General features: G+C 36.8%; 1 non-coding gene across 1 annotated transcript; it reads left to right on the top strand.

Annotated features, from left to right (window-relative positions):
• The first annotated feature begins 110,624 nt into the window (after positions 1 to 110,624).
• On the top strand, positions 110,625 to 110,731 carry LOC141669567 (small nucleolar RNA R71). Its single transcript, XR_012553841.1, has one exon. It is a non-coding gene; the product is annotated as a small nucleolar RNA R71 (small nucleolar RNA).
• Positions 110,732 to 144,179: the final 33,448 nt, after the last annotated feature.

The raw sequence follows: 144,179 nt of genomic DNA on the forward strand, positions 1-144,179 counted from the left end.
GGGAATAACATGACACGTGTCTAGTTTTTATAAAAAGGGGGGGACACATATCAGTTGCAACCGTGTGGTAGCTTCTTGATTTTTCCTGAACTTATAAGAATTTGCAGAAACAAATTATTTGGGGAGGGTGCAATCGATCTCTACTCCCTCTTGTTTGTCCCCTCTCTCCCCCTTCTGTTTCTCCCGATTCGATGTCGTCTTCCTTCTTTTTCCGGCGACTCCGCCGTTGGTTCCTTCTATTCCGATGATTTGTTCTGTTCCGGCCGTTTGGGTTGTGGTTCAGTCATGATTATGGAGAGTATATATATATACACAGGTGTGTGTATATCTCTGTTGAGGTTGTTTGTACTTCGCTTGTCCGATTTTACTTCCTGTTTCGGCTGTGGTTGTTTGTTCCGGTGTTAACAGCGCGTGTATGCGTGTGTTGCTGTGGTTATTATTTATTTATTTAATTATACCCGATTTTTTGCAGAAATGTTCGAGTAATATTCGTGAGATTAAAAGATTTTTTTTTGTGTGGGAAATTATTAAAAATAATTGGTGAAATTTGTGATTGGAAACCCGATTCGGGTACCTCCGAATTGTGCCGCCGTTGACGATGAGCCTCGGCGAGTCGACGGTGGACCGTGATGATCGTTATCTGAGTCCTAAAAATTTTAAAATATTAATGTAGTTCGTAAATTATTTTCGAGATTGTTGGATTGTGTGATTGGGTCAAGAATTTCAGTTAATTAGATTGATTGTTGATTGAGACGTCGATTGATGTATCGACGGGTAGTCCGATAAACAGAAAAGATGCTGCCCAATTTCCGGGAAATTTACCACCAAAAATACGGGAGCGTATTCAACAATTATCGGGACGTCGAATGATTATATAGATTTATATGTGTTCTATATGAACCTTGATTGCACGATGTGATGAATAATTTTCTAAAATCCATAACCCTGATTTTGTAAAATTACAAGTATACGTATTTTCGGAAAACGAATACCAAACCGATTTCTCGAGAATGTGAACCCTGACTGTTGGGTGTGTTGTTATATTATAATAATCCATATAATTACAAGTCGAGTTTGAATATCGTTGGGTAAGAATTAGTATCGAGGATATGTCAAGCATACATAGACGTCTAACGTAGGGTATTTCGACCCTGTAGATTATAGTCGGGAACCTGAAAGTGGACGATGGACTAAAGATAACATAGTGGTCAGTCGACGAGCTCAGTAGAGTTTCAACAGAAAGACCTGAGTGTCGAAGTCGAATCCAATGGGATCTAGTGGTTGGACGTTAGAGCCTCAGCAGCAGAGTCGGCTCAGAGTTGATCAGTAATAGTTGTAAAGCCTTGTAAGGCAAGTATTTCTAAACTTTTCTTCAAGATATATTACCAATGTTTTCGAACTGTTTCATAACATGTGGCTATTATCAAACTTAACTCCTGTTTTATAATACAAGTGCTTTAAACTGTTTAACCTTGTACCCTGATTTTCTTGATTTTGAGCCATAAGCCTTATTTTTTTTGTAAATCATCTTTCGTTGATCTTCAGACACCAACCCACACAGATATGATACTACTCCCCAAATGTTTAACTACCAAACACCAAACACTGGAAGAAAATTGTTTGAAAACACAGAAACTTTTATACTCCAACCATTATTTATAACATCAAAGAACTATACCTCGAAAAATCACTATTTGTCTAATACCTGATTCTTTTACATATTGAAAACCGTTTCTTTACATACCCTGATATACCCTTGTGATATCCATGAGTTTCCTTACGTTTTATTCAAATGTTTAATCATTATTGATTATGATCTTATGTTATCGAATTTTATTGTTTATCATATTGAACTGCTTTAGGATTGGATAGTTTTTTTTTATATGTGGACCAGATTCGTGGTCAGACCATACCAATGGTCAAGTTAGGCCAATGAGTGCCTTGGATCCAGTAATTAGAGCAGTGTTGTGTGCTTGCTCGGGGTTAGTGCGTGACTGATCAGCAGCCTAACCTTGGTTTTAAAACTTAAAATGAATATCCAATTCTAATGATTAGTTAGAAAGAAACTTGATTCCTTTGAATTATCTCATTTGATCATTGTTTAACCTCAGTTATCACTATTATGACTTGTTGAGCTAGTTAGCTCACCCTTGCGATTCTTTTTATATATTTTACAGTTGAAAAGAATATGGATGATAGTGAAGTTCCTCAGTCCAAAGTGCGGGCTAAGGTTCCAGTTGAGTTGAATCGAGCTAGCAGAAGCTTCATGTGGTATAGAGATAGTCAGATTGTAAGAATGATTTTATTATCGATTGTAAGTTAAATTAGTTGGGATTTGGTACGTTGTAATAAAGGTTAAGATTGTAGCTTGTTTTCATACTTTAACCTGTTGCGATCCGTGGTTATGTAAAGCAGGGTCATTGCAAATACTATTTCTTACTCAGGTTTATAGATTGTATATGTGTTGTGGACCCCAAACTTCTGATCCGGGTTTGGAGGGCGCCACAGGTTGGTATCAGAGCTACAGGTTATAAGTCATTGAAACAAGCCTAGATTGTCAGGATTGGGTAGAGGATTAGGATTAGGAATAGGAAATAGAAAGATAAGACGTTGTGAGATTGAGTGCGATGGTATAGTAAGTCCTCGGCACAGTTCATATTGCGATTCGGGATTCTCAGCTTGCGATGTGATTTCCAGACAATGACAATGGCAGATCATGATTTCCTGATGTCATTTGATCGTTTGGAGCTTTCCGTTCAAGGATCGTCATCTTCTCTCAGATTGGATTTGCACCTTGTTCCTTCACCAGCATTAATGGCACTACCTTCTGTTATAACGGTTGCATTTCTTCAAGCTATTCTACGCTACTTTTCCACCTTTTGATATGAGATTACTTACTCAAGAACCTCCATCTGTTTATTCTTGTTTCACTGGACATTCGGCTGTGAGCGTATCTCTTTAGTTTACCCTACATCCTGTTCTATACCCCCAGTTTAGAACTTGTCATATGAAGCGATTGTACCTACGAGGATGGATTCGAGAGCTACAGTAAATGGTGATCGCTTTAGTTATAAATAAAGGTGAGACGAAGTTTAGAGAAGAGATTTAAGTGTTTCAGAGGATAGTTGTTATCGGGTTAAAAGAAGCCCTTAGTGACTAAGTCACCCGTGAATAATTATGGGATGAACTAGATGAATTTTGAAAGAATAAGAGAGAAAAGTATAAACCTGGGATTTTGTGAAATTAAATGATGATGATATGATAAATGTGATATGTAAAGTAGTAATGTGATGTGATACGAGCAAACTTTGTTCTATGAAATAGACTTATTGACTATTGGATAGCCTGTTTTACTTAACTACTGCAACGGTAATGTCGGGAGTATTACCAGTATGGAAGCTTTGATGTGAAGCTAGAAATAAGATAATATGCAATGACAATTGAAGTTTTCATTGATTGAGGAAGGCAAATAGACACGATAAAGGAGAAAAGGTCGGAAGGACAGCAACCAACTCATATATAGTAAGGACAACCAGGTTTGTGATTTTCCAAATTTTAAAAAAAAAAAATCGAAAAAGATCTTCCTTTACAAAATTTTAAAAGCCTTTTCGAATAAAATGATTTTTAAACATTGGTTGTCAAGTTGCTACTTGCGTTTCTTGTTTGTTGGAAAGCCCAGATTACCTGGAAGGATGCTGTTTCAGACTTAGTATTGCTAATTTCGAGAACAAAATAACCTATGATTATGAAGAAGTGATTATTCTTAACAGTAAAGTGCAAGTATTATTTGATAAAATTTACAATAGAATCAGCGAACGGGGTAACTATACATTCAATTACTAGGACTATCAGAATTTGAAGAATTCATTTATCTAATAGAAGCCGGAGCGTGATCGAAGAAGATTGGAAAGATTTCCAAACCTCTCTAAAAGCATAATATTAATAACAAAAGGATCGTTATGTCGAATGTTATATGGTTATTCTAAATTAAAAGAGGAATCTCGAAGTTACCTGGTAGGAACACCATTATGATCGAATTATTAAGGTATCATACGTGTAAATGTGATGTTAAAGACGCAAAACTTAGCAAGTAAGAATTCATTATAATGCTTGGTTGCGAAGACATTTCAGTGGACTTTCTAAAGTTGTTATATGACGCAATTGGGATATGATTGAACGAGCTCGAAAGATGAATACAAATGAAATGTGAATGGTAACCAGTGGTATCGTTCTTGTCATCAATATTACCGCGTATATTCCTTTTTAATTCCTAAAAATGTATGAACTTCTTTTCTTAATTCTTTATGATGATATCAAAAAGGAAGATATTCCATTCCTTTCAAATTTATTTGCTTCCCTCAAGTCTTGCTTTCTGATTGGGACAAACAGTATTAAGGTGAGACACTTTGTCAGAATGACGAAGAGTCGGGTGGGACGCCACCTAATCATGTGCTGTATGTCATATGGTATGAAAGACTGGCCATCTTAAGTACCAATGTGGTTGTCTCATTCATATTCAAATCCTTGTTTCTTCTTTCTTTTCAATCCTAAATTTTGTTGGACTTTGAATCCTTTTAGTCATTTTGTTGTATTGTCGTTCTTTGCAAGAAGTTTTCATACAGAAATCAACATATCCTGAAATAAGTGGACGCAGTTCCATCTACATTTTACGCATGGAAAGCGAACAAAGGCATATGACGAAAATTGCAAATCACTAGCCCATTCAGGGATGAACTAAGAGTCAAGGGTATCTACTCCAATAAGGAATACGTCTCCGAGAATGAGAATATGCGATTTTCCTGTGAAATATGTTATTCAGAATACGGATGTGATGATATGGATGATCAGGGCGAATACCTTATGCGTTAAAGTATTAAAAGATGTGGGAGAAACTTAATTGTTTATCTCTCAAAGTTTTGTTGATAAGATGAATTACCCTGTTGAATTGATAAGATTGTGATTAAAGGACTAGCAAGTCAAGAACGTGTAGTTGTTAAATAAGTGAGTACCAATGGTGAAATTGAGATTTCTGGCAATAAGTTGTGTAGAATTGATATTCTGGAAGATAGGAGGATTTGATATTATTCTAAGGAATGGATTGACTACTAAAACATGATGTCTAAACAGACCGTCGTGACGAAAAGATAATTCTGAGGATGCCAAAAGAGAAGGTGAGGAGGTTCAGAAGATGAAAGAAGGTAACGAATCTGTTAATAATGATTACGGTGAACAAGATATGAGCATTATGGTAATTACGGAATACATAAAAGTCAAAAGCAAACAAAATTTGAAGATTTAATAGCAATTAAGGAATTTCAAGATATGTTTTAGATGAGTTATCAACATTTCTTCCCGATAAAGAAAGGAAGCTCGCGATCGACTTAACGCCTGAAACGAAGCCAGTGACTATGGCCTTACCCAAAATGGCACCAGTTAAAATGAGGAAGTTAGCAAAGTAGACGCAAAAGATATTTGAAGAAGAAGCGATTAGACCCGGCATATCCTATAAGGTGCACCGGTACTAATTGTTAATAAGAAAATGGAAGTATGAGATTATGCGTTGACTAGCGAAAGATTAACAAGTTTACTATTAAGAGTAAGTATTTATTACCTCGACCCATTAATTTGTTCGATCAATTGCAAGAAGCAAAGTACTTTTATAAGATTGATTTAAGACTTGTTATTTCACCAATTGAAGATTAAACCTATGGATATATCAAAGATAATTTTCAGAACCAAGTACTGTTCTCGTATTGTCATTTAGATTAACCAATATACCAGTGATATTTGAACTTGATGGGCATAATCTTTAAGGAATATCCGAGTAAACTATAGTTGTGATACTTAAAGTCAACGGAGGACCATGCAAAGCATTTAATGATGACTAGGAAGTTGGAGAAGAAAGGAGTTGTATGAAATATAGTTCTTAGCATAAATAGTCAATGTAGAGAAGATCAAAAGAGATTCCACAGGAGTTAAAATTACTATGAATAAAAAGAGACCAGAGACACCAACAAAAGTAAGAAATTTTGTCATGGGTCGGTTACTATTAGAAATTTGTGCAAGATTTCATGAAAGTTGCAATATCTTTGACGAAGCTAACCAGGAAAAGCAAGAAGTTTTGTGAAATGGAGAAGGATGAAGGGAAAGTTACGGAGTTAAATGAAAGAATGGTTTCCGTACCTATTTTATCAATTTAAAAGTATCAAGGAGGTTTGGTAGTTTATAGTGATGCTTCTCATTAGGGAATAGGATGTGTGTTGATGCAGCACAATAAGGTTATTATATATGCATCCAGACAACCGAAACCTTATGAGCAGAAGTATCCTACCCATAATTTGGAATTAATAGTAATAATATTCGATTTGAAAGAATTGGGAAACATGATATGTATGGAGAAAGGTGTAAGATCTATATGGGTCATAAAAGGTTAAAATATATATTCATGAGGAAAAGCAAAGATAGAGGAAAGCAATAACGAACATAGAAACTATACCAGAAGAATTATCTATGGAATTTTAGAAGTTGGAATTGAAAGTTAGAGTTTATAATCCAAAAAGAGCAAGGATGGATAGTATGACCTTTCAGTTAAATTTGCTAAGGGAAAGATAAGGAGATGTCAAGAGAAGATAATGGATCACGATGTTAGCATTTAGTAAGAGGAAATTTATGCGCCTAGGAGAACAATCACGATATCTCCAGGTTTTCTTCCAACACTTGGATGCTACAAGTAAGAGAATTAAGAAATAAGATCCCACAGGAAATTCACAATATAAAGTAATTAATTTATTGAAGAAATGTCAAGATATACGGAAATTTAAAGAAAAATAGTAACAACCAGTATAAGAAGGAAATTTCGAGATGGATTAGGAAGTGTTTGATATGTCAAAGAATTAAGGCGAAGTATTGGAAACCTAGTAGATAAGGCAGACCCTGGGAGTGGTTTTACAAGAAGTGAATCGTGAAGGTTATCAGTGATGTTTATGGAGAAAAGGAATGAAATTATGAGATTATGTACTGATTATCGGAAATATAACAAAACAATGAAGAAGAAGAAGTGAGACCCTATAAAGAATTGATTACTTATGAGACCTAATTCAAGAAGTGTGTTATGTATTGAGAATTAACTTAAGATCCAACCTGAGGACATAACAGAGATTACGATTAAAATAAGTTATGAGTATTGCAAGCTCCGGTGATATTATGTGAAATAACAAGTGTATCAGTTGTCTATAAGGAATTAAGGAACATGTTGTATAAGGAGTACTCAGATAAGTGAATTATAATATTGATAACATCTTCAGCTGTTCAGAAAACTATACGTTGAGTCTTCAAGAATGAAATTTTGACTAAGATTAACAAAAGATTCTGACTTGATCCACGAACAACTACCTAAGCAAAGCTGTAGGGTAATATATGCATTATGCCAACAGAGAAGATTGAATGTAATTAAGACCACCGAGGAGTTAATAGACGAATAGGAAAGAGTGGAATCTGAAGTTTAAATACTTAAAGGTGATAATACGTGGATATACGAGACTACTTTTCATCCTTAACTGATGGAAACGAGTAAGGGATATTCAAATGTTTAGAAATCAAGTTGAAAATGAGCACCGTCTATCATCCTTAAGTGGAAAGTTAAAGTACGAAAGTGATTCAGGAACTGTAAGATATATTGAGAGATTAAGTCTTTAAAAAAAAAAAAAAAAAAAATTTAATGATTAATTATCATCGATGTCAGCTTTGGAATGCTACTTTACCAAGCTTCATGTGAACGCATGTGTAGGTCCCCATTTTTATTGAAATAAAGTGAGAGAAAGGAAGTTGTTAAATTCTAAGTTAATTCGACACACCAAGAGCGTAGTGCTATTAGTTGAAGCAGCTCGGAGTAGACAAAGAAAGAAGACGAAATTGTATTGAGAGAAAGTATGAGTATAGAAATAGGACCAGTAGTGTTAGTAAAAGTGTCGTCTTGAAGAGATTGGATAAGTTTAAGTAGAAGGGACAAGCTAAGTCCTAAAATTAGTGAACCATTCGAGGTATTGATAAATATAGATAAAGTTGTTCATAAATGATATGACTGTCACACCCGTGTGTACACCTAATGTATTTTACTTATCAATGTTAAAGTGATAAGTATTGGGTTTGAATTAAGTGATTGATCAGGAGCCAATGGGGCTCTTGTCCAAGTTGTTCTGCATATAGTGATCAATCCAAATTTTTGATCGTCAAAAGCAAGTCCTTGGAAATGAGTGCATACCTATTGTGAGTACGTTTGAACCCTCGAGTAGAAGAGTCTACATAGAAATTAGAGTCAGATATGCTTGACAAATAGCCTCACTTGTGTAACTAAACCAGATTCTGAGGACATAATCTTTTTAAGGGGGAAGGATATAACGACTCGTGTATTTTTGAATTATTTAAATATGTGATTATTATGGAAATTATTAAATTCAAATATATGTATTGGTTATGACCGCTATGTGTTGTTTGATTGTTATCTAGCTGTGATTTATGATGTATCGGGTTGTCTATGCAATTAATTATGGGATCATATTGAATTGTTTTCACTTTCAAAAGTGGATTTAGTATAAATTTATTTGCATAAATATTAGGAATATTTCTAAAATTGTTTTTATGATTTTATAATTACAATAATTATTTTTAGGATTTTATAAAATTGAGAAATCAATATTTCATTAATTATTTATTTATAAATGATTTTCTGAGTGGGTTTAATGGTAAAATCCATATTTAATTATGAAAATCTTCAAAAATCATGAAACTTATATTTTATTAAGTTCGTATTATTTTGAGAATTTTAAAAATATTTTGGGAATTTTCGGGATTAATCTCACCCGCGCATCGTTTCGTTTAATTGTTAAAAGCGGATATAATTTACATTTCAGAATCTATTTTAAAATTACAAAATTTATGTTTCTATGAACTTCGGGATATTTGTAACAGTTTAAAACTATTTTTTTAATTTTCTGAAATTGTTTTATGTGCGCTTCGGTCCCTTAATATCGAAATGCGGGTATGTTGTATGTTTCAAGAATGCTTTAAAAATTTTAGAAAATTTTATTTTATTAGTTTCGGGATTTTTAAGAAATATTAAAAATTATTTTGAAAATTTCCGGGTTTACTTTATGTACAACTTGGTTCGTTAAGTCAAGAGAAACGAATCAGATTTCAGTTTACGGGAATAACAGGACACGTGTCTAGTTTTTATAAAAAGGGGGGGACACATATCAGTTGCAACCGTGTGGCAGCTTCTTGATTTTTCCTGAACTTATAAGAATTTGCAGAAACAAATTATTTGGGGAGGGTGCAATCGATCTCTACTCTCTCTTGTTTGTCCCCTCTCTCTCCCTTCTGTTTCTCCCGATTCGATGTCGTCTTCCTTCTTTTTCCGGCGACTCCGCCGTTGGTTCCTTCTATTTCGATGATCTGTTCTGTTCCGGCCATTTGGGTTGTGGTTCAGTCATGATTATGGGTGAGTATATATATATACACAGGTGTGTGTATATCTCTGTTGAGGTTGTTTGTACTTCACTTGTCCGATTTTACTTCCTGTTTCGGCTGTGGTTGTTTGTTCCGGTATTAACAGCGCATGTATGCGTGTGTTGCTGTGGTTATTATTTATTTATTTAATTATACCCGATTTTCTGCAGAAATGTTCGAGTAATATTCGTGAGATTAAAAGATTTTTTTTTGTGTGGGAAATTATTAAAAATAATCGGTGAAATTTGTGATTGGAAACCCGATTAGGGTACCTCCGAATTTTGCCGCCGTTGACGATGAGCCTCGGCGAGTCGACGGTGGACCGTGATGATCGTTATCTGAGTCCTAAAAATTTTAAAATATTAATGTAGTTCGTAAATTATTTTCAAGATTGTTGGATTGTGTGATTGGGTCATGAATTTCAGTTAATTAGATTGATTGTTGATTGAGACGTCGATTGATGTATCGACGGGTAGTCCGATAAACAGAAAAGATGCTGCCCAATTTCCGGGAAATTTACCACCAAAAATACGGGAGCGTATTCAACAATTATCGGGACGTCGAATGATTATATAGATTTATATGTGTTCTATATGAACCTTGATTGCACGATGTGATGAATAATTTTCTAAAATCCATAACCCTGATTTTGTAAAATTACAAGTATACGTATTTTCGGAAAACGAATACCAAACCGATTTCTCGAGAATGTGAACCCTGACTGTTGGGTGTGTTGTTATATTATAATAATCCATATAATTACAAGTCGAGTTTGAATATCGTTGTGTAAGAATTAGTATCGAGGATATGTCAAGCATACATAGACGTCTAACGTAGGGTATTTCGACCCTGTAGATTATAGTCGGGAACCTGAAAGTGGACTATGGACTAAAGATAACATAGTGGTCAGTCGACGAGCTCAGTAGAGTTTCAACAGAAAGACCTGAGTGTCGAAGTCGAATCCAATGGGATCTAGTGGTTGGACGTTAGAGCCTCAGCAGCAGAGTCGGCTCAGAGTTGATCAGTAATAGTTGTAAAGCCTTGTAAGGCAAGTATTTCTGAACTTTTCTTCAAGATATATTACCAATGTTTTCGAACTGTTTCATAACATGTGGCTATTATCAAACTTAACTCCTGTTTTATAATACAAGTGCTTTAAACTGTTTAACCTTGTACCCTGATTTTCTTGATTTTGAGCCATAAGCCTTATTTTTTTTGTAAATCATCTTTCGTTGATCTTCAGACACCAACCCACACAGATATGATACTACTCCCCAAATGTTTAACTACCAAACACCAAACACTGGAAGAAAATTGTTTGAAAACACATAAACTTTTATACTCCAACCATTCTTTATAACATCAAAGAACTATACCTCGAAAAATCACTATTTATCTAATACCTGATTCTTTTACAGATTGAAAACCGTTTCTTTACATACCCTGACATACCCTTGTGATATCCATGAGTTTCCTTACGTTTTATTCAAATGTTTAATCATTATTGATTATGATCTTGTGTTATCGAATTATATTGTTTATCATATTGAACTGCTTTAGGATTGGATAGTTTTTTTTTATATGTGGACCAGATTCGTGGTCAGACCATACCAATTGTCAAGTTAGGCCAATGAGTGCCTTGGATCCAGTAATTAGAGCAGTGCTGTGTGCTTGCTCGGGGTTAGTGCGTGACTGATCAACAGCCTAACCTTGGTTTTAAAACTTAAAATGAATATCCAATTCTAATGATTAGTTAGAAAGAAACTTGATTCCTTTGAATCATCTCATTTGATCATTGTTTAACCTCAGTTATCACTATTATGACTTGCTGAGCTAGTTAGCTCACCCTTGCGATTCTTTTATATATTTTACAGTTGAAAAGAATATGGATGATAGTGAAGTTCCTCAGTCCAAAGTGCGGGCTAAGGTTCCAGTTGAGTTGAATCGAGCTAGCAAAAGCTTCATGCGGTATAGAGATAGTCAGATTGTAAGAATGATTTTATTATCGATTGTAAGTTAAATTAGTCGGGATTTGGTACGTTGTAATAAAGGTTAAGATTGTGGCTTGTTTTCATAGTTTAACCTGTTGCGATCCGTGGTTATGTAAAGCAGGGTCATTGCAAATACTATTTCTTACTCAGGTTTATAGATTGTATATGTGTTGTGGACCCCAAACTTCTGACCCGGGTTTGGAGGGCGCCATAGTGAGCATGAAAGTTCATATTGATATCTAATTTGATATGATAATAAAATGAGTATTAAAATCAAGAGTTCGGTTTTGAATAAAGTTTATGATTCAATCCATAATCATTGCTTCTTGTTATTGTTATTTACGATATTTCCGTAAACACGGTTTTACGAGTTTTATCCTCGTCAAGATTCAAAGTATTGCTGAATCATTTCGCTCGAAAATATCAAAAAGAGTTTTAAATACAGTGAGAAACAATTATCCGATTCTTTAATAAATTTCTATTTCAGCAATTATGATTTTAAAATGTTCCGCGCTATTGCAGATGTCGGTTTAATATCAAAAAGACCCTATATATGCTATAATGATCTTGCCGAGCATTTCTTTCACTCATACTTGCATGTTTTTAAATTTAACCTCCAGTGAGGATTAGCTTGCGCTATTTAGCCGCGTAATTCAAGGAAGCAAACAAGAAGCAATTGGAAGGTGGTTGGTCCAGGGTTTGCGGACTAGTGTAAGTTCTATTGTGTAAAGTTGTTTATATTATAATATATGTTATGTTATGTTATTTTACAATTGGGACTAGTATACTTCTTTTCGAAGTTATACTAGCGGGTTTAGTATTTAGTTGAAATTTGTTGAACATAGTTTTTAAAGAAAGAGAAAATTTATTGGTGGAATTTGGAATTCTTGTTTCTAGAACTATAACCTTAAAAGATCTTGGATTAATTTGGGGTCATAGATGCTAAATATCTTCCGCTGACATTTTTGCATTTTGATTAAACAGGTTAAATTGGATTGAGGTTTCATTGTGATGACCAAATCCTCTGACCCGGGATTTAGGGGCGTTACATGAGATGTAGTAACTGTCTGATCAGGAATTTTCACTATCTTGTTAGGAATTTCTTGAGGCTTGTCAGGATTTGACAATGATTTGTCAGGAATTGTAGAGTCTTGATCCAGAGCAATATTAGCCAACACTATAAGACCATTTGGTTTCTTGTGAACCTTTTCTGCTAACTTCACTAGTCATCATTTCTTAGGTTTAGCAGCTGTAAACAAACTTTGGTCTTCTTCTGCATTAGCATTAGTAACCTCCACTGGTCTAGTAGGCTTCTTGAATACAACCGGATCATCACTGTCATTTTTAGTGTTTGATGATTCATCAACCAACCTAACACCAACTCTAATTTTCCTTTTCTTTCTTTCTTGAATCTCCTTGATTTTTGTTACTGATGAAACACTTTTCTTCCTTACTCCACCTTTTTGCTCAAAAGATATAGGTGAGTGTGAAATATCCCATAGACCTGATTTTCTTTGAGACAAATCAGACTTAGCTACTGTTGTTGATTTTGCAACAGATTCTTTTGAGAAGAACCAGAGGTGATATTGTGTTTCAATTTGAGTGAAGAAAAATAGACACTTTGGTCAGGAACAGGGTTGCATGTGCCCTGTTCCACAATGTCAGGATTTGGAAAATTATATTTGTTGGGCATTTTGTTAGATAAAAATACCCACAATTCTCGTGGTAAAACAGTTCCTCTCCTGAAAGTATCATTCCTTTTTGCTAAATCAGTAAGAGATTTAATTTTAATTTGAAAGATCATCATTAATTCATCATTTTCAATACTTTCACCAGGTAAAAGATATTTTTATGGATTAAAAACTCGGTCGTATTTATTGCTAGGATTCGTGAGCTTCGAGGCTCGATTTAACTGCTCTTATATTTCGTTACTCAATCTGCCTTAACAAGATGCCTACGTACTTTGCTGTTTGCCAAGGATCAAGTCAAAAATTGCAGTTCTGGTTTGTGCGGGTGATGCCTCTTATATAGGCATGGGATGCCTTGAATTGGATCAGGGTTAGGAGATTTGATGAACAAGTCTCAGAATTAGAACGGACTTTGGAGTCCTAGGAAATAGGAAACTGATTCCTTATCCTATAAGGCGTCTTTTAGGCTAATCCACAAGGACTCATATACTTTCTAGGACTTTTAACAATAGCTGATTTTTCCCACCTTTATTAATTACGAAAATAATTAATATTCAGGGCTTTTGGGCCTTCATAAATGGGCTTTATTGTTCGCCCAACCCGGGCATAGTTAATGTGATATTAATTACGCAATCAGGGATTTTTTTTCTCCCTATCATATGCCTCCCAACTTTCGGGAAATCGTGAAAGATTTTGAGGAAGTTAAGTTCATTTAATCCCTTACAGGGTATCGTTTTCTGCATAAAGTGTGCAGCGACCTACACATTTACAATGATTTGCTTTCTCCGTGGCTTCAGGGTATTTTTGAAACCTCCCTACTACTTTCCTTACCTTATTCCTATTTTTTAGGAATTTTCTGGTATCTTTCCCTAATTTATAGTAATTTTCCCTAATTTCTGGAATTTTCCTTAATTTACAGAAATTTTTCCTTAATTTCTGGATTTTTCCTTAATTTTTCAGAAAATAAATATTTTTTCTGAAATTTTCTTTTATTTTTATGGAATTTATTTCAGAAATTTTTATTTTTCTGAATTTCCCAGAAAATTTCCACAATTCTTTTCTCTTTTTTTTAATAAAATTTTCGACCAAGTATCCATTCGACCAGGATCCTGGTCGAATTATGGTCCCAAAAGTCCTGGTCGAAGCTACTTTCGGTCATGTTGGTTAGATCAGAATCCTGATCGAATTCAATCAGGATTTAATGCGATATTACTTTTTGACCGAATTAAGAACCGATATTTTCTGCTCGTGGAATTTTTAATCAGGAACGTTAGATCAGAATTTCTGATCAAATTTTCGGTCAAGGCCTGATGCTTATCCCATTTTCTAATTGAATTAAGAATCTTTATTTTCTTATCGAATGTCTTTTCGACCAGAAGTTGGACAAAATTTCGGTCAGAATTTTATATTTTTTGACCGAATTACGCTCCTATATTTCCTGGTCATGGTGTTTTTTGAGCAAGTGCTTTCGATCAGGAATTAAATTAGAATCCTGAACAAAATTAGATTAGGATTTTAATTCTTGATTTGATATTAATTAGGCCAGGCCTTTCATTCATGGGCCTTTTATCATGGGCTTTTTACTAGGGCCCCCCTTTTTCATGGGCATCCCTTTTGTTTTTGGCCCAATTTTTCTTGGGCTTCTTATTTACCCAATTATGGAATGTTCTAGAATTCTCTTTATACATGTATATCATTTTTCTTTTATTTTGTTTTCTTTTTATAGGGGAATCTAGAAGGTTCCAGAATTGGGCCCTCACTAATGGGCTGGGCTTTTTTGACCGGCTATAGCCGGTTAACATTCTAGGGTGGCCGGCTGAGAGAGCCTATATAAGGGGGGAAGATTGAAGTGAGATTTCACAACTCACAACTCACTTCCTCATTTCTCATTTCTCCCAAGTCTCTCTCATTTCTCCCCTCAAAAACCTCCCTCACTTCTCCACCTTCAGCCTTATGTTTTTCCGGTAGTCACCCTTTTCCTCCCCTTCCTTCCAAGCTTTAAGTTATCTTCATTAATGGCTAGTAAAAGCTCAGAGAGGTTTTCCAAGATTGCTTCAGCATCTAAGCCAGGTAACGATATCGAAATTCGGTCATCTTATATGTCGTTACTAGATATGAATAATACTAGGGGGATGAATATCCATCTGAAGCTCATTTAGACTCTTTCGATTATTATAATAAGTGTGTTATGGATCAAAAACTAAGGTATAATAATTGATGTACTTAATGCTAGGTTTTGTGAGCTTCGAGGCTCGATTTGACTGCTCTTGTGTCTCATGACTCGATCTGCCTTAACAAGATGCCTACGTACCTTGCTGATTGCCAAGGATCAAGTCAAAAAATGTAGTTCTGATCTGTGGGGTGAGGCCCCTTATATAGATGTTGGGATTCCTTGAATTGGACTAGGGTTAGGAGACTTGGTGGACAAGTCTCTGAATTAGGATGGACTTTGGAGTCTTGAGAAGTAGGAGACCGATTCCTTATCCCATAAGGTTCCTTGGAGGCCAATCTACAAGGATCTATATCCCTACTAGGAGTCATCTTAACAGCTGATTTATCCCTTATTAATTAATTACAAAATTAATTAATATTCAGAGTTTTGGGCCTCGTTAGATGGGCTTCGTTACTGGACCATACCAGGTCTAATTAATTCAACATTAATTATATTCCTAGGCTTAATTTTAGGCCCATATCAAAGTGGTATAATGTAGATGCTATCAACAAACTTAACATAACCTTTAATGTTCGCCCCCCTTAGAATTGTTCCTGTAGAAGGTGGTGACCGTACATGCCACTGGAAGCCCGATACTTTGTTTGTTTATGCAGACACCATTACTGCGGGGCTTAGGTTTCCTTTTCACGAGTTTATTCCCACTTTCTTAGCAAATTTACAAATTAATCCTTGTCAGCTTCCTCCCAATGCCTGGAGAAATATTCTTTATTTCATGGTTTTGTGTCTTAGGAGTGGTTTCCCTCTTTCAGTAGTTGTGTCTAGGAAAATGGTCCAGTGCTACAATAGTGTTCAAAACTCTTGTGGCTGGGTTTATATTAGGCAAAGGCCCAAGTGTAAACAAATTTTGAATAGTGCTTTAATTCCTGATAATAACCAACACCGGAGAGATAGTTTTTTCGGGCTTAAGCGGGAGAATGGAGACTGGGGCACACTTTTTATATCCTCTTTTGGGAAGGTCAGTGATGGTAGCCCCAAATCCATTCACCTAACTCCCGAAGAGACTGCCATATATAGTGATCTTATAAAGAATAACGGTGAAACTCCCAACTGAACTCTGTTAGAGGAGTTTTCTTTGATCCAAGTGGGGCTTTCCTCATTTTCTGTGCATGCTATTTTTTCTTCCCTTCTTATTTTAATTTTCTTTCATGCATTATTGATACCACTTATTTTTTCCCTTGTTTTTACAGTCGCCAAGGAAATCAACATTGAGAACTTGCCTGTTGTTAAGGAAACAGCAAGAATGAAAAAGGCCCGGCTTGCGGGGTTGGACCCCCGTGGTAAGGAAACGGAGCTTAGCTTTCTGAAGAAGCATAAAGATCCCATGGTGGAGGCTTCTTCTTGGGTGACTGAAACCCCAGCTACTCTTGCTTCTATAGCTACCGGTGCTTTCCAGCCTCTCTAGGGATTTCGTCGAGGGGATATCGTGGTTGGTTCCATGAAGCACGCATGGGATTGGTCTTATCACTCTATGACCCCTAAAGACTTCACTGATATTGTGGCTGGTCCAGACTTCGAGAAGATAAAGCTTATGGGTGCCCAGTCTCTAACCTCGGTAAGGGTCTTCCCCTTTTAACTCCTTTTTTATATACTTGTAACATTCTTTTGCCTTACAACCTTTGTTTATCATTTTATTTCAGTCAAACGCTTATTTCCAGGCGGCTGTGAGACAAGCCGAGTCCTGGAAGAAAGCTTCAGATAACGCTGATAACGCCCTCAGGAGGCAACAGAGGAAGTATGCTGCACTGGAGAAGATGATGAAGTGCAAGGGGGAAGAGTTAGGGGAGGCCAGTGCTGAGCTAGTTACTCTGAAGGCTGAGAAGGACAGAGTTATCGATGCTTATTTGGATACGAACGGATTTACTCAGTCTATGAGGGATAGGGATAACGCTGTGTTTCCTGGGTTCTTCAGGACTGGTTGGGACACGACCCTCGGGACAGTGAACGAGGCTTGTCCTGATGTTAACCCGGCGGATTACATGTGCCCCAATGACTATTCCAAGTTCGAAGTACCATTTGTACAAAGTATTCTGAAACACGTAAAAAAAACATTGGATGCGCGGTTTTTTTATCATAGAATGGTTATTCGATCTTTTTTCTTACTACAGAGGTTCGTACCCGCGTAGTTGTCTCATATGATATCCCTAAGGACCAGTTTCTTCCTCCCTCTGAGTTCTTTTCTCAACCTACAGAGCATGATGCCGGCTCTTCTTCTGGTGAGACCGCTAATGTAGAGACTTCTGATGAGAGCGAAGGAGGCGACGACATGGATGCCGATGACACCTCTGCTCCTTAGAGTTTTTATTGGCCCTGCATGGCTTTGTTATTTATGATCATAACTTGTAATAGTCTCTTTATTTATTGAACTTTACATTTTTATATCCGAATTCATGCACTTAGTTTTATTTATTATAACTTTGTGTGTTGTATGAACTCAATTCCACATACTGGAAACTTCATAAATTTCATAAACTCTTGAGATTCATCCCTTACATAAGTCTTGGTAAAACTAAAACTTGAAAATAATAGTCTTGTAAAACTAAAACAAAAAAATTTATGCGAGCAAAGCTTCAAGGTGCTTTTAAACCTATTTTCCATGTGATAATCTTGCCCATCAGGCTTATACATAGTAGACTTTCAGGTTCTGCGTGTGCCAAGTCCTTGGTACTTCAAAACCATCCATAGTTTCCAGCTTGTAGGATCCTCTTCCTTGAACACTTTTGATCTTGTACGGCCCTTCCCAATTTGGGGAAAGCTTTCTTTTCTTCCCTACACCAAAAGCTTCCATTTTTCTTAGAAACAAGTCACCTTGTTTGAAGAACCTTTCTTTCACCCTTAAGTTGTAGTAGAAAGAAGCTTTTTTCTGATATTCCACTATCTTAGCATGTGCCTCATCTCGTACTTGATCAATGAGGTCCAGGGCTAGCCTTTACTCTTCCTCATTTTCTTCAGTATTGTATGCTTGGATTCTGGGAGACGAGTGCAATATTTCCACGGGAACAACTGCCTCCGCTCCATATGCCAACATAAAGGGTGTCACTCCATTAGTGACTCTACAAGTAGTCTGATAAGCCCAAAGTATTGGGAGTATTTAATCCACCCAATTATTCTTGGATTTTTCAATCCTCTTCTTCAACCCATCTAGAATCATACGATTTGCCACTTCCCCTTGCCCGTTGGCGTGTGGATGAGCTACGGAGGTAAACCTCAACTCGATCTCATTCTCCTTACAAAACTTCCTGAACTCTTCATTGTTGAACTGTGTTCCATTATCATTAACCAGGATATGAGGGATTCCATACCTGCACATGATGTTTTCCTAAAGGAATTATGCAACTTGCTTGGTTATGATCTTGGCTAAAGGTTTAGCTTCAATCTACTTAGTAATATATTCTATAGCTACAATCAGGAATTTCCTTTGTGTAGTGGCCATGGAAAAAGGCCCAATTATATCCATTCCCCACATGGCAAAGGGAATGGGTGAATTGATGAAAGTCTGCATCTCAGGGGGTTGTCGTACGACCGATGCATGTTTCTGACAACGATCACACTTCTTCACATATGCTTTGGCATCGGTCATCATCTATGGCCAATAGAAGCCTAAAGGAGTTATCTTGTGTGCCAAAGCTCTGCCCCCCAAGTATTAACCACAAATTCCCTTGTGAACTTCTTCAAGAGCCAAACGTACCTCATCAGGCCTAAGACATCTTAAGTAAGGAACCACATAAGACGTCTTGTATAAAATTCCATCGATCAAGGAGTATCTCAGTGCTCGCATGACCAACTTTTGCACTTCAGTTGCATCATTCGAGAGCCAACCGGTCTGAATATGGGCTTTGATGGAATCTATCCATGACGCCCCCAAGTTTAACATCAATACTCCGTGTTTTCAAAATGCGGAAGTACACACTACCTAAAATTTTCTCTATCTCTGATGAAGGAACTTAGATAATGCATCTGCCTTAGCATTTTCCTCCCTTGGGATGTACTCTATGTGACACTCGTCAAACTGAGGCATCACAACCCTTGCTAGGCGTACGTACTTTACCATGGTTTCGTCTCTTGCTTCGAATTCCCCCTTGACAAGATAGTACAAGCTTCGAATCTCCACAAACCTTCAAGTTCATAACCCTCAATGTTCCCTCCAGGTCAAGCCCAGCTATCAAGGCTTCATATTCAGCTTCGTTATTCATAGTTGGGAAATCCAACTTCATAGTATATTCGATCAGAAAACTATCAGGGCTTTGTAAGACCAGCTCAGCTCCACTTGAATTTGATTCTGATGCTGCATTAAAATAGGGAACCCAGAATTCCTTGTCCTTATTCTGTCCTCCTTCATTATCCTCTTTTCCCTCCATACCCTAAGGTTCAGTATCTTCCTGTCCCCCGACTTCTTGGTTGGGGATGGTACATTCAACTACGAAGTCATCCAAGGCCTGGGCTTTTATCGCCGTTCGTGGCTTCCCAGCTCAATAGCCCATTTAATCAGCCTTGCACTGGCTTTAGGACTGTGGATGATGTTTCTCAAAGGTTGATTTGTTAGCACTTCAATTTTATGAGCTTGGAAGTAAGGACGCAACTTCCTTGAAGCCATCATTAGGGCTAAAACAAACTTTTCTATAGTCAAATAATTCAACTCAGCTCCGTGCAGAATCTTACTGACATAATATATGGGTTTCTGGAATTTAAGTTCCTCCTTAACCAATACAGCGCTCAAGGCATTTTTTGAAACGGCCAAATATAAATACGAAGTTTCATTCAGGGCTGGTTTGGCCAACAACGGGGCTTGAACCATATATTTTTTCAATCCTTCAAACACCCCCTAACTTTCCTTACTCCATATGAAATCTTTTACTTTCTTCAAGGATTTGAAGAATGGCAAGCACTTGTCTTCGGATTTGGAGATGAATCGTCTTAAAGCAGCGACCCTTCCAGTAAGTTTTTGAACATCCTTGATAGACCGCGGAGGCTCCATATCCAAAATGGCCTTTATCTTATCAGGGTTTGCTTCAATTCCCCTCTTGGAGACCATCAATCCCAAAAACTTTCCAGATCCCACTCTGAAAGCACACTTTGCAGGATTTAACATCATTTTGTGGTATCGCAGGACTTCAGAAGCTTCCCTTAAATGGGTTATGTGGTCAGTCTTCACAAGACTCTTGACTAACATGTCATCTGCATAAACTTCCATAGTTTTGCTAATAAGATCTTTAAAAATCCTATTTACCAACCTTTGATTTGTAGCTCCTACATTATTAAGACCAAACGCCATAACAAGATTACAAAAAACACCAAAGTCAGTGATGAATAATACCTTTGGGATGTCATCCTTATGCATCTTGATAGATTGTATCCACTGAATCCATCCATAAATATTAGCATTGAATGACCAGCAGTCGCATCTATCAATGTATCTGTCCTTGGCAACGGGAAACAATCTTTCGGGAATGCATCGTTCAGATCAGTGAAATCTATACACAATCTCCATTTTCCATTAGCTTTCTTTACCATTACAAGGTTTTCTAACCATTCTGGAAATTGTGTTTCTTCAATGAAACCAGCCTCTAAGAGCTTCTCCACTTCTTGCTTGATTTCTTCTTGCCTCTCAGGGGAAAAACTCCTTTTCTTTTGTTTCACAGTCTTTCTATTGAGATCCACGTTTAACTTGTGGGTGATCAGTCCCGGGTCTATACCGGGCATATCTGTTGCTGACTATGCAAACATCACTATTCTCTTGCAAGAACTTCACTAACTTTCCTATAAGGGGCTCCTCCAATGATGCTCCAATAAAGGTCACCTTCTCGGGGTCCTTGGGATCCAAAAGGACCGGAATCAGATCTTCTTCCACCTTCCCTCATTTTTCATCATTCTCACGAATATCTAGATCTTCAATAGGAAAAACCTGCCCCCACCACTATCTGCCCTAAGGGAGGCCACGTAACAACTCCTTGCCATCTTCTGGTCTCCTATCTCTTCTCCAATCCCATTTATGGTGGGAAACTTCATTACCGAATGGTAAGAGGAGGGGTCTGCTTTAAAAGCATGTATTCTTGTTCTTCTCATGATTGCATTGTAAGTTGATTCAACCTTTACCACCACAAAGTTCAACATCTGTGTTATTTGTCTTGGTAACTGACCTATAGTCAAAGGCATCTTAATTATCCCTTCCAAGTGGCACTCGAGTCCAGTAAAACCATATATCGGCAAATCAGTTGGGATCATTTGAGAATCGTTGTAACCTATCCTTACGAAGGTATAATAGAGTAAGATGTCTACTAATGCCCCATTGTCTACAAGGACTCTCTTCACCGGGCTATTCCCTATTATTGGTGTTAGGACCAGGGGATCGTCATGAGGAAATTTGACACCCTCTAAGTCAAAATCATCAAATGTCATTGTCACTCCAGTCCTGGGTCTTTTCGGAGCTTTCCCCACTATGTGCATGACTTCTCTGGTATAGGCTTTCCTTGAGTTCTTAGATAATCTGACAACAGTTGGTCCTCCAAAGATCGTGTTTATTACTGGCCCTTGGGGCTTAGATCCTCCAAATATTATGTTTATCATTGGCCCCCGGGGCTGGGGGTTTCGCCCCTGATCAGCCTGATCCTTTCTATGATCATCCAAATTCCTTCTTCCATTATTACTCCTATCTCCCCCATCTCCAGTATACTTGCTCAGCCTTCCTTTTCGAATAAGGAATTCAATTTCATCCTTCAATTGTCTACACTCATCGGTGTCATGACCAGCATCCTTGTGAAATCTATAATATTTGCTCTTATCTAGCTTAGTAGGATCAGCCTTCAAGGGTTTGGGCCACCAGACATCCCTACCTCTCTCGATTTCCATTAAGATCTGGCTCCTAGGGGCGTTCAGCTTAGCATATTTGGTAAACTTTTATCCAGGTCCTCCTTTCCTTGGGATTGAATCAACATCTTTCTCGATTTTATGATACTTGTCCTTAGCATTATATTCCAGATCAGTCTTCCACTTCTTACCACCAGCGGGCTCGTTGTTCACCACCGTCTTCCTCATACTTTCCTCCACCTTGATATACTTCCCGACCCTATCTTGGAGCTGTAACATGCTTTCATGGGGGCACTTGGCTAAGGAAATCTTGAAAAACTCATCTCTAGTCCCTTACTGCAGCACTATAATAGCTACCTTGTAATCGAGATCTGGAACCTTCAAATCCTCCTTTGTGAAATGGTTCAGATAGTCTCTCAAGTACTCCTTTGCTCCTTGCAGAATGCTCATGAGAGATGCTGAACTTTTCTCATGCACTCTTCCACTAATAAATTACTTGATAAAATCTTGACTTAGATCTCTGAAGGACCCAATAGAATTCGGTGGCAAATAACTGTACAACCGGGAGCTATTCCCGACAGGGTTTGGGGAAAGGCCTGATAATTAATAGCATCGTTCACAGGCTGCAACAACAATACGTTAGTGAATGTCCTGACATGATTAGCGGGTTCTCCAGTACCATCATATGATTTGATGGTGGGCATTTTAAACTTACTTGAGATGTGGGCATTCATTATTTCTTCAGTGAATGGTGGAGCTGGATCATCAGGATCTCCTATGGGCAGAAGATCACTTGGATCATCCCATGGGACAATAGCCCTTCTTGGTATTGGACCATCCAGGTCTATGATTGGAGGAGGATCTCTCCGCCTCCGAGGAAGTGGGGGTCTTGGGGTCAGGTGCGCCTCCAGATTATGCTTCAGCCTTTAGATCTCAGCTTCATGAGCCCTGATCCTCTCTTGTACTTCTTAGGGATTCATCCCTCGGGTGCTCCTGGGACGTTGATTAGCATCAGGCATCGGTTCTTTACCAGCACACCTCCTTCTTGGAGCCACATCATCATCCGAAGATTCGGAGTCTCCTCAGTATAAGGCCCATTGAATTCTTGATCCTCTGGAATAGGAGCCAAACCACATATGTAATGGGGCGTCTACCCTTGTGCTTTACTCCGATTGGAGTGCCCACTCTCTCCAACTTCTGGGTATAAGGGCATCCCGTAGGGGGGTTAGTTGTCACAATTGTTGAATACTCACACACAATGGGTTGAGGATTCACAGGTGCTTGTAGCTACTGAAATTGGTATTCATCCCTTGAAGAGTAGGAGTATTCGTCCCTTGAGGCTGTGCCTTGATTGTTCCCACCAGAGTTCCTCCTTGGGTGGAGGCATAGGTTAAATGCGGGGGTATCTCTACTACTGACGAAATTGGTTGGGTTTTCCGAGCCAGTGTTCCTTCAGGGGCATTATTTCTTCTCTGTGTGTTTACCATAGTTGCTGTTATGCTTTCCTAAGACGGCGCCAAATGTTATGGATTAAAAAATAGGTCGTATTTATTTCTAGGGTTCATGAGCTTCGAGGCTCGATTTGACTGATTTTGTGTTTCATGACTCAATCTGCCTTAATAAGATTCCTACGTACTTTGCTGTTTGCCAAGGATCAAGTCAAAAAATATAGTTCTGATTTGTTGGGGTGAGGCCCCTTATATAGGCATGGGATGCCTTGAATTAGATCAGGGTTAGGAGACTTGGTGAACAAGTCTCAGAATTAGAGTAGACTTTGGAGTCCCAGGAAGTAGAGAACTGATTCCTTATCCTATAAGGCCTCTTTGAGGCTAATCCACAAGGACTCATATCCTTTCTAGGACTTTTAGCAATAGCTAATTTTTCTCATCTTTATTAATTACGAAAATAAATAATATCCAGGGATTTTGGGCCTTCATAAATGGGCTTTATTGTTGGCCCAACCCGGGCATAATTAATGCGATATTAATTGTACAATCAGGGTTTATTTTTCTCCCTATTAGATATGTAAAAATCAATTGTAAGAACCTGATGTAACCAACACCACCAGCTTTATCACTAAACCGAGTGATAGGGAATAAAATAAACCCTGATTGCGTAATTATATCGCATTAATTACATCAGAATGGGGCTGACAGCTAAGCCCATTAGAAAGGGCCCAAAACCCCGAATATTAATTAATTTCATAATTAATTAATAAGTGATAAATCTGCTGATAAGATGAGTCCTAATGGGGATATAGATTCTTGTAGATTGGCCTCCAAGGAATCTTATGGGATAAGGAATCAGTTTCCTACTTCTTAGGACTCCAAAGTCCATTCTAATTCAGAGACTTTCCCACCAAGTCTCCTAACTCTTGTCCAATTCAAAGACTTTCAATATCTATATAAGGGGCCTCACCCCACAGATCAGAAATACATTTTTGGCTTGATTCTCTAACTCACTGAGATACGTAGGCATCTCGTAAAGGCAAAGTTAAGCAATGAAACACGAGAGCAACCATTAAAGGCCTTGAGCTCCCGAACCCTTATAATAAATACATCAATTAATATACCTTAATTTTTGATCCATAACATTTGGCGCCGTCTGTGGGAAAACGTAACAACAATCATGGCGAGAACACGGAGTGGACACAATGCCCCTGAAGGAACACCGGCCGGGACAACTCAAATGATTTTGTTAATGATGGAGATACCCCCACACCCATCCTACGCCTCCATCCAAGGGGGAACCCCGATAGGGGCAACTAAGCCTCAGCCACAAGGGGCGAATCCCCCGGCTCTACAAGGGACGAATCCCCCGGCTCCTCAAGGGACGAATCCCCCGGCTCCTCAAGGGACGAATCCCCAACTTCAGCAGATACATGCGCCTGTCAACTCTCATCCTGCAAGGTACGAATATTCAACTATTGTTACCACTAATCCCCTCTACGGGATGCCCCTATACCCCGAGGTTGGATGAAGTGGACATACTGGACGGAGTGAAGCACGGGGCAAACACCCCCTACATACGAGGTTTGGCTCCTATCCCTGAGGATCAGGAATTTTCTGGTCCATATACTGAGAGAGACTCTGAATCTTCTGATGATTAAGTGGCCCCAAGAAGGAGGCGTGCTGGTAAAGAGCCACCTAATGGTAACCAACTTCCCAGGAGCACCCGAAGGACGAATCCCGAAGAAGTGCAGGAGAGAATCAGCGCTCACGAGGCTAAAATTCAAAGGCTGAAGCGCGACTTGGAGGCGCACCAGGCCCCCACTACCTCTAAGAGGGAGAAATCCTCCTCCAATCATAGACCTGGATGGTCCGCTATAGAGAAGGACTGTTGTCCCAAGAGCTGATCCAAGCAATCTTCTTCCTCTTGGATAACCTGATGATCCTACTCCACCATTCACTGAAGAAATAATGAGCGCCCATATCTCAAGGAAGTTCAAGATGCCCACCATCAAAGCTTATGATAGCACCGTAGATCCCGCTAATCATGTCAGGACATTCTCTAATGCACTATTGCTGCATCCCTTGAATGACGCTATTAAGTATCGGGCCTTTCCTCAAACCCTGTCGAGAATGGCTCAAAGATGATATAGCCATTTGCCCCCGAATTCTATTGGGTCCTTCAGAGAACTAAGTCAGGCTTTTATTAAGCAATTCATCAGTGGGAGAGTGCATGAGAAAAGTTCAGCATCCCTCATGAGCATTGTGTCGAGGGCGAAGGAATCCTTGAGAAACTATCTGAATCGTTTTACAAAGGAAGCTTTTAAAGTACCGGACCTTGATGACAAGGTAGCTATGATACACTGCAACCGGGAACTAGGGACGAGTTCTTTAATATATCATTGGCCAAGCGCCCCCCCTGAAAGCATGTTGCAGCTCCAAGATAGGGCCGGGAAATACATCAAAGTGGAGGAGAGCATGAGGAAGACGGTAGTGAATAACGAGCCCGCTGCTGGCAAGAAGCGAAAGACTGATCTGGAGTATATTGCTAAGGACAAGTATCCCAGAACTGAGCAAAACACTGATTCAACCCCGAAGAAGGGAGGACATGGGAAAATGTTCACTGAATATGCTAAGTTGAATGCTCCTAGAAGCCAGATCTTGATGGAAATTGAGATAGATAGAGATATTCGTTGGCTAAACCCCTGAAGGCTGATCCTACCAAGCTAGATAAGAGCAAATATTGCAGGTTCCACAAGGATGCTGGTTATGACACCGATGAGTGTAGATAATTGAAAGATGAAATAGAATTCCTCATTCGAAAAGGAAGATTGAACAAGTACACTGGAGATGGAGGAAATAGGAATAACAATGGGAGAAAGAACTTTGAAGATCGTAGGAGGGACCAAGACGATCAGGGGTGAAATCCCAAGCCTAGGGGACTGGTGATAAATGCAATTTTTGGAGGACCGCAACCCCGAGGGCCTGAGATAAATACAATTTTTGGAGGACCAACTGCTGCTGGATTATCTAGGAACTCCAGGAAAGCGTATACTAGAGAGGTTATGCATATTGTTGGGGAAGCCCCGAAGAGGGCCAGGATAGGAGTAACAATGACATTTGATGATTCTGACTTGGAGGGTGTGAAATTTCCTCATGACGACCTTCTGGTCATAACACCAATAATAAGGAAAGCCCAGTGAAGAGGGTCCTTGTAGATAATGGTGCATCGGTGGACATTTTACTCCATAATACCTTTTTAAGGATGGATTACAATGATTCTTAACTAACCCCGACTGATGTGCCAATATATGGATTCGCAGGAGTGGAGTGCCCCGTAGAACGGATAATTAAGTTGCCAACAACCATAGGTCAAGAACCAAGGCAAGAAACTCAGATGTTGGACTTTGTGGTGGTGAAGACTAGTTCAACTTACAACGCGATCATGGGAAGAACAAGAATACATGCCTTCAAGGTAGTCCCTTTCTCCTACCATTCAGTGATGGAGTTTCCCACCCGGAATGGGATTGGAGAAGAGAGAGGAGATCAAAAGATGGAAAGGAGTTGTTACGTGGCCTCTCTTAGGGCAGATGGAGTTGGGGGCAGGTTCTGCCTATTGAAGATCTGGATATCTGAGAGAATGATGAGAAAAGAGGAAAGCCAGCTTAAGACTTGGTTTCGATTCCTTTGGCTCCCGAGGATCCTAAGAAAGTGACTTTAATTGGAGCCACACTAGAGGAGCCCCTTAGAGGGAAGTTGGTGAATTTTTTGCAAGAAAATAATGATGTGTTTGCATGGTCAGCAGATAATATGCCAGGCATAGACCCGAAACTTATTACTCATAAGCTGAATGTGGATCTGAATCGGAAGACAATGAAGTTAAAGAAAAGAAGTTTTGCTCCAGAGAGGCAAGAAACTATTAAACAAGAAGTAGAGAAGCTCTTAGAGGCTGGTTTCATCGAGGAGATACAATTTCTAGAATGGTTAGAAAACCTTATGATGGTAAAGAAGACTAATGGAAAATGGAGGATGTGTGTGGATTTCACCGATTTGAATGACGTATACCCCAAGGACTTTTTCCCATTGCCAAGGATATATACATTAATAGATGGTACCGCTGGACATGAGATGCTGAGCTTCATGGATGGATTCAGTGGATACAATCAGATCAAGATGCACAAGGACGACATCCCAAAGGTATCATTCATCACTGACTTTGGTGTTTATTGTTACCTTGTTATGGCATTTGGTCTCAAGAATGCATGAGCCACCTATCAAAGGTTGGTAAATAAGATTTTCAAGGATCTTATTGGCAAGACCATGGAAGTTTATGTTGATGACATGTTAGTTAAGAGTCTAAGAAAGACTGACCATATAACCCATTTGGGGGAAGCTTTTGAGGTCCTGAGATACCACAAGATTATGTTAAATCCTGCAAAGTGTGCTTTCGGAGTGGGATCTGGAAAGTTTTTAGGACTGATGGTCTCCAAAAGAGGAATTGAGGCCAATCCCGATAAAATAAAGGCAATTCTGGACATGTAGCCACCAAAAACTATCAAAGATGTTGTTGTGGATAAAAAACTAAGTTTATTACTTGCTGTATTTAATACTAAGATTCGGGAGCTCAAGGTCTTTAATGGCTGCTCTCGTGTTTCGTGACTCAATCTGCCTTTACGAGATGCCTACGTATCTCTGTGAATTAGAGAATCAAGCCAAAAAATGTAGTTCTGATTGGTGGGGGTGAGACCCCTTATATAGATGTTGGGAGTCCTTGAATTGGACTTGGTATAGGAGACTTGGTGGGCAAGTCTCATAATTAGAATGGACTTTGGAGTCCTAGGTAGTAGGAAACTGATTCCTTATCCTTTTAGGTCCCCTTGAGGCTAATCTCCAAGGATTTATATCCTTATTGGGACTCTTTTCAACATCTGATTTGTCCCTTATTAATTAATTACGAAATTAATTAATAATCAGGGCTTTTGGGCCTTTTTTATTCCATCAGGCCTGATCTGGTCCATCAGGCTTAACCTTTCTGGTCTGAGTATCATATATCTTTTTATTGGGCCTAGCAGCCCACAGTTTGTACAATTAATGCAGTATTTAATTATACAATCATAATTTATTTATCCCTATCATTTGCCCCCCAACTTTTGGGAAACATTGATTAGGTTTCGCAGAAGTTAAGTCTATTTGTTCCCTTACAGGGTTTCGTTTTTCCGTAAAGTGTGGAGCGACCTACACATTTATAATGAATTTTTCCTTTTATTCAGGAATTATCTTAATTTCCAGGAATTTTTCCCTTATTTCCGGGATTTTTCCCTTATTTTCTGGATTTTTCCCTAATTTTCTGGGATTTTTCCCTAATTTTCTGGAATTTTTCCCTAATTTTCTGGGATTTTCCCTAATTTTCTGGGATTTTCCCTAATTTTCTGGGATTTTCTGGGATTATTCCTTATTTTCTGGAATTTTCCCTAATTTTCTGGGATTTTTCCTTATTTTCTGGAATTTTCCCTATTTTCTGGATTTTTCAAATTTCCAGCCCTTTTTTCGACCAGGATCCTAGTCGAAATTTCGACCTGGATCCTAGTCGAAAATAGGGGCCAGCCTTGTCATCCTGGTCGAAGGAATTCAACTAGGATCCACGACCTGGAATTCGACCAGGATCCTAGTCAAAATTTCGACCTGGATCTAGGACCTGGAATTCGACCAGGATCCTAGTCGAAAATTCGACCTGGATCTAGGTCGAAAATTCCACCCTTTTTTTTAGCTTCTTGTCATGAGCCTATCGACTAGGATTTCGACTAGGATTCTAGTCGATATTTCGACCTGAATCCTGTTCGAAAATTCCTTGATTTTCTTGTTTCCTGGTCGAAGGATTTCGACTAGGATCCACGACCTGGAATTCGACCAGGATCCTAGTCGAACTTCGACCTGGGTTTTTAATCCCCATTTTTTGAAAGATGCTTGGTTTATTCGACCTCATTCCTGGTCGAAGATTCGACCTCAATTCAGTCCCGTTATTCCAGCTATTTTCGGGTGTCTGCTCGAAAGATTTCGGGCAGGATTCATGACCTGGAATTCGACCTGGACTCTGGTCTTTTGTACCCGTTATTTTCGGGTGTCTGCTCGAAAGATTTCGGGCAGGATTCACGACCTGGATTTCGACCTGGTTCCTGGTCTTTTTTACCCGTTATTTTCGGGTGTCTGCTCGAAAGATTTCGGGCAGGATTCACGACCTGGATTTCGACCTGGTTCCTGGTCTTTCACTAGCCTTCTTTATTTAGCTTTAATTTAGGGTATTGTATTTTCCAAATCCTAATTGGATTTGGGCCTGGCCTTTTTGTTGGGCCCTATAAAATTTTACTGAGCTTCTATTATTGGGCTTTTCAAATCTCATTGGGCCTCTTTTATTGGGCCTTTTCAAATATTGTTGGGCCTCTTTATTGGGCTTTGTCAAATATTATTGGGCCTCTTTATTGGGCTTTGTCAAATATTACTGGGCCTTCTCATTGGGCTTTATCAAATATTGCTGGGCTTAATACACCCTATTTAGAATGCCCTAGAATTCCTAGGTATATTCTGGAATATTCTTTTTCTGGGCCTCTTCTTATGGGCCTTTGTTCTTAATGGGCTTTTCGTCCCTTCAACTTCTTTTTCCTCCTATATAAAGGAATGAGGAAAGGCTATTACTCCTCACTTTCTCATTTCTTAGTTTTCTTCTTTATCCTCCTGCTAAGATTCTCAGAGCAATAACAGCAAGTCGAAGCTCAAAGCCTTTTTCAGGAGTGCTTCTTTAGGTAAGATTCCTCCCTTTGCTTTTCGTGTCTATTTTTCCATTGTGTGCCATTTTAAGATAGCCTATTTACGTGCCTCATACTTTTTTCAGATGGCTGACAAAAGAATGACTCGTTTGGCCAAGATGAACGTGGCTAGAAAGTCCAATGATTTTCCTATTCGATCGAGGTATACTTCCTTAATCGACATGATCAACACTCGAGGGGACGAGTATCCGTCTGATGCGCATCTGGACGCGCACGATCATATCAGTGCTTTACGGGATCCCAAGGAGCTGGAAAAGTTGACCAGCTGCTTCAAAATCAAGGAGCCTTTTAAGCTGGTTCTTGCGGGTCCGGCCGACAGGGCCTGTCAGTGGAAGAAGGACGCGCTATGCGTCTATAGGGATACTCTGAGGGCAGGTATTAGACTCCCTTTTCATCCATTCATTCCTTTGCTACTGGCTGATGTGGGCATCAGCCCTTGCCAACTTCCCCCTAATTCCTGGAGGTTGATTCTGTGCTATCTGTCGCAATGCGCCAAGCACAACGTCCCCACATCTGTTGCTGTCTTCAGGAAGATTTTTCAGTTCAAAAACAGCCCTGATAAAAGTCCGGGTTGGGTTTCTATCAACCAGCGCCCCACTATCCCCCATATCGTGAATGGGAAGTCCATCCCTGACAACAACTTGGGGTGGAAGAAAGATTTTTTGTTTGTTATTTGGGAAGGTGGAGATTGGGGCTCCCTGTTTCGATCATCCTTTGGGCTGGCCGTAGACGGGAGCCCGAATGACATAACTTTGTCTGAGGAGGAGGCTAGAGGTTTCAACCTCCTTACGCAAGACAACGGCACTTCCCATTGTTGGGACCTTATCCGGGAGACCGTCCTGGTAGAACGCGACCTTTCGCCCGTTAATAAGAAAAGTAAGTTCCCTTTCTTATCTCCTTTATTTCCTGCACTTTTATTTCATTGATTTTCAACTGACTTTGTTTGTTGCAGTGGCTGAGAAGATTGAGGAGGCTACCAAGTCGAAGGACCTGGAGACAACCAGGATGAAGAGGGCCGGGAAGATCTTTAAGGACCCTCGACTGGGTGACCGCTTCCCGGAGTTCCATCTTCAGGCAACGGAGCCAGATGAGGAAGGCCCCAGCCAAGTTCTGCGCACCAAGCAGAGGCCAGGTGCCTATTTTCAACCTGCTTGGGGGATCCGGGGCAAGGACTCAATTGTGGGCAGCACGGCCCTGTCCAAGGAATGGTCTAAGCATTCCATTTCCCCGGTGGATTATCAAGATTTTGTCCTTCAACAGGACTTGGAGGGGAATGAGCTGTTTGGAGCCCAAGCTCTGGCGACGGTACGTACTTTACTTATGCTTTTTACAATTCTCCTTTCTTTCTTTTTTAAACCTTTGCTGTTTTCTCTTGCAGGCTAACGCCCATTTTCAAGGGGCAATTCACCAAGCCAAGGCTTGGAAGGTTGGCCTGGAAGATGCCAACAAGAAGTTGGAGGAGGCCAATCAAAAAATTGAGGCCCTTGAAGCTCAATTGGCCTCTTCCACTTCTGACCTGGAGCGGCCCGGGCTGAAAATGTCATCTTGAAGGCGCAGAAGGAAAAAGCCTTTGATGGCTGGATGGACACTCAAGAATTCAAAGACTTGATGGTGGAGCATGACGCCCTTCTTCATCCTGTTAGCTATAAGGAAGGCTGGGACGCTGCTGTGGAGGCCATCCAGGATGAGTTTCCCGAGGTCCTTGAGCAGTCGCCCTTTCCTTGCCCAGTGCGGGTTCCAGAGCTTGGAGGTGTTACTGAAAAGCTTGCTGGCATGATCAAGGATGGAGAGGAGGAAGATTCCTCCGAGGAGGAATTCGAGCCTGTCGCTAAGAAGGCCAGGGTGGAAGAATCTCCCAAAGCAGCGCCTCAACAGCCATCATCTCCTGCTGAGGGAACTTCTACAGGGACTTCGGAGGGGACGACCGAGACGTCCGAAGAAACGACTGAAACTTCCGAAGAGACTTCGGATAGTGGTTCTGAGGAATCTCAGCCTTCCAAGGCCTAGCTTTTTGTATATCTTCTTTTTGAACTTTATTTATATCAGAACTTGTTACCCTTTGGGGTTATGTTTTATACGTTGCTTTTCTTGCCTTTTTCTGTTTTAACTTTACAATCTTAATATGCATTTGAACCTTAAACATCCTTGGATTGAAATAATTTCAAGCTCTTTAGTATGAAGTCTGGTTTTTCAAAACCTTACACAACATGGGTTCGACCCTAATCAATAATAACTAAACATTGTAAATTCTACTGGAATATAAAATTCTATGCAAGCAAAGCTTCCAGGTGCTTTTAAACCTATTTGTCACAATGACAAGTGAGGATCGTACTTAGCCTATCTTACACGTAGTAAACCTTCAGGTTTTGTGCATGCCAGGTCCTCGGGACTTCAAAACCATCCATAGTTTTCAGCTTGTAGGTTCCTCTACCCTGAACGCTCTTGACTCTGTACGGCCCTTCCCAATTTGGGGCGAGCTTTCCTTTCTGTCCAACACCAGAAGCCTCTATTTTTCTCAAAACTAGATCACCTTGTTTAAAAAACCTCTCTTTAACCCTTAAGTTGTAGTAGAATGAAGCTTTTTTCTGATATTCTACTATCTTTGCATGTGCTTTATCTCGCACTTCATTGATTAAATCCAGGGCTAACTTCTGCCCTTCTTCATTTTCTTTTTCATCAAAAGGCTGAATCCTTGGAGAGGAATGTGATATCTCCACGGGAACTACTGCTTCTGCCCCATATGCCAACATGAAAGGAGTTGCATCTGTCGTGACTCTACAGGTAGTCCTATAGGCCCATAATATGGGAAGTATCTCATCCAACCAATTATTTCTTGACTTTTCGATCCTCTTCTTTAGTCCATCCAGGATTATCCGATTTGCTACCTCTGCTTGCCCATTGGCTTGCGGGTGAGCCACAGAGGTGAACCGTAACTCAATTTCATTTTCTTCGCAATACTTCTTGAATTCCTCGTTGTTGAATTGTGTTCCATTGTCAGTGACGAGGATACGGGGAATTCCATATCGGCACATAATGTTTTCCCACAGGAATTGTGCAACCTGCTTAGTTGTGATTTTGGCCAAAGGTTTGGCTTCGATCCACTTGGTGAAATAATCAATGGCTACAATCAGAAACTTCCTTTGTGCTGTGGCCATAGGAAAAGGCCCTAGAATATCCATCCCCCACATAGCAAAGGGAATAGGTGAGTTGATAGAGGTCAGCATCTCGGGGGGTTATCTGGCGACTGGTGCATGCTTCTGACAGCGATCACACTTCTTTACATATTCTTTGGCATCAGCCATCATTTCTGGCCAATAGAAGCCTAAACGGGTTATCTTATGAGCCAAGGCCCTGCCCCCCAAGTGTTGCCCACAAATACCTCCATGCACTTCCTCAAGAGCTAAGCGTGCCTCATCGGGCCTGAGACACCTCAAGTAAGGAACCACGAAAGATCTTTTATATAGAATCCCATCTATCAAAGAGTACCTCAGTGCTCGAACAGTTAACTTCCGTGCCTCAATTGCATCGCTTGGCAACCAACCGGTCTGAATGTGAGCCTTGATGGGATCAATCCATGACGTCCCCAAGCCTACGGGAGCCACAAGCTTAACATCTATGCTTCGTGTCTTCAAAACACGGAAGTACACACTTCCTGAACTTTCTTCAATCTCAGATGAAGCAAACTTTGATAGCGCATCTGCTTTAGTATTTTCTTCCCTTGGAATGTGTTCAACATGGCATTCATTAAATTGGGTCATCACAGCCCTTACTAGGCGAACATACTTAGCCATCGTATCATCCCTTGCCTCAAATTCTCCCTTTACCTGGGATATGATCAACTTCGAGTCTCCATGGACCTTTAAGTTTTTGACTCTAAGTGTCCCAGCTAGACCAAGGCCAGCAATCAGGGCTTCATACTCTGCCTCATTGTTTGTGGTTGGGAAGTCTAGCTTCATGGCATACTCAATTAAGAATCCATCAGGGCTTTGCAAAACCAACCCTACTCCACTGGAATTTGTTTTTGATGCTCCATCAAAATAGAGAACCCAATATTCTTTCTCCTTGTCCCCATTGTCAACTCCCTTGTCTTGAGGTCTGGTATCTTCCTGCCCCCCAACTTCTTGGTTGGGTATGGTACATTCCACCACGAAGTCAGCTAGTGCCTGGGCTTTTATGGCCGTACGTGGCTTATACTTGAGATCGAACTCTCCCAACTCTATTGCCCACTTAATCAGTCTCCCACTTGCCTTGGGACTGTGAATGATATTTCTCAGTGGCTGATTTGTTAGCACTTCAATTTGGTGAGCTTGAAAATAAGGACGCAGCTTTCTTGAAGCCATTACCAAGGCTAAAGCGAATTTCTCAATGGCTGAATAATTCAACTCAGCACCATGCAAAATTTTGCTGACATAGTATACGGGTTTCTGGACTTTCAGTTCCTCCTTAACCAACACGGCGCTCAAGGCGCTCTCTGAAACAGCCAAGTACAAGAATAAAACTTCATTCAGAACTGGCTTGGCCAACAACGGGGATGGCCCATATACTTCTTTAACTCTTCAAATGCCTTCTGATATTCCTCACTCCATACAAAGTCTTTGATGTTCTTTAGTGACTTGAAAAATGACAAGCACTTGTCTCCTGACTTGGAGATGAATCGTCCTAACGCGGCAACCCTTCCTGTGAGCTTCTGAACATCCTTGACAGTTTTGGGGGGTTCCATGTCCATGATTGCCTTTATTTTATCGGGATTTGCCTCAATTCCCCTTTTCTAGACCATCAATCCCAAGAATTTTCCAGATCCTACTCCGAAAGCACACTTCGTCGGATTCAACATCATCTTGTGGTACCTCAGGACCTCAAAAGCTTCCCTTAAATGGGCTATATGATCAGTCTTTACTAGACTCTTGACTAACATGTCATCAACATAGACTTCCATAGTCTTACCAATAAGATCTTTAAAAATTCTATTCACCAACCTTTGATAGGTGGCTCCTGCATTCTTGAGACCAAACGCCATAACAAGATAACAATATACACCAAAGTCAGTGATAAATGATACCTTTGGAATGTCATCCTTATGCATTTTGATCTGGTTGTATCCGCTAAACCCATCCATGAAACTCAGCATCTCATGTCCAGCGGTGGCATCAATCAAAGTATCAATTCTAGGCAGCGGAAAACAGTCTTTGGGGCATGCATCATTCAGATCGGTGAAGTCTATACACATCCTCCACTTTCCATTAGCCTTCTTCACCATTACAGGGTTTGCTAACCACGCCGGAAATTGAATCTCCTCAATGAAACCAGCCTCTAAGAGCTTTTCCACTTCCTGCTTTATAGCCTCTTGTCTTTCCGGGGCAAAATTTCTTTTCTTTTGTTTCACTGTCTTCCGGCTTGGATCTATGTTTAGCTTGTGAGTAATTAACTTCGGGTCTATGCCTGGCATATCAGCTGCTGACCATGCAAACACATCACTATTTTCTTGCAAAAATTTCACTAACTTCCCTCTAAGGGGCTCCTCTAATGTGGCTCCAATGAAAGTCATCCTCTCAGGATTCTCGGGGTCTAAAGGAACCGAGACCAAATCTTCTGCTGGCCTTCCTCTATTCTCATCATTTTCTCGAACATCCATATCTTCAATAGGAAGAACCTGCCCCCCGACTCCATCTACCCTCAAAGAGGCCACATAACAGCTTCTAGCCATTTTTTGATCTCCTCTTTCTTCTCCAATCCCGTTTCGGGTGGGAAACTTCATGACTGAATGGTAGGAAGAGGGGACTGCCTTGAAGGAATGTATCCCTGTTCTCCCCATGATAGCATTATAAGTTGAACTAGCCTTTACCACCACGAAATCCAGCATCTGCGTTGCTTGCCTTGGCTCCGTACCTATGGTGGTTGGCAATTTGATTATCCCTTCCACAGGACATTCTACTCCAGCAAATCCATATATCGGCATGTCGGTTGGTGTTAACTGGGAGTCGTTATACCCCATCCTTAGAAAGGTGTCGTGGAGCAAGATATCCACAGAAGCACCATTATCCACAAGGACCCTCTTAACTAGGCTATTTCCTATTATTGGTGTTATGACCAGCGGGTCGTCATGGGGAAACTTCACACCCTCTAGGTCGGAATCATCAAAAGCCAATGTTACTTCTATCCTGGCCCTCTTCAGGGCTTCTCCAACAATATGCATAACCTCTCTAGTATATGCCTTTCTGGAATTTTTGGACAATCCAGCAGCAGTTGGACCTCCAAAGATCGTGTTTATCACAGGCCCTCGAGGTCTCGGCCCTCCATAAATGGTGTTTATAACTGGTCCTCTAGGCTGGGGGTTTCGCCCCTGATCGTCTTGGTCCCTCCTACGATCTTCAAAGTTCTTCCTTCCATTATTATTTCTGTCCCCTCCATCTCCAGTATACTTGTTCAATCTTCCTTTTCGAATCAAAAACTCAATTTCATCTTTCAATTGCCTACACTCATCGGTGTCATGGCCAACATCTTTGTGAAACCTGCAATACTTGCCCTTATCTAGCTTGGCGGGATCAGCCTTCAAGGGCTTAGGCCAGCGAATATCTCTGTCTTTCTCAATCTCCATCAAAATCTGACTTCTGGGAGCATTCAGCTTAGCGTATTCAGTGAACTTTTGCCCAGGTCCTCCCTTCTTGGGGGTTGAATCAGGGTTTTGTTCGGTTCTAGGATATTTGTCCTTAGCGATATACTCCAAATCAGTTTTTCGTTTCTTGCCTCCAGTGGGCTCATTACTTATTACGGTCTTCCTCATACTTTCTTCAACCTTGATATACTTCCCTGCCCTCTCTTGGAGCTGCAACATGCTCTCAGGGGGTCGTTTGGCCAAAGACATCTTGAAAAACTCATCCCTAGTTCCTTGTTGCAGTGCTATCATGGCTACCTTATCATCAAGGTCTGGGACTTTTAAAGCCTCCTTTGTAAAACGATTCAGGTAATCTCTTAAGGATTCCTTAGCTCCCTGCACAAGACTCATAAGAGATGCTGAACTTTTCTCATGGACTCTTCCACTGATGAATTGCTTAATAAAAGCTTGACTTAATTCTCTGAATGATCCAATAGAATTTGGGGGTAGGCGACTGTACCATCTTTGAGCCATACCCGACAGGGTTTGAGGGAAGGCCCGACATTTTATAGCATCATTCATGGGTTGCAGCAGCAGTGCATTAGAGAACGTCCTAACATGATTAGCGGGGTCTCCTGTGCCATTATAGGCTTTGATAGTGGGCATCTTGAATTTCTTTGAGATATGGGCATTCATTATCTCTTCTGTGAAGGGTGGAGTTGGATCATCAGGATCTCCAAGGGGAAGGAGATTGCTTGGATCAGTTCTTGGGACAGCAGCCCTTCTTCTTACCGGACCATCCAGGTCTATGATAGGAGGAGGATTTCTCCCCCTAGGAGGCATGTGGGGTCTGGTGGCTTGGTGAGCCTCCAAATCATGCCTCAGCCTTTGGATTTCAGCCTCATGAGCCCTGATCTTTTCCTGCACTTCTTGGGGATTCGCCCCTGGGGTGCTTTGGGGGCGTTGCCTTCCATCGTCCATTGGCTCTTTTCCAGGACGCCTCCTTCTCGAGGCCACTTCATCATCCGAAGATTCAGAGTCTCTCTCAGTGTATGGACCAGAAAATTCCCGATCCTCAGGGATAGGATCCAAACCTCGTATATAGGGGGGCGACCGCCCTCGTGCTTCGCTTCGCCCAGCATATCTGCTTCCTCCAACCTCAGGGTGAAGGGGCATGCCATAAGGGGGGTTAGTAGTAACAATAGTTGAATATTCATACCCGACGGGTCGAGAATTCACAGGTATATGTATTTGTTGAACTTGAGGATTCGTACCTTGAATCGGGGGAGTTGTCCCTTGTAGCTGGGGTTGAGTTGCCCCTGTCTGGGCTTCCTCCTGAGTAGATGCATAAGTTGAATGGGGAGGAACCTCCACGGTTGATGAAATCACCTGTGTTGTCTCTAATGGTGTTCCTTCCTCTAGAGCTCCAATTGTTCTCCGTGTTCTCGCCATGGTTGTTGTTGTGATTCCCATAGACGGCGCCAAATGTTGTGGATAAAAAACTAAGTTTATTACTTGCTGTATTTAATACTAAGATTCGGGAGCTCAAGGTCTTTAATGGCTGCTCTCGTGTTTCGTGACTCAATCTGCCTTTACGAGATGCCTACGTATCTCTGTGAATTAGAGAATCAAGCCAAAAAACGTAGTTCTGATTGGTGGGGGTGAGACCCCTTATATAGATGTTGGGAGTCCTTGAATTGGACTTGGTATAGGAGACTTGGTGGGCAAGTCTCATAATTAGAATGGACTTTGGAGTCCTAGGTAGTAGGAAACTGATTCCTTATCCTTTTAGGTCCCCTTGAGGCTAATCTCCAAGGATTTATATCCTTATCGGGACTCTTTTCAACATCTGATTTGTCCCTTATTAATTAATTATGAAATTATTTAATAATCAGGGCTTTTGGGCCTTTTTTATTCCATCAGGCCTGATCTGGTCCATCAGGCTTAACCTTTCTGGTCTGAGTATCATATATCTTTTTATTGGGCCTAGTAGCCCACAGTTTGTACAATTAATGCAGTATTTAATTATACAATCATAATTTATTTATCCCTATCAGATGTACAAAAGCTCACTGGAAGGGTTGCTGCATTGGGGAGGTTCATCTCCAAATCTAGGGACAAGTGTTTGTCGTTCTTCAAGTCCTTGAAGAAAGTTAAGGATTTCGTATGGACTGAGGAAATCCAGAAGGCATTCGAAGAATTAAAGAAAAATATGGCCCAAGCCCTATTGTTGGCCAAGCCAGCTCTGAATGAAATTTTATACTTGTACCTGGCTGTTTCAGAAAATGCCTTGAGCACTGTATTGGTTAAAGAAGAACTTAAAGTTCAGAAACCCGTATACTATGTTAGCAAAATTCTGCATATAGCTGAGTTGAATTATTCAACTATTGAGAAGTTTGCTTTAGCCTTGGTAATGGCTTCAAGAAAGTCGTGTCCTTACTTTCAGGCTCATCAAGTTGAGGTGCTAACAAATCAGCCCTTGAGAAATATTACTCATAGTCCCAAGGCTAGTGGGAGGCTGATTAAGTGGGCAATAGAGTTGGGAGAATTTGACATCAAGTACAAGGCACGAACGACAATAAAAGCCCATGCATTGGCTGACTTCGTGGTTGAATGTACCATACCCAACCAGGAAGTCGGGGGGCAGGAAGACACACTACCTAAAGACACTAAAGTTGATAAAGGAGGCAAATAAAAGGACGTTAAGGAGAAGGAATATTGGGTTCTCTTTTTTGATGGAGCATCAAACACAAATTCAAGTGGAGCAGGGCTAGTTTTACAAAACCCCGATGGGTTCTTAATTGAATATGCTATGAAGCTAGACTTCCCAACTACAAACAATGAAGTAGAATATGAAGCTCTGATAGCTGGCCTCGGCCTAGGAGGAACACTGAGAGTCAAGAACTTAAAAGTCTGTGGAGACTTGAAGTTGGTCATATCCCAAGTCAAGGAAGAGTTTGAGGCAAGGGATGATACAATGACTAAGCATGTTTGACTAGTAAAGGTTGTGATGACTCAATTTGATGAATGCCATGTTGAGCACATCCTAACGGAGGAAAATGCTAAGGCAGATGCATTGTCAAAGTTTGCTTCATCAGAAATAGAGGAAAGTTCAGGAAGTGTATACTTTCGAGTTTTAAAAAATGGAGCATTGATGTTAGGCTTGTAGCTCCTATAGGGCTGGGGAAATCATGGATAGATCATATTAAGACCCATATTCAAACTGGGTGGCAGCCAAATGATGTGACTGAAGCATGAAAGTTGGTCGTTTGAGCTCTGAGATACTCTTTGATCGATGGGATTCTGTACAAAAGATCTTATGTGGTTCCTTACTTAAGATGTCTCAGGCCCGATGAGGCGCGCTTGGTTATTGAAGAAGTACGTGAAGGTATCTATGGGCAACACCTGGGGGGCAGAGCACTGGCCGGAGATGATGGCCGATGCCAAAGATTATGTGAAAAGGTGTGATCGTTGCCAGAAACATGCACCGGTTGTTCGACAACCCCCTAAGATGCTGACTTCCATCAACTCTCCCATCCCCTTTGCTATGTGGGGAATGGATATACTTGGACCTTTCCCCATGGCCACGACACAAAGGAAGTTCCTGATTGTAGCCATTAATTATTTTACCAAGTGGATTGAAGCCAAGCCTTTGACTAAGATCACAACTAAGCAGGTTGCATAATTCCTGTGGAAAAACATCATGTGCCAATATAGAATTCCCCGTATCCTAGTTACCGATAATGGAACACAGTTCAATAATGAGGAATTCAAGAAGTATTGCAAGGAGAATGAGATTGAGTTGCGGTTTACCTCCGTAGCTCACCCGCAAGCCAATGGGAAAGCGGAAGTGGCGAATTGTATAATCCTGGATGGACTGAAGAAGAGGATCAAGAAATCAACGAATAATTGGGTGGATGAAATACTACTAATACTTTGGGCATATAGAACTACATGTAGAGTCACAACTAGAGCAACGCCTTTCATGTTAGCATATGGGGCAGAGGCAGTTGTTCCTGTGGAGATATCACATTCGTCTCCCAGGATCCAAGATTTTAATGCTGAGGAAAATGAGGAGGGGCAAAGATTAGCCCTGGGTCTAATTGATGACGTACGAGATGAGGCAGATACGAAGATAGTGGAATATTAGAAAAAGGCTTCATTCTATTATAACCTAAGGGTTAAAGAAAGGTTCTTCAAGTAAGGTGACTTAGTTCTGAGGAAGGTGGAAGCTTCCGGTGTTGGACAGAAAGGTAAACTTGCCCCAAATTGGGAAGGGCCATACAAGGTCAAAAGTGTCCAAGGGAGAGGAACCTACAAGCTAGAGACTATGGATGGTTTTGAAATCCCGAGAACTTGGCATGTACAAAACCTTAAGATTTACTATGTGTAAAATGATTGAGCATGATTCTCACTTGTCAAGATGACAAGTAGGTTCAAAAGCACCTTAAAGCTTTGCTTGCTTTGGATTTTATATTTTAGTTTTATAAGACTATCTAGTTCTGCGAAAAATAATATAAGGGATGGATCCCAAAGAGTTTACAATTTATAAAGTTTCCATATAGGACGTATCCTAAAATTGTTTGGTTCATCTTATGCATGATTGAGTTTGCTTATCAATTTTTGGCACAAAGTGTAAGAAAAAGCTATGGAAAGGCATGTGAACTATCTAACTCCCTTCGAATAGTACGATTACTTAGAAAAAATAGTAAAAGAGAGGACAAACAACTTAAGATATTAAAGTTCCGAAGGGTAACAAAGTTAAACTTTTAAAAGTACTTTACAAATTGAATAAAACACAAAAGCTAAGCACTTGGCTTAGAAGGCTCAGACTCCTCCGAGCTACTCTCTAAAGTCTCATCAGATGTTTCCTGAGTTGGCCCCTCGGAGGTTTCCTCAGAAGTCTCCTCGGAGCTTTCCTCAGAACTACCCTTAGACGCCTCAGGTGCCTTTGGAGATGCTGGTTTTGGGGGCTCTTCAACTCTGGCCTTTTTCGCACTTGGCTCAGCCTCTTCCTCGGAGGAGGATTCCTCTTCCCCCGAACTAGATTCAGGCTCTTTTCTTTTCAGTCCTTGGCTGACGACTGGTGCCTTGGATGAAGAAGCCCTATTATCCTCTTCGTGAATGAGATCTACAACTTTATCTATTACTCTGCCCAGTCTTGAGATCTTGAGAGGATGAGGGAAGGCAGAATCCTCGAGCATTTCTGGATGCTCGGCTTGAATAGCCTCGACTGTGGCATCTGAGCCTTTTTTGTAGCTCAGAGGGTGAGTGAGGGCATCGTGCTCCTCCATCAAATCCTTGAACTCCGTAGTGTCCATCTAGCCATCAAAATTCTTTTCTTTTTGGTCGTTCAGAATGATAATTTTGGCCTGAGCAATCTCTAAGTCAGAAGTCGAGGAGGCAAGCTGGGCTTTGAGACTCTCAATTTGCTCATTGGCCTCCCCAAGCTTCTTGTTGGTGTCGTCATATGCCACCTTCCAAGCCTTGGCTTGATGGAGTGCCCCTTGAAAATGAACGTTAGCCTGAAAGGAAAGGAGATAAAAGAAATAATGAAGTTTCCGCTAAGAAAATGAATGAAATAAATATGAGAAAGAAAAATAATTTACCGTCGCCATGGCTTGAGTGCCAAACAGCTCGTTGGCTTCTAAGTCCTGTTGAAGGACAAAATCCTGATAGTCCACCGGGGAAATAGACAGAAGCGACCATTCTTTGGCATGCTTCGTATTTCCGACAATCGCGTCTTTTCCCCGGATTCCCAGGCAGGTTGGAAGAAGGCCTCTGGCTTTTGTTTAGTGTGCATGGATTGGATGGGGCCTTCCTCATCCCCTTCTTTCGCCTGAAGGAAAAACTCGAGGAAATGATCACCCAGGCGTGGGTCATTGAAGACTTTCCCAGCCCTTTTCATCCTTGTGGTTTCCAAGTCCTTGGGCTTGGTCGCCTCTACAATCTTCTCAGCCACTATATGAAAAGGTTAAAAGTAAGTTAAAACCAGAAATGGACCAAGCTAAATATGCAAAAGTTTAAAGATAAAGATTGGAAATTACTTCTAATAGATACGGGAGAAAGGCCGCGCTCAACCAAAACCGTCTCCTTGATGAGGTCCCAGGAATGAGATGTCCCGTTATCCTGGGTAAGGAGATTAAAAGATGTCATCTTTTCTTCAGACAGCAAAATGTCATTAGGGCTTCCATCTACCACTTTCCCAAAAGATGAACGGAAGAGCGTCCCCCAGTCGCCGCCTTCCCAAACCAAGTACAAAAATTCCTTTTTCCACCCCAAATTGTTGTCAAGGATGGACTTCCCATTAACAATATGGGGAATTGTGGGGAATTGGTTCAAACTGACCCATCTCAGCTTCTTATCAGGACTATTTTTAAACTGGAAGATCTTCCGGAAAATAGTGACAGTTGGGGCCACGTTGTGCTTAGCACATTGTGACAAGAAGCAAAGTATTAACCTCCACGCGTTAGGAGGGAGTTGACAAGGATTGATCCCTACATCTGCTAAAAGAACATGAATAAAAGGGTAAAAAGGGAACCTTATCCTGGCCCTGAGAGTGTCCCTGTAAACGCATAAAGCGTCCTTTTTCCAATGACAAGCCCTGTCCGTGGCGCTTGCAAAAACCAACTTGTAGGGCTTCTGGATCTTGAAAATATTGACTAGATTCTCTAGATCTTTAGCATCTTGGAATGTGCTTGTTAGATATATTTGTGATGTCATGTCTAATCTGATTTATTTAGTTTCAGAACTTAACTGGAAATCAGAACTTACTGAAGATAGGAAGTTATCAGAACTTAAGCCATCAGGAATTACATCAGAACTTAAGTGCGGATACACTTCAGGGATGAAAAGCGGATGATTTACAGGAGATGATCTGGATTAAACAAAAGAAGATATTCTTGGAGAGTTGTACGGCTAAAGGACTACAGTAGATAATCTATGATTGATGTATTTTAGGAAACAGAACATATCATATCAATTAGGAGATATCTTGTAACTGTGTAGTATATATAAACTCAGATTAGGGTTTACACTATATGTGTTATCATTCACGAGAATATTATTCATTATAACCCTAGCAGCTCTTAATGATATCATACATCACTGAGAGAGTAGATTAAATCTATTGTAACAGAGTTTGATATATTGAATAAACTTGTTTTCTGTTACATACTTGTGTTTATAATCGAATAGATTGTAGATATTATATTCAACCCTCTTCTGTAATATCCCATAATTTCAGATATTATTATTATTATTATTATTATTTGAAATTGTTTATGTGAATTTTAGTGAATTATAGGATAATTGAAATTAATGTTTGGGTGTTTATATGTGATAATCTTTGAGTATTCTAATTTTTATATGTGCAGATTAAAATATAGGTAATTATGATATTTTTCTGGTAATTTTTGGACTATTATATGAATTTATAATGTTTTTTGGATTTATTAATTATTTTCTGAGTAATTATAAAACTATTTTATAAAGTCAGGAATCGTTCGACTTTAACTGCTTTTACGTTTTTACAACCCGAAACTCTTCTGAAAACTCCTTCCTAACCCAATCTGATAATTCCGGACATTTTTCGTGTTTTAACTTTTCCGATCTGTATTACGGTTTGACCCGTGCGCATCCCGGCGCAAAATTCTCGATACGGTAATCATTTTTATAAATCAACAAAACCCGTATTCTCGAAAGACGGGAGATTTTATGTTATTTTCTTGTAAGGTGTTTTATAAGAAGCTCGGTTTTGATAATTATCCAAATCTGATATTAAATTTTATCGTTTTATAGTTACTTAGCGGCTAAGTAATCTATTTTCGGATCCGATATGTAAATGTAATTATCGAATTATTAAATAAATAAAATATGTGATGGTTCTGTTAGCCGTGTGTTGCCTTTTTATTATCTATGGGTAATTGTTGAATACGAACCTTAATGGTATAATTAATTATTGAACTGTATGGCATTATTTTATTTTAAAATGATTTTATTGAATATTTATGCTTATATATGGTAAAATTGTTCCTAAAATTATTTTTGTTATTTTATAATTTTATTTATTATTTTTACGAATTTATAAAATTTAGAAATTAATATTTTATTTATTATTTAATTTTAAATTATTTTCTGATCTCATTTAATTATAAAATCAATATTAAATTCCAGAACCCTTCAAAAAAATTACGAAACTTGTGTTTTGTTGGTTTTGAAATATTTATAAAATTTATAAAATATATTGATACTATTTCGATGAATTTTTGCATGCGACATACACCGTTAAATTCATGATTCAGTAACGGAAAACAGGATAATAACAAAAAGAAAAAAAACAAACAAAACAAATAAAAATAAACATAAACCTAGTTCTACCCACCCCCTGTTTCCACCACCGCGGCTTCACCCCCCTTCACCTGATCTCTCTGTCGTTGCCTGTCTCTTTTGTCTCCCTCTTGCATCTCCATCTCTTTATTTTTTTCTTCTTCTCCCCTTTTTCTTTTTCTTTCCATTAATCTCTCTTCCCTTTTCCCTTTCTCTGATTCCTTCCGGTTGAGGTAAGTCCGTCGCCGGACTTTTTACTCCGGCTTGTTTCTTCTCTGCTCCTAGCTGCATGTACTTGTATGTATATGTATAGGTGTGCTTGGTGTTGCCGTGTTTGTGTTGATACCGCCGTCCGGTTTTTTTCCTCTTTCTTTCCGGTTGCCGCCGGCCCAACTCCGGCAAGGCAACCCCCACCTGTTTTGCAGCGCGTAGGCGCGTATTGATGCCCTGTAATTTTATTTAATTGCTTGAATGATTTTCTTTTATTTATTTTGCAGAAAATAAATATATGGAATTGATTAATTTCGTGATGTACATAAATTATTCGGGTAGGAATAATTTTGATAAATTGGTGAAATTCGTGTTGGACATCCGTTATAAATGGGAACCCGCGAATTTGACCGCCGTCACGGACGGTGGATAATGATGATATATATCTGAGTCCTAATATTTTAAAATACTTAAAAACGCGAATAATAATAACTTAGTTGAATCGGTTGTTGGGATTTAGGAAATGGATTTTGGTTGTGATATTAGTGGAATTAATTGTTGAATTGAGATTGTGAATGGTGATCTGTTGTTGTGAATTGTGATTGGTTGTTGTGATTAGATTGTTGTTGTGATTTGACGTCGAATTGATTCGACGGGTAGGCCGATAAACAAAGGACGCGCTGCCCGATTTTCGGGAAATTAATCCCGAAAATACGGGAACATAACCTATAATTATCCGAGACGTCGAACAACAATATATAAATATATTATACGAAACCTAATTATATGTTGTGACACGATATTTTATAAATAATCGATTACCCTATTTTCCAAAACAACAAATATACGTACTTTCCGAAAACAAACACGGAACCGAGTAATATATGATATGAATTATGTGATACATGAGTTATGTGCGTATGTGCTATGTGAATTACGTGTGTATGTGGGTCAAGAGTCTTGTATTTGACTATCTTCTTTATTTGCGGGTATCGTATGGGTAGACGATAGGCTTTTGACGTGCAGTTCGTCGAATAATTATCGATTAGACGATTAAAGTTTGATCTTTTAATTATAGATACGAGTCTTTCAAGACGATTAGGACCAGATGGAATGGATGAAGACTAGAATTAAATAGTATGAAATATTGGGTTGCAACACTACATGAGCAGCAGATCAGAGATTTAGCAAAGTGAAAGACGGTGATGTTTTGAGACAGAATGTCAGAATAGATGCGTTTTTACGAGTGTGATTAACTGCTAAAAACCCAAAGGCAAGTATCCATATCATCATATTTGTTCAAGTGATATTTATTTTAAATCTTCTTATGCAAGTATTGTTTTCCCTATTCTAAGTTCAAGATAGATAAATGTTTTACATATCGTTGAATTAAAAGATTATGTTTATGCAAATAATCTTCTGCTATTCTATGTTCAGAATAGCTAAGTGATTTTACTTATCAAATTAATGGATTTATAAATGTTTTGGATTTTGAGGAAAATGATTTGGTTTTGCGAGTATTCCTACCCAAGTGAATGGGGAAATAAAAGTTTATAAGGGTGTCGAGTATTATGATCCCTTTCAATAAAATGTTTTAAGATTGTATGGTTGCGAAGAGGCCGTGGCGGCGGTCCAACGCAGATTTAGGTACTATACAGGATATAATACCATTAGGCCGATATGTGCCTTGGGTGCCCCATTTTTTTAGTTGGATATGCTTCGGCGTATCGGTGTTTCTCCGCGGCTGATCACCGGCGGCAACACACCGTTGTTCGAGGATTCCAATCTAAATTATTATATTGCTTTTGATAATCTTATAAGGAATGATTTATTAAGTATTTTATTTTCGGATAAAAGATGAAATGCGGTTTTGATTCAGTTTCTGATTTATGCTGATACTTACTTTGTTGTTAAATATCAAAGGTGGTATTAGTATAGATGAATGATGTTGACTTCAGTATGGGATGTTGTGAGCATCAAAGTTCGTATTGATATCTAATTTGATATGACAACAAAATAAGTAGTAATATCAAGAGTTCGGCTTTGAGTAAAGTTTATGATTCATTCCATAATCATTGCTTCTTGTTATTGTTGTTTACGATATTTCCTTAAATACTGTTTTACGAGTTTTATTCTCGTCAAGATTCAAAGTATTGCTGAAGCATTTTGCTCAAAAATATCAAAATGGTTTTAAACATAATTAAGGAACCAATTCTGGGGTTCCTCAACAAAAATTTTATGATTCAACAATTATAATTTTAAATGTTCTGCTCTAATGCAGATGTCGATTTAATATCAAAAAGATCCTATATATGTTATAACGATCTTGCTGAGCATTTCTTCCGCTCATACTTTCTTGTTTTTAAATTTAACCTTCACTGAGGATTCGCTTGCGCTATTTAGCCGCATAATTCGAGGAAGAAAAGAAGAAGCTCTTGGAAGGTGGTTGGTCCAGGGTTTGCGGGCTAGTTTAAGTTTATTTGTATAAAGTTGTTTATATTATATTATATTATGATTGTGTTATTTTATAGTTGGTCCTAGTATACTTCTTTTCGAAGTTATACTAGCAGGTTATTATTGAATTGGAATTTGTCAAAAAGAGTTTTAAAAGGAAGTGAAGATTATTTATGGAATTTGGAATTCTTGTTTCTAGAACTGTAACCTTAAAAGATCTTGGAGTAGTTTGGGGTCATAAATAATAATTATCTTCCACTGCCCTTTGTATATTGATTAAACAGGTTAATTTGGATTGCGTTTTCATAGTGACGACCAAATCCCCTGACCCCGGATTTGGGGGCGTTACAGGTTGGTATTAGAGCTGATTTTATAGTAAACTAAAAATGAGAGTGTGTAGGAGTGTGTATCGCTATGTGAGGACATTTGAGCTCATATCGAGTTCCTGTTGGACTATAGGATATAGTACCAACGAGTAAGTTAAGATAGGCACATTCATTCGAGAGGGTTGTGTTCAGCTGGATGGAACTCCGGGAAGCTACATACTTCTATTGTGGAATCTTCTGAGACTACGATTCGACGATGATGGATATTATCGATATCTTTGGAACGTGAAGAAGTATCTAGAATTGGATGACGAGTCAACAAAAGAGTTCAAAAAGAATATAAGTATAAAGACCTTGGTAATACCTTCTCTTTCTATAAATTCCTTTATCATCTCTTAAAAAGAGGTATATGTTAGAGGATATATTCTCTAACACTCATTCAATCATTTTGTGCCACAATCTTGTTTTCTGGATTCTATTTCCTCCAGAATATCACCTTTGAAATCTTTTCAGTTTTATTTATTTGAGTTTGAATTCCTCTAATGCTCTTTTATTCTGATTGAGATGAACAACCCTAACTATAGGGGACACAAGGTATACCTGTCTGTGTGATAGGAGTTGGATGGGACGCCATCACTTGTGTGTGTTGTGACTACAAGAAGGTTAACAACCTTTAGTAGTGTCTTAATTTGGACACGCAATACCAAGTTCACTTGATCATATTGATCTCTCAGTTATTCTTTTATTTCAAAAATACTTTTTCTCAAATTCAGATTTTTGTCCCTTTTTGATACAAAATTCTATTCTCTTTGAAATTCCATTATTTTATTATCTCAAATATTCGAAGGTATGTCAATCAAGTTAAGCTGAGTTATCTTGGTCAAGTCAAAGTAAGGCGGTGTGATGGAATTACCGAGGACGACAGTGGATTACAATGCGATTAAAATATCAATGGTGTACAACGAAGTCAATATGTTTCTTTATTTCTCTCTCTCTATCTCTCTTTCTTTTTTTTCTCTTTATCTTTCTCTCTATTCTTCTTTCTCGCAATCAGTAAAAGTGATTCTATTGAGAAATTGGTCAAAAGATGTGGATGAAATAAGGTGCAGAGTGAAGCTTTCGTGATAACTGTGTGGTATAAGGAAATGTAGTGTTATTGGAAATTTTGAGAAAAGTTGCGTATGCAAGATTGGGAAGTTGGTTCAAAGACCCTTAGTGCTTTCTTCTGCAGATTCTGAGGACGGAATCCTAATAAGGGGGTAGATTGTAATATCCCATATTTTCAGATATTATTATTATTATTATTATTATTATTATTATTTGAAATTGTTTATGTGAATTTTAGTGAATTATAGGATAATTGAAATTAATGTTTGGGTGTTTATGTGTGATATTTTGTGAGTATTCTAATTTTAATATGTGCAGATTAAAATATAGGTAATTATGATATTTTTCCGGTAATTTTTGGACTATTATATAAATTTATAATGATTTATGGACTTATTAATTATTTTTTGAGTAATTATAAAATTATTTTATAAAGCCGAGAATCATCCAACTTTAATTGTTTTTGCGTTTTTACAACCCGAAACTCTTCTGAAAACTCCTTCCTAAACTATTCTGGTAATTTCAGACATTTTTCGTATTTTAACTTTTTCGATCCGGATTACGGTTTGACCCGTGCGCGTCCCGGCGCAAAATTCTCGATACGGTAGTCGTTTCAACAAAACCCGTATTCTCCAAAGACGGGATACTTTACGTTATTTTCTTGTAAGGTGTTTTATAAGAAGCTCGGTTTTGATAATTATCCAAATCTGATATTAACTTGTATCATTTTTATAGTTACTTAGCGGCTAAGTAATCTATTTCGGATCCGATATGTAAATGTAATTATCGAATTATTAAATAAATAAAATATGTGATGGTTCTATTAGCTGTGTGTTGCCTTGTTATTATCTATGGGTAATTGTTGAATACGAACCTTAATGGTATAATTAATTATTGAACTGTATGGCATTATTTTGTTTTAAAATGATTTAATTGAATATTTATGCTCATAAATGCTAAAATTGTTCCTAACATTATTTTTGTTATTTTATAATTTTATTTATTATTTTTAGGAGTTTATAAAATTTAGAAATTAATACTTTATTTATTATTTAATATTAAATGATTTTCTGATCTCATTTAATTGTAAAATCAATATTAAATTCCAGAACTCTTCAAAAAAAATTACGAAACTCGTGTTTTGTTAGTTTCGAAATATTTATAAAATTTAGATAATATTTTGATACTATTTCGATGAATTTTTGCACGCGACATACACCGTTAAATTCACGATTCAGTAACGGAAAATAGGATAATAAAAAAAAGAAAAAAAACAAAACAAACAAAATAAAAACAAAATAAAAATGAACATAAACCTAATTCTACCCACCCACCCCCTTCCACCGCCGCGGCTTCACCCCCCTTCCCCTGATCTCTCTGTCGCTGCCTCTCTCTTTTGTCTCCCTCCCGCATCTCCATCTCTTTCTTTTTTTTTCTTTTCTCCTTCTTCTTTTTCTTTCCGTTAATCTCTCTTCCCTTTTCCCTTTCTCTTATTCCTTCCAGTTAAGGTAAGTCCGTCGCCGGATTTTTTACACCAGCTTGTTTCTTCTCTGCTCCTAGTTGTGTGTACTTGTATGTATATGTATATGTGTGCCTGGTGTTGTCGTGTTTGTGTTGATACCACCATCCTGTTTTTTTTCCTCTTTCTTTCCGGTTGCTGCCGGCCCAACTCCGGCAAGGCGACCCCCCACCTGTTTTGCAGAGCGTAGGCGTGTGTTGATGCCTTGTAATTTTATTTAATTGCTTGAATGATTTTCTTTTATTTATTTTGCAGAAATTAAATATATGGAATTGATTAATTTTGTGATGTATATAAATTATTCGGGTAGGAATAATTTTGATAAATCGGTAAATTCGTGTTGGACATCCATCATAAACGGGAACCCGCGGATTTTACCACCGTCCGCGATGAATTTCGACGAGCGGACGGTGGACAATGATGATGTATAACTAAGTCCTAATATTTTGAAATAAATAAATACGCGAATAATAATAACTTAGTTGAATCGGTTGTTGGGGTTTAGGAAATGAATTTTGGTTATGATATTAGTGGAATTAATTGTTGAATTGAGATTGTGAATGGTGATCTGTTATTGTGAATTGTGATTGGTTGTTATGAGTAGATTGTTGTTGTGATTTGACGTCGAATTGATTCGACGGGTAGGCCGATAATTATCGGAGAAGTCTAACAACAATATATAATTATTTTATACGAAACCTAATTATATGTTGTGACACGATATTTTATAAATAATCGATTAACCTATTTTCCAAAACCACAAATATATGTACTTTCCGAAAACAAACACTGAACTGAGTCATATGTGATATGAATTATGTGATATGTGAGTTATGTGAGTATGTGCTATGTGAATTAAGTGTGTACGTGGGTCAAGAGTCTTGTATTTGACTGTCTTCTTTATTTGCGAGCTATCATATGGGTAGCTGATAGGCTTTTTTTACGCGCAGTTCGTCGAATAATTATCGATCAGACGATTAAAGTGTGATTCAAGATGATCAGGACCAGATGAAATGGATGAAGACTAGAGTTAAATAGTATGGAATATTGGGTTGCAGCACTGCATGAACAGCAGATCAGAGATTTAGCGAAGTGAAAGACAGTGATGTTTTGAGACAGAATGTCAAAATAGATGCGTTTTTACGAGTGTGACTAACTGCTAAAAACCCAAAGGCAAGTATCCCTATCATCACTTATTGTTCAAGTGATATTTATTTTAAATCTTCTTATGCAAGTATTGTTTTCCCTATTCTCAGTTCAAAATAGATAAATGTTTTACATATCGTTGACTTAAATGATTCTGTTTATGCAAATACTCTTCTACTATTCTATGTTCAGAATAGCTAAGTGATTTTACTTATCAAATTAATGGATTTATAAATGTTTTGGATTTTGAGGAAAATGATTTGGTTTTGCGAGTATTCCTATCCAAGTGAATGGGTGAATACAAGTTTATAAGGGTGTCGAGTATTATGATCCCTTTCAATAAAATGTTTTAAGATTGGATGGTTTCGTAAGAGGCCGTGGCGGCGGTCCAGCGGAGATTTAGGTATTATACAGGATATAATACCATTAGGCCGATATGTGCCTTGGGTGCCCCATTTCTTTAGTTGGATATGCTTCGGCATACCGGTATTGCTCTGCGACTGATCACCGACGGTAACACATCGTCGTTCAAGGATTCCAATCTAAATTATTATATTGCTTTTGATAATCTTATAAGGAATGATTTTTTTTTTGACTCAAAATAAGGAATGATTTATTAAGTATTTTGTTTTTGGATAGAAGATGAAATGCGGTTTTGATTCAATTTCTGATTTATGCTGATACTTACTTTGTTGTTAAATATCAAAGGTGGTATTAGTATAGATGAATGATGTTGACTTCAGTATGGGATGTTGTGAGCATCAAAGTTCGTATTGATATCTAATTTGATATGACAACAAAATAAGTATTACTATCAAGAGTTCGGCTTTGAGTAAAGTTTATGATTCATTCCATAATCATTGCTTCTTGTTATTGTTGTTTACGATATTTCCGTAAACACTATTTTACGAGTTTTATTCTCGTCAAGATTCAAAGTATTGCTAAAGCATTTCGCTCAAAAATATCAAAATGGTTTTGAACACAATTAAGGAACCAATTCTGGGGTTCCACAACTAAAATTTTATGATTCAGCAATTATGATTTTAAATGTTCTGCTCTAATACAGATGTTGGTTTAATATAAAAAGACCCTATATATGTTATAACGATCTTGCTGAGCATTTCTTCCGCTCATACTTTCTTGTTTTTAAATTTAACCTCCAGTGAGGATTAGCTTGCGCTATTTAGCCGCATAATTCGAGGAAGAAAAGAAGAAGCTCTTGAAAGGTGGCTGGTCCAGGGTTTGCGGGCTAGTGTAAGTTTATTTGTATAAGTTGTTTATATTATATTATATTGTGATTGTGTTATTTTATAGTTGGGCCTAATATACTTCTTTTCGAAGTTATACTAGCGGGTTAGTATTGAATTGGAACTTGTTGAAAAGAGTTTTAAAAGGAAGTGAAGATTATTTATGGAATTTGGAATTCTTGTTTCTAGAATTGTAACCTTAAAAGATCTTGGAGTAGTTTGGGGTCATAAATAATAATTATCTTCCGCTGGCCTTTGTATATTGATTAAACAGGTTAATTTGGATTGCGGTTTCATAGTGACGACCAAATCCCCTAACCCCGAATTTGGGTGCGTTACACCTTCTATAGTATCATTGAGGCCTAACAAGTGGTATCAGAGCCAATCTGTTAAGCTTACAAACAGTTAAGATCCAAACAAACAATCAATCATGTTTGATCAATCAAAAACACAAGACCCTCAGGAACCTTTAAAGGTTCAACCCATTCAAAACACCAGTAGATATGAAACCGTCTGGGTTCCTACGCTCAGGGTGTCTGAGTATTCTGTATGGAGTGTGGAGATGGCCATGTTTCTGGAAGCTACAAATCCAGAATATTTAGACAGAATTTATGATGGTCCACACAAGCCCACAAAGCTTTCTGTTGCATTTGGGAATGAGCCACAAAAGATGATTCCCAAAGAAAAGAGAGAAGTCACCACTGAAGACATCTCTTCACTAGGCAACGATGCAAAAGTAAGACACTTGATTCATAGTGCACTTGACAATGTCATGTCAAACAGGATGATTGGATGCAAGACTGCAAAAGAAATCTGGGATGTATTGGAAGTGAGATGTCAAGGAACCAATGCCATAAAAAAGAACAGGAAGACAATACTCACATAGGAGTATGAGCACTTTGACTTAAAATCTGATGAGTCACTAACTGATATATACGACAGATTCACAAAGTTGTTGAATGATCTGTCACTAATGGATAAGGAATATGATCCAGAAGATTCAAATCTGAAATTCCTACTAGCTCTTCCTGAAAAGTGGAATTTGAAAGCTACTACAATAAGAGACAACTATGAACTTGTTGATATGTCTCTAGATTAAATCTATGGGATGCTCAAGACTCATGAACTTGAGATGGAGCAAAGAAAGAAGAGGCATGGAGGGAAGTCTAAGATAGTTGATTTAAAGACTAAAGAAAAGCCAATTATCTCTAGGAAGGCAAAAGAAAAGGCTCTCATCATACAGTCTGATTCAGAGTCATCAGATTCTGATGATGATGATTTAGAACCTGAAAATTTATCTGAAGTGGATGTTGATGCAGAGATGATGCAACTGTGTGGTCTTATGGTGAAGGGTATCACAAAGATAGCCTACAAGAAATTCAGAAAAGGTAAGAAGTTTTCCAGGATAGGTGGAAGTTCTGACAAGAAAGGGTTGAAAAAGACTGAAGGCAAAGGATGAAAGTCTAACAGAGGAGACAACTCAAATGTCAAATGCTACAATTATGGTGAAAGAGGCCACATCTCTCCTGATTGCAAGAAAGGAAAAGGTGATAAAGGCCAGACACTTATCACAAAGAAGAAAAATTGGGCAGACACTACAGAATCTGAAGAAGAGGTGAACTATGCCTTAATGGCAAATGCTGATAGCAAGTCTGATGCTACTGAACTAAAGGGCAACATGAAAAACATCCTAGTTCTGGACAGTGTATGTTTAGGATATATGACTGGAAATAAAGCCCTGCTATCAGACTTTATAGAAAAAGCTGGCCCATGAGTTTCTTATGGAGATGGCAATATGGGAAAAACTCTATGATATGGCAATATCAATTTTGAGAATGTCATAATTGAATCAGTAGCTCTTGTCTCAGGACTTAAACATAATCTGCTAAGTGTGAGTCAAATATGTGACAGAGGTTATCATGTGGATTTCTTTGAAGAACACTGTGAAGTTGTAAGTAATTCTACAGGAAAAGTGGTTCTGAAAGGTTATAGATATGGTAACATATATGAATCCAGACTTTCAACAAATTCTGATGGTTCTGCAATTTGTCTGTTAAGCAGATCATCAATTGAAGAAAGCTGGAATTGGCACAAGAGACTCTCTCATTTAAATTTCAACAATATATATGAGATAGTAAAGAAAGATCTTGTGAGAGGACTGCCAAAATCAATATTTACTCCTGATGGTCTTTGTGATTCATGTAAAAAGGCAAAACAAAGAAAATATTCATTCAAGAGCAAAACTGAATCCTCAATTCTTGAGCCTTATCACTTACTGCATGTTGATCTATTTGGTCCAGTCAATGTCATGTCTATTGCAAAGAAGAAATATGCTATGGTTATAGTGGATGAGTTCACAAGATACACTTGGGTGTATTTCTTGCACAAGAAGAATGAAACTGCATCTACTCTAACTGATCATGTTAGACAGCTGGATAAGTTAGTCAAAGATTCTGTTAAAATAATAAGAAGTGATAATGGCACTGAGTTTAAGAATTCAATCATGAAAGATTTTTGCAAAGAGCAAGGAATAAAGCAGGAATTTTCTGCACCTGGAACTCCATAGCAGAATGGAGTTGTAGAAAGAAAGAACAGGACTCTTATTCAAGTTGCACGAACTATGCTTGATGAAGCAAAGCTACCAACCTATTTTTGGGCTAAAGCTGTGCAGAGTGCTTGTTTTACACAGAATGCTACACTCATAAACAAGCATGGAAAAACACCATATGAGATGGTGAAGAAAAAGAAGCCAAATCTGAAATACTTTCATGTATTTGGATGCAAGTGTTTTGTTCTTAAGACTCATCCTGAACAGCTGTCAAAATTTAATCTAAAAGCTGATGAAGGAATTTTTGTTGGATATCCACTTTCCATAAAAGCCTTTAGAGTCTACAATTTAAGAACAAGGGTTGTCATGGAATCTATCAATGTATCTTTTGATGATAAAAAGATTACTGGACTTGAATATTTCAATGATCATGATCAGCTGAGATTTGAAAATGAAGATGTAAATTCTGATTCTGTAAATTCTGATGACCTAAATCCAGATCCTGTAAGTTCTGACGGGTTAAATTCTGATGTCATTAAAACTGTGGTAACTGCTCCAAAGGAAAATGCACCTGTTCAGGGGGAGCAAGCTAATGATCATACCGCATCTCAAGACTCTCAAGAAGCATCAGAACCAGTCGCTGGCTCTTCAAGTTCTGATTCATCAAGTTCTGATGAGCCAAATTCTGACAATTCTGGAAACTCTAATTCTTCAATTCCTGAAGGATCCAACTCAAATTCTGGAATCTCAGAGAGCATAACTTCATGGGGAGTATCAGAAAATACTGATGGAGACAGCATGGATCATGGATCCAGTTCTAGAGATCAACTTCCATCTTCAAGGAAGTGGACTAAATCACACACACCAGATTTAATAATTGGAGATCCTGAAGCAGGTGTCAGAACTAGAACAACAATAACAAATGAATGTCTCTATCATTCCTTTCTATCTCAGACTGAACCAAAGAAAGTGAAAGAAGCTCTTCAAGATGTTGATTGGGTGCAAGCAATGCAGGAAGAGTTAAATGAATTTGAAAGAAATAAAGTCTGGACCCTAGTACCAAGACCAAAGGACAGAAATAAAACTGACAGTGATGGTATAATTACAAGAAATAAAGCAAGGATGGTTGCTAAAGGTTACTCTCAACAGGAGGGTATTGACTACGATGAAACACTTGCTCCAGTTGCTAGATTGGAATCCATAAGAATCTTTTTGGCTTATGCTGCTCACAAGAAGTTTAAAGTCTTTCAAATGGATGTGAAAAGTGTTTTTCTCAGTGGAGAATTGGAAGAAGAGGTATATGTTGAATAACCTCCCGGCTTTGTAGATCCAAAATTTCCAAATCATGTCTACAGGCTTGACAAAGCACTTTATGGCCTTAAGCAAGCTCCGAGAGCATAGTTAGAGACTCTGGCTCAATTCCTTCTGGAAAGTGGATTTCACAGAGGCACAATTGACAAGACTTTATTCTACTTCAACCATGGAAAAGACTTACTTTTGGTACAGATATATGTTGATGATATCATCTTTGGCTCTACAAATACAAAACTTTGTGAAAGATTTTCCAAGATAATGCAGTCAAGATATCAAATGAGAATGATGGGAGAGTTGAGTTATATTCTGGCACTTCAAGTCAAACAAACTGAAGAAGGTACTTTTATCAATCAATCCAAGTACACCAGAAACTTACTCAAAAAATTTGGAATGCAAGACAGTTCTACTGCATCAACTCCCATGGCCACTGCCACTAAGTTAGATAAAGATACTGGAGCATCAGTAGATACTACTAACTACAGAGGTATGATTAGCTCTTTACTCTATTTAACTGCAAGTAGACCAGATATCATGTATGCTACCTATCTTTGTGTAAGATTTCAGGCTGATCCAAGAGAACTTCATCTAATAGCTGTGAAAAGAATATTCAAGTACCTCAAGGGTACAGCTGATGTAGGATTGTGGTATCCTAGGGAATCAGATATTAAGCTAATAGGTTACTCAGATGCAGATTTTACAGGATGCAAAATAGACAGGAAAAACACTAGTGGAAGCTGCCAATTTCTTGGAGGCAGATTGATTTCTTGGTTTAGCAAGAAACAGAAATCAATTTCCACATCAACTACAGAAGCAGAATATATTGATGTAGGAAGCTGTTGTGCACAGATTCTTTAGATGAAGAATCAGTTACTGGACTATGGGTTAGAATTATCTAAAATATCTATTTACTGTGATAATCAAAGTGCTATTGCTATGACATGAAATCCAGTTCAACACTCAATGACAAAGCACATCAGCATTAGGTACCATTTCATAAGGGAACATGTGATGGAAGGTATAGTGGAATTGCATTTTGTTCCAACAGATCAACAACTAGCAGATATCTTCACAAAACCACTATGTGAAGCTACATTTACAAGACTGGTAAATGAACTTGGAATGGTTTCAAGTTCTTTCTCAAAATATGTTTAGTTTTTGTTCTCATACATCAGACTTTATGATCAGTGTTTTCAGATTTTCTTATCTCAATGTAATATGTTCTTAAATTGTAAAATATTAAATACTACTTATTATCTGATGTGATTCTATAAACTCTGAAAGTGTTTTGAATGTTCTGTGACTATTCAATCCAATGAGGATTATTTTGTTAGATGCTGACTTAGTAGTCTTTAACAAACTATGTATCCCATGTTTGAATTAGTTATTTATGTGGAAATCAATAACACAAGCAAATTCTGATTTTGATCTTAGTCAAATTTACTTCCTGTATCTTATTACTAAGTCACAAACAAGATTATTTCTTCTTATCTGTCAAATTCTGATGTCAGTAAATCTTAAGGATGAACTACATGCTTGATAAGCCTCACGTATCTGAAGAAAATAAAAGAAAAGAAAAAATTGAAATCAGGTACTCCTTTGAGATCTAGAGTAATTTATGTGAAAAGGAAGATCCAAGTGCATTGTTGGTATTAAGTTATATGCATTAGAAAAGCAAATTAATTTTTCTTGGTGAATTTTCACATTCTCTGATTATTGGAGAAATATTCTGATATCAGCACTATTTCTGATGCCAGTTGTAACTCATTTACACTGAGAAGCCCTTATCAAAAGAATTTCAAAAGATGCATAAAATAAGCACAAACAGTTGAGGTGGATTCTTGCATAACTTTATTCTACAATAGACTTCACAATTCAAGACAGATTTTTAGCATTTTTCTTAGTTATGCCTTATTTCTAAGATATACTGAAGTTTATCAGACTTTAATTTTTATCTGATCATTTGCACATACACACACTATCACTCCATATGAATGATGAAAATTATTGTGGTGATTAAGTTGTTTTTTATAAACAGTTAAGTATTATTTGCATAAATTCTGAGGACAAGTTCTGATTATATTCTGATGATTAAACTCGGAAGAAACCAGTCAGTATTTGGGTGAAAAAATACAGAAACAGTCATTCATTTTTTGAGTATAGAAGCCATGTTCTGATGACCGTTAAATTCTGATAATAGCCAAGTTCTGATGCAAATCCTGATGCTTGCGTGGCATTATTTATTTACTTGACTTATTTTTGGTATTTACTGTAACGGCTATATTTCTCAGAAAAATAATTAGGTGAGATAAAAATAGTCATAATCATTTTTAGTGGGTTGCGTGTTGGTTTTGGTATGTACAGGTGTGCAATATCACTGCATGTTTACCGTGCCCACTATTTATGTTTTAACTGATTACACGCTTCCAAGTGTAAAGCTGCCGGTTCTAATTCACAAAAAGAGACGTTTACATGTGCAGAGTATACATATCAGAGATAAAAGATTATACAATCTTTTACCCACTCTTTTACTCTATTCTCTCGCTCTCTCTCTTATTTTCTTACTCTCTTATTTTCTAACGTTCTCTTACAAGCATTTTATCAAACACTTTCCAAACACAAAATTTTCACTTGATTTTTCAACAAAAATGGCACCAAAGGATGTTATTTTTAATGGAGCTAAGTTTGTCCCAAACAACTACTCTGCTATCTTGAAGAAGGATGAAGCTCCTTCAGAACTTCACTTTGTTCAAGATTTCTTGGCTCACAGTGAGATTGGGTATGCTCTGACCCAACCTCAAGTAATCTCTGGTAAACAAGTGCTGGAGTTCTAGTAGACTGGAATCTATGATGATGGAGGTGAAACTGGATCTCCAAGCATCATCTTCTCATCAGGAGAAGATGAGTATATGGTAATTGTTACTACAGTGAGGCAGGCTCTTCATCTGCCTGAAAACTGCACTTACAACTCAGCAGTTGGAGAATCTGTTCTTCAGAACATGATGGCAAGCTTGGAATATGAGAAAAGCTTGTCCAAGCTAGGACAGTTGAAGAGGCCTTACATCAAGAGGGAATGGAGCTTCTTCTTTGATTGCATCACAAAGACTTTTGCTAACAAATGCTCCAATTTCGATGCCATTCCAATCATGAGTCAACAAATAGGGTATGCACTTCTTAATCAGACTCATTTTGATTATGCATCTGTTGTGTTAGGCTATATTGGTGACAGAATGAAGGAAGATGCAAATGTAGTATATTTTGCTAGGTTCTATAAATTAATTTATAGTTATTATTGTCCTGATAAGCCACAAGTGTTTAATGACCTAATGGAACCTTTTAAGTTACATAAGTGGGCATTTACTGACTTGTTATCTGCTGATAACAAGAAGGAAGTATTAAGACCTCTCCAAATACCCCAATCTGTCAAACAGTTCTTAGTCAACACTATCCCAGGCACTTACACAGCCATATTCCCTGATGTAGCACCATCACAACAATCCACTACTCAACAACCACAGTCTACCTCACAACCACCAACATCGGCACCTGTTGTCAGCACTTCATAGTCCAGACCCAAATCCCAAACCAAACCAACCTCTGGTACTTCTCAAAAGGTGCCAGTTGTAAAATCTGACACATCCTCCAGACCCAAAACCTCAAGAACTAAATATGTTCCTCAATCTCCACCGAGGAGAAAGAGAAGGCTGATTCTGGGAGATGAATCAGATGAGGAAAAACAGATCCAGGTTCCTGCATCAGAACCTGTGACAGAAGAAGCTGAAGAGTCAACTCTTCAGAAGGAGAAAGAAGCTGAAGAGTCAACTCTTCAGAAGGAGAAAGTAGCTAAAGCTTTTGGCATTCAGAAAAGAAAGAGGTCTTCACATTCTGATACAGATTATGTCACCCCTCCATCTAGAAAATCAAAATTGAAGAAGGTGAGAGCAGGTGTGCATTTTTCACAAACTCAATCTGAGGATGTTGAAGATGCTAAGGAAGGGGATTAGGAATCTCTGATCTCATCAAAACCTATTGTGATTGAAGCCCTGCCAGCAGCTGAAGAAGTTCTGATTCAGGAATCTAAAATTCCTGAAGTCCACAGATCAGAACCTGTATAAGAATCTGTGATTTCTCCACCTCACTCTCCAATCAAAGCTACAGATGATGTTAAAGAACAAGAGAAAAGTCCTGAAATAGATATTCATAATTTAAATATACCTATTGTTCTATATCTGGAAGCTCCAACTACAAAACAACCAACTCCTGTTACTTCTCCAATTTTACAGGTTGAGATAGCAACAACACCAATTCTTGATCTTGGAACTGAAGATCAGAATTTAGACAAAGCTGCAACTGCTTTCGAGTCTCCTACAACCACACACACCTTGGTGTTATCTGAAGATGAGGAGATTCTAGCAAGTTTTAGAGAGTCAACTCCAGTAAACACTCCAGTGCCTATAGGAAAAGAGGCATTATTCCAGTTTGAGGAAGAGGCTGCTCCAGTTCCATGGGAGGAAACCTTTAGAGGGGCTGAGTGGATGCATAAATGGAATGATACTGATTTTATTCCCAGCCCACATGTTCTAACTGAACATGTTTCAAAAGCTGATGAGTTGCTGACAAGTTCTGACTTCAAGCATCAACTAAAGGTCACTGCTCTCAGTATAAGAATTCTACAAGGTCAACACTCCAAGACTCATGCAATGGTTGATAAACTTCAGGAAACAGCTGATAAGCTAGCCATGATGCAAGATCTAGACAAGAAGAGGTTTATCAGACCAATTCAAGAAAAAGTGGATGCTATTGAGCTTGTTCAAGCCAAGCAGCAGGCCCAACTGGATGAAGTTTTACAAAATTAAGCTGCTCAATAGACTCAGTTAAATGAGATCCAATCTTCCGTGGAACTCCTTCTTTCTCTACTCCTGACAGATGATACCAAAAAGGGGGAGAGGGTAGTTAAGTCCAAATGCTCATCAAGCCAAACACTGAAGAAAAAGGATGATCATGGAGATGACCAGGGAAACTCTGAAAAGAGTAGAGGTCAAAGTCAAGGAAAGCAGCTGAGCAGAATTCCCACTCAAAAGACAAGTTCTCATCAGAGAATGTAAGGTAGCAAGAACTCTAATAGATCTGCTATGCAAGGAAGGAATAAGGAAGGAAAGAAGCCAACAGATCAGGATGTTCCTTTGTTGATCACAAATACTGATACTTCAAATACTGATGATCAAGTTCTGACAACTACTTCTGATGTGATAGTCCAAGCTGGAAGCCAAAAGTCACAAAAGTTTTTGCTGACTTTGAAATTCAAAGGAAAGAAAGCAACATTCTTCTACAAAGATCCCAAAATTCAATCTGTTGATGAAGAATTGGCCAAAAGACTATTCCTTAAGGATAATGCAGGAGTGGATTTAGAGGAATTAAGAGAAGAAGAAGCTAAATTTGCTGCTGAGAAGAGCAAACCCAAGTCAAAAGTTTCTGATGCTAAAAAGCCACCAAGGCCAAAAGAAAAGGGGATTGTGATAAGAGAAAGATCTGCCACAGAGATTCCTAGATCAAGGACTAGATCTCAGACTACTACTGATCCCAAAGACAAGGGAAAAGGAAAAGTTGGGGAGATAATCAAGAAACAGAAGATGAAGATTCCTTAAATTCTAATGGATCTTGTGTGCAAGATGGTTCAAGTCTTTGATGATGATGATGCTGAAGATGAAACAGTTGAAATTCTGAAGAGAAATAGGATGACAGAAGAATCAAAGACAATCTCTGACATAGCTCAAGTTGTCCAGAGTGAAGAAGTTCAGAACTTAATAAATCCTGAAGATATTTCAAAAAAGCAAGCTACAGATGAAACTGCAAATCCTGACCAATTCATCAAGACATCAAGCTCTGACACTGCTCAAGTTGACATAGACAGCTTAACATTAAAAGACAAGAAGAAGCTGCTATGTAACAAGTCTATTCCAGTTCAGCCTAAGACTAATCAGATGTTGAATCAACTTTCAGCATTTGGGGTAAAATCCAAGCAAGCTAGAGACACTTTTGGATTAGGTTCTGACAGAGAGAAATTCCAGACTGGGATAGAAGTTGATATTAGAGATCCATTCACATTGACTGATAAGCCATATGGAGACATCATACAGAAGCACCGTGACAAAGTGCTTTCTGCTCAAGTAGTGATGGATACTCATGATGATTATGAAGAAAAAGAGAAATTGATCTTATTTCTGATTGATGGCAGAACTTATAGATTATCTAACTCCGATGTGCTGAAGAAATCTGTCAAAGAGCTTCAATATATTCATTATCTACTGGAGGTAAATTCTGACGTTATCAGGAAATGGTCAGAATATATTCTGAGGAGAATAAGAGATTTACTCAGAATTTCTGGTGCAAGAATGACAGAGTATACTCCAATGATGACTAGGGATGATGGAAGAGGAATTCCTATGAGGAAGAATTCTGCTAAGGTAGAAGTAATTCTGAAAGGAAGATGCTTATACTATAATGAAGATTCTACACATCCAAGGGTAATCAGACTGGGAGATGGACTTGAAAGAAATCCAATTTCTACACTCAAAGCTGCCATATATCAGATTGGTGATACTGAAGATGAAGAACTGCAACAAGTCAAAGCTCAGATACTTGAAGTTAAAAGAAATGCAAAGACCAAGATGGTATCAGACTTTGTAAGGAATCATTAAGGATTCAGGCTGATTCAGTAAATTTGGTAAAAGCTGCATGGACTGTAAGTTGTATTTAGTTGTACATATAAACTCTCATTGCATTTGTACTTAAATGTTTTTGACATCATCAAATCTATAAACTTGTATATTTTTATAATTTACAAGTTGGGGGAGATTGTTAGATATATTTGTGATGTCATGTCTAATCTGATTTGTTTAGTTTCAGAACTTACTATCAGAACTTAACTGGAAATCAGAACTTACTGAAGATAGGAAGTTATCAGAACTTAAGCCATCAGGACTTACATCAAAACTTAAGTGCGGATACACTTCAGGGATGAAAAGCAGCTGATTTACAGGAGAGGATCTGGATTAAACAAAAGAAGATATGCTTGGAGAGTTGTATAGCTAAATGACTACAGTAGAAAATCTCTGATTGATGTATTTTAGGAAACAGGACATATCATATCAATTAGGAGATATCTTGTAACTGTGTAGTATATAAACATAGATTAGGGTTTACACTATATGTGTTATCATTCACGAGAATATTATTCATTGTAACCCCAGTAGCTCTTAGTGATATCATACATCACTGAGAGAGTAGATTAAACCTACTGTAACAGAGTTTGATATATTGAATAAACTTGTTTTTTGTTACATACTTGTGTTTATAATCGAATTGATTGCAGATACTATATTCAACCCCTATCTATAGTATCATTGAGGCCTAACAGTGCTGATCTGATCAAATGTTTCCAAATGAGCATCAGAAGGGTACTCATCCCCACGAGTGTTGATCATATCGATCAAGGAGGAATACCTTGAACGAATAGGGAACTCATTTGACTTTTTAGCCACATTCATCTTGGCCAAATGATTCATTCTCTTATCTGCCATCTAAAAAGGTACAAAAGAAACAGAGTCAAGCATAAATCTCAGCACAAGTCTAGGCAAAAGAAGTAAAGGAAACACAAAATTAAAAGTTTGGGAAAAACAAAGAAGAATACAAGAAATATACCTGGGAGTTTGGAGACCCTGAAGAAAATTAAAGGAAAGCTTTGAAGCTCTGAGAAAAAGACCTAGGGTTTTCGGAAAAGGAAGACAACAAGCAAGAAATGAGAAGTGAGTAGAAAATGACTCCACTCACTTCCTTATATAGGCAGCCAAAGAAAAGATGAAAAGGCAAGAAGGCCCATTAAGTTGAAAGCCAAAAGAAAAAGCCCAAATTCTGGAACTTTCCAGAATATCCTTGAAAATTCTTAAGGGTTTCTAAAAATTATTAAAAATAAAATAATTAAGGGAAAATAAAATCCAAAAAGGATTTGGAAAAATAGAGGCCCAAACCAAAGCACAAATCCAAAAAGGATTTGGAAAAATCAAGGCCCAAATCCAAATAGGATTTAGAAATTTAAGAGGCCCAAAACAAAGCCCAAATACAAAAAGGATTTGGAAAAAGTAGACTAGGATCCAAGTCAAATTGCAGCTCGTAAATCCTAGTCATATTACTTTGAGTAGAAGCCAAGAAATTGACAAAAATTCGACCACAACACAAGTTGCTAAAGCGACTAGGAATCCAAGTCGAATTCCAGCTCATGAATCCTGGTCATATTATTTCGAGTAGAAGCCAAGAAATGGCCCAAATATCGACCATAATCCAAGTTGTTCAAACGACTAGGATCTAGGTCGAAATTTAGGTCGTGAATCCTGATCTTTTTACTTCGAAGCCAAAATTGATCTAGATTTCGACCAGAATCTAGGTCGTTCAAACAACTAGGATTCTAGTCGAAATCCAGCTCGTGAATCCGAGTCCAAAATGCTAGACCAGGCCCCAGGAGTTGGCCAGAATTTCGACCAGAATCCAGGTCGTTCAAACGACTAGGATTCTAGTCGAAATCCAGCTCGTGAATCCTAGTCGAAAATGTTCGACCAGGCCTCAGGAGTTGGCCGGAATTTCGACTAGGATCCACGTCGTCTAATCGATTAGGATCCTGGTCGAAAAAGGCTGAAAATTGAAAAAATTCCTGAAAATTGGAAAAATTGCTGAAAGTTGGAGAAAAATCCTAAAAATTAGAGAAAAATCCCAGAATTAAGGGAAAAGTCCTGGAAAATCGAAGGAATTACTTGAAAAATTCCTTAAAATTATGGATATACTCTAAATATTAAGGAAAATTTCCTGTGAAAACCATAAATTAAGGGAAGAATACCAGATAATTTCTAAGAAATAGGAATAAAAGGTAAGGAAGAGTAATGGGGAAGTTCCAAAGCAACCCTAAAGCCACGTACTAGGAAAATCGTTGTAAATATGTAGGTCGCTCCACACTTTACGCAAAAACGAAACCCTGTAAGGGAACGAGTAAACTTAACTTCTGCAAAATATTTTACGGTTTCCCAGAAGTTGGGGGGGGGCAAATGATAGGGAATAAAATAAACCTTTTTTGCGTAATTAATATCGCATTAATTACATCAGATTGGGGCTGAAAGCTAAGCCCATTATAAAGGGCCCAAAACTTAGAATATTAATTAATTTCGTAATTAATTAATAAGTGATAAATTAGCTGAGAAGATGAGTCCTAAAGGGGATATAGATTCTTGTAGATTGGCCTCCAAGGAACCTTATGGGATAAGGAATCAGTTTTCTACTTCTTAGGACTCCAAAGTCCATTCTAATTCAGAGACTTGCCCACCAAGTCTCCTAACTCTAGTCCAATTCAAGGACTATCAATATCTATATAAGGGGCCTCACCCCATAGATCAGAACTACATTTTTTGTCTTGATTCTCTAACTCACAGAGATACGTAGGCATCTCGTAAAGGCAGAGTTAAGCTATGAAACACGAGAGCAGCTATAAAGGCCTTGAGCTCCCGAACCCTTATAATAAATACAACAATTAATATACCTTAGTTTTTGATCCATAACACCGAGCTATCAAGAATTGCATAATAGTGTTACCATAATCAAAGACATGACTAAATATCAATGAATAACCTATCTGCAGTGACGATAATGGAAGAGCATCAAAATTAGATACCTTATTCAGAAAAGCTATGCTTATAAAATAAAAGTAAAAGTACCATTTTTTCCTGAGCTTTGTTCAGAACATCTCTCAAGCCTTAGTGGAATCAACAGTATGACCAATCTCTCTGACCCAGTTAAAGAGTGTTGAAGTGGGAGTCACAACTGGAATCCTACCATTCAACGTAGGCAATTTCAAAGCTGCATCAACTACAGTCACATTGATCTCATATTAATGATTTTTGTGTGTAAAGAGAATGTCCCTTTTCTCAGCATCAACTGTCGAATTCTCCCAAATCTGCATAATCTGTTTAAACCAAATTCTAGAAGGAGCAGTGAGAGCATACCCAATATCACTTTGGGCTAAAAAATCCTGAATTACTTTGGAAACATCAGGAATATCAGTTTCATGCAAAGGGGATTTAAAATTATTAGCTGGAAAAGTCTGGTGATTAAACACATACTTAATCGCAAAGAGCGATGAAGAAGACTCAGTGTTAGCCATTCAAAAAGTTAGGGTTTGTACAGAGAGAGATGGTTCGTGTACAATGTATATCTTGGAAAAGAATGATGATGGTTTTAAATCAGTAATAGACAGTAAGACACTAATACACATGGCATGTGCTGATTTAAGAGAATAGATAATATTAAAATTAATGTGTAATAAACATGCACGATTTTCAAGGAGAATATGTGATACGACACTGAAAAATTAGTAGTCATGCTACTACACATAAACAATTTACAAACAACTCAATAATAATGTACAAAAATAATTCTCAAATATAATTAATATAAATCAAGTATTACTTAGGAAAAGTAATTGAACAAAATCATAATATACTCATAACCAATGTCAGTTACATCATCATGATTTAATGTATCAAGATCTGACGTGAAGGTCACGATCTGACAACTCAATTCTTCTCATAGGTAACCACCCCAAGCTCATGAAGTAATTTCCTAAACGTTGCTTCTGGTAAAGGCTTGGTGAAGATATTAGCTACTTGTTGCTTAGTCGGAACAAAATGAAGCTCAATTGTTCCTTCGTTGACATACTCCCTGATAAAATGATATCTAATACTGATATGTTTTTTGAGTGAGTGTTGTACTGGATTACTTGTCATTGCTATTGCGCTTTGATTGTCACAGAAGATAGGAATCTTTGTATAAAACAATCCCTAGTCCATTAGTTGATTTTTCATCCAAAGAATCTGAGCACAGTAACTGCCAGCAGCAATTTATTCAGCTTCAGCTGTAGATGTAGAGTTTGATTTTTGTTTCTTGCTCTGTCAAGCAACCAATCTACCACCCAAATACTGACATCCACCTGAGGTACTATTGTAATATCCGGGATATATCTTGTAATTATTTTTATCAATAAAAAAATATTATGTGAATTATCTGTTGAGTGGTAATTGTATTTGGATTTTGATATTTTTCTATTAATTTTTATGTTGTTATATGATTTTATAAATGATTTATGAATTTAATAAATTATATTTTCGAGTATTTATAAACTATTTTGTATAATTGGGAACCATCCAACTTCAACCATTTTTGCATTTTTACGACCTGTAAGTCTCGAGAAAACTCCTTCCTAACATAATTTGAATATTCTAAGCATTTTTCATGTTTTGACTTTTTCAATCTGGAGTACGGTTTTACCCGTGCGGGTCCCGGCCCAAAATTTTCGATACAATATTCGTTTCGGTAAATCGATAAAATCGGTATTTTCAAGAAATGAGATATATTTTCAAGAAATGAGATATTTTGATTAAACTATTATATTATCTTCTCGTAATTCGTGTAACCAAAGCGTTGAGACCAAGTCTATAACTACAAAAAGCCTGGTTTTGATAATTATCCTAAACTGGTACCGAATTGGATATTATTTATTAATACTTAGTTGTTAAGTATTGTTAGGGCGAAAACACGCGCTAATATTCACGCAAGTTTACGCGTTCGCAAGTAGTATAAGATATAAATCAGATTCATTCCCATAGAGACTGGTTTAGGTTAAGTTCAATTTATGCACCTATGCAACAATGTATGGTTATCGCTCAATGCTAAGACAAATAACACTTTGGGTTTTGATTAAACTAAGAGATTAAACTAACAATTATAACTAAGAGAGCAAGAATGGTTGAATTAATATATATGACAAACATGGGATTCTAACTTCATTAAATACTTCATTTAATAGCCTTTTCGTTCTTAACCTTAGCATGTGATGGTGATAACACTAATCAGACAACACGAAACTGATAAACGCCAACTTTCGTTGCACGAGTACCATTCTACCAGACACCCATAAAAGAGATAGAAGTTGAATAGACACCAATTATGCTTAGTCCTTATATGTCTATAAGAATTGAAAACATAACAGTTTAATGTGCAAGTTATCTATAATGATTACATAGGGCAAGTAAAACGGTTAGAGTTACCCACTAATCATGCATACAATACATGAACCTATGCTAGCATGGCAAGTTCTAAACCTCTATATTAACTGTCGCTTCAATAGAGATTAACATGTTATCTTATATGTTAGCTACGTACATAAGACGAATAAGCACAACCAATACTAGGATATCATACAATAACCACACACCAAGATATCGAAACAAATTAATTATTGAAATCCATAAGTAAATCCGCTAGAATCCCATGATAACGATTAGCCCATAAGAGAACTCATCGTCACCATGGGTTCCAATAAAAGCATGGTATAAACAAGGTCTTAATAAACTGAATAATAATTAAAGTTCGAATAAATGAGATCTAGGTTCAACAAGAATGAAAACGAGCATCCAAAGTTACAAGTAATTCAAAGAATCACAAGTTGAAAACAAGATCTTCTTTTTCAGAGTTGTTTTGTGCTTCTAGGTCTTCTCCTTTGTATCCCAATCTTCCCGGATGATGAAAACCCTTTTTTTAAGTATATATAAGCCCATATTGGACCTGGACCCTTAAAATCGTCAAATTCCACTCAAAAAAGGCTTTTTCAGCGAAGTCAACCGCGCATCAGCACGCGGGCGCCTTCACCAGCAGGCGGGCGCCTCCACCAGCAGCGGGCGCCTGCAGCCTGTTTGGAAAAATTCTGATTAATCTTGTTTTGGCCATAACTTGAGTTCTACTCGTCAGAATTAGGCGATTCAACTGCCCACACGAAGCTAACGAGATTCTCTACAACTTGACATTGGCCTTGGCTTCCAGATCTGATCACTTTTCATCATATTTCCTTTAAAAACTCCTTTCTTCATATAACTGATATATGAAATGCAATAACACAAAAACACATCAAAATACCAACAATTTGAGTTCAAAACACCAATTTAAGCTTGTAATAAAGCGTTCCAAGTGGATATAAAATCCACTAATCAAGTATTCTATATTTATATTCGGTATGATCCAACTGGGTACCAATATTCCGTAAATATAAATAGCCCTTATTGTATTTTATTTTGTACGGATAATCATTGGCAAACAGTAAAATATTTAATTTTCAGAGAAAAATTAAAATATTCATAGTGTTCTTGAGAATCAATCTGAAATTTGAAGGTATTATTGATATCGTATTTTGGAGTTCGAGTAACCAAAACAAAGGTTTTAAAGAGTGCTTTCAGAATCTGTAAACCATACTACTGCAGAATCAACCAGTATTTTTCTATAATTTTATTTATTTTCAAATTATTTTGAAATTATTTATGAAATTTTGATTTTGATGTTGTTTGTATGATTTGATGATTGCATGTTGTAGATAATGTAATTATGATCATTTTGGTATGTCATAAGATGAATTTAGAGTTCAATAACATGTCCAAATCTGTGTTTGATATTCGAATTTCAAAATTAGGGTTTATAATCCGTATGAATGTTTTCAATTAAATTTGAGGGTTTTTGATCTAGGGGTTATTAGGTTGATTGATTGGTATCAGTATGTAGAGCTTGAAATGAGGAATCTATTAGTGGCAGTGTCATGTATAGACGATACCGGAATCGAGCTGGCCAGAGAAAAGAAGAACTCGCCGTCCGACGAGTTTTCTTCGAGTTTTTCCGGCCAACTCAAGGGTTATCTGTTTCTTTTGATTGCATGGTTACGTTCCTAGTATTCTGTAGTTTAATCTGGATCTTTTGGTCGACAAACGATACCGGAGTCGACTTCTCCGGCGAAGCCCGACGCTTTTCCAGCAAAGCCCTGTAAAATTGCAAATAGGTCCCGGTACTTTTGAGAACGATGAAGTTTATTCCCTGTAGTTTGTAAAACTTGCAAAAATAGGATTATTGTTTTAAAATTATTTAAAAGACATATTTTCTATTTATTTTAGTTTCAGAAATTCGTTTTTAATTATTCAAAATCTTAAAAATCATTATTTTAATTTCAAAAATTATTTTTAATTCAAAAATAAATCTAAATTAATTAATTAATTATAGTTAATAAATAATTATTTAATTGGTTAATTAATTGATTTAATTACTTATTAATTAATTGATTAATTGATTATTTAATTAGATTTAATTATTTCTTATGATTTAAAAATTCTGAAAAATATTTCCGAGCTTTAAAATATTATTTTAAATTATGTTCAATGCTCGATAATTATTAATAAATGATTTTAAAGTCAGATTCGGGTTTTCGAACCTTGTTAACTGTTTATAAATGATTCATTGACCCGTTTAATTCCAAAAAATATTTAAAAATCGTATTAAATACCTGGAAAATCATTTTAACCCCGAATCTTCTTTGAAAAAATATTTTTATTAAATATCTTACATGTTATGTGCTATCTGTGATCTGATTGATGTACAATATGCTTATGTATATATTGTTTGTTGGTTTTTATCCTAACTTTGAATCCGTAAGTCGGATATTGGTGAAATGAAGGGTAGATAGAAGCTTGTATCGAATAGAATAATGTGAGAATGAGTATTGATAGATACTTGTAATTTCTAGTAGAGAAAACGAAGCATAGAAAGGGAAAGCAAATAGTCGGTGAATAAGAGACGGTGAACGAGAGCAAGTGAAGTGTTAGCGAATTGAGATAAGGCATGTGTTCTGAACTTTCTCAAAATGTGTTACAAGTAATTGAATAGTTTTGTTATATTGCAAGTACTTTGAAGTACTTAACCCTAAACCTTGATTCTAGTTAATGATCTTTAAGCCATAAGCCTTATTCCTTGTAACCCATTGATTGTTGAATACCCAGATACAAACCACAGATATACGATACTAGTCCACAAATACATAAAAACGATATACTGATCACTGAACCGGATTTGTTTAACATACAAACCTTCATACGTTACATATCAGAAGACTAATCCTTATAACCAAGAAACCTTGATTTTTCGGTTATCTGATTCTTTTACCGGCTGATAGCCAATCTTTGTACTTAGCTTGTTGTACCCTTGTGACGATTGCAAATCACCTTATGCTTGAAGATAAATGTTGTTTATGATTCTATTTATTGATTTACATTATTTATTCTATTATTGTTATAGAATTGGATTATTTTATAAATGTGAACCAGATTCATGGTCAGACCAGATTCGTGGTCGTATTAGGCCAATATGTTCCTTGGATCCATTTTATAGAGCATAGCAGTGTGCCTTGTTCGGGATTAGTGTGTGACTGATCAGCAGCCTAACCTTGGTTTTTAAAATAAAAGTGAATATCCAATTCTAATCATTGCTTATCAAGAAACGTAATTCCTTAAAAACATTTCATTTGATCATTGTTTAATCTCAGTATTTTTACTCTGACTTGTTGAGCTAGTTAGCTCACTCTTGCGAAACTGATTATATTCTTTTCCAGTTAAAAAGGAAACTGTTGGTAACTAGGATCCCCAGTTCAGTGTGCGAGCTAGGATTGCAGGTTGAGACGGAATAAGCTAGTTAAAGACTTTTGTTTTAGATTTGAGTTTGAAAGTTTGTAAAAATGTTTTATTTTCATATGTAAGTTAAACTAGTTAGTTTTTGGAACGTTTGTAATATAAGTAGGGTTGTGGCTTGTGTGCATACTTTAACATGTTGCGATCTGTGGCATATGGTAAGTAGGGTCAGTGCATATATATTATTGTTATAAGCAGGTTTATATATTTTGTGTATGTGTTGTGAACCCTAAACTTCTGACCCGGGTTTGGAGGACGTCACATGTTTGGTATCAGAGCTACAGGTTATAATTCACTAACACAAGCCTAGATTGTCGGGAATGGGTAGAGGGTTAGAATTAGAAGTAAGAAATAGAAAGATAGAACGTTGAGAGGTTGAGTGCGACCATATGATAGATGTCAGTATGATTCGTGTTATGATTCGAGATGCTTATCTTGCGATGTTATTTTCAGATAGTAGCGATGGCAGATTCTATCATTCCAGTATCTGATCATTATGAGCCTTCAGTTGGAGGACCATCAGCTGATCCACGCCCTGCTCTTCCATCGGTGTTAGCTATACTACCTCCTGTTGTGAAGGTTGCACCACTACGAGCTATTCCACCCCCTGGTATGAGGCCGCCTATTCGAGAACCCCCACCTGCTAATTCTGACTCTACTGGGAATTCAGTTACGGGTTTAACTTTTTAGTTTACTCCGTGCCCTGTTCTATGTTATCCGTATGAGGCTCTTCTTTTGGAGCGAGAGGCCCTATTGGAACAGATTCAGGAGCTATAGCACATTGTGAGGACTATAGACGTTGACAGAAGTACGAGGGAGCTATGGGAGAAGATTCATGTGACCCGTAGGATACTTGAGTCCATACTGCATGGAGCTACTTGTGAGTATACGGGCCCAAGTGCTCTTATGGGATGGGCCAGAGATGTGTTAGAGGATCTTGCGAGGCTTGTTGGACCAGAGTTTCCCTGGAGTTAAACGACAGAGTTGCTGTGATAGTTGTTATATTTATATTAATGAGTAGTGTGTATCAGGAGACATTTGGTTTGTATATATAGACTAGACTTGCTGATTAGTGCATAGGCTTGTTATATCTTTTACTTCTGTTGAAGCATTTTCACGCTTGTACTACCAAACTTTGATATATATATATATATATATATCATGCCTTTCCTTTTTCCAGCATTGTCATTTATATTACTTCACTTGTTTTATCTTACTTTACTGACTGCACCAGTTATAAACTCTTGTGATATCATGTACCCTATCCCCTTGATTGTTTAAATTCTGTAAAGAAGCATGCAATTTACTTAGTTCAACGATTACAAATGTTTTCAAAAAAAGATATTTATGTTTTACAAAAACTTTTCATACAAAGGATTTGATTTAAAGGCTAAATAAGTTATTTGATTCTTTATAGAGAATGCCTCCTAGAAGAAATACCCGTTATATCAACCAGAATGAAGAAACGAACAACAACAACCAAAACAACAATAATCAGAATACAAATCCAGGTCCCATAGACCCAACTATAGCCCATCTTCTCCAGATCTTAGCTCAACAAACAGTCAATCTGGCTCAGTACCAACAGAGACATGCCAATTTCCAGGTAACTTTTAAGACTTTTTAGGCGATGAATCCAACAGAATTCAAAGGGTCTTTAGATCCGATTGAAGCGAGAGTTTGGTTAAAAGAAATTAAGAAGTCATTTGCTTTAGTTAAGTAAGAGAGGAATAAAAGGTTGAGTTTGTAAGTTACTATTTGAAGAATGAAGCCACCTACTGGTGGGAAACTGTTAAGACATTTGAAGGTATGGATGTTATTGCTTAGGAAAGATTCAAGGAATTGATCTAGAAAAGTATTTTCCTCAGTTTGTTTAGGATCAGATGGAATTAAAGTTTCTGGAGTTAAAACAAGGAAATATGTCAGTTGAAAATTATGAAAGTAAGTTTGAGGAATTTTCCAGGTTTGTACCATCAGATGCGGATACTGATAGGAAGAAAGCTAAGAGATTTCAGCAAGATCTTAAGCCATGGATCAGAGGAAAGGTAGCCATATTTGAGTTGAACACGTATGCAGGAGTTGTACAGAAGGCTATGATTGCAGAGACGAAAAGTGAAATGTTACAGAAGGACAAGGAAAGTAAAAAGAGAAAGTTTGAAGGAAATGAAGAACAGTCACAAGCAGTGAAGTTTCCAAATTTTAATCAGAAGAAGGGCAAGTTTCAGCAAGGAAGGAATTTTAATTTTAGAAAGCAATATACAAGCGAAGGAGGACAAGGCAACCATCCAGCCACTGGGAATCATCAAAATTAGCTGAGGCTAGCTTTAACAGAATTCCAGGTATGTGGAAAGAAGCATGGAGGATTTTGTAATATGTTAAATGTGTTTTGTTATAGATGTAACCAGAAAGGGCACTATGCAAGGGAGTGCCATAATCAGCCAGTCAGAGAGCCAGCAAACAAGGATTAACCTACCAGGATTCAAGCGGACAAGGTTTCAGCAATTGGGTTTACATGCTCCAAGTGTGGGAAGCCAGGATATATAGCAAGAGATTGCAAGACACCAGTTCCAGTCAGTAACGCGCTAAGAGTCATGGGATCTACTTTAACAGTGAATGAACCTCCCAGAGCTAGAGTTTATGATATGTTTGTGAAGGACGCTATTCAGGACACTGATGTTGTGGCAGGTACGCTTATTGTGAATTCTTTATGTGCCAAAGTGTTAGTAGATTAGGGAGCAACTCGATCATTTATTTCTCAAGATTTTGTTAATAAGTTGAATTGTCTAGATGAATTGTTAAATGAGATTATGACTGTAGAAATAGAAAATTAAGAGCATGTATTTGTTAATCAAGTGTGTACCAATTGTGAGATTGGGATTTCTGGAAATAAGTTTTATGCGGATTTAATACCATTTTGTAAGGTCCCGTAATAGGGCTATTTTAAGCTAGAAAGGGGGTTGAATAGCTTAATTACCAATTTAAAAATTGTTATGGAATTTTAAAAATAATTTATCCTTTTTTAAAACTTTATCGAGTGGTTATGCAGTTTATATGTGCGGAAAAATAAAGTGCAAGGAATGAAAATACCACACGGAGATTTATCCTGGTTCGCAATGACGCAACCTCTAATAGATTCGCTCATCGCTACTCCAGTCCCCGAGCTCCTCTCCCAGACTCGGGATTTTCCCTTATAATAAACTCGCTCCTTTAATAGGCGGAGAAACCTTTACACCGTTACAAGTATTTATCATGGTGCGTAACACAAGGGTCACCACCTCAAAATAAATATAATACCTACACAACTTATCTTAGACAATAACTCCCCGCTATTTCTTCAAAGTTGATGTAGAACCTTTCTGTGGACTTGGCTTTCTTAGCTTTTGTCGGTTTTGGATCTTAGTGATCCGGTCTTGGGACTTTCCTCTTCCTCACATTGCAAAGATTACTAACTCCCCGTTAGTACGTCTAGGACTTGGGTCTTAGAACGAGAATCACCTCACGTCACTTCACCTCACTACAAAACTAATAAGACAATCCACGAAACAAAACAAGTAGAGAAAGGTTTATTTTGAACTAGTATGTTACGGTACTAGCCCACAAGTAGTATAATATCCATATAAGAATATTAAAACTAATTAGTTATACTTGACTTAGGATAATACAAGATGGTCAAGTATATTTATAATTACTCCTTTATAGATTTAGATAGGTGGAGTAATATGAGAAGTCTTTTTATATGTAGCACTTATGGCTTATGAATTTTTTAGTATTCTTCTTCTTTCGATTAAGTATTTATAGATCGAAGAATACTTTAATTATAATCTCGGAGTTGTAATTTTACCTTTAAGTATATCAACTTAAGGTTTTAAGGTATACTTGTATATTGACGATTATAAGGTCAAAGTATACTCTTTCAACTTGAAGCACGGATTATAAGATTTATAAGTCTTAGCCAAGATCCAAATAAGTTAAGTGCAAGTAATTGGATTAAGATTGTGCTTTCGAAGTTTGGACGAATAATTATGAGTATTTTATAGATATCGTAGTATAACCTCACAGAACACTGATGATGTTAGAAGGGGCTTATACGATATGACTCGAAATTATTTATATACACGATATGTGTTAGCCAAGATCTAATTAAATAGCGTGAAATTAATTGGCTAACTCGTGGATTTGATTCGTCCTTATTTTAATGGATGATTATGAAGTGTTTATAGATCGAGTTATTATCCCGCGGAACACTAAAGATGTTATAAGGGATTAAAACTATGCTTCGTAATAATTTATGTACACGAAATATGTTAGCCAAGATCCAATTAAATGAAGTGCAAGTAATTGGCTAACTCGTGTACTTAATCCGTTTTGATATTTGACAAATTACGAAGAGTTTATAGATCGAGTTATAATCCCCCGGAACACTAAAGATGTTAGAAGGGATTTAACTTTTACTTCGTAACATTTTATGTGTACGAATAATTGTTAGCCAAGATCCAATAATAAAAAAAAATTGGCTAACTCGTGAACTTGGGTCAAATATAATCTCCCTTAAGGAGAAGAAGTACTTTTGTTTATATATCTTCTTCTTAATATGATATATGTGAAGATCAAGTACTTAGTTGAATTCCGAGTTCGAATCTTAATTCAGAACTTTGTTTATAAGAGATCTTGTATTAGAGCTTAAGATGAAGTAGAGAAATTAAGTACAAAGCTCAAATAAAAAGAACTCAAATAAGAAGCTAAAAAGTTACTACTTTTGAAGAACGGTCGGAAAAGTTCGCCAGAAAAATTCTCCGGAGGTTCGACCGGATTTTGGCACTTTGCTCGAACTTGGGAAGTCCTTCGGGAGGCCGGAAAGTGGTAGTGGATGAGACCACTTGGTGGGATAAAGCTTGGTTGGGTGAAGCTAAGCTTGGGTTTCAAAAACCTTGTATATATATAAGTCTATAGAAGAGAGAGAAGGTTTTTGAGAAGAAGTGTGTGTATAAAATTTGAAAGACATGAAGAGAAGCACTTCTTGAAAAAATCCCAGAAACTTTGTGGCTCTTTAGCTTGAAGAAAATGGGTTGGGGTGGGGGTTTATTTATAGGAGAAGTTGGGTGGATTAAATGGTGGGGATTTGAGGAAAATGGATGGTGGATGATGTATGTCACATGGATTGATGACATGGAAAGCAAAGTGTGTTTCTTTGTAACTTGCCATATGAGACAAAAACTTTATGGGTTCAAAAACTCTGCTGATATATTTGTATAAATATATATTTTTCTTTTTCTTTTAATCATTGTTTAATTACTTAATTAAGGATTAAACACCATTAATTATGAGCACCTAAAAAACTCCTAAATAAATACCATAAAAAATATGATAATTACTTAAATAATATTAAATGATTTCCTGCAAGTTTTGGTCAACCTTGGTCAATGGTAGCTAGGTCAAACATAGTCAACTGTGGGACCAACTGCCTCGATTTTTGTGCCAAGACAAAAATTCTCTGAATGTTACAATTTTTTTACCATACTTAGAAAATATCATTTAAATGATACAGACCAAATTTCAAGTCATTATAGCATGTGGAAGTATTTTATCTAAAATAAAACTGTTATGTCAGTCTTTTCTTCCGAGTAAAAATATCATTGGTCTTGAAATGAAGGAGATGGATCTTTTGACCAAAGTTTTGACTTGAATAAATACTTAAAATATATTTTCTAATATTTAAAATATATTTGGGTGATAGAAAATGTGTTTGAGTATTTTTGAATAATTTTCTCCGAGAAATGCTAATATTATGAAAGAGAAGAAAATTACTGTAAGTATATATAAATGAGTTGCAGAACTGGATATTAATATTCCAATCATGAATATTAATAATCTTTGAATAAAAACTCTTTTGATACATGTAGGAATATATTTTGGAGGGAAGAGTTAAAAATTTTTGATATAGCACGAGACCTCTAAAGAATATTTTTGATATATTCCTTATTCGAGCTTGTTGATATATTCCTATTGTTGTACAGATCTAAGGAATATCATATCTTGATATTTCTTCTTTGATCATATAGCCTTTATATATATATTCCATAAAGATATAATTTTGATATTTTGCAAGAATGGAATATCTCTTTTATATGTTTGAAAGAAATGATTTTGCTAGTTTGACTTTTTGACCTTGATTTGGATCAATTAAATTTATGTCCTAATGGAGAGGATCTATGTGTTTTTAATTTTATGTTTAATTGTACAAATACCAAAATAAATAATATATCGAAGATATCCTTTCCATCTTCCCCTTTTTAGAATATGCCAAACAAACATAAAATTAACAGTGTCTGCTTCCCCTTGGTGTATGCATGAATTTTTGAAAAAATATTTTGCACATAAGACATTTAATTACTTGGAGATTTAATCACTTTCTTGAGGTCCTGCAAAATATCTTGTTAGATGTATCATACAATAATATATTTGAAGCAGAAGATAGATCCTTATATATCAAGAAGATAACAAAATTTTAAAATTAGGGGTCTAATTCTCTATATTTGTTTAATTTGAATAATAGGGGTGTGACGCTGTTAGATATATTTGATAATGTCATGGCTAATATAATTTATATTTAGTTTTCAGATCTTACTTAACAGGACAAATCAGTACTTAACTGGGAATCAGTACTTATACTGGAAGTCAGGACTTAAGGATATCAGTACTTATATTATCAGGAGATAATCATCAGAAGTTGGATATTAGAACTTAAGTGCTGAAGGACAATCAGATAAGGATAGTAGCTGATTAAAGGAAAGAAGATCGAGATAAATATAAGAAGAGATATGCATGAAGAAGGAGTTCCGTGAAGAATGGAATACTCGGAAGAAAAGATATCTGATTGATATATTTGAGGAAACAGAATTATATTCCATATCAATTAGCGATTATCTTGTAACTGTGTAATATATAAACACAGACATAGGGTTTACACTATAAGTGTTATCATATTCGAGAAGATTATTCATTGTAACCCTAGCAGCTCTCGTGATATTTGTTCATCACTGAGAGGTAACAGTTCCATACTGTAACAGAGTTTATTGTTTCAATAAAGTTTGTTTTCTGTTACTTGAGATATTAAAGTTCGATTTGATTGTAATTTACACTGTATTCACCCCCTCTACAGTGTGTGTGACCTAACAAGTGGTATTAGAGCCTAACACACATACAGTTAAAGATCCAAACATAATCATGTCTGACACAGAAACTCCAACTAAGTCTACCAAAACTGAAGAACCTCCAAAGACACAAATTCAAAGTCGGTATGAAACCATCAGAGTTCCCATACTGAGACCATCTGAATATGCCATATGGAAGGTGAGGATGACCATGTTTCTGGAAGCTACAGATCCAGAATATCTTGATAGAATCAAGGAAGGGCCTCACAAACCAACCAAGCTTGCTGTTGCAGTTGCATGTGAAGCAGAAAAAACCGTACCAAAGGAAAATAGTGATTATACTGCTGAAGATATAGCATCAATTGCTAAGGATGCTAAGGTACGACACTTACTGCATAGTGCCATTGATAATGTAATGTCAAATAGGGTAATTAACTGCAAGACTGCTAAGGAGATATGGGATGCTCTGGAAACAAGGTGTCAAGGAACCGACACAATTAAGAAGAATAGGAAGACAATACTCACTCAAGAGTATGAACACTTTGATTCAAAGGCTAATGAATCATTGACTGATTTATATGATAGATTTGTCAAACTCTTGAATGATCTGTCACTGGGTAATAAGGAGTATGATCTTGAAGATTCAAACCTTAAATTCCTGTTAGCTCTTCCTGAATGTTGGGATTTGAAGGCAACAACAATAAGAGACAACTACAGTCTTGATGAAACAACTCTTGATGAAATTTATGGAATGCTCAAGACTCATGAACTTGAGATGGAACAAAGAAGCAAGATGAAATGAGGAAAGTCAAGGACAGTTGCTCTTAAGGCTGAAGAAGAATCCCCCAAAGCAGCTTCCTCAAGGAAAGACAAGGGTAAAGCTCTTTTTACAAAGTCTGATACTGAGTCATCAAGTTCTGAAACTGATGATGACTCAGATTCTGAAAGCTTGCCTGAGACTGATGCTGATGAGGAGATGATGAAGCTGTGTGCTCTTATGGTGAAAGGAATCACAAAGATTGCATACAAAAAGTTCAGGAAGGGAAAGAAGTTTTCCAGGAAAGGCATAAGTTCTGATAAGAAGAATTTCAGAAGATCTGAAGGCAGAGGAGGAAAGTCTGACAGAGGAGATTATACCAATATTAAATGCTATAACTGTGGTGAGAAAGGCCACATATCTCCTGATTGCAAGAAAGTGAAGGGTGACAAAGGCAAGGCTCTTGTCACAAAGCAGAAAAGCTGGACAGACACCTCAGACTCTGAAAGTGAGGAGAACTATGCATTGATGGCAAATGCTGATAAAGAAAGTACTGAGAGCAGTTCTGAAGCTGCTGAAACAAAGGTACCTCAGACTACTTATGCTTTTCATACTGATGATATTAATGAGTTGAGAAGATATCTTAAAACCATGTTTATTAGTTATAGAGATCAAACTTTAACATGTGAAAGATTAACTTCTGAAAATCTTGCTTTTAAGAAAAGAAATGATTTCTTAGAAAAAGAGTTAGTTATGTTCCATCAAACTCAGAAGGATAGAGATGATGCTTTTTATGTTAGGGATGAAGTGCTAAAAATGAATGAATCTCTAAAAGCCGAGTTAGAAAAGGAAAGAGAGATTATCAGGACTTGGACTAACTCTGGCAGAACAACTCAAAATTTGCTAAGTAGTGAAAATTGGAAAGAGGGCTTAGGTTATGGAGAGGATAAGAATGATAAAGGAACTGTAGAAATTAAGCCTGTTGTTAAGCAAAAGCCAAAGTTAAAACCTGTTAAGTTTGTAACTGTAAAGTCTGATAATGATAAATCAGAAGTTAGAGAGGGATTAACTTCTGACAAACTAAAACATGAAAAGACAGCTAAGTAAACATAGGCTTAATGACAAAGAAGCAGCTTAAGCATAAGATGAAAGATGTTAAGAATGCAAACAAGGTAAAATCAAAAAGGAAAAATAGGAATGGAAAGGAAGGTGTGAATAAAAGTAATGATTATAAACCTGTTCCTGATGCTCCTAGGAAAACATGTCATAATTGTGGAAGTTCTAACCATCTGGCTTCTTTTTGCAGGAAGAATAAGAACATTAACTCCCTACTTTCAAAATCAGGAGTTAAGAGTCAGTCTGTTAGATATAAACCACAAAATCCTTGTTTTCATTGTGGTAGTTTATGGCATTCCATTTATACTTGTAAGGAATATCATAATTTGTACTATGATTATTACCAATTAAAACCTTCTTTGAAGAAAGTTTCCATTGTTCCTTCTAGTGTAAATTCTAATTCAAAGTCTGATAGTGTAAGTTCTGATAAGAAAAATGTTAACATAAACTCTGATGCTAAATCCGCTGCAAATGTTAACAAACTTGATAAGGCCAAAGGATTCAAGCAAGTCTGGGTCCTTAAAACTAATCATTAGTGGTCTTTGTGATTGCAGGGCAACAGGAAAAATATTCTAGTTCTGGACAGTGGATGTTCAGGACATATGACTGGAAATAAAGCCCTGCTATCAGACTTTGTGGAGAAAGCTGGCCCAAGTGTTTCTTATGGAGATGGCAACATTGGAAAACATTGGGATATGGCAATATCAATCTTGGGAATGTCATCATTAAAGAAGTAGCTCTGGTCTCAGGACTTAAACACAATCTGCTGAGTATAAGTCAAATATGTGACAGAGGTTATCATGTTGATTTCTTTGAAGAACACTGTGAAATTGTGAGTAAATCTAAAGGCAAAGTTGTTCTGAAAGGATACAGGCGTGGTAACATTTATGAAGCTAAGCTTTCAACAAGTACTGATGGTTCTGCAATCTGTCTGATGAGTAGAGCATCAATTGAAGAAAGCTAGAATTGAACAATATATATGAACTAGTCAAGAAAGATCTTGTGAGAGGACTGCCAAAGTCAGTATTTACTCCTGATGGCCTTTGTGATTCTTGTCAGAAGGCCACACAAAGAAAATCTTCATTCAAGAGAAAAACTAAATCATCAATTCTTGAGCCTTATCATCTACTACATGTTGATCTATTTGGTCCAGTGAATGTCATGTCTATTGCAAAGAAGAAATATGCGTTGGTCATAGTGGATTAGTTCACCAGATACACATGGGTGTATTTCTTGCACACAAAAAGTGAAACTGCATCTATCTTGATTGATCATGTTAAACATCTGGATAAATTGGTCAAAGATTCTATTAAAACCTTAAGGAGTGATAATGGAACTGAGTTCAAGAATTTGATAATGGAAGAGTTCTGCAAAAACCATGGAATTAAGCAGGAATTTTCTGCTCCTGGAACTCCACAGTAAAATGGAGTTATTGAAAGGAAGAATATAACTCTCATTGAAGCTGCACGTACAATGCTTGAAGAAGCAAAGCTTCCAACCTATTTTTGGGCTGAAGCTGTGCAGACTGCTTGTTTTACTCAAAATGCAACACTCTTTAACAAGCATGGAAAAACACCATATGAGATGGTGAAGAAAAAGAAGCCAAATCTGAAGTACTTTCATGTATTTGGATGCAAGTGTTTTGTTCTCAAGACTCATCCTGAACAGCTATCCAAGTTTGATCTAAAAGCTAATGAAAGAATCTTTGTTGGATATCCACTTTCCACAAAAGCCTTCAGAGTCTATAATTTAAGAACAAAAGTGGTCATGGAATCTATCAATGTCTCCTTTGATGACAAGAAGATTACGGGTCTTCAAGATTTTATTGATCATGATCAGCGGAGATTTGAAAATGAAGACTCAAATTCTGATACTGAAAATCCTAACAGTCTAAGTCCTGATACTGTAAACTCTGATGTTATTGAAACTGTGGTGACTACGCCAAAGGAAGATGCACCTATGCAGGGGGAGCATACTCAAGATCTTACCACATCTCAAGAAACATCAGAACATACGTCTGGATCTTCAAGTTCTGATTCGTCAAGTTCTGATAAGCCAAGTTCTGACAGTGCTGAAAATCTAAATTCTGAAGAATCCAACTCAGAGATCATAGTTTCAGGGGGAGCATCAGAAAATGAAAATGAAGACAGCATGGATCATGGGGGAGCATCCAGTTCTAGAGAAAACCTTCCATCTGCAAGGAAGTGGACAAAGTCACATACACCTGATTTGATAATTGGAAATCCTGATGCAGGTGTCAGAACTAGAACAGGTTCTTCAAATGAATGTCTTTACAATTCTTTTCTCTCTCAGACTGAGCCAAAGAAAGTGGAAGAAGCTCTTCAAGATGCTGATTGGGTGCAAGCAATGCAGGAAGAGTTAAATGAATTTGAAAGAAACAAAGTCTGGACCCTAGTGCCAAGACCAAAGAATAGATCTGTTATTGGTACAAAGTGGGTATTCAGAAACAAAACTGACAGTGATGGCATAATTACAAGGAATAAGGCAAGGCTGGTTACAAAAGGATATTCTAAACATGAGGGAATTGATTATGATGAAACATTTGCACCAGTTGCTAGGTTAGAAGCCATAAGAATATTTTTGGCTTATGCTGCTCACAAAAAGTTTACTGTCTTTCAAATGGATGTTAAAAGTGCTTTTCTCAATGGAGAATTGGAGGAGGAAGTATATGTTGAACAACCTCCAAGCTTTGTAGATTCCAAACATCCAGATTATGCATACAGGCTTGATAAAGCACTTTATGGACTTAAGCAAGCTCCTAGAGCATGGTATGAGACTTTAGCTCAGTTTCTTCTGGAAAGTGGATTCAACAGAGGAATAATAGACAAAACACTGTTCTACCTCAACCATGGAAAGGACTTACTTCTGGTCCAGATTTATATTGATGATATCATTTTTGGGTCTACAAATGACAGACTTTGCAAGAAGTTTTGCCAAACTGATGCAGTCAAGGTATCAAATGAGTATGATGGGGGAACTTAGCTATTTTCTGGGCCTTCAAGTCAAGCAAAATGAAGAAGGCACTTTTATTTGTCAAACTAAGTACACCAAAAACTTGCTGAAGAAATTTGGAATGCAAGATTGTTCAAGTGCATCCACTCCCATGGCCACTGCAACAAAACTGGATAAGGATACTGGTAAATCAGTAGATATTACTGATTACAGAGGTATGATTGGCTCTCTACTCTATCTAACTGCTAGTAGACCTGATATCATGTATGCTACCTGTTTTTATGCAAGATTTCAAGCAGATCCAAGAGAACCTCACTTAACAGCTGTGAAAAGAATTTTCAAGTATCTTAAAGGAACAGCTGATCTGGGATTGTGGTATCCTAGAGAATCAGATTTTAAACTAATAGGTTACTCAGATGCAGATTTTGCAGGTTGCAAAATTGACAGGAAAAGCACAAGTGGAAGCTGCCAATTTCTTGGAGGCAGATTGGTTTCTTGGTTCAGCAAGAAACAAAAGTCAATTTCCACATCAACTGTAGAAGCAGAGTACATTGCTTCAGGAAGTTGTTGTGCACAGATTCTTTGGATGAAGAATCAGTTACTGGATTATGGGTTAACATATATCAAAATCCTTATTTACTGTGATAATCAAAGTGCTATTGCTATGACAGGTAATCCAGTTCAATACTCTATGACAAAGCACATCAGCATCAGGTACCACTTCATAAGGGAACATGTGGATGAAGGTACAGTGGAATTGCACTTTGTTCCAACAGATCAACAACTAGCAGATATCTTCACAAAACCATTGTGTGAAGCCACTTTTACAAGATTGGTAAATGAACTTGGAATGGTTTCAGGTTCTTTCTCTAAATCTGCCTAGTCTTGTTCTATTTTATCAGACTTTATGATCAGTATTTACAAAATTTAATCTCTTTGTGTATTCTGTGATTAATTGATAAATGTGTTTAAGTACTAACTGTTGTCTGATATATGTTTCTAAACTCTGATAAGTGATATGTTTGTTAAAGTAACTATTCAATCCTATGAGGATAACTGTGCTAGATGCTGACCTAGTAGTCTTCAATAAACAAAGGATCCCATATAAGAAGTAATTATTTATGTGGAAATTTATTGACACAAGCAAATTCTGCTAATTGAGCTTAGTTCAGTTTACTTTTTCTATCTTATTACTAAGTCACAAATTAGAATAATGCTACACATCTGTTAAGTTCTGATACTAGTAAATCTGCTGAATGCACTAAGTGCTGATAAACCTCACTTATCAAAAGAAAAAGCAAAAGGATCAAAGAATAAAATCAGGTACTCCTTTGAGATCTAGAGTAAAAATATGGAAGGGACGACCCAAGTGCATTGCTGGTATTAAGTAAATATGCATTAGAAAAGCAAAATATTTTCTTGGTGACTTTTCACACTCTATGATTACTGGAGAAATACTCTGATAATAACATAAATTCTGATAAGCAGTCGTGACTCACTTACACTGAGAAGCCACTGTAAAATGGAATTTAAAAATATGCATAAAATTAGCACACAATAATTGAGGTGGACTCTAGCATGAACTCATTCAACAGTAGGTTACAGAATAATGACAGCTCTTTAGCAAAATTTTAGTTATGCCTTATTTCTAAGATGTACTGAAGTGAATTAGACTTTACTCTTTGTCTGACATTTAGCTTAATGCATACACTAATCACTCCATATGAATGATGAAAATTACTGTGGTGGTCTATGTTATTTTAGATAAACAATCATTGTGTCACTTTGCACAAACTCTGAGGACAAGTTCTGATTGCATGTTTTGCTGATTAAGTTCTGAAGAATATAACTCATAACTTGTATGAGGACTTACTCAGATAGACATTCCTTTTTCGAGTTAAGAAATTATGTTCTGATGACTGTTAAGTTATGATATAAGTCTAAGTTCTGATATTCCAGTCTAATTCTTTACTTGACTTATCTGTGGATAAAATTTGATAACAATCTCGGTTCAAACTAGAATATGTTGAAGTGGAAGATTAATAGTCACTATGGTTAGGGTTAATGGTATTCGTACTTGAACAGTCAACTTTTCCTTGCTTCTTGTGCGCATTAAACCATGTTTTCTCTTTCCAATGAATGTTTTTCTTTTTCCAAGTCTGGGGAGACGAGGTAGAATTCATTCTACTTGTCAACATTAAATTCCTTTGCGTCTCCTGGCATTCTCTTGCCTATATAAGTACCCACTTCACATCAGTCTTCCCATCACATCTTTTCTCTCAACATCACCTTACCTTCATATTTTTTCTTTCAAAAACACCATGGTCAGATACAACATGTTTTTGAACTACGAAACTTTCAATATGGAGCTAAGTTGTGCCGATTGGCAGCAGGAATGGCACGTCACTGCCATTCCTGATGAGATATGGGACTCTGTCCTACAGGAGGTACTCACCCACCTCCTGTTCTTCTATATGGACTACCATCGCCATCTGAAGCGATTGGAGGAGGAAAGGCTGGAAGCTCTCCACCAGCAAGAGCGATCAACTCGACATTCTGTTTGTCGAGAGTAGGAAGAAGAAATGATTTATTTTCTTCTTCCTGTTTTTCTTCATCATCAACCTTGCCCTGCTTCTTGAGCTAGGACTAAGGCTGTTGATGTTAGGTTTAACAGCTTAGGGAAATCTTGTATAAATTCTGATTTAATTTCAATTTCATGAATGTATTCACTTGATATATTAATGAAATTTGTTTTTGTTTCAAGATTTTGTCTCTAAGTTATTTTGTAATGCATTGATAAATCCAGATAAAGATTCATATTCTGATGACCATATAAATTCTGTTTTAATTTAAGTTCTGATTTTCCTTTATCAGTACTTACTCATCTGATTTATCTTGGTCATTTTCACTTGATTTATTTTCAGAATATTAATGATGCAGTGAAAAATAATTAAATCAGTGGGAATGGTTTCAATTTTGAATTAAAACTGTTTCACCTTGATTGATGGAATATCTGGGTAAGTGGAACGGTTTTTCCTTGAAAAAAGGCAAGTGGGCAAGTAATGATTACTGTTTTCTCGCGCCCAGTAACTATCCGTTATTACTGCACGTCTGACAGGTGTCCAAAGGTAACATTTTTTTTCAGAGTATAAGTACGACAGAGAGAGGATTTTTTAATCTTTTATTTCCTTTCATACTTTTTCTCTCTACTTGCTTTTACTCTCTCTCTTTCTTCTTCTCACGTTGGTTTTTCATACAGACATTTTCTCAAACACCTATCAGGCACTCTTAAATCTCAATTTTTCACATGTCACCTAAGGATTTAATCATTGATGGAGCTAAGTTTGTTCCAAACAACTATGCTGCAATTCTTGATCATGCTGAAGCTCCATCTGAATTGCATTTTGTGCAAGATCTTCTTGCACATAGTGAGATTGGGTATGCATTGACCCAGCCTTCAGTCTTTTCAAGCCAACAAGTTCTGACATTTTGGCGGACTGGGCACTTTGATAATGGTGGTACTCATGGCACTCCTAGTATTGTTTTCGAAGTGGGTGATTCTTCATATGCAGTCACTCCTGGTACAATACGCAAAGCTCTACATCTCCCAGAAGGATGTACCTTTTCAATTCCAGAGGAATCAGCTCTTCAGGATTTAATGACCCATTTGGGGTATGAACGGAGTTTGGCAAAGCTTGGGAAGTTGAAACGGGCTTATATCAGAAGAGAATGGAGCTTCTTCTTCGACTGCATCACTAAAGCTTTTGGGAACAAGTGTTCGAATTTTGATGCTATCCCAATTCTGAGTCAGCACATCGGGTATGCTATTATAAACCAAACTCATTTTGATTTTGCAACTGCTATAATTGGTTTTATTGGGGATAGGATGACAGAGGATAGGAATGTTGTTTACTTTGCTAGATTCTTTCAACTTATATATACTCTTTGTACTGATGAACCTTAATTAGTCAGTTCCTCAACTCCACCTTTTAAGGTTGCAAAACGTTACTTTAATGACCTGATAAATGCTGACACTAAGAAATCAGTGGTTAGACCTTTACAGATTCCTCAATCTGTAAAACAGATCTTAGTAAATGTTGATCCTGATACTTATAGATCTGTTTATTCTGATGTTCAACCAACAACAACCACCCAAACACCACAACAATCAGCACCTACCACTCATTCTACTCAACCAACCCTCAGGCAATATATCAAATCATATCTCTCCACTTCACAGACTGCTCAACCCTCATCATCAGCACCTATTGTGAAGCCTTCATCCTCCAAACCTAAGAGGACAAAGACTGTTCCTCAAACACCTCAAAAGAGGAGGAGGATTGCCTTGAGAGATGAATCTGATACTGAGGACCAGGTTCCTTCTTCAGAACCTGTTACTGGTGAAGCTGAGAAAGAGACTTCTCAGAAGGATTCTGGAATTGGGGGATCTAGGCTTCTCAAGAGGCTTAGAAGAATGACAGTTCCTGAAACTCCCAAGGAATCCAAATCTACAAAGAGATACAAGAAACAGAGGGCAAATAGGCCAGTTTCAGATGATGAAGAGGAAGCAGCTAAGGAAGAGGATCAGGAATCTCTGATCTCACAAGAAAAGGAATTTGCTAAAGTCACTTCTTCTCCATCAACTCCATCTAAGGAAGTTGTTTCCGAAAAGTTCAACACATCCTCTGTATCTCCTATTGATCCAGGCACAAGTGCTGATATTGATGTTCAAAACTTGGTTGTGCCTGAAGTAATTCTCTTAGAAGCTCCAACAGAAACTAATCCTTCAACAACACCTGTTACTGATGCTGTTCAAACTCCAGAGTTATCCACAACACCTTCTCTGCATCAAGATGTTGATGATCAGACTTTAGGTGAGCATCAGGATATGGCTGTTGATCAGAACTTATAACCAGATCAGCAATTAGAGGATGCTGAAGCCTCCATTGCTACTCACACTGTTGTTTTATCAGAGGATACTGATTCTGTAAGTTCTGATGCTGCAAAGGCTGGAGATACTGGTGATGCTGCTCTAACTGCAGATGCTGAAGAAGCAGGTCCTTCAGGACATGCTCCTCAACAAACTATTCTTAAGTCTGAACTGGTTAAGAAGTTTGTAACCAGAGAGGCACCAGTGCCTTGGAGAGAAACTCCTGCAGGACGGGAGTGGACTAAGGAATGGAACTCAGTTTCCTGTGTTCCAAATGAGATTCATCTTGCTGAGCACTTGACTAAAGCTGATGAAATGTTAAATTCTGATGATTTCAAAACCCAGCTTAGAGTCACTGCATTGAGTACTAGACATCTACAAGGTCTTCATTCAACTACTCATGCAGAGCTATACAAGATTCAGGAAGAATTTATTAAGCAAGGAGAAGTTTGGAAACTTGACAAGAAAAGGTTCTTCCAACCTACCTTTGACAGGATTGCTGTTATTGAGAAGACTCAAGAAAAACAACAAGCTCAGATTAATGATATTTTGACAACTCAAGCTTCTCAGCAATCTCAACTTACTGAAATCCAATCCTCAGTGGAATTGCTTGTCTCTCTCCTAATACCTGCTGATGCCAAAAAAGGGGGAGAAAGTAATTAAGTCCAAATGCAAGACTGACAAGACACTGAAAGGGAAGGATGATGGAAAAGATGATCAAAGAAGCTCTGGAATGGGTAGAGGTCATAGTCAAGGTAGAGGATTTACATCAAGAAAAGCTGAAATCACAAGTCACATGACAAGTTCTGATACTGGGAAAAGAATAAGTTCTGCTACTGGTAAAAGGATAAGTTTTGATGAACTTTTAGATCTTGATGAGGAAATGTCAAGACAGTTATTTCTTCAGGAAAATCCAGGAATGGACTTGGAGAGTTTAATGGAAGAAGAAGCCATGCTTAAATCAGAGAAAGTCACATCTAAATCTGAAGCTTCTGGTAAAAAGCCACTTCCAAAACTCAAAGGCATTGTGATAAAAGAAAGGACAAATGTTGAAGCAACATTGGCTAAATCACAACCACAGATAGATCCAAGATCCAAGGGTAAAGAAAAGGTTGGTGAACCTATCAAGGTTTATGTGCCTCCTGAGGATGAAGAAATTACTGATGAAAAGGATGATCTTGCTCTGACTTCAAGAAAAGTTCTTAAAACAACCTCTGACATGGCTCAAGTTGTTCAGAGTTAAGAAACTGTAAGTTCTGATATTTTGAAGAAGCAAGTAACCTCTGACATAGCTCAAGTTAACTTGATATCAGAAGATAGACCAAAGACACTCCTACTAGGATTCACTAAAGCAAAACAGACTCAACCTTTAAAGACTGCTGCAAGTGGTTTTGAAGCTAGAGTAGGTAATGGAAAGGAAGCAAGAGATAAAACTGGATTGGGAAGTGCTGATGAAAGAAGAATACATAACACTACCAATGATCCAACTTCCTTGAGTGAACCAGGTATTGGAGCAACTCCTGAGAGATTGAATCAACTGGAATCTGTACAAATGATTTACCATACCTACTTGAAAGAATACATCTTGTTGTATTTCATGACAGATGGTAGGGTTTATCATAAAAGACAAAATGCCATTCCATTGAAGTATTTTGAAGAATTGGAGCATGTACTATTCTTACTTCAAGTGGATGACAGAATAACAGGAACTGCTGCAAACTATTTGAAGGATCAGATTCAGAGACAGAAAAGGCTTTATTCTGTTAAGTCTGACAGCACATATATTCCAAAGTACAGAGATCACAAGGGTGATATAGTTCAAATGAAGCCCAAATTTGCTCAAATTATAACTACCTTTCTAGGGTACAGGGCTGTGGAATTCAATCTTGAGTCTGATAAAGCATATTTGATCAGACTGGATCAGGATATAAGAAAAGCAAAGATTAATGATCTCAGGGCTGCAATCTTTCAAATTGGTGAAGATACTGCAGAGCTTAAAGATGCTAAAAGGAGAATGATTGATGAACTTAGATATGCTGAGAGATGTTTGTTAAAGAACTATCTCAGAACAACTCCTGATATTAGAGAGATCAGAAAATGAAGCCAAGTCGAAGATCTACAACAGCTTAAATTCTGATATTTGTACAGACTGAAGTTGTTATCAGAAGTTAAATATTGGTAAAGCTTTAAGGACTGTAAGTTGTAGCTATCTAGTCTAATTCTCATGCATTTGTACTTAATGTTTTTGACATCATCAAATATCTGTTAAACTTGTATATTATGCTAATTTACAAGTTGGGGGAGATTGTTAGATATATTTAATAATGTCATGGCTAATATAATTTATGTTTAGTTTCAGATCTTACTTAACAGGACAAATCAGTACTTAACTGGGAATCAGTACTTATACTGGAAGTCAGGACTTAAGGATATCAGTACTTATATTATCAGGAGATAATCATCAGAAGTTGGATATCAGAACTTAAGTGCTGAAGGAAAATCAGATAAGGATAGTAGCTGATTAAAGGAAAGAAGATCGAGATAAACATAAGAAGAGATATGCATGAAGAAGGAGTTCCGTGAAGAATGGAATACTTGGAAGAAAAGATATCTGATTGATATATTTTAGGAAGCAGAATTATATTCCATATCAATTAGCGATTATCTTGTAACTGTGTAATATATAAACACAGACATAGGGTTTACACTATAAGTGTTATCATATTCGAGAAGATTATTCATTGTAACCCTAGCAGCTCTCGTGATATTTGTTCATCACTGAGAGGTTACAGTTCCATACTGTAACAGAGTTTATTGTTTCAATAAAGTTTGTTTTCTGTTACTTGAGATATTAAAGTTCGATTTGATTGTAATTTACACTGTATTCACCCCCTCTACAGTGTGTGTGACCTAACAGACGCCCTCCAAACTCGGGGTCTAGATTTAAGGGTCACTAGCCAATAAACCATAATAAAATAATCACAGTGGCATAATATAATAAATATAACCCCTTGCATGCAATTGGATGGATCACATGTTATAGAATGAAAAAAAGACTAATACAAACCAACTGTTATTACAAACCATAAGTCTAATTAGTTTTACAAACTATTTGAATTTTATGACAAACCTCTAGACTAATCAAGCGTCCCAAACTGACTACCTGGAAAACACACCAAACTATCTACTAGCACACAACTTCTGGTCAAACCTGGAACTCAAGCTTGCTCTGGCCTAGATGAAAGAATCAGAATATGAAACAAGTATGAGCGAAAGAAATGTTCAGCAAGTAGTATATAACATATGATTTTGAACAACAACAACAATATATCTGATGAACAAAACCAAACCATGATATCTGAACAATATCAAAACTAATATAAATTTTGGATAATAAACAATATTTTCACATATATTTTGTTTTGGGATTGGAATCCTCGAACGACGGTGAGTTGCCACTGATGATCAATCGCGGAGCAACACCGGTATATCGAAGCATATCCAACTAAAAAAAAGGGTAGCCAAGGCACATATCGGCCTAGCAAGGTATTATATCCTGTATAACACATAGCTCACACTGGACCGCCGCCACGGCCTCTTACGCAACCATACAACCCATAAAAAAACAATTTTCAATCAAAGGAGTTGAATCAAATGACATCCTTAACCACATAACTCCCCATTTCTCATGGTCTAGAGTTATCTCAACAACCAATGGTGAAAAAATCAGAACAATTAGTTATTTGCTAATCTCAATTTAAAGATTCACTATATAGAGTAATTTGTAGCGAAATGTAAAAACATTTAACTATTCTGAACTTAGAATAGTATAGAAATTGAATAATAGAGTCAGAATAATCATCACTTGAACGATAAGTGAAGATATAGATACTTGCAGAATAGAATTCGTTATAGTATCACTTGAACAATAAGTGAAGGTAGGTATACTTACATAATATGATTCGAAATAAACGTCACTTGAACGATAAGTGAAGTTAGGGGTACTTGCCTGGTATGATCAATAACTTCTTACTATAACTCCGGCTTATTGTTGCTGGTTACTAACTCCGTCTAATACTTGACCGCACTCCTTGCTACTCGATTCTATAAACAAAAGGACTATCTTAATTGACAAAACTATACGTCTTGACATCTACCCGATTGTTTATAACCAATCATAGCATTTAAAACTGTAAACATATAGCATGCATATCATATAGCACGTAATCATGGTATTCGTATAACATGTAATCACATATTTCATGTATCATATAAGTCAGATCGTTAAAAGATATATTTCAGTACGTTCAGAATTAAAATCGGGTCATTAATAGTGTTTATCGATTAAATACCGACTCAAAATAACTCACAAATCATATGACATTGTAATACAAAAAGGAATTAGGACTCAAAGGTATTCTTATTGAAAGCGTAATATTTTTCTGAATCTATACGCGTTCGTTTCGTTTTAAACGGACGAACGATTTATTTATTACGAATAATATAAGAAATAAATCAAATTAAATCAATTAATATAATATTAATTGATTTTTTAATACCAAAATATAATTTTTAGAAGCTTACAAATAATTTTTAAGAATTATTTGAATTAATTATAAATAGTTTACATTTATTTAACTATTTAAAAATAAAATTAATTGATTAAATGAATTAATCAATTAATTAAATTCATAAATAATTAACTAAAATAAATTATAAATAATTAAATCAAATTGGATTTTTAAAAAAATAAGAAAAGAAAATAATTTCAGGGATTTAAAATAATTAAGGAAATCATTTTTGGTATTTAAAATAATAGGTAAATGATTTTTAATAGTAAGATAAATAATTTTTTAAAATTAAAAGAAAAGGTTTTTAGAAAAGTAAATTTTGGTTTATTTATAAAAGAAAATGCTACAAACAGATTTTCAGGATTTGCTTTTTGGAAATAAAGATTGAAACCGGGTCGGGGACGAAATCTAATCTGGTCAACAAGAATCCTAATCGGGTTAAGATGAATCTGGTTGGAGTTCCCGCCGGTTTCTGGGAATTCCCAGAATCCGGCCACCGGGAAAAATTCCGCCGAACCAAAACAGCCCCTTTTTAAGTTCTGTTTGTTAGCTATATTGCACCCAAATCATTCCTTGGTTCCCTAGAAACATATACTCAACGAAAACATAAACAACCAACCTACCATATCCAAGTTCCGATTAGAATTCGAGAGGTTTCTGACGAGCAAGTCAGAAACTTCGATTTCCTCACATATTTAATGAAATCTGGATTTTAACATATGAAACGAAAGCTGAGAATTCGTGCAATCATATTCTATAATCAATATCAGCCACAATTCAAACAATAATTACGAAAACTCAAATTCAAAAATTCCAAAACACATGAACTCGGCTATGTCGATTCTAAACTCAAACAATCCAAGTAAACACATGAAACTACTCTAAACAGTTCTAGGAAGCTTTTTCAGTCATCAAAAACATTCGAGAATCATCAAAAATTCGATACCCAATTCGTGTTCATAATATCTGAAAAATTGAATTAAAAACTTAATTCACCTTAGAAGATGATTGTTGTATCAAAAGAAAGAGCACAAAAAGAGCTTTCAATCAGTTACTAGAGCCTCAAGAACGGTGTTGTAATCCTCTTGGTCTTCCTTTTTAATTTCTGAATTTTAATGAATTAAAATGAATAAAATAAACTCAATACAGCTATTTATATTTACAGAAATTATATCCCCAAAATAAATTAAGGGTGTTTTTATCCCCATAATTAAAATAATTAAACCCCAAAATAATAATTACGGGGAATAATTTTAAAAGCAATGAAATACACAATTTTTATCAAAATTTCCCAAAAATTGCGAATACTTCAAAAATACGAAAATACGAGGTATTTGAAATACGAATAATCTTCTAAAAAAACGTGAATTCTGTGGGCGTTGACGTCCCGGTAGGGTCCCGGTCCGTTGATTTTTAAAAACAGGAACAAACCCTAAATTAATAGAAAACCCTGAAAACACATAAAATACATTCAAACGCACATAAAATGAAACAAAACGAGTAGCCCGGTAAAGACGCAATTAAATACGAGTCCAAATTGCAGATCGATTCATATAATTGCAGTTTAAACACATATTAATCAATCAAAAAAATTTATGGTCTGCACAGGAAAACAATTAACAGTTATAACATTTAATATCATGGCAGTAATCACTTTAAACTTATAAAACACATAATACTTACTCATTTATCATAAAATATTGACATAATTTTCCCGGATATTACATCCTTCCCCCCTTAACAGGATTCTATCCTCAGAATCAGCCTAGGAAAACAAGTGAGGATACTTGGTTCACATTTCGCTTTCCGATTCCCAGGTCTACTCCTCAGCCTTTGGATTCCTCCACAAGACTCGCACTAAAGACACAGACTTATTCCTAAGCACTATTTCCTTCTTATCTAAAAGCTGCACCGGTTGCTCTACAAAAGACAAATCTTGTTGAATCTCGATTGGCCTATATTCTATTACATGATTCGAATCAGGAAAATAACGCTTCAACATTGATGCGTGAAACACGTTGTGGATATGCTGCATGTGAGGTGGTAATGCTAAATCGTAAGCAGCCTTTCCCACATGCCTCAAAATCTCAAAAAGGCCAACATAACCCGGACTCAGCTTTCCTTTCTTTCCAAATCTTGATAAACCTTTCCAAGGTGAAACCTTCAATAGCACTGCTTCACCAACTTCAAATTCCATATCCTTTCTGGAAGGATCAACATATTTCTGTTGATGATCTTGAGCTGCCACTAATCTTTTTCGAATGAGTTCTATTTTCTCTTTTGTCTGCTGGATCAATGCCGGACTTAAAATGTTTCTCTCACCAACTTCTTCGCAACATATTGGAGATCTGCATCTTCTTCCGTATAAATCTTCATAAGGTGGCATTCCAATACTGGCATGATAACTATTGTTATAAGAGAATTCAACCAATGGTAAATGTTCGTCTCAACTTCCTTTAAAATCTAGAGCACATACTCTCAACATGTCTTCAATAGTTTGAATTGTCCTTTCACTTTGCCCATCAGTCTGTGGATGATACACGGTACTCATATTCAGCTTCATTCTGAGACAATCTTGAAAAGTTCTCCAAAATCTTGAATTAAATCGAGGATCTCTATCTGAAACTATGGATACCGGAACTCTATGTCGTGTCACAATTTCCTTCATATATAACTGAACTAACTTATCCATTGAGAACCTTTCATTGGTAGGAAAAAAATGCAATGACTTCGTCAATCTGTCTATAATAACCCAAATGGTGTCATGATTTGCCTTGGTCCATAGTAATACAACTACGAAATCCATCACAATATGCTCCCACTTCCATTCTGGAATGTCCAATGTTTGTATTAGTCCACTGGGCCTTTGATGTTCCGCTTTGACTCGCTGGCAAGTGTAACATTTACTCACCCATTCAACAATTTCTCTCTTCATGCTCGACCGCCAAAAGTTTTCTCTTAAGTCTCTATACATCTTCGTACTCCCGGGATGAATTGAATATCTGGAGTTGTGAGCGTCTCGAAGAATTTCATCTTTTAGCTCGACTACGTTGGGTATCTATATTCTGGAAGAAAAGTTTAATATCCCTTTATCATCCTTTTGACTCCCTATCTCTTCTCTTGTCAAACTGTCTCGTTCATGACTCATTACTTCTTCCTGACATTTTATCTTCTCTAATAGTTCTGGTTGAAAAGACATTGCACACAACACATCTGTACACATACTTGCAATACTGACCTCTATTTCAAGCTTCTCAAATTCCTGGATCAACTCCTCAGATGAAATGATCATATTTAACCTTTCTTTCCTGCTCAGAGTGTCTACCACCATATTTGCTTTGCCTGGATGATAGTTGATGGTACAGTCATAGTCCTTGATCCATTCTAGCCATCTTCTTTGCCTCATGTTCAATTCCTTCTGGGTGAAGATATACTTCAAACTCTTGTGGTCCGTGTAGATCTCACACTTCTCTCCATACAGATAATGCCTCCATATCTTCAATGCAAACTTTATAGCTGCCAATTCCAGATCATAAGTTGGATACTTCTCTTCATGTGGTTTTCTCTATCTTGAAGCGTAGGCTATCACTTTGTCATACTACATCAAAACACATCCCAATCCTTTGTAAGACGCGTCACTGTAGATCATAAAATTTCCTTGATCATCTAGTAAGACTAGCACTGGAGAAGATACTAATCTGTTCTTTAATTCCTAGAAACTTTCTTCACATTTCTCATCCCACTCGAATTTCTGGTTCATCCTGGTGCGCTTTGTCAATGGCGTAGCTATCTTTGCAAAATCTTGCACGAATCTTCTGTAGTAACCTGCTAATATCATGAAACTTCTTACTTTAGTTGGTGTCTTTGGTCTCTCCCAGTTGATTATGACTTCAATCTTTGCCGGATCCACTTCCACTTCTTTATTGCTAATCACGTGCCCAAGAAATCGTACATCTTTTAAACAAAAATTCACACTTGGAAAACTTTGCGTACAATTTCTCCTGTCGCAGTGTCTCCAACACTATCCTTAAATGCTTTGCATGTTCTTCTTCTATCTTGGAATATATCAGAATTTCATCTATGAACACGATCACGAATTTATCAAAATACTTCTTGAATACTCGATTCATTAGATCTATGAAAGCTGCTGGTGCGTTGGTTAATTCGAATGCCATCACTAGAAACTCATAATGCCCATATCTGGTTCTGAATGCGGTCTTCGAAATGTCTTCTGGCTTGATCTTCAGTTGATGATATCCAGATCTTAAATCAATCTTAGAAAACTATATAACGCCTCTCAGTTGATCAAATAAATCATCGATCCTTGGCAACGGATACTTGTTCTTAATGGTCAGCTTATTTAGTTCTCGATAGTCAATACACAGTCGCATACTCCCGTCTTTCTTCTTGACAAACAGCACTGGTGCGCCCTACGGGGATACACTGGATCTTATAACTCCTTTCTCCAAAAGATCTTGTAGCTGGGTTGCCAATTCTTTCATCTCCACTGGTGCCATCCGGTACGGAGCTTTAAAAACTGGTTCTGTTCCGGGTGCTAAATCAATTGCAAATTCAATATCTCTATCGGGAGGTAACCCTGGAAGATCGTCTAAAAAGACATCTGTAAACTCATTGACAACCGGAATTGCTTCTAGTGCTAGAACTTCTTTGCTGGTGTCTATCACATGGGCCAAATACACCTCACAATTCTGACACAATAACTTCTTCGCTTGAGCTATCGTTAAAAACTTCTTTTCTTGTTTACTCCCTCAAAATATTCTCTTTTTATTGCTATCCAATGTCTGAAGTCTCACTTTCCTATTCTTACAATCAATCTGAGCGTTATTCTCTGACAACCAATCCATTCCTAAAATAACGTCAAATTCTCCCAACTTAAAAGGTATCAAGTTGGCATAAAAATGACATCCCGCTATCTCAATATCACACCTCGGGCACACTCGGTCAACGGGAACTTGGTTCTTATTAGCTAGTTCTATCATTAATGCTTGTTCTAATAATTCAACTTCACAATGCAGTTTATCGACAAAATCTTGAGAAATAAATGACCTTGTAGCTCCAAAATCAAATAAAACTTTAAAATCTACGGAGTTGACTGGAAGCGTACCTGCAACAACGTCTGAACTCTGAATAGCATCCTTCATAGTCATATTGAATGTCCTTGCCTTTGGCTGGTTCTTTGCTGGTGGTCCTTAATGCCACATTAGCTGCTGGTTCTGTTATCTGGCAGTTCCTAGCAATATGCCCCATCTTTCCATATTTAAAACACACTGTCCCTGATTTCTGAGTTATAGTCTGATTCCGACACTCATTAGTATAGTGCCCCTTCTAATTGCACTTGTAATACAACACATTAGCCTTACAAATCCCAAAGTGCCTCATGTCACAAAACTTGCAATCTGACGCTGGTGGACGATTGGGCCTCTGCTAATTTGAATTATGAAAATGATTCCCATTCCCTGGTTGTGGTTTCTTGAATCCCACACTCTTGTTATCTTAAAACTCTGGCCTTTTATTAAAACGACCCTGGAAGTTACCTTTTTCTGGCCTCCTCATGAGGTTTCTATTTTCCTTTTCTTCCCGTCTTTTTCTTTCTGAGACATGTCGCTTCTACTTTCAATCACCATCGCTTTCTGAACCGCTGCCATATATGAAGTTAGCTCAAACATGGCCACTCTATTCTGAATCCAAAATTTTAATCCATGTTCAAACCTTCTTACTTTCTTTTCATCTGTGTCAACCTGGTCTGGCACGAACCTCGCCAATTCAGTAAACTTAGCTTCATATTCAGCGACAGTAAGATCACCCTGTGTTAAGTTCAAGAACTTGATCTCCATTTGATTCTTCATGTACCTTGGGAAATAATTCTCCAGGAACAACTCTATAAACCTCTTCCAAGTTACAAACTCACATCCTTCTAATGCTCTAGTGGATTCCCACCAATAATTCGCCTCGCCCTTCAAAAAGTAGCTTGCAAACTTGGTCTTTTGTTCAGCTCCCGCTCTGACTACGTCAAAAGCCTTCTCAATCTCTTTAAGCCATGCATTGGCTTCCACGGGGTCAAAACTTCCCTTGAACTCAGGTGGCTTCATAACTTGAAACTACTTAAAAGTCACTGTAGATGGTGCTGCTGCTTGCTGCTGCTGTTGCTGTTGCTGCTGCTAAGATGCAACATCTATTAATGCATCAGTCCCAACATCTGGATAATCGCTGGATCTGTACGGCCCTCGGTACGATCCTCTCCTGAATTATTTCTCCTCTTTATTTTGTTAAGAAAAAAGCAACATATATAATAATATGTCAAGCATTGTGTCAAATATGTAGCAATCCTTTAACATATCAAAATTCTCAAGCAGTATCTCTTTTGAAAATATCATAAACTTGCTACCATTTAACACATGCGACATGATTATCACATAATCCTGCTTATTATCTCGAGAATAATAACACAATGAAAATTAATGAAGAATTATCTAAATCTTTTAAACTCTTGCTCAAAATCTCAAATAAACCAACAAATGGTGGATAGGATTACAACACAACCTTCCAACCTCTTTTATCACATCTTACCATCCTCAGAAACCAATAAAATAGCAAAGCAATGGCACAAAAGCCAAGAGTCAGACACAAAACAGGGAACCTGAACAACTTAACTATAACCCAGCCCAATAACCTAAATTTAACCCTATAAGAGCTAAACCACACGCGCTTATCTTATGTGATCTTCCTATGACTCACTTAGGACAAACCTAAGCCTGTTTCAGTGACCATAACCTGTAGCTCTGAACCAACCTGTGACCTCCTCCCAACCCGGGGTCTAGATTTGGGGGTTACTAGCCAATAAACCATAATAAAATAATCACAACGGAATAATATAATAAATATGACCCCTTGCATGTAACTGGATCGATCACATGTTATAGTATGAAACAGATATTAATACAAACCAACTTTTATTACAAACCATAAGTCTAATTAGTTTTATAAACTATTCGAATTTTTTTACAAACCTCAAGACTAATCAAGCATCCCAAACTAACTACCTGGAAAACACACCAAACTATCTACTAGCACACAACTTTTGGTAAGACCTGAAACTCAAGCTTGCGCTGGCATAACTGAAAAGAATCAGGATTTGAAACAAGTATGAGCGAAAGAAATGTTCAGCAAGCAGTATATAGCTTATGATTTAGAACAACAACAACAATATATATTGTTAGGGCGAAATCACGCACTAATATTCACGCAAGTATACGCGTTCGCAAGTAATATAGAATACTTTCTAGTTCGTTCCCTCAGAGACTCAGACTAAGTTATTGTCTAATTAAACTCACTCACTAATGTATGATTACTTCTCAATGTTAAGATAATAACACTTAAAATTGTTGATTAAATATTAACTATAATTAACGACTTAATTAACCACTTAACTAACACTTCAATTTATCAATAATAAAACACTCATGAGATCACAACTTCATTATTACTTCCTTCTATAGCCATTGTTATTACCTTTAGCATGTGACAGTGATGATATTAATTGAATAACATGAAACTGATAAAAGCCAACTTTCATTGTACTAATACCATTCTACCAAGCATCCACAATTAAGATAGAAGTTGAATAGTCATCAATTATGTTGAGTTCTTATATGTCTACAGAAATTGACAACACAACGATTTAAGCACAAGTTATTCCTTTTGATTACATAGGGAAAATAAAACTGTTAGAGTTACCCACTAATCATGCATAACGTACATGAACCTATGCTAGCATGGAAAGTTCTAAATCTCAAGATCCACCGTCGCTTCACAAGAGATTAACACCCTATCTTATATGTTCGCGACGCACATAAGACGAATACGCACAACCAATACTAGATATCATGCAATCATCACACACTAAAGTATTAAACAATTAACTAAAGAATTCCATAATAAATCCGTTGCAACCCCATGATCACGATTAGCCCATAATAGAACTTATCGCCATCATGGGTTCATATGAAATCATGATAAACAACACAAGAAAATAATAACTAAACTAATTATATTAAAACAGAGTACGTCACAAGAGTAAATAAGTCAAAGCAAGAAAACTAGCATCCAACGTTACAACGAAACAAGAATCACAAGAAAATATGCTTCCCCTTCGCTGCAATGTGCTAAATCGGTCTTCTTCCTTATCTCCTTCGCTTCTTGCGCAAAAACACAATCTAAAACATAATCTCCTTCTTATTCTCGATGAAAACGTCTCAAATCTACTTATATAATAGTCCCATAAAACTCAGATTACATAGAAGTTGGAAGCCAAACAGAAGTAGAAGTCTAAAATAATTTAGCTTTTTCCCTGACCCTGCGTGGCCGCTCAGCATTTCTGCGCGGGCGCGCAAGGCTGCTGCGCGGCCACTCAGCATTGCTGCGCGGGCGCGCAGGACCCTACTGGAAAAATTCCAGGTTTGCTCCGTTTCTTCGTCGTAATCTGCCCGTTCTTTTCCTCTCTCAATGGTGAACACATGCCAAGGCTTATTCTAGATGATTCCTCCTCCGAAATGCAACTATTACCCTGAAATGCATAAACACTAGAAAAACGCATCAAATACACAAAATACTTGATTTCAAGACACCAATTTAAGCCATTTTAAGACGTTCTAAGTGGTATAAAATGCCACTTATCACACCCCCAAACTTAAATTGATGCTTGTCCTCAAGCGTCACAGACTCAAAACAAATAAAAATATGCATGAATGCAATCTATATGAAAATGCAACGATCCCCCTTACTACAATTAACCAACCAAATTGTCACGTCTCAACGAATGCAGTTAGACACTAAAGATCAATAAACTCATGCAAACGGACATACAGCCAGAAATGTGGTGTGTGCAAATGCTTAACAGATATGCTTCGGAACTAGACCAATTACTATGACTAGACTATCCTCAAGGCAATCCTACGATTATACAAAGAATAAAAATTCTAGGCACAAAGTGATATACAACACTACAAGAACTCTGGAGCTTACTACGGAATCGTGCTTTTTATTTACAATTCAAATGCTTATTTGACCGTGCAATGAGTGAGGTCCACAAAAGACTTATACAATGGTATCCATGTAACGAGCGTTAGGTTAGCGGATCCCAGACTCTAAAAGCCTTAGGTCACTAGGCACAAAGTCCCCTAAGAACTTAATAACTCGAATACCAAAGAGCCCACTCTTGATCAATTATGCAAAAAAAAAATTTTAATTTTTTTTTTCTCTGAGCAAGTGCGTTTCGCTCCATCTTGCTCAACCCTAGACTACTCGCATAACATGCGAGCCGGCTACTAGCCATTTGACGCCTAGCCACAACTAGCAACAAATTCCATTTTTACTCCATTTTTTTTTCTTTTTCATGCCTTTACCACTAAGAACCTATTATCAAATTCTAAGCATAATAAATAGATTATCCTCGAAAATAATCAGATCATAACAACAATCTAGCCCTTAAGCATTCTCTAAGACTTAGTGAAAATACAAGTGCTTCTAGCATGCATATCAACCTACACAACTTAATAACACTTTAATGCAATCACTACACTCGCATCAATATCACAATTCAGTCGATAAATCATTGCAAAAGGGATCATGGTATATGCATGAGCTATATGATATGACAAACAAATAAAGCTATATAAAAAAAACTATATGGCAAAAATTATGCAATTATATGAACTAACTATCATGAATATGCAGCTATATGACACACACAAAATATTCCTTAACTACCACCCCCAAACTTAAAATCTTCACTGTCCCCAGTGAAGGTAGTAGAAAGGAACACAGGGTATATCTACTCGGAGTCATCATCATCATCACCCTCAGTGGGTGGAGTATCAGGCGGCGGGTATGCAGAGTCCTCACCAAAAACTAGCCACTGGATATCAGCTCCAAGGCCTCGAAAAGCAGTCCCTAACGCAAGGGTGAGCTCCTGAGCAAACCTGCTATGCGTCTCATACATGGCATCCATCCGCCGTGAAAGCCTCCTATACTGGGCATCACCCATCCCAGCACCCTCCTGAGCTCTCGAAGAACCAGCCTCACCACGCCCTGGCCTAGCCATAGTAGCATCTCATGCTGGACGTCCTCCTGGAAGACGATAACCCAGCCCATGCTCCTCAGGCTCACCACCGGTCCACTCCTGCATCCCATTCAGAGTGCCAGAATCTATCGGAACTGCTGGCAACTGCAACTGCTCATGAGCCGGCCAGTTCACTCCTACTGCTCGACATAGCTTCGTAACCGTGGATGCATAAGGGATGTTCATATGCTTTGCTCCCCTCAAAAACTTCAGAATTCCTTGGTAGATAAACTCACCAAGGTCCACATAGTATTCCTCATTCAGAATTCCCCACAACAACTGTGCTCTCTCAACTGTGACCTCGTGTGCATGTGAAGAAGGCAAAATATTAGCACATATAAATGCATTCCATGCACGGGCATACCTGTTCATGGCGATCGCCGGAAAGTGACGATACTCATTATTGGCTGAACTGCGGTTCCAAACTGTGCCCGGTCAACAGAGAGTCGCACAAATCAAATCCAAGTCAAAATCCTCAGCAGTCTTTTCATTCCAGTTCTCCTCCTCGGGCTTTCTCTCTCGCTGTCCAATTACACGGCGAATCGCCACAGGATGATAATCAACCGTAAGCCCACGAACTACAGAAAACCCATTCTTTTCAGCCTTCGCGTTCGCGTAGAACTCGCGAATAACACTCATCGGTACTGCTTCGGGTGACTCACAAAAAGCTATCCACCCCTTCTCTGCAATCATGGGTAACAACTCACCATCCCTCCATGATGGTAAAAACCCCCTCTCCTTCAGAATCGGCTTCCCCAATAGCCTAGTGTACTCCTCCTCCGCAGCTCTGTCAGTTAACCGAGGCCTTGCAGCAGTACCCCTTGATGAATCAGCAGTAGGAACTGTGCTGCTGCTGTCAATAGTGCGTGCTCTCTTGGGTGCCATTGATTTGTGAATAAAAGTGTGTAAGAACTGATTTTTGATGTTTATGAGAGGGTTTAAGTGTAGAAAGTTTGTGGGAGATATGTGGGATAGGTGTATGTATATATAGGGTGTGGAGTAGGTTAAATTAGATTAGGAGTGGGGTTGAGGGATAAAATCATGGGGTAATGGGAAAAGAATTCGTGGGTTTATGGGCTGTGATGGGTTTTTTGTGTTTTTTTGTTTTTTGTTTTTTTTTTCTGACTGTAAAAAATTTTCTGGAACTCGACCCCTGCGCGGCCGCTCAGCATTTCTGCGCGGGCGCGCGGCAAGCTGCGCGGCCGCTCAGCATAGCTGCGCGGGCGCGCAGAGGGTCTCTGGAAAAAAAAAATTTCAGCCCTTTTTTTCTGATTTTTTTGTGTTTTTGGATAGGTTAGTAACTTCTAAGGGTTCCTGTAACAACAATTCATGGGTTGCCTCCCACGCAGCGCTTCTTTTTCGTCATTAGCTTGACGTTCCGTACCTTTCTCAAGTAGTCAATAAAATGGCACTAACCACCTCTCGGTTTGCCATGTCCCCATAGTAGTGCTTCAACCGCTGACCGTTAACCTTGAATGCTTGGTCCGAATCATTCTCAAAAATTTCCACCGCTCCATGTGTAAACACAGTTTTGACAATAAAAGGTCCAGACCACCTTGATTTCAACTTCCCAGGAAAAAGTCGGAGCCGAGAGTTGAATAACAGAACTTGTTGCCCTGGCACAAATAACTTAGGATGTAGCTTCCTATCGTGCCACCTCTTCACCTTTTCCTTATACATTTTGTTATTCTCGTACGCTTGAAGTCAAAATTCATCAAGTTCATTAAGCTGAAGCATTCTTTTCTTACCAGCTGCATCTAAATCCAGGTTCAATTTCTTCAATGCCCAGTAGGCCTTATGCTCAAGCTCCGCCGGTAGATGACATCCCTTACCGTACACCAACTGAAACGGTGACATCCCAAGTGGAGTTTTGTATGCTGTTCTGTAAGCCCAAACAGCTTCATCGAGCTTTAAAGACCAATCCTTCCTTGACGGACAAACGACCTTCTCTAGAATGCGCTTTATCTCTCTGTTAGACACTTCCGCTTGACCATTTGTTTGCGGATGATAGGCAGTAGCTACTCGATGATTCACATTATAACGCTGCATCATAGAAGTGAACTTACGGTTGCAAAAATGCGATCCTTCATCACTTATGATTACCCAAGGCGTTCCAAACCTTGTGAAAATTTGCTTATGAAGAAAATTTAGTACTACCTTTGCATCATTTGTCGGTAAAGCTTTAACTTCGACCCATTTTGAGACATAATCGACTGCCAGCAAGATGTACTGATTATTGCAAGATGAGATAAAAGGCCCCATGAAATCGATTCCCCATACATCAAAGACCTCGACTTCAAGCATCACATTTAATGGCATATCATCCTTCCTTGACAAATTTCCCACTCTTTGGCAACGATCACACCTTAAAACAAACTGATGAGCATCCTTGAACAAAGTAGGCCAGAAAAAACCTGCTTGCAGAATATGAGCTGCCGTCTTCTCACCTCCATAGTGTCCACCATAAACCGTGGAATGGCAGTCTCGTAATATCCCCTCCGTCTCACAGAACGGGATACATCTCCTGATGATCTGGTCAGCTCCCTATCTAAACAAATATGGTTCATCCCACATATACCACTTCACCTCATGCAGAAACTTCTTCTTTTGAGCGGATGTCAAATTAAGCGGCATTATATTGCTGACAAGATAGTTTACAATATCTGCAAACCATGGTTCTTCCTCCTGAATTGCAAACAACTGCTCATCCGGAAAAGATTCATTGATTAACGCCCTATCTTGTGAAGTAGAATCGGGATTCTCCAACCTAGAGAGATGGTCAGCTACTTGATTCTCGGTACCTTTTCTATCTTTGATCTCTAACTCAAATTCTTGAAGTAAAAGCACCCAACGAATGAGTCTCGGCTTCGAATCCTTCTTAGAAACCAGATAGCGAATAGCTGCATGATCAGTGAATACTGTCACTTTCGTACCAAGCAGATAAGATCGAAATTTCTCAAAGCCAAAGACTATAGCCAAAAGCTCCTTCTCAGTAGTGGTGTAGTTCAATTGGGCCCCATTTAAAGTCTTACTCGCATAGTAGACCACATGGAAGAGATTTTTCTTGCGCTGTCCCAGAACTGCACCTACCGCATAGTCACTCGCATCACACATCATCTCAAACGGTTCTGTCCAATCTGGTGCTGTAATAACTGGTGCCGTGATCAAACTCTCCTTGAGAGTCTCGAATGCTGCCAAACATTCATCATCAAATTTGAAAGGCACATCTTTCTCAAGTAAATTGCACAACGGCTTAGATATCTTTGAAAAGTCCTTGATGAATCGCCGATAAAAACCCGCATGACCGAGAAAACTACGGATTCCTTTCACAGAATTGGGTGGGGGAAGATTTTCAATGACTCCCACCTTGGCCTTGTCCACCTCCAGACCCTTGCTAGAGACCTTATGCCCAAGGATAATGCCTTCACGCACCATAAAATGACATTTCTCCCAATTAAGCACCAAATTAGTTTCCACGCATCTTTTGAGTACGGCGCGCAGATTGTTCAAACATTCATCATATGAGTGTCCAAAGACGGAGAAGTCATCCATGAACACTTCGACGTTATTTCCAATCATGTCAGAGAATATAGCCATCATACATCTCTGAAAGGTGGCCGGGGCGCCACATAACCCAAACGAAACTCTACAAAAAGCAAATGTGCCAAATGGACAAGTGAAGGTAGTCTTTTCCTGATCCTCTGGTGCAATACAAATCTGATTATACCCGGAATAACCATCCAGAAGACAAAAATACTCATGTCCCACCAATCTGTCAAGCATTTGATCAATGAATGAGAGAGGGAAGTGATCCTTCCTTGTGGCTTTGTTCAATTTTCTATAATCCATGCATACTCTCCATCCTGTAACTGTTCGAGTAGGGATGAGCTCATTCTTTTCATTTGTGACCACTGTGATACCTCCTTTCTTAGGTACACATTGCACGGGGCTCACCCACGAGCTGTCAGAAATAGGATAAATGATGCCTGCATCTAGCCATTTCAGAATTTCTTTCTTCACCACCTCCTTCATGATCGGGTTCAGTCTTCGCTGCTGTTCCACAGTTGGCTTACTACCTTCCTCTAACAGAATTTTATGCATACAATATGAAGGACTTATCCCCTTGATGTCTGCTATGGTCCATCCTATAGCCGATTTGAATTCTCTCAAAATCCTTAAGAGCTTGTCTTCCTCACTACCTGAAAGGTCAGCTGAAATAATAACAGGTAACGTAGATGAATCACCTAAAAAAGCATACCTCAAGTGTTCAGGTAATGGTTTGAGCTCGAAGGTAGGTGCTTCCTCTATTGATGGTTTGAGCTTCCCTTCAGCATTCTTAAGGTCAGAAGTACCAAGAGATTCAAATGGTATGTCGAGCTTTCGCTTCCATGGAGAAGCGTTCAGATATTATAATTGCTCGTTGCTATCTTCATCATCGCTGTCAAAATCCCCCACTAAGGCCTTTTCCAATGCATCAGACATTAGCATGTGATCGAGTTCCGAAGTAACCGCAGAATCAATCACATCCACTTTTAAGAACTCCTGATCTTCTGTAGGGAATTTCATTGCCTTGAATACGTTGAAGGTCACATCCTGATCTTGGACCCGCATAGTAAGTTCTCCTTTTTGCACATCTATCAAGGTACGGCCAGTAGCCAAGAAAGGCCTCCCCAAGATTATGGGAATCTTCTTATCTTCCTCAAAATCCAGAATAACAAAATCAGCAGGAAAGAAGAGCTTATCCACCTTGACGAGCACATCCTCAACTATGCCCCTTGGGTAAGTAATGGAACGGTCCGCCAATTGTAGCGACATGTATGTGGGTTTTGGATCAGGCAGATCCAGCTTTTTAAAGATCGACAACGGCATCAGATTAATGCTTGCTCCCAAATCACAAAGGCACTTGTCAAAAGTTAGATTGCCAATGGTGCAAGGAATGGTGAAGCTTCCTGGATCTTTCAGTTTTGGTGGTAAATTTTGTTGCAGAACCGCGCTGCATTCTTCCGTGAGAGCAACGGTTTCAAGGTCATCCAGTTTCACCTTCCTTGAAAGAATAGTCTTCATAAACTTCACATAACTAGGCATTTGTTCCAGAGCCTCAGCGAAAGGTATATTGATGTGAAGTTTCTTGAACACCTCCAGAAACTTCCCGAACTGTCTATCCAGCTTTTGTTGCTGCAATCTCTTAGGAAAAGGTGGGGGAGGATAGAGCTGTTTCTCCCCTGTATTAGCCTCAGGCATAGTGTGTTCAACAGTAGTCTTCTTTGGTTCCGCCACTTTCTCCTTTTGCTTAAATTCTTCGTCTCTAACTTCAGCTTCGACTTCTTTTGCCTTTTCAGCATCAGCTACTTTTCCAGACCTTAAGGTAATAGCCTTGACTTGCTCTTTAGCTTCCTTCCTGCCTGGTACTTCCGTGTCACTGGGAAGAGTGCCAGGTTGACGATTGAGCACTGCATTGGCTAATTGACCGATTTGATTTTCCAAGGTCTTGATAGAAACTGCCTGACTCTTGCACAACAGCTTAAGTTCCTCAAAATCAGCACTAGTAGGTGCAGCTGCACTTCCCTGTTGAGGATATGATTGCCTTGTAGCATACTGCTGTGGTTGCTGGAATCCAGGTGGGTTAAACTGTTTACTTACTCCTTGCTGATATGTTGGCTGAATAGCATTCTGATTATTCCCCCAGCTGAAATTTGGATGATTTCTGTTGTTAGGATGATAGGTCGCTGGCACAGGCTGCTGTTGTCGCTGATAATTATTCACATACTGAACAGATTCGTTGACAAGAGAACACTGATCCGTAGCATGAGAACCTGCACAAAGCTCACAAACCATAGCTATTTGATTAACTCCATACGTAGCCAAAGAATCAACCTTCATTGATAGCGCTTGGAGCTGGGCTGCAATAGCGGTGGCTGCATCAACTTCCATAATACCTGCTACCTTGCCTGACGTCATCCTCTGAGTTGGGTTTTGATGCTCATTTGCAGCCATCGTCTCGATAAGATTATACGCCTCAGTATAGCTTTTAGCCCATAAGGCGCCTCCAGCTGCTGCATCGAGCATGGGCCGAGATTGGGCCCCCAAACCATTATAAAAACCAGTGATTACCATCCAATCCGGCATTCCATGATGTGGACATTTTCTCAACATTTCCTTGTAGCATTCCCAAGCCTCGCACATAGATTCTGTAGGTTGCTGCGCAAATTGAGTAAGAGCACTCCTCATAGCAGCAGTCTTTGCCATTGGATAAAACTTCACCAGAAACTTTTGCGCAAGATCTTGCCACGTAGTGATTGACCCAGCTGGTTCAGAATGTAACCAGTCTTTAGCTTTATCCCTCAGTGAGAATGGGAAAAGCCTCAACTTGATAGCCTCATCAGTCACGCCATTATACTTAAAAGTGCTGCAGATCTCGACAAAATTCCTTATATGCATGTTGGGGTCTTCAGTTGCCGCTCCTCCAAAAGAAACAGAATTCTGCACCATCTGAATAGTGCCCGGCTTGATTTCAAAGGTGTTAGCTTGAATAGCCGGATGAAGGATGCTTGACTGAATGTCATCAATTTTAGGCCGAGAAAAATCCATAAGAGCTGGATCAGCTTGAACAATACGATCTCCCATGTTTACTGGTTCTTTCTGCTCAGTTCCTGAATCCGAATCCTCAAAATCTAACTTCTTCGGAGTATCAAGAACTTCGTCTTTCTCCTCAGCTGTATCTAAGGTCCTCTTGCGAGCACGAGAACGAGTTTGCATAAACGCTTGCTAAAGTACCTGAAACACAACCGAAAAGAGTAATTAACTACTACGTCCTAATCACTGAGTCCTAATGACCAATGATGGTAAGTACATAAACTAAACAAATACGCCGAGTCCCCGGCAGCGGCGCCAAAAACTTGTTAGGGCGAAATCACGCACTAATATTCACGCAAGTATACGCGTTCGCAAGTAATATAGAATACTTTCTAGTTCGTTCCCTCAGAGACTCAGACTAAGTTATTGTCTAATTAAACTCACTCACCAATGTATGATTACTTCTCAATGTTAAGATAATAACACTTAAAATTGTTGATTAAATATTAACTATAATTAACGACTTAATTAACCACTTAACTAACACTTCAATTTATCAATAATAAAACACTCATGAGATCACAACTTCATTATTACTTCCTTCTATAGCCATTGTTATTACCTTTAGCATGTGACAGTGATGATATTAATCGAATAACACGAAACTGATAAAAGCCAACTTTCATTGTACTAATACCATTCTACCAAGCATCCACAATTAAGATAGAAGTTGAATAGTCATCAATTATGTTGAGTTCCTATATGTCTACAGAAATTGACAACACAACGATTTAAGCACAAGTTATTCCTTTTGATTACATAGGGCAAATAAAACTGTTAGAGTTACCCACTAATCATGCACAGCGTACATGAACCTATGCTAGCATGGCAAGTTCTAAATCTCAAGATCCACCGTCGCTTCACAAGAGATTAACACCCTATCTTATATGTTCGCGACGCACATAAGACGAATACGCACAACCAATACTAGATATCATGCAATCATCACACACTAAAGTATTAAACAATTAACTAAAGAATTCCATAATAAATCCGTTGCAACCCCATGATCACGATTAGCCCATAATAGAACTTATCGCCATCATGGGTTCATATGAAATTATGATAAACAACACAAGAAAATAATAACTAAACTAATTATATTAAAACAGAGTACGTCACAAGAGTAAATAAGTCAAAGCAAGAAAACTAGCATCCAACGTTACAACGAAACAAGAATCACAAGAAAATATGCTTCCCCTTCGCTGCAGTGTGCTAAATCGGTCTTCTTCCTTATCTCCTTCGCTTCTTGCGCAAAAACACAATCTAAAACATAATCTCCTTCTTATTCTCTATGAAAACGTCTCAAATCTACTTATATAATAGTCCCATAAAACTCAGATTACATAGAAGTTGGAAGCCAAACAGAAGTAGAAGTCTAAAATAATTCAGCTTTTTCCCCGACCCTGCGCGGCCGCTCAGCATTTCTGCGCGGGCGCGCAAGGCTGCTGCGCGGCCGCTCAGCATTGCTGCGCGGGCACGCAGGACCCTACTGGAAAAATTCCAGGTTTGCTCCGTTTCTTCGCCGTAATCTACCCGTTCTTTTCCTCTCTCAATGGTGAACACATGCCAAGGCTTATTCTTGATGATTCCTCCTCCGAAATGCAACTATTACCCTGAAATGCATAAACACTAGAAAAACGCATCAAATACACAAAATACTTGATTTCAAGACACCAATTTGAGCCAGTTTAAGACGTTCTAAGTGGTATAAAATGCCACTTATCATATATGACGAACAAAACTAAACCAGGATATTTGAACAATATCAAAACTAATAAAATTTTGGATAATAAACAACATTTGCACATATATTATGTTTTGGGATTGGAATCCTCGAACGATGGTGTGTTGCCGCCGGTGATCAGCCGCGAAGCAACACCGGTATGCCGAAGTATATCCAACTAAACAAAAGGGTACCCAAGGCACATATCGGCCTAACAAGGTGTTATATCCTGTATAACACGTAGCTCATACTGGACCGCCGCCACGACCTCTTACGCAACCATCGAACCTATAAAAAACAATTTTCAATCAAAAGAGTCGAATCAAATGACATCCTTAACCACATAACTCCCCATTTCTCATGGTCCAGAGTTATCTTAACAACCAATGGCGAAATAACCAGAAAAATTAGTAATTCGCTAATCTCAATTCAAAGCTTCACTGTATAGAGTAATTTGTAGCGAAATGTTAAAAACATTTAACTATTCTGAACTTAGAATAGTATAGAAATTGAATAATAGAGTCAAAATAGTGATCACTTGAACGATAAGTGAAGATATAGATACTTGCAGAATAGAATTCATAATAGTATCACTTGAACAATAAGTGAAGGTAGGTATACTTTTATAATATGATTCAAAATAAACGTCACTTGAACGATAAATGAAGTTAGGGGTACTTGCCTGGTATGCTCAATAACTTCTTACTATAACTCTAGCTTATTGCTGCTGGTTACTAACTCCGTCTAACACTTGACCGCACTCCTTGCTACTCAATTCTATAAACAAAAGAACTATCTTAATTGACAGAACCAAACTCAATCGACATAACTATACGTCTGGATATCTACCCGATTGTTTATAACCAATCAAAGCATTTAAAACTGTAAATAGATAGCATTCATATCACATAGCATGTAATCATGATATTCGTATAACACGTAATCACATATTTCATGTAACACATAAGTCAGATCGTTAAAAGATATGTTTCAGTACGTTCAAACTTGAAATCGGGTCATTAATAGTGTTTACCGATTAAATACCGACTCAAAATAACTCTCAAATCATATGACATTGTAACACAAAAAGGAATTAGGTCTCAAAGCTATTTTTATTGAAAGCATAATATTTTTCTGAATCTATACGCGTTCGTTTCGTATTAAACGGACGAACGATTTATTTATTACGAATAAAATAAGAAATAAATCAAATTAAATTAATTAATATAATATTAATTGATTTTTAAATTCCAAAATATAATTTTTAGAAGCTTAAAATTTTTTTTAGGAATTATTTGAATTAATTATAAATAATTTACATTTATTTAACTATTTATAAATAAAATTAATTGATTAAATGAATTAATCGATTAATTAAATTCATAAATAATTAACACTAATAAATTATAAATAATTAAATCAAATTGGATTTTAAAAAAATAAGAAAAGAAAATAATTTTAGGAATTTAAAATAATTAAGAAAATAATTTTTGGTATTTAAAATAATAAGTAAATGCTTTTTGAAAATAAGATAAATGATTTTTTAAAATTAAAACAAAAGGTTTTTAAAAAATAAAATTGAATTTTGGTTTATTTATAAAAGAAAATGCTACAAACAGATTTTCAAGATTTGGTTTTTGGAAATAAAGATTGAAACCGGGTCGGGGACGAAACCCAATCGGGTCAACAAGAACCCTAAACGGGTTAGGATGAATCTGGTCGGAGTTCCCGTCGGTTTCTAGGAATTCCCATATTCCGGCCACCGGGAAAAATTCCGGAGAACTAAAACAGCCCCTTTTTAAGTTCCGTTTGTTAGCTATATTGCACCCAAATCATTCCCTGGTTCCCCAGAAACATATACTCAACGAAAACATAAACAACCAACCTGCAATATCCAAGTTCCGATCAGAATTCGAGAGGTTTCTGACGAGCAAGTCGGAAACTTCGATTTCCTAACATACTTAATGAAATCTGGATTTTAACATACGAAACGAAAGCTGAGAATTCGTGCAATCATATTCAATAATCAAAATCAGCCACAATTCAAACAATAATTACGAAAACTCGAATTTAAAAATTCCAAAACACATGAACTCGGCTATATCGATTCTAAACTCAAACAATCCAAGTAAACACATGAATCTACTCTAAACAGTTCTAGGAAGCTTTTTCAGTCATCAAAAACATTCGAGAATCATCAAAAATTTGATACCCAATTCGTGTCCATAATATTTGAAAAATCGAATTAAAAACTTAATTCATCTTAGAAGATGATTGTTGTATCAAAAGAAAGAGCACACAAAGAGCTTTCAATCAGTTACTAGAGCCTCAGGAACGGTGTTGTAATCCTCTATGAATCAATGTCTTTATGATCGAGAAGAGATTACACCCCCAAATTGTGTTCTTCGTCTTCCTTTTTAATTTCTGAATTTTAATGAATTAAAATGAATAAAATAAACTCAATACAGCTATTTATATTTACAGAAATTATATCCCCAAAATAAATTAAGGGTGTTTTTATCCCCATAATTAAAATAATTAAGCCCCAAAATAATAATTACGGGGAATAATTTTAAAAGCAATGAAATACACAATTGTTATCAAAATTTCCCAAAAATTGCGAATACTTCAAAAATACGAAAATACGAGGTATTTGAAATACGAATAATCTTCTAAAAATAAAAACGTGAATTTTGTGGGCGTTGACATCCCGGTGGGGTCCCGGTCCGTTGATTTTTGAAAAAAAGGAATGATCCCTATACTAACAGAAAACCCCGAATGCACATAAAATGCATTCAAACGCACATAAAATGAAACAAAGCGAGTACCCCGATAAAGATGCAATTAAATACGAGTTCAAATTGCAGATCGATTCATATAATTGCATTTTAAACACATATTAATCAATCGAAAAATTTTCTTGTCCGCACGGGAACACAATTAACATTTATAACATTTAATATCATGGCAATAATCACTTTAAACTTATAAAAACACATAATATTTACTCTTTTAACGTAAAATATTGACATAATTTTCCCGGATATTACAAGGGGTCTAATTTCTCTTCCCCTTTTGTTTGGTATATGCCAAAAAGAGTATGATAATCATATACTTAACATTTAAAAATTAGATATTTATGCTATCAAGTCATAGATGACAATGCTATTTTATATATTCATGTCTTTTTTTAATGTTTATCAGTTTGATCATAATGCAGTGTTATACAACCATTCTAACTATAAGTTCTTATTCCAATAGAGACATTTGTAATCATGAACAAGCATGTTAAACAATTGATATTTTAAAGAGGATTTTATTTTGCAAGCGAATATATCAATTGTATTGTAATTAGAGGTAGTACTAGAAATTGTTTTTATCTATGAGTTTTATCATTTGAATTGATAGGAAACAATAGTTCTAGTGATTATCATTCATTTGTAATATTATATTCTAGTGATTAACATGCATTTGTAATATTTAAATTTGAAAATGTGTGTGCATGTTAATGATTTTGAATTATGCATACAGCCACTTTTGTACCTTTTCAGTCTTAGAACTTAACATGAAACACGAATACAGGGCTTAATGTTGTACAATGCATTCTAATTTGTCAATCACAATTTACACAAACTGTCACTAATACAATCTATTTTATTGGTACAAAGTCTAAAACTAATACATACTATTTTATCATTTAGACGATTCTGGCTATTTTTATGTTATAGACTCTAACACTAATATAATCTATGTGTATTCTAGGTCTGAGTAACAGACTACACAGTTTGGAAATCTAATACATTTTAAGGAAAAACCACATTTCTAAAACAACCGATCATAAGAACAATATATATAAATCCACAATATTGGTACTCAATAAATTTTACACATGCAATTTCCACAATAAGTACAATTGGTTTGGTTTGATACTGGAACACAATACATCAATCTGGTGTGTGTATGTGAAGTAAAATGAGCAGAGGTTGAAAATTTATACCTGTTTTACCTTGTGGATTCTGACAGATTGCTTGGGAAGTTAAGTTTTGTTCCTTGTATACTTTGAGAAGCTCTTGCTGGAATTCAAGGAAATCAAATTTGCCATTTTTCATTTGGAGTTCATTAGGGACATTTGAGTTTCCTGCATGTCAGTTAGATACAATACAAGTACCACCCTTTGGTAATCTTTCAGTCTGAGTAATACACAGAGGGTGTTAAAGATATATTACATATGCATTGTATAAAATATCTGGTCATAGTACATACAATAGATTTTTCATCAATTTAAGTTCATAAACTTTGAAGATTCTGCATAATGGTTAGTGAAAAACATATATTTTGATTTCTGATTTTATAAATATTTCTTTTAAGTATAAATCAGAATTTACTAAATACCACAAGGCACTTGACATGACAGAGTGCAACAAGAATGAATCTTACAAAACATTACTGACTCTAATCATTTACTAAATACTACTATACTAGCAGTTTTATCACAATTAGAATAGAGAAATAGGATAGTGTAAACATTGTTCCTGCATAAGATAGATAAAGATAGATTTACCCAGTTGCAACAAAACAAGTCATGATATATTACCAAAAGTGTTCTCAATAATCAGTGTGGTTCACTGATTATTTAGAACAAAGTCCTGAACCTTTCTTAAGCCATTACAAACCAGAGAAGTGCATACACTTCTGAAAATTCAAAGATCAACAGAATTCAAATATTACATACCAACAAACAACACTGAATCCTTCAAGCTACAAATACATCAGAAAATAGCAAAAGAGGTACATAACAGCAAGTACCAGTACAACATCACATATCAGACTTCTTCAAACAGCAGAATCAAGCAAACTTAACCAATCACATTTCCATCAGCATCACAGATATGAACCAAATCAGGCAAGTAATCAATCAGTTGACCTCTAGCACCCACATTAACCTCTTCTAACTCATGAATCATAGCAGTGTTATCATGCATATGGACTTGAAAGGAATTAACAACATCTTGATTAGTCATGCAAGGAGTTTCTAGAGTAGATGCAGCCAAATGCTCTAAATATGCATTCCTATATTTGCAAGAGGTAGTGAGACTCTCTAATTCTCCTACTTTTTCTTTAATCTCATTTTTTTCTTCCTTAACCCTCTTAAGTTCAAGTTTTAACTCATGAAACATGATTTTGATAGACTCAAACTTAGACAGAAAAACATCTTCCTCTCTTATGAATTGAGGAATAATTGTGGGAGTTGCCTCTTGAGGCTCACAGTGCATCAGGGGCACCTGTGGCCTAATGTGTTCATTAGTGATTTAAGAATCAGCAAGATTAGAAAATGCTTCAGGCATGTTAATATTGCAAAGTGCAAAGAAGGATGAGATTAGCATACCATAAGGCATAAAATCTACAAGATATGCATTGATCATGTTTAGAAGAATAACATAAGAGATACTAAAATGGATTTTGTTAGTGCAGAGAAGATACATGATTTTCATATCAAAGAAATCAAAGTACTTACTTTGATATAGTTTTGGTATAACATTTTCCCTAACGATTAGAGCAAGATGCTGAAATGTGCCAGTGAAGTGTTTGAAATGAATACCACAATTGACATCACAGAGACCATCAGGAATATCAGATTTGCAAAAAGTGCCAAGCATTAGTTCAAATTCAGATTTGTTAAAAACAAACAAAGAGAAGATATCCTCACAAGGAAACTCACACAAAGGCAAAGGTAAATGCAGTGCCCTATTAATGCTTTTGTTATCAACACAAATGACCTTTTTGTTGACTGATGTAGTGAAATACAGTATGCCATCTACCCCTTTTATGATATTTATGTTACAATAGAACTCTCCCATGAGGTGTGTGCAGTAGTGCTTACCTAAGTTATACATGAGACCATCCCACCTAGCCCTTCTAATTAAGAACTCTACTTCATCCTTAACATCAACACAAGTTCCAGGTTGGAGATTTTTGATAGGTTCAAGAAACTTTTTGGAGTTTGAAGGGTTTGACAGTTTTAGTGGAGGGGGCTTTGGTGTGTTCATAGAGGTGTTTGGATTTTGTCTTAGGTTGGCCTTTCTGGTGTAAATTTTGTCTTGCAAAGGTTTAGGAGGTCTAGGATTAGGGGATTTAGGGTTTTGATATTTTCTGCTTTCATAGAAAGGGATGGTGTTGTTCTTATATTCCTTTCTGAATTGTCTTGGAGGGAAGTGTCTATTGTGATAGTGTTTAGGATGTGAGGTTTGAATAGTTTTGAAGGCAGAGGTTTTGTGATGGTGAAACTGATTTTTCTCCATATCTTCAAGAAGATATGGGTTTTCAATCAGTGGTCTGGTCTTGGGGTAAAAAGGATTGGCATTTGGATTCATGTTGCAAGTAAAGTAAAGTTATGCAACTATCTAGTGTGTGTGTGTGTGTGAATGCAGCATACAAGATATGTGTGTGTGTGTGAATACATTTCAAATAGGATTACTGAAGTTATCATAACATGTTGTTGCAGGAAGTAAGTAATCCATAAAGCATAGAACTTCTGATCTTATAAACATGGTATTGCATCAAACTTATCAAGGGATTCCACAGTACTTATAGATAATCAAGTGTTTTTAAACTATATGCAAAGTATGTAATTACACATTTAATCCTTGAGAATTGCAAGCATACTTACCAGAATTATATACTGAAAGTGATTGTAATGAACATATATACACATAGTAGCAAGTAAGTCATAGAGGTGATAACTACAATGATTTGACAGTTATATCATATCTTACAGAACAGCTCATGTTTTGTAATTGATCATATAATTAGTTTAAACAATAATTGATTATCCATCCATACTCTGAATTAACAGTAAATAGTTATTTATACAAAGTATATTTTAGGTGAAGCTTTATTATTACAAAATTATTATGTTTAAGGACACAAAACAGAGTTATTCTTTTAGCTAATATTTTCACATAATCATTCACACACTTAGCATAGAGCAATCTGACAGAGTCTTTAAACATATGTTTCATTCAAGATTTATAACTCAGACTTTATCAAATTCACCTTAAACTTTGTCCAACTTCTTTAACAAATTGAAGCAGTTAATCAATAAGTCATCTGATTAATTCAACAGATTCTGATTTAGTAGGTTTTAAATTTAAAAAATAGATTTCAAACAGATTAACAGATTTAGATTACACAGATATATATATCAATTAAATCAAGCTCTGATTGCAGCATAATCTATAAGCCAGATAACCAGTTTATCGATTCTCAAATAATTAACATAAGAAGATCAATTCAAGAGTTATAAACAAATAGCTCATTAAAACATTTAGCTATATATATATATATAAAAACACCACCAGTCAGAACATAAGTACCAATATATATATCAGACTTAGTTTGAAAAATAACTATCAATAGTTTGACTGTCAAACATACAATATTCATAAATCACATTACAGTTAACCATTTTAATCACAGCAAAAAAATATATTCGAATTCAACTCACTCGTGTCACAAGTAAAATATAATAATCAAGTCCAATCTAACCAAGTAACATCAACATAAATTATAAGCATCAATCATAATCCACATTTAAAGTTCATGTTCTTAAATCGAAAAGAATTGAATCACTAAATCAATTCAAACACATATTTTCAGGGATTCAATCAACACAGTTGAATAGAACTTAAGGGAACTATTTGAGAATCAAACTCATACCTGAGCCTAAAGCCTAGCTTGGCCTGGCTGTTAGGCCTTACCTGGTTGACTCAGTCGCGGACTGAGTCAACTTCCGAGTTCCGAGTTTCACCCGAGTTTTGCCACATGTAGTTACTTTCTGCATTGATTTCATTGATTTTCATCTTTCTCCGTCTTCTCCTGCTTATAAACTCAAAAAAATGGGTTAGGGTTTTCATAGAATCAAACATTCAAAGTTGTAAAAATGAGTATATATATAAATCGATCATTTTAATGTCCGATTTGATGATTCTCGTTCGATTTATATAGAAATCATCAATTTTTATCATTTAAATCGATTTATTTTACCAACCCAACCAAGATTATCCATAATCGTATGTTACAAACTACGAATGATGATATAAACATAGTATCTGTATGATTTCATCGAAGAATTGAAGGGAAATCGAAGATATCGATCTGTGGTTTTCGAAAGAGGCGGAGAGAAGAAAAGAGCCGAGAGGATTTTAGAAATCAGGGTAAAGACTGAATCGTGTGTTTTGCACTGTACAAAACAGTGTTTATATATATATAATACTGAATAAACGATCAGGATTAGCTAGGGTTAGGAATGAACGACCAAGATTAGAAGTTGTATATAGAATTTGGGCTTTTGAAATCAATTTGGGCCAAACAAAAAAAATGGACTGGGTTTGATTTTTGATATATATATATATATATATATATATTTGTAAAATACATATGGGCTTAGATGATGAATTTGGGCCGGATAAATTTTGATTGGGCTTGGTTTAAAAATAATCCAGAAAATGTAGTAATTTTGTAAAACTATATTTATTATTTTAAATACCTGGATTATTATATATTTATCCATATATAATTTTGCTAACATATATATATATATATATTTGTAAAATTATTTTTCAAGAAAATATTCATATATATCACAAAAATTATATATATATATATATTTATGTATGGAAAGGCCAAAATAATATACATTTATATCTTTATCTGTAAGTAAATATGTGAGAATAATTACATATATATATATTCAAGATCAAAATAGATATATATATATATACATATAAATGATAAAAAAATATAATACCAATTTATATGAGAGAGACTTCCAAATATTTATAAATCTCATGGAATAATAAATATTCACTCGATTAAGTTTATTTTCCCGGTTAATATGGGCTTTTTAAATTATCTTAACCCGATCAATGAATTTCTTTATTGATAAATCTGAGTTTTAGACAAACTTAATAACTTGATCGGGTAAATATCCTTTATCGTTGAGATTTCTTTATAATTCTCAATTGTTCATTATATAAACCATTATTTCACAGATTCCAACATTCCTAAATCCAAACGGAGTTTAGTGAAACTTTCAGAATTTAAAGGTTTTGTGAATATGTCAGCGAGATTGATTTCAGTATCAATATGAGTCATTTTTATATCGCCTTTGTTGACATGATCACGTAAAAAATGATGTCTCACATCTATATGTTTGGATTTAGAATGTAATACAAGATTCTTGCTAAGATCAATAGCACTCGTATTATCACATAAGATTGAGATCACATCAAATTTTATATTATAGTCAGCTAGTGTTTGCTTTATCCACAAAATTTGAGCACAACACTTTGCAGCTGCTATATACTCAGCCTCGGTTGTTGAGATGGATACAGAATTTTGTTTCTTTGAAAACCAAGAAACTAAACATCCACCGAGAAACTGACAAGTACCACTAGTACTTTTCTATCGACTAAATGCCTGGCATAGTCCGAATCAGAAAAACATACTTGGTCAAATGGTATTCCTTTTGGATACCAGAGACCAACATCAGTGGTTCTTTTATCATATGAGAAAATAATGTAAAAAAATATCCCGTCTCTCGAGAATACGGGTTTTATTGATCTACCGAAATGATTATCGTATCGGAAATTTTGCGCCGGGACTCGTACGGGTCAAACCGTACTCCGGATCGAAAAGTTCAAAACACGAAAAATGTCCAGAATTACAAGATTAGGTTAGAAAGGGGATTTTGGAAGAGTTTCGGATTGTAAAAACGCAAAAACGGACGAAGTTGGACGATTCCCAGCTTTATATAATAGTTTTATAATTAGTCAGAAAATAATTATTAAATCTATAAATCCTTATAAAATCATATAACAATCCAAAAATTACCAGAAATTACCATTATTATTTATACTTTATTCTGGACATAATAAAAATCAAAATACTTTCACTTTATTACGTATCCACACCCAAATATAAATATCGATCATCAGATAATTCACCAAAATTCTCATAATATCACATAATAATTATTTATTGATAAAAATAATTACTCGATATTTCCTGGGAATTACAAAACAATTTCAATTTACCGATATCAATAAGATCGGCTTTCAAATAACTTTTAAAAATAATATATTTAAATAAATATGTTCGGAAATTAACAAGGATCGATATAACACTTAACAATTAGCAAATAACCATTTAATAACACAAACTCGTCAAACAGGAATAAAATATCCACAATTTTATTCCTTCTAAATCATAAAAGCACATATATATATATTCAAATAATAATTATAATAATTCTAAAAATACGAGATATTACAGTCTACCCCCTTATAAGTATTCTGTCCTCGGAATCAGCAGAAGAGACCATTAGGGATCTTCTTGCCAACTTTCCAATCTTGCATACGTAACTTTCTCAAGATTTCAAATAACATTGAAATTCCTTATACCACACAGTTATCACGTGAGCTTCACTCCGCACTATTGTTCCTTCCACATACCTTTTGACCAATTTCTCAATAGAATCACTTATACTGACCAAGAGAAAGAAGAATAGAAAGAAAGATAGAGAGAAAGAAAAAGAAAGAGAGATAGAGATAAACAGAGAGAGAAATAAAAAAACATACTGACTTCATTATACGCCATTGATATCTTAATTGCATTGCAATTCACTACTACTATTGGTAATGCCATCACATAGCCTTACTTGGACTTGACAACGATAACTCAACTTAACCTTATTGGCATACCTTCGAATGTTTGAGATGATAAAATCATGGAATTTCAAAGAGAAAAGAATTTCATATCATAACGGGTGTCCCACCATTGTGGTTACCAAAATCTCAGTTTGTGAGAAAGTGTTGTTAAAATGAAAGAATAACTGAGAGATCAATATGATCAAATGAACTTGGTTGTGTACCCAAATTAAGACACTAATAAAGGTTGTAATCCATCTTGTAGTCACAACACACACAAGTGATGGCGTCCCATCCAACTCCTATCACACAGAAAGGTATACCTTGTGTCCCCTATAGTTAGGGTTGTTCATCTCAGTCAGAATAAAAGAATATCAAAGGAATTCAAAATCGAATGAATAAAACTGAAAAGATTTCAAAGCTGATATTTCTGGGGGAAATAAAATCCAGAAAACAAGAATCTGGCACAAAATGATTAAACGAGTGTTAGGGAATATATCCTCAAACAGATACCTCTTTTTGAAAAAAAAAGTCAAAAGAAGTTATAGAAAGAGAAGGTATTTCCAAGGTCTTAATACTTATCTTCTATTTGAACTCTTTGGTTGACTTGTCATCTGATTCTCGACACTTCTTCATATTCCAACGATATTGATAATCTTTATCATTGTCAAATCATAGTAGCCTCGGAAGATTCCATAATAGAAGTTTGCAACTGCAAGGAGTTTTATCCAGCTAAATACAACGATCTCAAACGAATGTGCCTGCCTTAGCTTACTCATTGGTACTATATCCAATAGTCCAACAGGAACTCGATATGAGTTCAAACGTCCTTACATAATTATACACACTCCTACACACTCTCATTTCTAGTTTACTATGACTTGAGCTCTGATACCAACCTGTAACGCCCCCAAATCCGGGGTCAGAGGATTTGGTCGTCACTATAAAACCTCAATCCAAATTAACCTGTTAAATCAAAATACAAATGCCAGCGGAAGATATTTAGCATCTATGACCCCAAACTAATCCAAGATCTTTTAAGGTTACAGTTCTAGAAACAAGAATTCTAAATTCCATAAATAATTTTCACTTCCTTTTAAAACTCTTTTCAACAAATTCCAATTCAATATTAACCCGCTAGTATAACTTTGAAAAGAAGTATATTAGGCCCAACTATAAAATAACACAATTATAATATAATATAATATAAACAACTCTACACAATAAAACTTACACTAGTCCGCAACCCTAGACCAACCACCTTCCAAAAGCTTCTTCTTTGCTTCCTCGAACTATGCGGATAAATAGCTCAAGTTAATCCTCACTGAAGGTTAAATTTGAAAACAGGCAAGTATGAGCGAATGAAATGCTCAGAAAGATCATTGTAACATATATATATATGGTCGTTTTGATATAAAACCGACATCTGCAATAGTGCAGAATATTTTAAAATCATAATTGCTAAAACGGAAAATTTATTAAAGAATCGGATAATTATTTCTCACTGTATTCAAAACTCTTTTTGAAATTTTTGAGCGAAATTGTTCAGAAATACTTTGAATCTTGACGAGAATAAAACTCGTAAAACAGTATTTACGGAAATATCGTAAATGACAGTAACATGAAACAATGATTATGGAATGAATCATAAACTTTATTCAAAACTCAACTCTTGATATCAATACTCATTTTATTGTCATATCAAATTAGATATCAATACAAACTTTGATGCTCACAACATCCCATACTGAAGTCAACATCAATCATCTATACTAATACCACCTTTGATAATTAACAACAAAGTATGTATCAGCATAAATCAGAAACTGAATCAAAACTGCATTTCACCTTTAATCCAAAATAGAAACTGTTGATAAATCATTTATTCATTGATTATCAAAAATAATATAATAATTTAGATTGGGATCATTCACCGACGGACGTACTATCACATGCTGATCAGCCCGTGTGATAGCACAAGGTCATGATTCATAGAAACATGTCCCCAAAACACCAGTACTCAAATAAAAGGCAATATATCTGCTTGTGGCATAAATTGTGTCATAATATTTCATATGACACTTAGAAATAGCCCTCCGCTGGACAATCCACCCCGGTCACTTACGCATTGATCCAATCTTAAAACATTTTATTAAGAGGGTTCATAATAATCGACACCCAAAATAATTTTATTCCCCCATTTACTTGGGCAGGAATAGTCGCAACCAAATCATTTTTCTCAAAATCCCAAAGTATTTATAAATCCAGTAATTTGATAAGTAAAAACATTTAACTATTATGAACATAGAATAGCAGAGAGTACTTGCATAAATAGAATCATTTAATTCAGTGATATGTAAAATATTTATCTATTCTAAATTGAGAATCGGAAAAGCAATACTTGTGTAATGAGATTCAAAATAAATATCACTTGAACAATAAGTGATGATAGGGATACTTTCCTTTGAATTTTTTAGCAGTTAGTCACACTCGCAAAGACGCATCTATTCTGACATTCTGTCTCAAAACATCACCGTCTTTATTCTACTAATCCTTTGTGGCCTGCTGCTCATACAGTGCTACAAACTCAATATTCCATACAATTCAACTCTAGTCTTCATCCATTCCATCTGATCCCGATCGTCTTGAAAGACTCGTATCTATAATTAGAAAATAACATTTTAATCATCTAAACGATAGTTACTCGATGAACTGCGCATCAAAATCCTATTGTCTACCCATATGATAGCCCACACATAAAGAAGACAGTCAAATACAAGACTCTTTAATCATGTACGCACGTAATTCACATAACATATAATCCACATCACATAACTCATATAACACATGCCTCAGTTCGTCAAAAGGTTCGACTCGGTACGTTTAAAATAGAAATCGGGTCAAAAATATGATTTATCGATCAATAATCGACTCAGAACCACTCACAAAACAAGAACCTTTTAAAACAAAAGAATTTAGGTTTCAAAAGTATTTTTAATGAAAGCATAATATTTTTCTGAGTCTATACGCGTTTGTTTCATATTAAACGGACAAACGGTCTATTTTCTACGAATAACATAAGAATAATTCAATTAATAATAATATTAATTAAATATTCAACACCTTTATATAATTTTATAAGCTCAAAATAATATTAGAATATTATTCGGCTCAATTATAAATAATTTCACTTCATTCAACTATTTATATTTAAAATTAATCGATTAAATAAATTAATTGATTAATTAAATAAATAAATAATTAATTAAAATAAATTGTAAATAATTGAATCAAATTATGATTCTATAAAATAATAAAATAAAATAATTTGAAATTGAAATAAATATTGTAGAAAAACTTTTGAAGTAGCGTCTTTGTAAAACGGACTTTTCCTGGGGTCATACCCCTCAACATCAATCACAAACTACACAATCCAACTGTACTCTAATAAAATCAATAAATTTAAAATACACAATAATTTATATTTGCACATATAAACACGCCAGAAATGAAAAACATGGCCAAAAATGACTTCTACAACAACTTCTGAAATTTATGAAATAAATATATAAACACTAACATGTTATAATATACACAAGTACGAAGGCAGAATTTCGAAATCGTTACCCAAAATATATTCTGATCACCCCAAGAGATTATTTGATATCCAGAAAATATCTCCAAAAAAATCCAAAATTAATAGCCATAGACATATACATGCTGAAACGCCATTAGAGGAATCAACACCGTCAAACTCATTTTTTATGCCCCGAAAATAAATAAAAACGGAAAATATGCTCCATAAATTTTCTTCTCAAAACCTCGCAATATGTATATCTATGCATAGGTATCGAAGCGCTGATCGTTTATATATATAATAATTGAAATTTGGTCAGACGGTTATGAAGATATGAATTTTTGAATATTAAAAATATAACTTTAATATAAGAGAGAGATAGAGATAAGAGAGGAGAGAGAGAATAGAGTGGACTGAAGGGGGAGAAAGAGAAAAGGGTGAGGGGGTTGTTAGGTCACACACACACTGTAGAGGGGGGTGAATACAGTGTATAGCACAATCAAATCGAACTTTAATAACTCAAATAACAGAACACAAACTTTATTCAAAACAATTAACTCTGTTACAATATGGAACTGTCCTCTCTTAGTGATGAACAAATATCATGAGAGCTGCTAGGGTTACAATGAATAATCTTCTCGATAATAATAACACTTATAGTATAACCTATGTCTGTGTTTATATACTACACAGTTACAAGATAATCGCTAATTGATATGGAATATAATTCTGCTTCCTAAAATATATCAATCAGATATCTTTTCTTCCAAGTATTCTATTCTTCATAGAATTCCTTCTTCATGCATATCTCTTCTTATGTTTGTCTCGATCTTCTCTTTGTAAATCAGCTGCCTTCCTTATCTGAACGGTTCCTTTAAGTCCTGATATTATCTTCTGATAAATATCTCCTGAACCTTAAGTACTGATGACTTAAGTTCTGACTTCAGTATAAGTGCTGATTTCAGCTAAGTACTGATTTGTCCTGTTTAAGTAAGATCTGAAAACTAAACATAAATCACATTAGTCATGACATTATCAAATATATCTAACAATCTCCCCCAACTTGTAAATTAGCATAATATACAAGTTAACAGATATTTGATGATGTCAAAAACATTAAGTACAAATGCATGAGAATTTGACTAGATAACTACAACTTACAGTCCTTACAGCTTTACCAACTTTAACTTCTGATAACAACTTCAGTCTGTATTCATATCAGAATTTGAGCAGTTGTAGTTCTTGACTTGACTTCATCTTCTGATCTCTCTGATGTCAGGAGTTGTTCTAAGATAATTCTTTAACAAACATCTCTCAGCATATCTGAGTTCATCAATCATCCTCCTTTTAGCATTTTTAAGTTCTGCAGAATCTTCACCAGTTTGAAAGATTGCAGCCCTGAGATCATTAATTTTAGCTTTCTTTATGTCCTGATCTAGTCTGATCAAATATGCCTTGTCAGACTCAAGATTGAATTCCACAGCCTTATAACCCAGAAAGGTAGTTATAATCTTAGCAGAGTTAGGCTTCATCTCAACAATATCACCTTTGTGATATCTGTACTTTGGAAGATATGTGCTTTCAGACTTAACAGAATAAAGCCTTTTCTGTCTCTGAATTTGACTCTTCAAATAGTTTGCAGCACTTTCTGTTATTTTGTCATTCACTTGAAGTAAGAATAATACATGTTCCAATTCTTCAAAATACTTCAGTGGAATGGCATTTTCCCTTATATGATAAACCCTACCATCTGTCATGAAGTACAACAAGATGTGTTCTTTCAAGTAGGTATGGTAAACCATTTGTACAGATTCTAGTTGATTCAATCTTTCAGGAGTTGCTCCAATACCTGGTTCACTTAAGGAAGTTGGATCATTGGTTGTGTTATGTATTCTTCTTTCATCAGCACTTCCCAATCCAGTTTTATCTCTTGCTTCCTTTCCAGTAACCACTCTTGCTTCAAAATCACTTGCAGCAGTCTTCAAAGGTTGAGTCTGTTTGGCTTTGGTGAATCCTGGTAGGAGTATCTTTGAAGGTTTACCATGAGCAATGTCAGAGGTTTCCTTTGATTTATCTTCTGATATCAAGTTAACTTGAGCTATGTCAGAGGTTACTTGCTTCTTTGAGATATCAGAACTAACTCTATCTTTACTCTGAACAACTTGAGCCATGTCAGAGGTTGTCTTAGAAATTTTTCTTGAAGTCAGAGCAAGATCAGCATCTTCAACAGTAATTTCTTCATCCACAGGAGGCACATAAACCTTGATAGGTTCACCAACTTTCTCTTTGCCCTTAGACCTTGGATCTATCTGCAATTGTGATTTAGCCTTGGTTGCTTCAGGATTTGTTCTTTCTTTTATCACAATGCCTTTGACTTTTGGAAGTTTCTTTTTACCAACAGAAGCTTCAGATTTAGATTCGACTTTTTCTGACTTAAGTCTAGCTTCTTCTTCCATCAGACTTTCCAAGTCCATTCCTGGATTCTCCTTAAGAAATAACTGTCTTGATAATTCTTCATTAAGATCCAAAAGTTCATCAGAACTTATCCTTTTACCAGTAGCAGAAGTAATTCTTTTTCCAGCAACAGAACTTGTCGTGTGACTTGTAATTTCAGTTCTTCTTGATGAGAAACTTCTACCTTGACCATGACCTCCACCCATTCCAGAGTTTCCCTGGTCATCTTTTTCATCATCCTTCCCCTTCAGTGTCTGATCAGTTTTGCATTTGGACTTAATTACTTTCTCCCCCTTTTTGGCATCAGCAGGTAAGAGAAGAGAGACAAGCAATTCCACTGAGGCTTGGATTTCATCGAGTTGAGATTGCTGAGAAGCTTGATTTTTCAAAAATATCATCAATCTGAGACTGTTGCTTCTCTTGGGTCTTCTCAATGTAAGCAACTCTGTCAAAGTTAGGTTGAAAGAAACTTTTCTTTTCAAGTTTCTTAAATGTTTCTTGCTTGAGCAATTCTTCCTAAATTTTATGTAACTCTGCATGAGTTTTTGAATGGAGACCTTAAAGATGTCTAGTACTCAATGCAGTGATTCGAAGCTGTGTCTTGAAATCATCATTAATTAACATCTGATCAGCTTTGTCCAAGTGCTCAGCAAGAATCTTTTCGGATGGAACAAAGGTGACTGAGTTCCATTCCTTAGTCCACTCCTGTCCTCTAGGAGTTTCACTCCAAGGTACTGGTGCTTCTCCTCGTACAAACTTCTTGACTAGTTCAGATTTAGAAACAGTTTGTGGAGGTGCATGTCCTGAAGTACCAGCTTCATCAACATCTGCATTTGGAGCAGCATCACCAGTATCATCAGCATTTGCAGCATCAGAACTTACAGAATCAGCATCTTCTGATAAAACAACAGTATGAGAAGCAATCGAGGCTTCAGCATCATCCTCTAAGTGCTGATCTGTTTCCAAGTTCTGATCAACAGCCATATGTTGATGCTCACCTATATTCTGATCATCAACATCTAGATGCAGAGAAGGTGTGGTAGACAATTCTGGAGTTTGAGTAGCATCAGTAACAGGTGTTGTTGATGGATTAATTGTTGTTGGAGCTTCTAAGTAGAGAACCTCAGACACAACCAGGTTTTGAATATCAATTTCAGCACTTGTGCCTGGGTCTACAGGAGATACAGTTTCATGTACAGGAGACACAGATGGTGTGTTTTCCTTGTCTGTAGCAGCTTCCTGAGTTGGGGACAATGAAGAAGGAGATGCAGTAGCTTCAGCAAATTCTGGTTATTTTGAGATCAGAGATTCCTGATCTCCTTCCTTAGCTGCTACTTCCTCATCATCTGAAGCTGGCCTTTTAGCTCTCTATTTCTTTTATCTCTTTGAAGGTGGGGATTCCTTGGGAGGTTCAGTAGAAGTCATTCTTCTAAGCCTTTTGAGAAGCTTAGATCCCCCAATTCCAGAATCCTTCTGAGAAGGAACCTTCTCAGCTTCTGTAACAACTGGTTCTGATGTAGAAACCTGTTCCTCACTATCAGACTCATCTCTCAGAACAATCCTCCTTCTCTTCTGTGGTGTCTGAGGAACAGTCTTTGTTCTCTTGGGCTTGGAAGATGAAGGCTTCACAGTAGGTGCTGAGGAGGAAGGTTGAGCTGTCTGTGAAGGTGTGAGATATGTTTTAAGATATGTTTTGAGGGAGGGTTGAGGTATAGATGTATCTATGGTTTGTTCTGATGGTTGGTGTGGTGTTTGAGATGTGGTGGTAGATTGAACATCAGGATAAACAGATCTATAGGTTTGAGGATCAGCATTTACCAGGATCTGTTTTACAGACTGAGGAATCTGTAAAGGTCTAACCACCATTTTCTTAAGGTCAACATTTACCAAGTCATTAAAGGCTCGTTTAGCAATTTTAAAGGGTTGGTATAAGTCAGTGGTAGGTTGGGGTTCATCAGCACAACAGAAATTATATATAAGCTGACAAAATCTAGCAAAGTAGACAACATTCCTATCCTCTGTCATCCTATCCCCAATAAAACCTATCACAACACTTGCAAAATCAAAATGAGTTTGGTTAATAATAGCATACCCGATGTGCTGACTCATTATAGGAATGGTATTAAAGTTAGAACACTTATTCCCGAAGGCTTTAGTGATGCAGTCGAAGAAGAAGCTCCATTCTTTTCTGATGTGTGCTCGTTTCAACTGTCCAGGCTTAGCCAAACTCCTCTCATACCCCAAACTGGCCATGAGCTGCTATAGAGCTGGTTCATCCGGTGTTGAGAAAATGCAGCCTTCTGGTAAATGTAAAGCCTTGGGAACTGTACTAGGAGTTACCACATGTTCAGAATCATCCACTTCAAAAACAATGCTGGGAGAACCATTAGCACCACCATTATCAAAATGCCCAGTCCGCCAAAACGTCAGAACTTGTTGGCTTGAAAAGACTGAAGGCTGGGTCAATGCATACCCAATTTCACTGTATGCAAAAAGATCTTGCACAAAATGCAACTCAGACAGAGCTTCATCATGATTTAGAATTGCAGCATAGTTGTTGGGAACGAACTTAGCTCCATCGATGATCAAATCCTTAGGTGCCATGAGAAAAATTGAAAATTAAGATTGCCTGTAAGGTGTTTGATAAAATGTCTATATGAAAATCCAACGTCAGGTTATGAGAGAAAGTAAAAGCAAAGAAAGAGAGATAAAGTGTAAAAGTAAATAAAAGATTAAATAATCTTCTCTCTCTTACTTATACTTGGTTAAAAAAAATAACCGTTGGACACCTAATAATCCCATTAATTGTGGTAAGTCAGTTTTAATTCAAAATTTAAACTGTTCCCACGTATTTAATTATTTTCACTCCAAAACTAATATTCAAAAAAAATTCGAGTGTGAGAATGACCAAAATTAAATCAAGTAAACAAGTACTGATATTTTAAAAGCAGAACTTAATTTAAATCAATAATTAAAATGGTCATCAGAATATGGATATATCAGGATTTAACAGTGCAGTAAAATTGCAAACATCTCAGAGACAGAATCTTGCAAAAATATAAAATCCCATTAATATATTAAGAGAATACATTCATGAAATTGAAATTACATCAGAGCATTACAAGACTGTCCTAAGCTACTAAACCTAACATCAACAACTTTTATCCTTGGCTAAGAAGCCGGACAAAGCTGACGATGAAGAAAAACAGGAAGAAGAAAATAAATTATTTCTTCTTCCAACTCTCTACAAAAAGAATAACGAGTCGTATGATTCGCTCTTGTTGGCAGAGAGCTTCCAGCCTTTCTTCCTCCAATCGCTCCAGATGGTGATGGTAGTCCATGTAAAAGAACAGGAGGTGTGTGAGAATCTCCTGGGAAACCGAGTCCCAAATCTCATCAGGAATGACAATTACGTGTCATTCCTGCTGCCAGTCCTCACAGCTCAGCTCCATGTTGAAGGTCTCATAGTTCAAAAACATATTGTAGTTGACCATGTTTGTGTTGGTATGAAGGAAAGAAGAGTGAGTATATGAGAAAAGAAATGATGTGTAGACTGATTTGATGTGTTGGTTTATATAGGCAAGAGAATGCCAGGAGACGCAAGGAAATTTAATGCTGACAGGTAGAAATAATTCTACCTCGTCTCCCTACACTGGGAAGAAGAAAAACAGTCATTGGAAGTGTAAAACAGGGTTTAATGCGCACAAGAAACAAGTAAACAATTACTGTGCATGTACGTGTACCACTATCTCTAATTAGATTGACTGTTAATATTCCACCCAAACATATTCTGATTTAAAATGAGACTGTTTCAGATTTTAACCACAATTAAGTCAAGTAAAGGATCAGAATTCAATATCAAAACTTAGACTTATATCAGAACTTAAAAGTCATCAGAATATGATTTCTTAACTCGAAAAATGAATGCCTATCTTTGTGATTCTGCACACAAATTCTGATTTCGGTTCGTCGGGACTTATTTATCAGAACTTCCATCAGAACTTGTCCACAGAATTTATGCAATCTAATACATAAACTGTTCATCTAAAACAACATTGATCACCACAGTAATTTTCATCATTTATATGAAGTGTTAGTGTGTGCATTAAACTAAATATCAGACAAAGAGTAAGGTCTGATTCACTTCAGTACATCTTAGAAATAAGGCATAACTAAAACTTTACTTAAAATCTATCATTATTCTGAAGCCTACTATTGAATGAGTTCATGCATGAGTCCACCTCAACTGTTTTGTCCTTATTTTATGCATCTTTTGAAATTCCATTTAACAGTGGCTTCTCAGTGTAAGTGAGTCACGACTGCTTATCAGAATTTATGCTATTAACAGAGTATTTCTCCAGTAATCATAGAGTGTGAAAAGTCACCAAGAAAAATAATTATTTGCTTTTCTGATGCATATTACTTAATACCAGCAATGCACTTGGGTCGTGCCTTCCACATTTTTACTCTAGACCTCAAAGGAGTACCTGATTTGTATTTCTTTTTCTTTTATTTTTTCTTTTGATGAGTGAGGTTTATCAACACTTAGTACATTCATCAGATTTACTGACATCAGATCTTAACAGATGAGAAACATGATTCTAGTTTTTGACTTAGTAATAAGATAGACAAAGTAAACTGAACTAAGCTCAATATCAGAATTTGCTTGTGTCAATAGATTTCCAAATAAATAATTACTTCTAACATGGGATTTCTAGTATATTGAAGACTACTAGGTCAGCATCAAGCAAAGTTATCTTCATAGGATAGAATAGTCACATAAACAGTCATATCACTATCAGAGTTTAGAAATACACATCAGACAACAATCAGTACTTAAGCAATTTTCAATTAAGCACAGAATACACAAAGAGAGTAATTTCTGTAAATATTGATCATAGAGTCTGATGTATCAGAACAAAAGCTAGGCAGATTTAGAGAAAGAACCTGAAACCATTCCAAGTTCATTTACCAATATTGTAAAAGTAGCTTCACACAGTGGTTTTATGAAGATATCTGCTAGTTGTTGATCTATTGGAATAAAGTGCAATTCCACTGTATCTTCATCCACATGTTCCCTTATGAAGTCGTACCTAATGCTGATGTGTTTTGTCATTAAATGTTGAACTGGATTACCTGTCATAGCAATAGCACTTTAATTATCACAGTATATAGGGATTTTAAAATATGTTAACCCATAATCCAGTAACTGATTCTTCATCCAAAGAATCTGTGCACAACAGCTTCCTGCAGCAATGTACTCGGCTTCTGCAGTTGATGTGGAAATTGACTTTTGTTTCTTGCTAAACCAAGAAACCAATCTGCCTCCAAGAAATTGGCAGCTTCCACTTGTACTTTTCCTGTCAATTTTGCAACCTGCAAAATCTGCATCTGAGTAACCTATTAGTTTAAAATCTGATTCTCTGGAATACCACAATCCCAGATCAGCTAATCCCTTAAGATACTTGAAAATTCTTTTAACAGCTGTTAAGTGAGGTTCTCTTGGATCTGCTTAAAATCTTGCACAAAGACAGGTAGCATACATGATATCAGGTCTACTAGCAGTTAGATAGAGTAGAGAGCCAATCATACCTCTGTAATCAGTAATATCTACTGATTTACTAGTATCCTTATCCAATTTTGTTGCAGTGGCCATGGGAGTGGATGCACTTGAACAATCTTGCATTCCAAATTTCTTCAGCAAATTTCTGGTGTACTTGGTTTGACAAATAAAAGTGCCTTCTGCATTCTGCTTGACTTGAAGGCCCATAAAATAGCTAAGTTCCCCCATCATACTCATTTGATATCTTGACTGCATCAGTTTGGCAAACTTCTTGCAAAGTCTGTCATTTATAGAACCAAAGATGATATCATCAACATATATCTGAACCAGAAGTAAGTCCTTTCCATGGTTGAGGTAGAACAGTGTTTTGTTTATTGTTCCTCTATTAAATCCACTTTCCAGAAAAAACTGAGCGAAAGTCTCATACCATGCTCTTGGAGCTTGCTTAAGGCCATAGAGTGCTTTATCAAGCCTGTAGACATTATTAGGATATTTGGGATCTACAAAGCCTGGAGGTCGTTCAACATATACTTCCTCCTCCAATTCTCCATTGAGAAAAGCACTTTCCATATCCATTTGAAGGACAGTAAACTTTTTGTGAGCAGCATAAGCCAAAAATATCCTTATGGCTTCCAATCTAGCAACTGGTGCAAATGTTTCATCATAATCAATTCCCTCATGTTGAGAATATCCTTTTGTAACCAACCTTGCCTTATTCCTTGTAATTATGCCATCACTATCAGTTTTGTTTCTGAATACCCACTTTGTACCAACAATAGATCTGTTCTTTGGTCTTGGCACTAGGGTCCAGACTTTGTTTCTTTCAAATTCATTTAACTTTTCCTACATTGCTTGCACCCAATCAGCATCTTGAAGAGCTTCTTCCACTTTTTTTGGTTCAGTCTGAGAAAGAAAAGAATTGTAAAGACATTCACTTGAAGTAGCTGTTCTAGTTCTGACACATGCATCAGGATTTCCAATTATTAAGTCAGGTGTATGTGATTTAGTCCACTTCCTTGCAGATGGAAGGTTTTCTCCAGAACTGGATGCTCCCCCATGATCCATGCTATCTTCATCAACATTTTCTGATGCTCCCCCTGAAACTATGCTCTCTGAGTTGGATTCTTCAGAATTTAAGTTTTCAGAATTATCAGAACTTGGCTTATCAGAACTTGATGAATCAGAACTTGAAGAGCCAGATGTATGTTCTGATGCTTCTTGAGATGTGGTTGTATCTTGAGTATGCTCCCCCTGCATAGGTGCATCTTCCTTTGGCGTAGTCACCACAGTTTCAATAACATCAGAGTTTAATCAATCAGAGTTTGCAGTATCAGGATTTAGGCTGTCAGGATTTTCAGTATCAGAATTTAAGTCTTCATTTTCAAATCTCAGCTGATCATGATCATTGAAATCTTCAAGTCCAGTAATATTCTTATCATCAAAAGAGACATTGATAGATTTCATGACCACTCTTGTTCCCAAGTGGCGTACCTTAGCATCCTTAGCAATTGAAGAGATATCTTCAGCAGTGTAATCACTCTTCTCCTTTGGTACAGACTTTGCTGCTTCACCTGCAACTGCAACAGCAAGCTTGGTTGGTTTGTGAGGCCCTTCCTTGATTCTATCAAGATATTCTGGATCTGTATCTTCAAGAAACATGGTCATCCTCACCTTCCATATGGGATATTCAGATGGTCTCAATATGGGAACTCTAATTGTCTCATATCGGCTTTGGATTTGTGTCTTTGGAGGTTCTTCAGTTTTGGTGGGCTTAGTTGGAGTTTCTACTTCAGACATGATTGTTTTTGGATCTTAAACTGTTTGTGTGTTAACAGATAGGCTCTGATACCACTTGTTAGGTCACACACACACTGTAGAGGGGGTGAATACAGTGTATAGCACAATCAAATCGAACTTTAATAACTCAAGTAACAGAAAACAAACTTTATTCAAAACAATAAACTCTGTTGCAGTATGGAACTGTCCTCTCTCAGTGATGAACAAATATCACGAGAGCTGCTAGGGTTACAATGAATAATCTTCTCGATAATAATAACACTTATAGTGTAAACCCTATGTCCGTGTTTATATACTACATAGTTACAAGATAATCGCTAATTGATATGGAATATAATTCTGCTTCCTAAAATATATCAATCAGATATCTTTTCTTCCAAGTATTCTATTCTTCATAGAATTCCTTCTTCATGCATATCTCTTCTTATGTTTGTCTCGATCTTCTCTTCCTATAAATAAGCTGCATTCCTTATCTGAACGTTTCCCTTAAGTCCTGATATTATCTTCTGATAAATATCTCCTGAACCTTAAGTACTGATGACTTAAGTTCTGACTTCAGTATAAGTACTGATTTCACTTAAGTACTGATTTGTCCTGTTTAAGTAATATCTGAAAACTAAACATAAATCACATTAGTCATGACATTATCAAATATATCTACAGGGGTTTGCGGGGAAGTGAGGGGAGAGGGAACAGGGAGGCGAGGCCGGCTGTAATTGTGTTTATCTATTTTTTTAAAACAACACGTAGCAGTAAGAATAAAAGAAGCTGCCATGCATAACTTTAGTTTACAGGTGAAAGGAATATGTCCTAAGTCCAATCATGTATTAGGATTTAGGAATAACTTTTATGTAATCTGTTTTGATTTCATTGATATTAATAAAAGACTTGTTTTGTTTTTATTACGGGCTCTATCTATTTAAGTGTTTAAATAAGATATACCATAGTTTAGAGTAAAGTTTTTATGGATTATGATGAGATCATAATAGTGAGACCTAAAAGATGATAACTCTAAACTTAAATAGTTCCTGGTCATAGGATTACTAACTGGTAATTAATAATCCGCAAAGATCGGTACATACTATGCTTGCTTCATTATGAAGGATGTCTGTTCTCATAGATATTTGTGTGGTGACACTATAGCTAGTATGTAGGTGCTTATTATAGAATAAGTTCACTGAACATGACTCGCCCAGCTGAACAACTGATGGAGTTCACTCACGTATCAGCAGTTGTTCACATAGTGATAGTTGTACAAGTATCCTTAGACTTGAGGTCATCATAGTCATCTTGTGTACACTGAACTATACTTTGGTTTAGTTCTTAGTCTCCAGGGACAAATATTAGGGCTCTACTGGGTATAGGAATTTGTACACGAAGATAGTGTATGATCAATAAAGGATCTACCCCTTCCAGTGAAGGAAGCGAATGTTCAAGGCTGATCCACTTATGCTAGTTCAGGAATCTCTGGCCAGAATGAATGAAATTAGAAAGGAGTTTCTAATTTGCATAGAACTAAGCATAGTAAATGGTAAGCAAGTGATTGAATTAGATAGGCTTGACACGAGATCCATGCCTTGTATTTAATCGGGACATTGTAGGGTAGAAGGAGTTTATTGTACGGTAACTATTCACTGAATAGGTTCTTGGTATTCTAAGCAGTGAATTCATATTATCCGGATAGTCGCGATATGCTGAGAAATATCCCTCACGATATAGAATAAATGTGATTAATTAATTAATCATATTTAATAAATTAGAGAATTTATATAAATAATGATAAAATAGTTTTATTATTATTTATTTGTACTACCGGCTTAATATTGAACCTACAGGGTCACACCTTAAAAAGAGAATGATTTAATGGTGGAGCAATTAATTAATAATAGCTAATAATTATTTATTTGTGAAATAAATAATTAATTGGAAAATTTAATAATTGATTAAATGAGATTTAATTGATTATAAATTAATTAAGAAAAGTTCTTAATATTATTAATTAAGGATTTAATTTTTTTGGAAATTAAATCAAGAGAGAGAATTATTTCTAAAGTGTTTAGAAAAAGGATTAATAATTAAAAGGTATTTTAATTATTAATGAGAATAATAAATGGGATAATAATAATAATATTTATGGGAAAATTTCAGCTGAAAATTTTGCCTATAAATATACTATTATAAACCCTATTTCTATTCCAACCCCAAAATTTTATAAAACCTAATTCTCTCCACCTCCTCCTCCTCCTTAACGTCGTTTTCTTGGTGGATACCGGTGGAGTGCTTCACGTTTGAGGAGCAGCTAGGATCTCCGATCGTTGATTTTGGATCGCATATTAAAGGTTAGTAATCGATCCATATGTTTTACCACGATTCATATGCTTTTATTTGGATTTTGTATGTGTAAAAGTGTTTTACCATGCCTCCATTGCGATTAAAATCCAGCATTGGTATCAGAGCATAGGTTGTATGCATATAGATCTGTGGTAAAAATTTCAGAATTTTATGTGCTTGTATGAATTAATTATGATTTTTACAAGTTATATCATGAATTAATTTTTTATGATGAGAAATTGTTTCTCAGAATAATTTTGAATGTTGATCTGGGTTCTACAAGTGTTGTAGATCGTCTGGGTATTTTTTTCATAATTTTATGATGTATAGATTTTTTATTATGAATTTTTGAAGTTCTTGCAATTAAATTCGTAATTAAATAAAGATATATATATATGAATTGTAAGTAAGTATATATATATATATTATACATCTGCTGCTCTACATCTGCTGTTGTGTGTTGAATGCACGGAAAAGGTACAGTAAAAGAACAGGTACGGCAGAAAAAGGATAGGCACGCTGATCGAGAAGGACTGTCAGGCGGCGGCTGCTGGAAGAGAAGGGAAAGGGGTGTCGCGCATTCCGGGAATGCGTTACACCCTGTGACGCATTCACGGAATGCGTTACACCTTTTAATTGGTTAAAAGGGTTGTAACGCATCACCGGAATGCGTTACAGGGCTTGTAACGCGTTCCTGTAATGCGTTACAACCCGACTGTTCACATTAAAATTGATTTTCTGGGAGTTTCGTAACTCCGTTTTGGGCGTGCAATATACCGTTGGATTCGTTTTTCCGAGACGGATCTAATGGAGTGATCAATTTTAGTTTATATAAAATTTTTAAACTGTTTATATTTCCAAAATTGTTTTAAAGCTGTTTTTTAACTGTTTTAACTGCTTTTAAATGCTTCATGTGATACATAGAGATGTATAATGCTTAGACCAATATGCTAGATGATGTAACATGCCTACCTTGATGTTTATTCATGTTGATATATGTGATATATGCTTAGTTTATCATGCGATGATAGATTTAGGTGAACTTAAATGAACATAAGGCGTTTGTTAGAGAACCTAGTATAGTGAAATTGTTTCATAACCTTAATAACAATATTAAGAATACAATCATGAGATTCTTGTGTTTATGAAACACGTAATTGAATATGAATTTTCGATATGAGAGAAAGGATGATTCTGTCAACAACAGATTTCTATCTGTAAGAAAGGGTTATTAAGTGACGCCTCTTGACAATGCTCCACCCGATCTGGGAATCATCTGATTATCGATTCTTGATTTGAAATATTTAATTTAAAAGGAAGAATTTCTTTATAATATGATTATGATTGTAACGTAATATAATCCCTCTAAAATTAAATAATATCAAGTAGTAATTGGACAATGACACAGCGGGCTTGTGTCGGTCATAGCCTTCCAACATGATAGAAAAGTAGTTCTTATTTTTAAATCATTGTCGGTTCGTGCTACAGCCGAGGGCTTTGATTTCGAAATAAAAATACTTGTCTATTAAATAGAGATGCGTACATTGAATTAGAATCTAAAGGTCGGTACGTGCCACAGTCGTGGGCCTTTGGGGACTGATTCAACTGTACGAAATGTTGGGTTAGACTTGACTTAGAATATTGAGTTTGTCGTGCCACAGCCGTGACTCAATTATTGAAGAGGCTAAAGTATGATTAGGGAATAACATAAGATGTAATTGACAAGAGTTGTCTGCCTATTGAACATTACATGGCGGTTCGTGCTACAGCCGGGGTTGTGTAATGGAATGTAGGATCCCTATTCCCACTAGCATTATGAATGCTTAATTTTTCACGTAGAGGGTTGATTAAATTAGATAAACTAGTGGGAGCCACTTATGAATAAAGACCCGATTCATATAGTGTTTTACAAATGAAATCAAATATTTGCTAAGTGTTGTTATGTGTTATCATTTACAGATTTACAATATACATTATGTCTTCTGCACTATCACTCAGGAGCATACTGGATGCTCACAAATTGACTGGTCCTAATTATGCTGACTGGCTTCAAAACTTGAGAATTGTTCTCAGGATTGAGAAGCTGGAATACGTGATTGACTCACCTAAGCCTACTGAACCTGCTAGCGATGCGCATAATGATGAACATGTTGTGTATCGTAAGTGGATAGATGATGCAAATGTTGCTCAATGCATCATGCTAGCCTCCATGAACATTGAGCTACAGAAGCAACATGAGCATATGGATGCTCACACTATCCTCATGCATCTACAAGATTTGTATGATGTGGCGGGGAGGACAGCTCGATATGAGATATTGAAGGAGTTGTTCGTTTGTAGGATGTCTGAAGGATCATCTGTGAATGACCATGTACTTAAGATGATCAATTTGATTGAACGTCTTGGACAACTTGGTTTTGCCATGGATGGGGAGCTGACCCAAGACTTGGTCTTGCAATCGCTTCCGAGTTCGTTCTCGCAGTTTGTTGTGAACTTTCACATGAATAAATTGGATGTCAGCCTGTCTGAACTCCATAACATGTTGAAGACTGCGGAATCGAATTTTTCCCCTAAGGAGAGTTTTGTTCTTCTAATTGGTGAAGGTTCTAATCCTAAGAAAAGGAAGAGGAACTCTTCCAAGAAGAAGAAAGTAGGTGAAGAAAAGCCGGTTCCATCAAAAGCTGAAGACCCCAAGAGCAAAGTTGTTTGCTTTCACTGTAACAAGGTGGGGCACTGGAAGAGGAACTGCAAGGTTTACCTTGCAGAATTGAAGAAGAAGAAGGGTAGTGAGACTACCGCTTCTGATTCAGGTATGTTCATGATAGAAGTGAATATGTCATTAAATCAAATTTCTACTTGGGTATTAGATACCGCCTGTGGTTCTCATATCTGCAATTTGTTGCAGGGACCAAGGAGAAGTAGGACTCTTGAGGAAGAGGAGGTAATTCTACTGATGGAAATGGAGCAAGAGTTGCTGCTGAAGATGTAGAATCATTTCATTTACATATGCCTACGGGCAAGACTATTGTTTTAAATAATTGTTATTTTGTTCCCTCGATTGTGAGGAATATTATTCCCATGTTAGACTTGGATGGATTTTCATTTATTATTGAGAATAATGAATATTCTATTCTTAGAGATAATATTCTTTATGGACGTGGTACTTTAAATAATGGTCTATATAAATGTGACATAATTTACTTCAGATTGAACAAACTAATAAAAGAAAAGGGATGATGAAAATCTCACTTCTTTGTGGCACTGCAGTCTCCATTTAGTAGACATGGAGAGAGGGCTGCAAATTTGCTAGGAATGGTACACACAGATGTATGTGGACCAATGTCTACGCAAGCCATGGGTGGATTTTCATACTTTATTACTTTCATGGATAATAGATCTAGATTCGGATATGTGTTTAATGAAACACAAGTCTGAAGCCTTTGAAAAGTTCAAAGAGTATAAGTATGAAGTGGAGAAACAAACCAAACATCGTATTATAATTCTTCGATTAGATCGAGGTGGTGAATACTTGAATGGAGAATTTCTGGATTATCTCAAAGTAAATGGTATAGTCTCCCAGTGGACGCCTCCAGATTGGTATCTGAAAGGAGAAATCGAACTTTGTTAGACATAGTTCGGTCCATGATGAGCTATACAAATCTTCCAGTATTCCTATGGGGTTACGCATTGGAAACCTCAGCATATTTACTGAATAAGGTGCTTTCCAAATCTGTTCCTCAAACTTCGTATGAGATATGGAAAGAAAGGAAACCGAGTCTTAAACACGTTAAGATTTGGGGATGTCCAGCTTATGTCAAGTAAGTAGACTCCGTATAAGGTGCTTTCCAAATCCGTAAAATGTAGTTTTGTGGGATATCCTAAAGAGACTTTAGGGTATTACTTTTACACCGATCATCGGGTGTTTGTCTCCAGACATGCTACCTTCTAGGAAAAGGAGTTTATCCTTGAAGGAAACAGTGGGAGCAAAATTGAACTTGATGAAGTTCAAGAAGCACAAACTACTGCGGATCAAGTAGAAACACCTGTTCTGACTGAACAACCTTTTGTAGAACAGCCCATTCATAGAACAGGGAGAGTGTCTCGCCAACCTGAGAGGAAATATGGCCTTGTCATTAAGAATGACAATAAGTTGTCGATCATTGATGATGACGACCCTGTGATCTATAATGAGGCTATGAGTAGTGTTGACTCAGAGAAATGGCATAGTGCCATGAAATCCGGAATGGAATCTATGTATACGGTATACGAAAGAATGATTAGAGCAGATGGGCAGGTGGAGACCTATAAGGCCAGGCTTTTGGCAAAAGGATTCAAACAAAGGCAATTGATTGACTTTGATGAAACCTTTTACCTGTAGCCCTGTTAAAATCAGTTCAGATTTTGCTTGTGATTGCTGCTTACTACGACTATGAAATTGGCCAGATGGTTTTCTTTCCAAGGGAAATGAAAACCTAGTGTGTAAGCTGCTGCGAACCATATGTGGTTTAAAGCAAGCTTCTCGAAAGATGGAACATTCGTTTTGATGAGACAATCAAAGAGTTTGATTTTATCAAAAACGTAGATGAACCATGCGTCTATAAAAGGGTTAGTGGGAGCGCGGTAACATTTCTTGTATTGTATTGAAATAGAGTTGACACACATAACAACATAGCAGACCCATTCACAAAGCTACTTTCCGAAAGTCACTTTGATCGTCATAAAGACAAGATGGGTATTAGATACCAGAGTGATTGGCTTTAGTACAAGTGGGAGATTGAAAGGAATATGTCCTAAGTCCAATCATGTATTAGGATTTAGGAATAACTTTTATGTAATCTGTTTTGATTTCATTGATATTAATAAAAGACTTGTTTTGTTTTTATTACGGGCTC

The sequence above is a fragment of the Apium graveolens genome, chromosome 6, assembly GCF_009905375.1.
Source record: "Apium graveolens cultivar Ventura chromosome 6, ASM990537v1, whole genome shotgun sequence".
NCBI lineage: Eukaryota > Viridiplantae > Streptophyta > Magnoliopsida > Apiales > Apiaceae > Apium > Apium graveolens.